At 35.5% G+C, this 121,896-nt stretch overlaps 5 protein-coding genes and 1 long non-coding RNA gene across 12 annotated transcripts; 3 read left to right on the top strand and 3 right to left on the bottom strand.

Annotated features, from left to right (window-relative positions):
• Positions 1-17,749: 17,749 nt before the first annotated feature.
• On the bottom strand, positions 17,750-21,682 carry LOC114319723 (uncharacterized). The gene is made up of 3 exons (XM_082897012.1): positions 21,019-21,682; positions 20,349-20,748; positions 17,750-18,017 (listed from the first exon to the last, which is right to left on the bottom strand). The coding sequence occupies exons 1-3, from the start codon at positions 21,680-21,682 to the stop codon at positions 17,750-17,752; spliced, it is 1,332 nt and encodes a 443-aa protein (XP_082753138.1).
• A 17,207-nt stretch (positions 21,683-38,889) lies between these two features.
• LOC114272452 (polyketide cyclase/dehydrase/lipid transport superfamily protein) lies at positions 38,890-47,566 on the top strand. 4 transcript variants are annotated; one of them, XM_028214157.2, is made up of 11 exons: positions 38,890-39,221; positions 40,194-40,400; positions 40,530-40,657; positions 41,139-41,247; positions 41,359-41,398; positions 42,930-43,019; positions 43,112-43,211; positions 43,336-43,475; positions 45,055-45,157; positions 45,520-46,187; positions 46,984-47,566. In XM_028214157.2, the coding sequence occupies exons 2-11, from the start codon at positions 40,262-40,264 to the stop codon at positions 47,252-47,254; spliced, it is 1,788 nt and encodes a 595-aa protein (XP_028069958.2). In that variant the 5' UTR covers positions 38,890-39,221; positions 40,194-40,261; the 3' UTR covers positions 47,255-47,566. The 4 variants fall into 4 exon arrangements, with proteins under 4 accessions (XP_028069958.2, XP_028069957.2, XP_082755162.1 ...); XM_028214156.2 differs by having other exon boundaries at positions 40,191-40,400; XM_082899036.1 differs by lacking the exon at positions 46,984-47,566 and adding an exon at positions 46,340-46,566 and having other exon boundaries at positions 40,191-40,400.
• Positions 47,567-53,534: 5,968 nt separating this feature from the next.
• On the top strand, positions 53,535-74,100 carry LOC114272451 (DNAJ heat shock N-terminal domain-containing protein). Of its 4 annotated transcripts, none has more exons than XR_014346622.1 (9): positions 53,802-54,221; positions 54,992-55,088; positions 55,172-55,261; positions 65,226-65,291; positions 67,854-67,922; positions 68,203-68,366; positions 68,912-69,072; positions 72,860-72,960; positions 73,745-74,100. XR_014346622.1 is itself a non-coding variant. In XM_028214155.2 (7 exons), exons 1-6 carry the CDS (start codon positions 53,875-53,877, stop codon positions 69,047-69,049), a joined length of 807 nt encoding a protein of 268 aa, XP_028069956.2. In that variant the 5' UTR covers positions 53,645-53,874; the 3' UTR covers positions 69,050-69,072; positions 72,860-73,316. The 4 variants fall into 4 exon arrangements, 1 of the variants encoding a protein (XP_028069956.2); XR_014346624.1 differs by having other exon boundaries at positions 67,854-68,119; XR_003632731.2 differs by lacking the exon at positions 68,203-68,366 and having other exon boundaries at positions 53,535-54,221.
• LOC145804594 (uncharacterized) lies at positions 56,582-59,026 on the bottom strand. Its single transcript, XR_014346625.1, has 4 exons — positions 58,311-59,026; positions 57,973-58,080; positions 57,774-57,832; positions 56,582-56,989 (listed from the first exon to the last, which is right to left on the bottom strand). It is a non-coding gene; the product is annotated as an uncharacterized LOC145804594 (long non-coding RNA).
• A 1,906-nt stretch (positions 74,101-76,006) lies between the features above and the next one.
• On the bottom strand, positions 76,007-79,569 carry LOC114272450 (Pentatricopeptide repeat (PPR) superfamily protein). Its single transcript, XM_028214153.2, has one exon. It carries the CDS (start codon positions 79,398-79,400, stop codon positions 76,245-76,247), a length of 3,156 nt encoding a protein of 1,051 aa, XP_028069954.2. The 5' UTR covers positions 79,401-79,569; the 3' UTR covers positions 76,007-76,244.
• Positions 79,570-102,018: 22,449 nt separating this feature from the next.
• LOC114272449 (calcium-dependent protein kinase 26) lies at positions 102,019-108,004 on the top strand. Its single transcript, XM_028214152.2, has 7 exons — positions 102,019-103,699; positions 104,904-105,047; positions 105,200-105,352; positions 105,729-105,844; positions 106,022-106,189; positions 107,001-107,225; positions 107,703-108,004. The coding sequence occupies exons 1-7, from the start codon at positions 102,799-102,801 to the stop codon at positions 107,823-107,825; spliced, it is 1,830 nt and encodes a 609-aa protein (XP_028069953.1). The 5' UTR covers positions 102,019-102,798; the 3' UTR covers positions 107,826-108,004.
• The last annotated feature ends 13,892 nt before the right edge of the window (positions 108,005-121,896 follow it).

The following is a 121,896-nucleotide window of genomic DNA, read 5'->3' as shown; positions in this document are numbered from 1 at the left end:
TCAACAATAACCCAAATTGAGTCCATACCTTTACTGGAGCGAGGCAATCCCACAATAAAATCCATGGTGATATGCTCCTATTTCCACTCCGGTATCGGTAAGGGCTGCAATAAGCCTGCGGGTCGTTGATGTTCGGCTTTGACTTGTTGGCAATGAAGACATTTCGACACAAAATCAGCAATTGCTTTCTTCATTCTCGGCTACCAGAAATTCAGTTTCAGGTCTTGGTACATTTTCGTATTCCCTGGATGGATAGAAAATTTTGAATTGTAGCCCTCTTGCAGAACTCTTCTTTTCAATTCAGTATCATTTGGTACGCACAGTCTTTCTTGAAATTTCAGTACATTATTTTCAAATTTGAAATCCGGTCTTGGTTTAGTTTCCCTTTCTTCGATGATCTTCTTCAAGAAGTCATCCAGTTGCTGTTTCTCTTTAATCTCTTCAATCAGTGCTGGTTGAGCAGAAATAGCAGCTAAGGTTCCACCTTGTTCTCGCAAAACGATTTCAATTTCAGAGTTTTCAAGGTCACAAAGCAATTCCTTTTGCCCGGTGAGCAAACAGGCTAAATTTCCAATCCATTTCCGGCTCAGTGCATCGGCAATGGTGTTGGCCTTTCCCGGATGGTACAAAATCTGTAGGTCATAGTCTTTAATCAATTCTAGCTATCTCCGCTGTCTCATGTTCAGTTCTCTCTGTGTGAAGAAATATTTCAGACTCTTGTGGTCGGTATATACTTCACATGTCGCCCCATACAGATAGTGATGCCAGATTTTCAGTGCAAACACTACTGCAGCAAGTTCCAGATCATGGGTCGGGTAGTTCTTTTCGTGCGGTCTCAGTTGTCGGGAAGCATAAGCAATAACTCTCCCATTCTGCATTAAAACACATTCCAAACCCTTATGAGAAGCATCACTAAATACAGTATAACCATCCGTACACTACAAAAAAAAGAGTTTTTTGTGACGGCAAAACGCCGTCGCAAATGGTCCATACGCCGTCTCTAATACTTTTTGCGACGGTAATTTGGCTTTTTGCGACAGCAAGTGGGGGTCGCGAAAAAGGGGGTTGCAAAAGGGCTTTAGCGACGGTAAGTGCCGTCGCCATTGTTTTTTGCGACGGGAGACTGCCTTTTTTGCGACGGCAATGTTCTGTCGCCAATAATGGAAGAAAATCTGAGTTTTTGCGACGGTACAGTATTTCCGTCGCTAAAATGGGTTTTTTGAGACGGCAAGAATGCCGTCGCTAAAAGTGTCGTAGCTGATGACTATTGCCGACGGCAACCTGAGCCGTCGCTAAAGGTTTTATTTTCAATTACATTCCATAGCTTTTGCGACAGTATGGCTGTCGTCGCAAAAGCCTCGTAGAATTTTTTTTGCGACGGGTTGTTATGCCGTCTCAAAAAAAAAAAAAAAACCTGTTGGGAAATTATTAAAAAAATTAAAATAACCTGTATTAAATGAAAAATAACTATAAAAAAATCCAAAATTTACATAATAATATAAATACATACATAAACAAAAGTTGACAAAAAATGAAAATTCATAATGTTGTTCCATTCATAACAATACATAAATAAAAATTCATAAGAATAAAAATTATGCCACTACATAATATCGCATACTACATACATAATGTTGTTCACAAATTTAAATAACATAAATCAAAATCAAAACCAAAAGTTTTCGTCTTGATTCTTTTGTGGGTTACAAAAACAAAAATTGGTCATAATCTTTATACGCCCGCATTCCACAAGAAGCAAACTGCTATTCAGGAAATATCTGAAAAAAACAAGATAAAAATAATTAATAACCATATAATGGTGTTAATATTTTAATTACAGAAAAATATAAAAAAAAATTGACTACTATATAATTAGAAAGATAGTTTAGTAAATAATTTTGACTAGACCGAAATCCGACTCTAACTCCCAAACCGGGAACCCGATTCGAGCCCCGTCTTCTCCCACAAGTCTCTCGTGCCTAGGCGGTCGCGTGTGCCAAGTTTCGTGCTAAATCGACGTCGTTTGGTGATTTTGGAGCATTAACGCCTCGAATTTAAGTTTCTTAAGGTACTAGTTTGCCTAAAGTGAAATCCGGCTCTAACTCCCAAACCGGGATCCCGATTCGAGCCCCGTCTTCTCCCACAAGTCTCTCGTGCATAGGCGGTCGTGTGTGCCAAGTTTCGTGCTAAACCGACGTCGTTTCGTGATTTTGGGGCGTTAACACCTCGAATTTAAGTTTCTTAAAAAAGTAGTTTACCTAAAGTGAAATCCGGCTCTAACTCCCAAACCGGGAACCTTATTCGAGCCCCGTCTTCTCCCACAAGTCTCTCGTGCCTAGGTGGTCGTGTGTGCCAAGTTTTGTGCTAAACCGACGCCGTTTGGTGATTTTGGGGCGTTAACATCTCGAATTCAAGTTTCTTAAGGAAGTAGTTTACCTAAAGTGAAATCCGGCTCTAACTTCCAAATCGGGAACCCGATTCGAGCCCCGTCTTCTCCCACAAGTCTCTCGTGCCTAGACGGTCATGTGTGCCAAGTTTCGTGCTAAACCGATGCCGTTTGGTGATTTTGGGGCGTTAACACCTCGAATTTAAGTTTCTTAAGGAAGCAGTTTACCTAAAGTGAAATCCGGCTCTAACTCCCAAACCGGGAACCCGATTCGAGCCCCGTCTTCTCCCACAAGTCTCTCGTGCCTAGGAGGTCGTGTGTGCCAAGTTTTGTGCTAAACCGACGCCGTTTGGTGATTTTGGGACGTTAACACCTTGAATTCAAGTTTCTTAAGGAAGTAGTTTCCCTAAAGTGAAATCCGGCTCTAACTCCCAAACCGGGAACCTGATTCGAGCCCTGTCTTCTCCCACAAGTCTCTCATGCCTAGGCGGTCACGTGTGCCAAGTTTCGTGCTAAACCAACGTCGTTTGGTGATTTTGGAGCATTAACGCTTCGAATTCAAGTTTCTTAAGGAATTAGTTTGCCTAAAGTGAAATCCGGCTCTAACTCCCAAACCGGGAACCCGATTCGAGCCCCGTCTTCTCCCACAAGTCTCTCGTGCCTAGGAGGTCGTGTGTGCCAAGTTTCATGCTAAACCGACGCCGTTTAGTGATTTTGGGGCGTTAACACCTCGAATTCAAATTTCTTAAGGAAGTAGTTTACCTAAAGTGAAATCCGGCTCTAACTCCCAAACCGAGAACCCGATTCGAGCCCCGTCTTCTCCCACAAGTCTCTCGTGCCTAGGAGGTCGTGTGTGCCAAGTTTCGTGCTAAACCGACGCCGTTTGGTGATTTTGGGGTGTTAACACCTCGAATTCAAGTTTCTTAAGGAAGTAGTTTACCTAAAGTAAAATCCGGCTCTAACTCCCAAACCGGGAACCCGATTCGAGCCCCATCCTCTCTCACAAGTCTCTCGTGCCTAGGAGGTTGTGTGTGCCAAGTTTCGTGCTAAACCGACGCCATTTGGTGATTTTGGGGCGTTAACACCTCGGATTCAAGTTTCTTAAGGAAGTAGTTTACCTAAAGTGAAATCCGGCTCTAACTCCCAAACCGGGAACCCGATTCGAGCCCTGTCTTCTCCCACAAGTCTCTCGTGCCTAGGAGGTCGTGTGTGCTAAGTTTCGTGCTAAACCGACGCCGTTTCGTGATTTTGGGGCGTTAACACCTCGAATTCAAGTTTCTTAAGGAAGTAGTTTACCTAAAGTGAAATTCGGCTCTAACTCCCAAACCGGGAACCCGATTTGAGCCCCGTCTTCTCCCACAAGTCTCTCGTGCCTAGGCGGTCGTGTGTGCCAAGTTTCGTGCTAAACCGACGCCGTTTCATGATTCTGGGGCGTTAACACCTCGAATTCAAGTTTCTTAAGGAACTAGTTTGCCTAAAGTGAAATCCGGCTCTAACTCCCAAACCGGGAACCCGATTCGAGCCCCGTCTTCTCCCACAAGTCTCTCGTGCATAGGCGGTCGTGTGTGCCAAGTTTCATGCTAAACCGATGCCGTTTGGTGATTTTGGGGCGTTAACACCTCGAATTCAAGTTTCTTAAGGAACTAGTTTGCCTAAAGTGAAATCCGGCTCTAACTCCCAAACCGGGAACCCGATTCGAGCCCCGTCTTCTCCCATAAGTCTCTCGTGCGTAGGCGGTCGTGTGTGCCAAGTTTCGTGCTAAGCCGACGCCGTTTGGTGATTTTGGGGCGTTAACACCTCGAATTCAAGTTTCTTAAGGAACTAGTTTGCCTAAAGTGAAATCCGGCTCTAACTCCCAAACCGGGAACCCGATTCGAGCCCCGTCTTCTCCCACAAGTCTCTCGTGCCTAGGCGGTCGCGTGTGCCAAGTTTCGTGCTAAATCGACGTCGTTTGGTGATTTTGGAGTATTAACGCCTCGAATTCAAGTTTCTTAAAGAACTAGTTTGCCTAAAGTGAAATCCGGCTCTAATTCAAGTTTCTTAAGGAACTAGTTTGCCTCGAATTCAAGTTTCTTAAGGAACTAGTTTGCCTAAAAGATACTCTTTTTCTTCCAACTATGGGTGCGATGTCCAGCTTTCTCCTTCTCTACCTGTCTCCTATGCCTCTCCTTAAGGTCATTCCTCTTGTATTGGGTTAAAATACCCTCAGATTCTAATTGTAGCAACATCTCAGTTCCAGAAAACAATTTTGGTTTGAGTCTAACTTCCCGACTACCATCAAATGATACTTTATCCTTCCGAAATTTATGGCCAGTATGTAAAAATCTGCGATGACCCAAGTATGATTGTTTCCTACTATGCTACAACCAACACGATGTAGTTTGCTTATTGCAACAAGGACATGCATATTTGCCTTTAGTGCTCTATCCTAACAAGTTTGCATATGCAGGAAAATCACTAATTGTCCACAGTAAAGCTGCATGCATTTAAAACATTTGATTTGTTGATGCATCAAAAGTTGACACACCCTCATTCCATAGTTCTTTCAACTCCTCAATCAACGGTTGCATATATACATCAATCTTGTCACCAGGTCCTTTCGGGCCGTCAATAAGCACGGATAAAATTAGAAATGGTTGCTTCATGCACATCCATGGCGGCAAGTTGTATGGAATGAGCACAACAGGACAAGTGCTATGAACTATGTTCATCGTCCTGAATGGGTTAAAACCATCAGATGCTAAGCCAAGCCTTACACTTCGGCAATCATTACTAAAGTCAATATTCTGATGGTCAAAATCTTTCCATGCAAGGGAGTCAGCAGGATGCCTGAAGACACCATCATCAGTTCGTTCCTCTGCATGCCATCTCATGAACTTGGCCGTCTTGGATGACATAAACAACCTCTGCAACCTTGGCTTTAAAGGAAAATACCTCATCTGTTTTGCAGCTATTTGTTTGCCACCTTTGTTAGGACCATTTGAACCACCATCACCATTTGATTTCCATCTAGAACTGTTGCATATGACATATTTATCAAGATTGGCGTCCTCGTTTCGAAACAACATGCAACTGTTCGGACATGCATCCCACGTCTCATATGTGAAGCCCAAATCTGTTGTGACCTTTTGAGCTTTATAATATGAGTCTGGGAGTTTCACACCCAACGGGAACGCCTCATTCAATAACTCAAGCAACATGTCAACAGACTTGTCTGTCCACTGATTAAGCACTTTCAAATGTAGAAGTCGAACAATGAATGACAAAGATGTGAACTTCTGACAACCCGGATACAATTCACTTTGTGCATCTTGAAGAAGTTTGAAATACTTTGCAGTCTCTGCATTTGGACCGAGCTGGGGCTCAGATGCATGGGGATCAGGCCCCTGTGGTTCATCACCCTTAACACTTGTACCGGCATATGGATTTCCCATAGCCCCTTGTATCATTCTAATCATATCATCCCCAATGTCTAAATTAGTTAATATTTTATTCTCTCGATTACTATGCAGAGATACGTAAGATTCCCCATGATTAATCCAATGTTTGTATTTTTTAAAAAAACCATTCAAAATCAGATGCTCTCGTACACCCTTTTGTACAAAATAGTATCGATTCTTACACTTCCTACACGGACAACTGATCATCGAACCTTCAATCGTATTAGTGTAGGCAAACACAAGGAATTCATCAATCCCATTAATGTATTCGCTCGACATCCTATTTGGCAAATCAATCCAACTCTTATCCATCATCTGTACACATCCACAAAAATATCTCATCAAAGTAACTCTAAATATAATACCTACGTATTCATGTACCATGATACTTATCCGTCCAATTTCTCTCAAATAGGTAGGTGGTCTTATCCCAGTTAGTTATTTACCGATTTGATGGGAGAACATCAGTAGGGCAGAACTGCATACCATGTAGTAGCTACAATTTACAAACTATATGCAAATATTAGTTTTAATGCACTTCTATTCAATCCTAAAATACAAGCACAGAACTGCAAGAAACAAGATTGTGCTTCTAACCATTTCATCAAGATGCTATTTTTTATCTAGAAAATCAAAAAGTTGAACTTGAACTTAAACTTGAACAACCATATACTAAACAAAGTATTTCAAGGTTCAGGAGCTACATCACAAATCCAACTCCACATGACAAGTATCAAACACTAGATCCTTACCTAATGACCACAATCAAGTAAACCCAATACTGATCTTCAACAAAAAGTTGAAAATATATAGATATATATTCTGTTAGCATAAATCAAAATAATATGAATAGAAACTGGCATATTACAAGTTGGGAGAAAAAGAAGAATATTTGAATCCAACAGAGGCTCACCCAACCTGTCATAAGATTCCAAGTTTCAAATTCTTTCCCCAGATTTGAAAACTTCAAATTTAAAGAGAAAAACTTTGAATTCTTTATTAGCTGTTAATAGATTTTTCATGTTTTGTTTTTATTTTCTCACTAATTTTCCATAACAGTCTATATAACTTTAGCGCCAAGTAAATTATAATTTTTCAGTTAAACCAAATAAATAGACAAACATCACTATAAAATCTACTTATCACCAACAAAATTTATAAATAAAATCTTCTTATCACTAATTTATAATTTTTTGCAATATTACTGATTTACACAATGTATAGATTGCCGAATATAAATAACTTCATCTACAGATTTATTTATTTTACTTCATCTACAGATTTACGAATATACATTCATCTATATATATATATATATACAGAGAAAGAGAGAGAGAGAGAGAGAGAGAGCATACGCAGAGAGAGCCGTTATCGTCGTCGCCGGACCAACCAGAGCCGTTGTCGTCGCCGCCGCACCGCCGCACCACCGCACCACTGCTAGAGAGAGCCGTTCGCCTTCGTAGCTCGTTTGAGGAATTTGGAGGAAAAAAAATGTTTCGAAGATTTAGGGATTTGGCTGAAATCATCGAGCGGCAAGATGAAAGGGAAGGACAGGGGTAATTTTTTTTTTAACTTTTTGCGACGGTTCGTTTTACACCGTCGCCGATGGTTACTAATTACATCATAAAACGGCGCCGTTTTAATAAACCCCTTTTTGTGACGGAAGTTTGCCGTCGCAAATGGCCACTGTTTGCGACAGCAAACATATGCCGTCTCAAAACTAATTTTGTTTGCGACGGTAAAAAACGTTGTCGCTAATAATTCGGCATTTACTAACTATCCGCGTGGTTTTATTACTGACGGGACAAACGCCGTCGCTAAATCCTTTATTTGCGACGGTATAAGTTATCGTCGCAAAAAACCATTTTTTGCGACGGGAGGCGCGCCATCGCTATTGCTTCCGTGTTGTTTGTCCCCTTTTCTTGTAGTGGTACCTGAAGGTAGGGTAAGAATCGGTGCAGTTACAAGTCGAGTTTTCAACTCTTGGAATGCTGATTTCCTTTGGTCAGTCCAGTCAAATGATATCCCCTTCTGAGTTAACTGAGTCAACGGTAAGGCAATTTTGGAGAAATCTTTGACAAATCTTCTATAATATCCAACCAAACCCAAAAAACTTCGGACTTCTGTCACATTTGTTGGTCTATGCCAGTTTACTACAGCTTCAATTTTCTGCGGATCAACAGAAATTCCATCTTTGCTAACAACATGCCCCAAAAACATAACATGATCAAGCCAAAATTCGCATTTAGACAGTTTAGCATAAAGTTTCTGTTCTCTTAGGGTCTATAGGGCAAGTCTCAGATGATGTTCATGTTCTTCTATACTTTTGGAGTAAATCAGTATGTCATCAATGAATACTACAATAAAGTCATCAAGGTATGGTTTAAAGATTCTATTCATGAGGTCCATAAATGCAGCAGGTGCATTGGTAACTCCGAAAGGCATAACTAAAAATTCGTAATGTCCATACCTCGTCCGAAAAGCAGTTTTGTCAATGTCTTCTAATTTAACATTCAACTGATGGTATCCTGATCTGAGGTCGATCTTAGAGAACACTTGAGCACCCTATAACTCATCAAATAAGTCATCAATACGTGGCAATGGGTATTTATTTTTCACAGTTACCTTATTCAGTTCGCGGTAGTCAATACACAGTCTCAGTGAGCCGTCTTTCTTGTTCACAAATAAAATAGTTGCGCCCCATGGCGAAGTGCTAGGCCTGATGAACTTCTTATCTAGCAGTTCTTGCAGTTGCACTTTCAATTCCTTCAGTTTAGTTGGGGCCATTCGGTAAGGAGCTTTAGATACTAGCTGCGTTCCCGGAATCACATCAACGGTAAATTCAATCTCCCTGTCAATCAAATCCCCTGGCAAATTATCTGGAAAAACATCTGAGAATTCTCTGACTATAAGAATACTGTTCACGTTAGCATTATCATCAGTAGATACAGTCAATACAGAACACAGATATCCTTACACCCCTTTCTAATCAATTTAATAGCTTTCACAGATGAAATCAAGTACGGATGAGGTACTACCTCAACCCCATTAAACACAAATTCGGGTAAACCCGGTGGATGAAAAACTACTTGTTTCGTTACACAGTCTATGGTAGCATGGTATTTCGTTAACCAGTCCATTCCCAATATTACATCAAAATGATCAATGTTCAGAGGCAGTAAGTCAATAAACAAATGTGCATCTCCAACAATAATTTCACAAGCAGGGTACATATATGCACAGGTCATAGATCCCCCAATGGGTGATGATACAGCTAACAGATGATTCATGGGTTCTAATGGTCTATTCAGTTTTCGCGAAAAAGCATGCGACACATATGAATGCGTAGACCCCGAATCAATCAGTACATAAGCATTTTGAGTACAAATAGAGAGAATACCTGACACAACGGTCTCGGTATTCTGCACGTCTCCTGGTACTAGGGCGAACACTCGGCCCTGCCTCATGGGCTCTTTCCCGGTAGCTTTGGGTTTGGTTTTGGTGCAACAGTTGATGCTGCCACGCTTAGTGCAACTTTACTACTGGCTTGTGGAGCAGAGGGGCAGTCTTTAACCATGTGGCCTACCTTGCCACACCTGTAACAGGCTCCAGATATTTTGTAGCAGACCCTTTTATGCTTTTTGCCACACTCAGAACAGGGTGGTATGAAACCACTCCCTTGGCTGGGACTAGTTGTTGACCCCGTATTCTGTTTCTTGTTCAATGGTTTATGCTTGCCTTTCTTGAATTTAAAACCCTGCCTTTTACCACGCCATTCAGATGCTGGTGTTTCAGTTTTCAATACTTCGATATTCGATTCAGCCATCAAGGCTCGGTTAAGAACATTTACATAGTTCGGTAATTTCAGAACATTTATTCTGTCGAGTATTGCAACATTAAGGCCGCCTTCAAACTTTCTGGCCTTCTTGTAGTCAGTGTCAACCATATGTGGTACATAACGGGCAAGTTCAGTAAATTTTGTCTCATATTTAGCAACGGACATCGTGCCCTATCTCAACTGTTCAAATTCAGTTACTTTTCTGTCCCTAACACACTGAGGGAAGTACTTTTCAAAGAAGGCTCCTTTGAATTGAGCCTAAGTCATAACAGTGTTGTCATCACGGATAAGCATCCACCACCTTCTAGCTTCTTCTTGCAGAGTAAAGGTGGCCAATAGCACTTTATGTGCTTCGGAGCACGGAAAGACCTCAAACAATTTTTCTGTCTCGAGAACCCATGCTTCAGCTTTTAACGATTTAAGGCCTCCCTGGAAGGATGGCGGTTTTATTTTGCTAAACTTATGGGTGAGAGCAATTATGTCCCCATCATTAACATTCACATTCTGCTCCGGCTGTACCGAAGGAGGAGGTGGGGGCTGTTGATTCTGTTATTGATCTAGTCTCTTAGTTATTAGTTCCATCATTCTTGCCATTCTTGCCTCAGAGGATGAGGATTCAGATTCATTTGCAGTTTTCGGATTATCCATTTCACTATAGGCAGTTATAGCAATTATCAACCTAGGCGGTCATTTCTTTAAACAAATTAACACATTAGCATACATTCAGTCATGTCATAGCCACACACTTATCATGCTCATGTAATGCCCTAATCGCTTTTCTAGGACATCCTATAGCTCATTAGGACACATGTGTGCGGTATAACTCGTGGTAAGTATCGCTCTGATACCACTCTGTCACGACCTAAACCCGCTCCTATGGGTTTAGCACCGTAACCAGCCAGTAATCTAAGATTACCGAAGGTCTACTTAACAGTAATACAGTAAAACAGAGTGCAGGGGCCTGGCGGAAGCCAAAACAGTAAATAGCCAATGCCCAATGAGCTGTGACAGTCTGTATGCAAAAAGACTTTTCATTCAAATATATATAATCGGACAAAACAATATGTACATATATACAATCATTCAATTCAGGGACCTAATCCCTATTAAACAGTATAGTACAGTAAACAAAACAGATACAGAGACAGACGGGGAAATAAAACACCCCTAAGCCATAACTTAACGGGCTCAAAACCTCGCAGTGAGGCATAGTGGTTGGCTTGACAAAACTAGAGCTTACCCCGACGCTTCTAACCACGGTCTGGTGCCTGTACACCTACATATATATATGAGCAGTGAGCTAAAGCCCAGTGAATAACGTAATGCGTAAAGAGGTTAAGAATGAATGTCCTTACAGTAACAAAAATAGTTCGTTAATTCAGTATATCAGTCATTTAGTCATATGTGGTACATCCATTAGCATAACAGTACAGTAAACAGTAGGTCTTAAAAGACCGAACAGTAAATGATGGCCATCAATCAGTAACAGTAGTGGCTCCAACAAGGGAACCGACAGAGATCTCTGTAACAGTAACAATAAACAGTAGTTGCTAAGGATGCCACAATACAGTTCAAAATATAGGACATACATTCATTCAATTAACAGTATCAATTCAAAAAGCAGCACAATTCAATTGTTCAGAAGATAATCATTTTGAACATATCTTTACACAGTTGCTACTCACAGAGTTCTGGGCTACAGTAAAGCTAGAGCGCGTCCCCAGTCGCCAACCCTACACAGTTACAGATTGAACACACACTAAGCTACATAGTTGGGAAAGATAATAACTTAATCCCTAATTTGCCTTGGTGTGTTCTACATCTATATCCTCATTAAGATGTTTTAAACTAGGCCTAAGAATGCCTAGGATGAGATGAAGATGCAAAGATGCACTTTAAAAGCATTTTCAAAAATTTTCAGAAAACAGGGGTCACGCTCGAGCGTAGATTACTCCGCTCGAGCGGACATGCAGACAAAGGTTTCCGCTCGAGCGTAGACTTACCCGCTCGAGCGTTCTGCAAAACAATCAAAAGTGCTGTATAGGTGAAAATCACGCTCGATTGGGCGCTCGACACCCGCTCGAGCAAGAGACACAACGTCACGCTCCAGCGTCAATTATTCTGCTCGAGCGGACTTTAAACAGTGCAAAGTACTGGGAGCACGAATTTCACGCTCGAGCGCCAGTAACCCCGCTCGAGCGTGAGTTCAAAATCTGGAATTCCCAGATTTGAACCTCAAGCTCAAATTCAATATTTAAAGCATAAATTTTGATCCTCTTGGGCCAATTTTCCAGAAACATCCCAATACTCATAGTTTAACATGATTCCAAAGCTCAATTGTAAAATCAAAGCCCAAGGGTGTTTCAAACAACTCAATTTCAAACCAATTTTCAAGAATATAATTCAAACATAACATGCATGAATTTAAACCATTTCAAAGCTTCACTTTCATGCTCTAATGAGCCAATTCTTCCAAGGACAAGATGAAATCATGGACTTAAGCTTAATTATGAACATGCATGTAACATTTTACCATGAAATCAACTCACAACTATACAATTCAAACATGCATGCATGGAATGAGCTCCAATTCAACATTATTAGACTAAGACATGACTTGGCTCCTCAATTAGACATGAACCATGCAAGAATCAACTTAAACACAACAGTGAGAGGTTGAATTTCCTTACCTAAGTCTTGAATTAGAGGTATGGAGGCTCAATGTTGCAAGTTTTCTACAATATCCTCAAGATTCCAAGCAAATCCTTCAAGAACACATCAATTCTCCCACTCCCTCACTCTCTAGATCGGTTTTGTGCTCAAATGAGGCTGAGGAAAGGTTTGTCTAGTTGTGTACAAGGCTCAATATGTTGAGGTAGTGGGCCACTAAGGATGGCAATGTTGCAATTAAGTCTAAGTCGTGCAATTTATCAATAATTAATCTAATTTAATCGTACCAGATCATATTTCAGATAAATACACCATAAAATCACATAAATCCTAACGATCGTAAAACATCAATCCATTTCAGATTCGGCCGCCGATAAGGCCTTCAATTCATAATTTAAACACAAAAGCATGAATAGATAATCAAACAGTCAACAGATAGACATACAATTAAACAGATATACTTAGTCCATTCAGTCCCAGATTTCAGTCAATCAGTTCAGTACTTCAATCAATTCAGTTACCAATCATAATCAGTCTCAGTTTAGCAGTAATCAGTGGTTAATCGGTAAACAGTGACGAGGGTTGTTACAGAATTTTTGTAAGCTGCTTTGGTTAGCTTGGCACATTTGGAAATGTCGAAATGACATCGTTTTCAACCATCAGCCCATTGACCCCTACTCGGTAATTTTCAAAGCTGAAAAGAATTTTAGTGAGTATCCAACAGTGCTGCAATCTAATCAGCCTATTCCTAATTCGTGGAGTTCTCTGAGATCTATGGCTAGGGAGTGGACTCTCCCTCGGCATAACAGATTGAAAGCTAACTATGATGTAGCTCTGAGACCTGGGTCTTCCACTGCATCAATAGCTGTGGTTATTCGGGATAGCAGAGACTTGCTTGTGGAAGGAGCTGTCCATTTTGAGGAAGTGGGTTCAATCATGCAGGGTAAAGCTCTGGCAGTCCAATGGGCATGTCTCATGGCTCGATCCCTCAATCTTTCTCAGGTGGAAATTGCTGGAGATAACAAAACTGTGATATCTCTGTGTGTCTCCGAGGCTATTCCTCCGTGGGAATGTGCTCCTATCATTGATGATATCCGAAGCTTAGCAATCCAATGTAATTTTTTCTTTTTATGAACTCCTCGTGAGGCTAATAGTGTTGCTTATTGGGCAACAATGGCCTTTCTTAATGGAGCTCTATCTCCCAATTGGGTTTGTAATCCCCCTGTTGGTTTATGTAAGGCTTTAGCCTTGCTCTAATTATAAAACTTCAGTCTTTCAAAAAAAAAAAAAAAATAGATAGATGGGTTTTAGTGTTAAGAGATGGGTCTCTTGGAGGAATCTCTAGAAGGCCCACTCAAATGAGCTACGATTCATCATAGTTGGATGTACCTTCGAAGACGATGATGTTATTTCTTCATCCGTTGTCATCGATAAACATACCGACGCCTCATGGCCGTTTGGCAAGAACATAGTAATTTAGCGCGTGACCTATCCATCGAAAAAATGCCCTTTTAAATATTCTCGGACACTTATATATATATATATATATTATATGTATATTTTTTATTTTAATATATTTGTTACACGCATTATCAATATTAATTATCACCAATGGATAGTAATTAGCATTTTCTAATTACATAATACATATGAACATGGGATCAAATATATTCGTTGAATTAGTGAGGGCTAAATACTAAATAATCTTGTGATTATTTTAAAAAGGGCAAATTACATTGACTTCTCCTGAAATTAAAAAGATACAATAAGTCCTACAATTTTAAAATAATTATATTGATTTTTTAATATTTTAATTCACACAATACTTAACTGTTAGTTATCAATAAGTTGTTATCTTTTTTACATTAAAATATATTACTTTTTCTTGTCTACTATTGTGTTTTCACACCATCTACACTAGTTATAGTTCTTCTAGTCTTACTAAAATGGAGGTTAGTATAATTATAACAAAATTATGAAACTTGTTGAATTTCTTTGAAGTTTCAAAGAGGACAGTGTAATTTATGTTTTAAAAAATGATCATAGAATAATTTTAGGATAATTAAATCAATCAATAGTTAAATGTAAATTCTTTGTGTAAGAATATCACACTTAATAGGAAGATCCACCATATGACAACATTTTCTTCTTAATTGGATATATAAGAGCATCTCTAATGTTTATTCTTATTTTTTTCCCCCTATTAAATTTGAGTAAAAACTTTATTTGATATCAATTGTTTCAAAGGACAATTTATATTTTTCATTAAAGCATTGGTTGGCCGGGAGGACGACCAGGCGAATTTTCGGCTGATCGATCGGTTTGTGTAAATTGACAACACTTTTATGGAAAATTTTGCAAGGAAGAGGTTGTTTAGGAGGACATTCGGTCCAACAGTCATTTACAAATTTGATGAAAGGATAAAACTCCCTTGATTTGATGAAAAAAAATAACTCTCCCTCTATTTGATATTAGTTTGATGAAAGGGTTAGAGTTCACGTTTTAGGCAATTTTTTTTTTATCAAATTTAAATTTGATAACAAATTTGATGAAGCGTTGAAAACGCTCTGAAGTCCACCATCTGACAACATTTTCTTTATTAGAGAAATAGGGCCTTATACAGGTGTGCTTGAAATTTGTAAGTGTACCTGAATTTGATAAATGAAAATAAAATAAAATAAAGGTAAAAATAATTCAAGAATTAAAAGAAAAAAACAGTGATAATTTTTTGTTCTATATAATAGCATAGGTAGAGGTGATAAACAAGCATAACGAATTGAACAATTAATTGTTTAAGTTTGGTTTAAAAATTTTAATAAATTTTAAAATTTGTTTAAATTTGATTAATTAAACTTTTAAACCAATCACAAACGAGTTTTTGTCAAGTCGAGTTCGAATAGTTTGGTATTATTATCCGTTGTTTTGGGAAGATCGATAAAAATTGACTTTTTGACTTTTTTGGTTTTAAAAAAAAACGTGTAAAAAATGTGAGAGATGATATAACTCAAAATAAGTTAAAAGTTGGAAGATAGTTTTGAACCATCTTTCCAAAATAGTCTTATATAGCTTTTAGACTTATCAAATCGAGTTGAATGAACAATTAATTATTCAAGTTTAATTTTAAAAAAATTAATAAATTTTAAAATATATTTAAAATTAATATATTTATCAAACGAACTAAGGGGTTGTTTGGGAAGTGCTAGATTAGTTTACTTTTTGACTTTTTACAAAAAAATGTGAAATATGGATTGGGTTTGAAGTGATGTAGTGGAAAGATAATGTGACCCAAATAAGATAATTATGATCCAAATAAGATAATATGCTAGCACATGCCAAACAAGCACTAAATTAAAATGAAATTTTAACGAATTAAAAGTTTGAACTGTTTGATCATTTCTTACAGATAAGCAAGCATAAGTATTTTTTTTTTTGGTTACATCGGAAGGGAAAAACACAAACAAAGGGCTAAGTTCGTTCAGAGGTTAAACCAATCATGTCCCTTACTAGCAAACTTCTAATTGCAGCTGGTGGTTCATTCACCACTAGCGTATCTTCAGGTTGTTCTGTTCCGAATTTGGCTAGTGCATCCGCACAAAGATTACCTTCTTGCCAAATGTGTTGGATTGTGCATTCGCAGCCTCTTATCAAAATTTTTGCATCATCCACTAAATTTCTGAAGGGGCAATTGGCCACAGTTTCTTCCTCCAGCAGCTTCACGATTTGTGTTGCGTTTGTTTCTATCAAAACATTGGATAATCCTTTTTGTAAAATAACAGTAAGGTCTTTATACACTACCCACAATTCCGCTTCAAGGCTGGTTCCCATTTGCAATCTGCCATAAGTAGACCTCCAAAGCCTTTTTCTCCTCCAACTTTCCTGCAGCCATCTGTATTTAATTTGATCCGACCTGCATAAGCTAAACACCAATGAATAAGTCTGTAAGAGGATCTAGGATTAAGGATTGAGTTGAGGAAAGCTTGGTGGATCTCTGTAGAGTAATCTAAAATAAACTTGACACTCTTTTGGTTAGAAGTAGATTTACCATCAAACACAAAAGAATTTCTATTTTTTTAAATTTTCCATAAAGCCACAATAAAAACAGTGTACCAAGAGATGTCTGTAGGGAAATGAGTTTTGTTTTTAGCATTGCTCATGAGCCAATCCCTCCAAGGTTTCCCAACCATACTAAAATACCACTTCCTGCCAAAAGTAGTAAACCAAACTTCCTTAGCTTTATAGCAGTCCTTGAACAAGTGGCTAATGTCCTCAGACCCACTGCAGTAGGGGCAAATAGGATCATTGGTAAGGCCTCTCTTCATTCTCATATGGTTAGTAAGCAACTTTCCATGGAGTATAGTCTATAAGAAAGCTTGAAGTTTTTGCGGGAGCCGAAGCTTCCACACCCATGTCCAATCTTCATCCATGTGAGGATGCCCTTGAATAAGATCATAGGCAGAGGAAACTGTAAACACCCCATCAGGGGCCCCTTTCCACATAGGAGAATCCAAACTGGAGTTATCAGGAGGGACAGTGTTCAGAATTAGAGAAACAGTGGGAGATAGTAGTATGCTGTCAACATACTGATCATCCCAAGTTCCATCATCTCCCATTAGTTTTCTAATCTTAACACACCTAGGATCATCAGTGGAACTGGCAAGGTTAGGGCTGGAAACAGATTCTTCAAAGGATCTATCACCATGCCACCAATCTTTCCACACATTAACAGTCTGGCCATCACCCACAGACCATTTAATACCTTTTCTGAGAGTGTTTGTAGTACACATGATGCCTTTCCAAAGATGAAATGCTTGCCTCCCTTTAGGCCAATCCTGCAAAGAAGTATTTTTAAGATATTTTTTTCTAAAAGCCTCACACCGCAAGCCTTCATGTCTGCTAATCATATTTCATCCCAACTTTGAAAGTAGGGCCAGATTTTGGTCTCTAGCTTTTTTTTATACCAAGACCCCCATTCCTTTTCATTCTGCACACCACATCCCAATTACCAAGGTGAATTTTTTTCCTTTCTAGGGTATCACCCCAAAGGAAATTCCGGTTCAACTTATCAATTTCATTGCTCACCTTTTTAGGAACAAGCATTGTTTGCTTAGTGTAAGAAGGAATAGTAGAAGTCACTAACTGAATCAGTGTGGCTCTGCCAGTCAAAGATAACACATTAGCCTTCCACCCAGCCAATCTTCTTTGCATTTTGCCGAGGAGATCATTAAAGTGTCTCATGGTAACCCTCTCATGAATTAGGGGAACACCCAAGTATTTCCCTAATCCAGTAGTGAAAGGAATGCCACATTTATTACTCAAATCTCTGGCTGTCCTGCTCTCAATGTTAGGTGAAACATACAACTTGGACTTATGGGAATTAATTTTCAATCCAGAGATTTCACAAAACTCATCCATAATCTACATTATAGTGTTGCAATTTGACGTAGTGGCCTGCCCAAAAAGCATGAGGTCATCAGCAATGAAAATGTGAGTGATTGAAGGACCACCTCTAGTGACCTCAATCTCTTTCCAAAGCTTGTTCTTAGCTTGGAGGCTAATCACATTGGATAGCATCTCCATACACAACACAAAAAGGTAAGGAGAGAGAGGATCTCCTTGCCGCAGACCTCTTTGAGGTTTAAAGTCTTGAGGAGGTTCACCATCCCAAATAATAGCAGTGCTAACACTAGTAACACAACTCATGATGAGATCAATAAGGTTAACATCAAAATCAAATTCAAAAAGGGTTTGTTTGAGGAAATCCCAAGAGATGTTATCATAAGCTTTTTCCAAATCGATTTTAAAAATCATACCCCCCTTTTTACCCTTTTTGTGATTCAAAGTATGGATGATCTCTTGAGAAATTATTATGTTATCCTAAGGAGCCACTAAAGGCTGAATGAGTGGCATCATAGCTTGTGATTATATCTTTTAGAATTTGGATAGAAGCGAGCTGACTAGAGACTTCAAAGGAGATTTCAAAATCACTACAACTATGAGTATTAGTTGGGAGTACCTTAGTATTGTTAGAATGTATATCTAGTGTTGATGAATTCTATGTGGACTCGAAGTGCATTGTGTGAGCGTTTGGGTAAATTCTATGTTGGAGTGAAATTGTGTGGGTGGATGCAGACAAGTTTGCGTAAGCTGTTAGTTAGTTCGTTGAGTGAAAGAAATAGAGTAGTTAGGTAAAAATAATACAAAAATTGTTTGGTTGGGCAACTAAAGTTGTGGCTGAGAATTTTTTTTTTTTTTGTAGTATGTTTGGCATGATTGCATTATGTTTAGTAAGGGTTGGTGCCTCTTCTTGCTCAAGTGAAGTAGTTGAGGCTAAGGTGATCTGTGGATTTTGTTTTTGGAGTAATTCATAGAAGAATATGATTGTACTGGGGGACGAATGGAGGTTCTCATGGGATGAAATATTTGGAGTCATTGTTTGTGTTAGTTTTATTCAATTAGGTAACTAAGTATGAATTCATTTTAATATTGAGATGAGTTAGTTGTCGTGTGACGGTTGCAATTACAAAATATATCACTAAATTGTGTCTTTAAAGGGAGGGTGTTCTTATTGGTTAAGAGTCTTGAGATATTCACTTTGGATGGATATTAAGTAAATTATTACACTAGATTAAAAAAAAAGAAAGAGAAAACTGATTTTATTAAAGTCAAGGGATGACATCCCCGATTGCAGAGGCAACAAAAAAAAAGAAGAAAAAAAGAGAGAGAGGGATTTTGTTTTTGATAACAGCCACATGCCGACTTCACTTACTCGACTCTCCCGCCGATCTCTTCCTTTTTTTGTCGCCTTGGGTGACCCTTGAAGGCTCTGCTTCTGTGTGTATAAGACCGCCGAGGGAGTTGACTCCCTGCTGGTTGTCAAAGGCGAAGTATAAAGGTGCTCCGAATCGGGTCATGACGGTGGTCTTTTGTTTCAACTCCTTGTTCTCCGCCTTTAGGGCGCAAATCTCTGCTCACGCATCTTTGTACATGCCCTAGAGCAGAGAAAATTGGGCATTTAACTGTTGTACTTCATTGGTCCTGTTCTGTAACCGGTGAGATAATTTGGTAACTGCAGTCACTGTCTCCATGCAAGAGCTCAGTGTGAAGTGGTTGGCCTCAATGTCAGATTGAGCAGCCATGATTTACTCAACTGACATCACGGGAAAGTTAAGAAGAATGGGAGCAGGGGCACTTGGTCTAGGAAGGTTAGGAAGAGTAGGAGCAGGGGCACTCGGTCCTGGAAGGTTAGGAAGAGTAGGAGCAAGGGCACTTGGTCTAGGAAGGTTAGGAAGGGTAGGAGCAGGGGCACTTGGTCCAGGAGAGCTTGGATCATTGAGGTCCGGAAAGAGAGTGAGAGGACGAGATGAGGCCATGTGTGGTGAGACATGTAAAGAGAAAGAAAGGAGAGTCGGAGAAATAACAGAGAATAGACTGAGTTTTGGGACAACTTTCCTTCTCCGTTCAGTCCTTTTTTTTTTCTCTCGATGAGGAAGAAGAAACAGAAGAGAGCAATGAAGAAGAAGGAGATGGAAAAGAATGATGAAGAAGAAAGAGAAATGCGTGAATAAGTAGAAGATAGAAGATACTGATTCAGAAGAATATAGAAGAGAAGAAGACAAAAGGGAGAGAGAGCTGAGGCGAGCTTACAAATCGAGGAGGTCTGCTTTTGTCGGCCAACTAACGCAAAAGTAAGGCCGCGTGTCAGACGCAGTTTTTGAAGGAAGAGAGAGAAATGTGAAAGTTGTATACATATATGTATCTATATTGTATATTTACGCATTATATACATTTATTCAACTATTTTGTCACAAGAGTGACTTGGGTTCAGTGGTTTGGCTCAGTGATTAAGGGACCAAGGGACGAAGCCTGAGGTCAGGGGTTCAAAACCCCGTATCCCTGCATTCGTGTTTTATTTCCTTTTTGCGTGTTTTACTTATGTGCGATGGCGTCAACTTACGGAAGATTCCGTCGTAGTAACGGCATGTGCTCGCTGACGTCCATAGTAACGTTAACTTACGGAAGATCCCTCCTAGGGGCCTTAAAAGCATGAATATTCTTCACTTCCTGCCAAACCTCCTCATTAGTAATACTTTTAGTAAGTTTGGAGTTGAACTCCTGAGTCACCTTACAAACCACCAAATTATTCCAGTGATCAAGAGAGGTGGTAAAGGAATAGCTAAAACGATTAACAAAATAATTGGTAATCAGATTCTTGAGTTGGTCAGGTTGATCACACCAACCCCCACTATCATTTCTTAGTATCTCAATCTTTCTCCTTTTCCTTTTGGTGATAGTGGTAAGCTGGAAAAATTTTGTGTTCCTCTCACCTTGGGTAATCCAGTTAGATCTAGATTTTTGAAACCACAGAAGCTCTTCCTGGTAAAGCACTTTATTATATTGATCGATAAGATCTAGCTCTAGAGTATGAAGATTATGAGAATAGATGTTGGCTTGGGATTTTTGAACGCCTTCTATCCTCCCAAGTAACCATCTCTTCCTTTTAAAGATATTGCCAAAGACCTCTCTGTTCCAGACACTAGCTGCTTGAGCTAGTTTCTAGAGGTTATTACTCAGGGAGACATAGTTCTTGGTCCAACTATTATCAATAACATTTATGAAATCCTTATGAGTAATCCAAGCCGCCATGAATTTAAAGGGTTTACAAGTGGGATTAAAAGGAGACTTACCTTGAGTAAACACCATCATAAGGGAGTGGTCTGAGTAGGTGCAAGGGAGATTCCGAACTGCTCCATTTGGGAAACTGGTTCTCCACTCTGTATTACACAAAGCTCTATCCAACCTTACCATAGTATTTGCCCAGCCTTTTTTGTTGTTAGACCAAGTCAGCCTAGGACCTGAACACCCTAGATCCATGAGCTTGCAATTATCATCCGTTGCATTGAATTTCCTGCTCCTTCTCTGATCTTGACTCAAGGACTGGTTCAGGTTACCTTGTAGACTGCATTTTTCATTAGGTGTGGTGAAGTCATTAAAGTCACCAGCAACTAACCAGGGTTGAGTCATATGACGAGAAACTTTCTCCAAGTGATCCCATAACTCTTTTCTTAGGCTACTGTTTGGACTTGCATATACAGTTGGGAGCAACCAGTCTGGGTAGTTCTGCCTAAAGATGGTAATAGTGATTTGCTGGGAGTTGGCTTCCACCACTCTAACATTTACTATGTTTGGGTTCCAAGTCATCCAAATACCCCCACTACGGCCAATTGGGTCTACATGAGCTGAAGTTGTAAAGCCCATACCATTGAAGAACAAACCCATAGCCTTGAACTGAACTTTAGTTTCCATAAGGACAACCAGGTCTGGTTTATGGATCTGAACTAAATCCCTCATACTCCTTTTAAACTTTTTGTTCCCTGCTCTTCTGCAATTCTAGATGAGTAAATCCATAGATGGTATAGTTTGTTGTGGTAAAAGTGTTTGGCTGTCTAATGCCAAGTAGCCTCTGATGGCTTTGAAATCATCTTCCATCAACTTCAGTGGTGTCATTGATAGGTAATGCATATCCTGGTTTGCATCCACCTGTCTCCATGGTTAAAGCCTCAACTTTATTGCCTCGTTCCACCATTTTGAGGTGATGAGGTGTAACACTTCTTTCCGTGGGGACATGTACACTAAGACTCTGTTCTGATGTAGCATGTGCTTCCCCGTAGGGTAATTCTCTCATTCCTCCTCCATTTTTATCAGGGGGAACTCAGAATTTGGTTCTAGAGTTTATTCGAGTAGCAGAATTTATAGAATGTGAGATATGGTCGGTTGGGTGAGTGGGTGGGTGGTTTATGGTGGTACAGAAATGGTGTTTACTACTCTATGGATTTGATGTCTCACACTCTCCCCTTGCTGCCGCTTGATCTTGTATCTTCATGTCAATGCCACCTATATTGCCCATTCGAGCTTCCCCACCTTTCTTTTCAGTAGCCATACCAAGGCTAATTATCTTAGCCTTTTTTGCTGGTGTTCTGGCGTTATACCAAAAGTCCCTATCTACGTGGACTTTTCATTTTCCTTTTTCCTTGCTAACTTGGGCTTTGGGACCTGGCTGGGCCCCTTCCTCGTGTAGGATCTCAAATCTATTATTCTGTTGGGTATTAGCACCTCTATACACAGTTGGGCCATTTGATTTTCTTCGTTGGCTTGGAACAGTCATCCATGGCCCATAATTCCCTAGGCCTACCTCATCTTTATGCTCTTTCCCACTTGGGTTTGGTCTAGAACTGACTAGGCTTCCATTTCTTTGGCTTCCAACGCCATTCAATGCCTGGCCTTCTTGCACCGTCACCGGAATAGGTTTATCATTGCATGCCTCTCTCTGGTGACCAATCCCGCCACAAGAAAAACATAGTGAGTGTAAATGTTCATATTCAACTCCATAAGTGTGTTTACCTATAGAAAAATGAGAGCTTAGGGGCTTTCTAAGGTCCATTTCGATACAAACTCGTGCATATTTGCCTCTCGCTGCCATGGTTGTGTTGATGTCGATCTTGAGTGGAACTCCAATAACTTTTGCAATGTGGTAGAGGATTTTCTCATTGTAGTACTCAATGGGGAGATTAGGAAATCTCACCCATATTGCGGTAGTATCCTATTCCGCTTCGTCCGATTTGAAATCTTGTTGCCATTTTCGAACTGTGACGTAGTGATCCATTACAATCCATGGTCCTTTAGTGTATACCTTGGTGTAGTCATCAGCCAAGTCAAACTTAACTATGAAGAATCCGTTCCTAATGTCTATGGCTTCAAAGTCTGCTTGGAGCCCCCAAATCTTGGCCATCTTGGTCATGAACAATTTATACCCTATGGTTTTCCCCAATAGCCTCACGATCAAACACTTTTTCCATGGCTCACGCACTTTCTTCAGGAGGCCTGGTGGTATCTTTACTTTGGGTATCCCATCTCTGGCTTCCTCCATAACCTCATCATCTTACTTCAACCTCTGATTGGTATTTGCATCATTCTCGTCGAAAGAGAGCCCCTCCACATCGCAATCGAAATTTTTTTCATTTTGGTTTTCCTTGAATCTCAAACGAAGAAATGAGCAAGCATAAGTATTATTGTCATTTACTTAATTTTGGTGATTTTTGCACAGCTGTACATGGTCTCCACGTCGCAATTTTGGCCAATCTTTCTCAACACTTGTAAAAACCTACTCTCGAGTAAATATATACTCGCTATATTGTGATATCAACAATTGAAATAAGGGTTAGGCTTCTTTCTCAGTTTGAGATTAGATTGAAGCATGTTATTAGGCTTGTCAGAATTTATTATTAGTGTTATTTTAATAATTTAAATCATTAAATGTGTAGAATTTGTTAAATATTTTATTCTTGTAAAAAATTACATTAATTAGATATTGATAGTGTGTCATTTCAAATATTTAATTAACACTATGTTACTATAATAATAATAATAAAATAATACATCTAATTACATTGCTATACGTGCTAAGGATGTAAATTAATTTAGCATTAGTTTATCAAAAATATGATAAATAGATTTACTTTGGAGCAAGATAAACAGTAATTAAATTGAGAAGATTTGCTGGAGAGATGGATTGGGCCACCTGTGCCATTTAGCAGCTTAGGGGGATGAGTCATCAAATTTGAGGCATCATTACAAGGTGAGTCATTACCTAGGGCTTGTGTATATAGAGGGGCTGTGAGAGCCAGTAAGGGAGCTAAAGGGGAAAAAAAAAAGAAAAAAAAAAGAGAAAGATGAGCAAGAGAATAGTCTGGAAAAGTTGGCAAAAAATAAGAGGGAAATGGTAAGAATTAATGTAGAGGTGAGTTACATTATATCTTGAGTTATTATAATATATTAAACGTATATTTTGAGTCAGCATAATTTATTTTATGTAAATTATGATTTATAAATTATATTAATATTTCAGTTACGTTGATTATTTTCTGAATTCTATTTGTTTAAATTGAAATCCATGGATATGGTTATTTAAATTTTAGAAATTATTTGACAATGATTTTGTAAACAATTATTTTCTATAAGTACCACCATGGGAGTCCCATGCCTTGGGGAACTTAAATAAACCATTGGCTTCTGATTGGTTATCTTGTGGCGCTCTGCTTGTCATGGATCCATTGATCTTTGTTCTGTTCTGTATCGTAGTTATAGTTATTTATTTACATAATTTATATATTTCCGTTTCTATCACTTAACTAATTTGGTTATTCAAACTAAGTTATGTTAATGGTTTTAGCTTAAATAACTATTCATGATTATTTTATGTCCCTTAAACTCTTGGCATAATATTTCTCACTCTGTTGTGTGCTTATAGCTATTACATTTTTAGGTGATGAGATGTAAAGGAGACTAGTAACCTCATGTAGTGGAATTCGCATAAGAATTTGATGCTGATCTGTTATTTTGTTTTTCTTTTATTTTCTCCCTTTTGTTTTTTTTTATTGATGGCTGGTCACTGAATAATAAAATAATAAAAGCTTTATATATGTATTTTCTTTTATCAAAATGGTAGAATGGAGTTAATTTTGTATTTCATTATTTTCTTACTTCCATTCTGCCTCCGCTTGCTCCATTTAATTTGTTAAGATTATAATTAATTAGTAAGTCATGATTCCAACCTTAAACCCCTGGAGCGGGGTCGTGACAGATAGATATTTGATCAAATCATATTTCTATAACGGTAAATATAATTTTCAAAATAAATTGTTAGTAAAAAATCTGATCTGATCAAATAGTTATCGATATCCGATCAATATAATTTTTGTAGGAATGAAATACTTAACAAACTCTACACATTAACGGTTTAGATCATCGAGAGATAACCTGTAGTGAGCTCTATGGACCCGAACAACACAGTCCAATCCATTATGTAGACTGGAAAGAATTTGAATCCTTAAAAAAATGATAAATTATAAATACACCCGTTAAGATTTGTTTAAGATATGAATTATTTTGTGTGATTTAAAAAATTACAAATATCTTATTGTTAGAATTTTCAATTTAACAGAATTAATTAAAAAAATAAAATTTTTAACTGCTCTTCTATACAATAATAAAATTACTTGAATTATTAATTAAAATAAATTTATAAAATTATTAAAAATTATTAATTGACTTGATCATTTATTAATAAAAGGGACAATTTGTTATAAAATTAGTAATTTCAAGAGGCATAATGTAATTTTCAAAATCACTGAGGGTAATTTGTATTTTAAAAAATTTCAAGATGTGTATTTATAATTTATCCAAAAGAAGAGAGTAAATTACTATAATCTCTTCTCATGTTTGATGAAAATATGATAATTGTATGATTTTTTTTTAAATTTTATTTCACATTTTATTTTCATCAATAATTCATTAGCTATATGAATGGAAAAAAAAAAATTATCATATTTTTTATATAAAAATATATATTTTCGTAATTTATCTTGTTGTGTTTTCATATAATTTGATTTCTTTCACCATATAAGAAGGATGTTAGTTAATTCAGAAATATTCTATATTATATTTTTCGTTAATGACGCAGTTGAAAATTTAATAAGTAATACCATATTAACCGATTTTTGTTAAATAATTAATTGTAAAAATATACTATTCGGTATTAATTATAAGTTAATTTTTATGATTATAATTTTTTAATTATGAGCTAAAAAAAACTAAATCACAATCCAACATTGTTATTCACTTTTTGAAAATAATAATAATAATAATAATGATAAATTTAAATAAATTACTTAGAGAAAATGATGAAAAGTCCATCCCAAAAGGGTGTAATTAGAGCTGTGCAAAATACTGTTCAATCCGTTAAAATCGCACCGATCTGTATCAATTCACAATTCTATATCCACTAACTGCGGATTAAATTTTAAAATTTATAATTCGCCTTCGAAAACGCTCCGCTCTGCTCCGCTCCGCTATAATTAATACACATATATTTTTTAACTTCTAATGAAATATCAAAGTAAAAATGACTGTGAAAGAGATTTAAGATGTAAAATTTATTACAAATTAGTATTATATATATGAAAAATATTATGCAAATTAGTGTTATATATTATGCAAATACTTGATAATTGGTTATAATTTTTTCAATTCGTCAATCTGCTCAAAACCGCCCAAATCGTGATTTACCAATCCTCCAAACTGTTAATCCGCCATTTGATTTATAATTTTACTTTTAAACTGTTCGAATCACACCGCACACATCTTAGGTAGAATGTATTAGATCCAAGGCAAAAATTTTAATTTGTGATAAAGATATGCTGGAAAAGTTGGTAGGAAAAACTCGTTGGTAGTCGAAAAAGTTATTAACAACAACATGCGGTGGTGGTGAGGTAGAGAAACGTATGAAATTCAACAGATAAGGCATTAAATGAGTAACATGTGCTACTGTGGGGATGTATTTTCAGGATACCAACACGTGGCATGGTGACGCCGACGTGTCAGCCGAGGTGCCACGTGCCCTGGTGGTTAAGCCGAGGTAATATCGGAGAAGCCGAGGTCATCTCCGAAGATGTCGGAGCCCGAGATAAGGGGCGAGAATCCTAAGGCAAAGAGGATTGAATCAAGATAAGGATTAAACTCTTAGGGAGTTTATCTCTATCACTTAAAAGAGTCCAGAGTAAGCAGTGAACTAGAGTTCATAGAAGTCATACTTCTAGTGGGACTTGAATTGAGTATATTATAAAAGAGAGGCACCCCCGTGGGTCTAAGGTATGTAATTTATACTTTGAGTATTCAGTTTAGTACTTGATTATCTTTGAGAGATATACTGACTTGATCGTCGGAGTGTCCCCGGGTGGAAGAACCACCGCCGGAGCTTTTTCTTTCTGTCTCAGGTTGCTTAAGCCATCTATTCCGCTTGTGCTCTCCAGCTGATCACTAGACGGGCAGTGTGGTCAGATTTTCACCCACACAATTTGGCGCCGTCTGTGGGAACGAAGGAAGAATAGATGGCTAGTAACGGACAGCAAAATATTGGGGAGGACGCTCCCACTGGGAGTGACAGCCCAATTGATCTTGATATCGAAGGAGATAACCGCAATGCAGAAGCCCGTGACCAGGGTCACAGAGAGAACGACGTCATCCCAGAAGGCGACACGTCAAAAAGAGCTAACCAAGGAAAATACTACAATGAAGATAACCTCCAGGTATGGAGGGACAGGTGCCTACGGAGGGATGAGGAAGTAAAAGAACTAGCAAACAAGTTGGCGGACCTCCAGTCAGTCGTCAACTTCATGATGCAGAATAATGTTATGCAGCCACCATACCCGCTGCAAGATACGCCGATGCCAGCGAACAACACTCAGAAGGAAGTAAGAAAAACAATCCCCGAGGTCCCCCAGCATACCAGAAGCGGAAGGCATTCACACCGGCCTTCCAGGGAAATCGGACGGGAAAAGCCGAGGCAAGAGGAGTCCCGACGGACACACCACATGAAGAATCCAGACCCCAAAGAACATCGACATGTTCAGGGGCAAGTACTCCATTTTGACACATCCCACGAAGAAAGATCCAAACGACCCCACCACGAGGCCGAAAGCAGTGTACCAAAAAGACTAAAATCCAAAGACAGCCAAGCTCCAGGGAGGAGCAAAGAAGACTTGAGGGACTACCTCAAGAGGAGGCAACAGAATGGAGAAGCCGAGGTAAACTCCCCAGTGAAACCGAAGACAGCCTTCTCGGCGGAACTGGACAAATTCGAACCGCCCAAAAGATTCAGTATGCCGAGGTTTCAAATCTATGACGGTAAATCAGATCCAAACTTTCATGTTGGGTTGTACCTAAATTCAATGGTGCTATACAGCGGAAACGAGCCGTTGCTCTACAAAGTATTCCCCTCATCCTTTGGGGAAATTGCATCTGATTGGTTCCACAAGTTACCAAAAGGAAGTATAAAGACATGGGAAGGCTTGGCCGAGATGTTTGTGGCCAGATTCGTGACCAACAAGCTGCAACCCCTGAGGGTTGATGCTTTGATGGCTCTACGAATCACCAAGGAAGAAGGCCTCAGGGCCTATGCGAAGAGGTACTACGAGGTGTTCAACCGAATACCTGAATGCAACCAGGAAGTAGCAGTCGTATCCTTCAAGAACGGCCTGAAAGATGACTGCCCTCTACGGAAGTCTTTGGCAAAAACATTGCCGAAAAGCATGGAAGAACTCATGGCAAGTATTGAGAAATATGCCAGGGCCGAAGAAGATACATCGGGAAACAAAGAGGTGAAACAAGAAAAGGGAAACGGCTCGCCAAAGCGAGGCCGAATCAACAATGGGCCGACCAAACAAGAAATAGAATTAAGAAATAAACAGGCGGTAACCACAGTATTCCGGATCCCAATCCATAAAATCTTGGATCGGATTCGAAATCAACCTTATTTCAGGGCTCCGGCAAGAGCACCAGCGGAATTCATGGGAAGGAACGTTGGTAGACGTTGTGCCTACCACAATGAAGAAGGGCATCCAACTCAAGGTTGCAGAGCCTTAAAAGCACACTTGGAGGACCTAGTAAGACAAGGCCTTCTGAGGGACCTGGTCGATGAGGCCAGAACAAGGGAAGAGCAGGCAAGGCTGCCCCAAGCACCAGCAGCACCCCCTCCCCCAGCACAGCTACCACAAGCAGGAGAACCAAGGGTGGTCAATGTAATCCACTCAAGGGTCAATGAAAACGAAATCAGAGGAGAAACCCAGAGGGTAAGACATTTACAGCATATTTATCAAGTCGGGGAAAAGAGACATCGGCCAGAAGAATGCCAAGGGCCAATAATAGCCTTTACTGAAGCTGACCTAGAACTGGTCCAACACCCGCATAATGATGCCTTGGTAGTATCCCTACAGGTCGGGGAGTGCCAAGTTAAACGCATCCTAATAGATCAAGGCAGCTCCTGTGACATCATGTATGTCAGATGTTACAAAGAGCTAGGCCTTCACCCCGATGACCTAGAACAATCAAGCGGCCCGATGGTCGGCTTTAACGGAACGCCGACATGGCCACTAGGTGCAACAAGCTTAGAAGTACAAGCCGGCACTAAGAAGATCAGAACGGAATTCCTGGTAATCGACACACCCTCACCATACAACATCATCCTGGGAAGGCCGTGGTTATATGCAATGGGGGCAGTCCCCTCGACATTGCATCAACTACTCCGGTTCCCAACAGAGAATGGGATTGAAGAAGTCAGAGGGGATCAACTACAAGCTAAAAATTGCTCCATGGCAGCAATAAAATCCACCTGTAGTGTACAGGAACCAAAGAAAGCAGAAGTTGAAGATGAGGACATGGAAGTCCTGGAAGATGTTGGGAAAGAGCCAGCCGAGAAAAGCGAAGAGGCGCTAAAGAAAATCCTCGTCCAGGAGGGCGACGAAGAACGATTTTTTCTTCTTGGCTCAGGCTTAGCCAGAGAAGAAGAAAAAGAACTGGAAGATTTTTTAAGAGCAAACATAGAGGCGTTCGCCTGGACACCTTATGAAATGCCTGGCATTGACCCTGAGGTCACTTGCCACAGTCTGAATGTCGACAGATCGGCAAAACCTGTGATTCAACGAGCCAGAAGGCCGACGTTAATGCACGTCGAAGCAGTCGAGGAAGAGGTAGACAGACTCCTTGAAGCCAGGGCCATCCGAGAAGTCCAGTACCCAACGTGGCTGTCCAACACAGTAGTAGTAAAAAAGAAGAATGGCAAGTGGAGGGTTTGTGTAGACTTCACCAGCCTCAACAAAGCTTGCCCGAAAGACAGCTTTCCTCTGCCCAAAATCGACCAACTGGTAGACGCCACCTCGGGACATGAAAGGATGAGTTTTTTAGATGCATACAGAGGGTACCACCAGATTGCTATGTACCCTCCAGATGAGGAGAAGACCGCGTTCATCACCTCGAAAGGCCTGTACTGTTACAGGGTAATGCCTTTTGGGCTAAAAAACGCAGGAGCAACCTATCAGAGGTTAGTGACAAAGATGTTTAAACACCTGATTGGCAAAACGGTAGAAGTTTACATCGATGATATGGTCGTAAAGACCAAGAAATCAAAAGGTCATCTTGCCGACCTAAAAGAGGTCTTTGACATACTCAAAAGATATCGGCTACGACTCAACGCCTCAAAGTGCGCTTTCGGAGTTGGGTCAGGTAAATTTCTAGGATATCTGGTAACAAGAAAGGGCATTGAAGCCAGCCCAGACCAAATTAAGGCCATCCTGGAACTACAGAGTCCAACATCGGCAAAACAAGTTCAAGTGCTCACTGGAAGGGCCGCAGCCCTAAACCAATTCATCAGCAGAAGCTCAGACAAGTGCAGACCCTTCTTTAACCTGGTAAAAAAAGCCACAGACTTCCGTTGGACGGAAGAATGTGAATCTGCCTTAGCCGACCTAAAAAAGTACTTGACCACAACCCCGGTCCTTTCTAACCCAATCCCAGGGGAGGAATTGTTTTTGTACTTAGCAGTCTCTGAACACGCAGTCAGTGCAGTGCTAATCCGAGAGGAAAAAGGGGAGCAAAAGGCTGTCTATTACGTAAGCAAAACTCTGGCTAACGCGGAAACAAGGTACCTACCACTGGAAAAATTGATGCTAGCCTTGGTAATGGCCTCAAAGAAATTGAGCCATTACTTTCAGGCACACAAGATTGTGGTTCTAACAGAGCACCCACTGAAGTCCTTATTACATCAAGGAGACTTAACAGGAAGAATAGCAAAATGGGCAGTAACACTAGGCCAGTTTGACCTAGAATTTAGGCCAAGAACAGCAATAAAGGGCCAAGTTTTGGCCGACTTCGTCGCAGAACTCACACCTGAAGCCATCACACCTCGGGCTCTGTCGAGCCAAGAAGAACATTGCCCCGACAAGCAAAAAGAATCCCAGTCAAAGACAAAAAAGCAAGAGAAAGAAAAGCTCAGACCATGCAGCATCTACATCGGCGATTCATTCAGACTATTCGTCGATGGAAGTTCAAACCGCCAGGGAGCAGGAGCAGGAGTACTGCTGATATCTCCAGATGGAGAAATTATAGAACAGTCCATCCGTCTGGGGTTCAAAGCCTCCAATAACGAAGCAGAATATGAAGCATTAATTGCAGGGCTAAAGCTAGCAGCAGCAGCAGAGGCAGACGAGGTAATTGTTTTTTGTGATTCACAATTAATTGTTAACCAGTCAACAGGAGAATTTGCAGCCAGAGACGAAAGAATGTCGGCATATGCAAAGGAAATCAGCCAGAGACGAAAGAAGGCTGCAATTCAGCTCGCAGTATACCAACAACAGCTTGCCAGAGCTTACAACAAGAGAGTCAATCCAAGAGATTTTCAAGTTGGCGACTTAGTCCTAAGAAAAGTCGTCGGGAACAAAAGGGATCCCAGGGAAGGCAAGCTTGGCCCAAACTGGGAAGGACCCTACAGAGTTACTTCAGTACTTGGGAATGGAGCATATCGGCTTGAGGACAATGAGGGCAAAGCATTGCCCAGACCTTGGAATACTTGTAATTTGAAATTTTTCTATCATTAGAAAAACGTCATTGTTTGGCCGATGTTATCAATAAAGTCTTTTCAGAATCCTTTCAACATGATCGATTAATAAAGTTATGCATGGATGTTTTTGAAGACATATCAAACTCAAAGCTAAGCCGATGTTATTCCTTAATCCACTTGTTGAAATTTGTAGCAATTTACAAGTTGGAATTAAGCTGATTCCTTATCTTCACTTGTTGAAATTTGTAGCAATTTACAAGTTGAAGTTAAGCTGATGTTATTCCTTAATCCACTTGTTGAAATTTGTAGCAATTTACAAGTTGGAATTAAGCTGATTCCTTATCTTCACTTGTTGGAATTTGTAGCAATTTACAAGTTGAAGTTAAGCCGATGTTATTCCTTAATCCACTTGTTGAAATTTGTAGCAATTTACAAGTTGGAATTAAGCTGATTCCTTATCTTCACTTGTTGGAATTTGTAGCAATTTACAAGTTGAAGTTAAGCTGATGTTATTCCTTAATCCACTTGTTGAAATTTGTAGCAATTTACAAGTTGGAATTAAGCTGATTCCTTATCTTCACTTGTTGAAATTTGTAGCAATTTACAAGTTGAAGTTAAGCCGATGTTATTCCTTAATCCACTTGTTGAAATTTGTAGCAATTTACAAGTTGGAATTAAGCTGATTCCTTATCTTCACTTGTTGAAATTTGTAGCAATTTACAAGTTGAAGTTAAGCCGATGTTATTCGTTAATCCACTTGTTGAAATTTGTAGCAATTTACAAGTTGGAATTAAGCTGATTCCTTATCTTCACTTGTTGAAATTTGTAGCAATTTACAAGTTGAAGTTAAGCTGATGTTATTCCTTAATCCACTTGTTAAAATTTGTAGCAATTTACAAGTTGGAATTAAGCTGATTCCTTATCTTCACTTGTTGAAATTTGTAGCAATTTACAAGTTGAAGTTAAGCCGATGTTATTCCTTAATCCACTTGTTGAAATTTGTAGCAATTTACAAGTTGGAATTAAGCTGATTCCTTATCTTCACTTGTTGAAATTTGTAGCAATTTACAAGCTGAAGTTAAGCCGATGTTATTCCTTAATCCACTTGTTGAAATTTGTAGCAATTTACAAGTTGGAATTAAACTGATTCCTTATCTTCACTTGTTGAAATTTGTAGCAATTTACAAGTTGAAGATAGGCCGAGGTTATTGCTTAAGTTCTCATAGCAATGTGTGGGTCGTTTAAACCCAAGGGAAGATGCTTAACACTTGTTGAAATTTGTAGCAATTTACAAGTTTATGTTAAGCCGACGTATGATCACCCGCCGAGGTATACAGTAAGTTACAGGTTAAAATAAAGGCTAAGTATATTGTTCATTACTTGTTGAAATTTGTAGCAATTTACAAGTAGGTAGGACTAAGATTACTATTTAATACTTGTTGAAATCTATGAAAAGACTGCAGGACAGTATCTTGCCGAAGTAAAAGTCTCATGGTTATACCCGAGGTATGAAACCCCGAGGAGATTGCATAAAGGAAGCAACATGAGGAAATATGCAAAAATTTTCTAAGCACAAGACTATATATCACAAGATTGAAACATTCAAAAGAAAGAACTGTCGCAGTTACATATTGAAGAAGCCACGTCGGCCAAAAGAAAGAGTTCTGCATTACCCAGAAAGTACAAAATGCAAAATACAGAAAAAAAAAAGGTACAAAAAACATTTTCAAGATTCTTCAGCATTAGCCACTGCAGGGACTGGGATCTCGGACGATTCAGGTGGAATCTCCTCGGCCACTTTCTCCGCTTGTATTTCGGCATCTATCTCTGCCAATGTTGTGTCAAGACTTCTTTCAGTCAGAAGGAGGTCAGATGATAGATACCCTTGAACAGACTCCCTGGGCACTTCCTCAGCATCATCACCCCCCTCATCTTGAGTTAAGTCCATAACCAGCTCAGCAGGAGGAGGGGACTTGACTTCGGCAGCATTCTTGGGTTTTCTCACCAAGGCCTCACCATCATCTTTTTCTTCATCTTCCTCCACGGCCTCTGCCTCAAACTCTGATTCACTTTCAGGAGGAGGTGGAGGAAATGGTAACGGAATAGCGTCGGCCTGACGCAATGGCGAGTCAGCAGGAAGGTCAAGCTTCTTTATCAAGGACATCCAACCAAGGGAAAATCCCCTGTTGCATGCCTGCCTGACTTGAAGCTTGTAGTCCTCTGCGACGTCGGCCATACCTTGAGCATAGGCCTTTTCATCGGCCTCTTTGATTTCGGCCTCTTTAGTGGCCAGAGCTTGCTGGAGTTCTTTCTCCGCTTGGGCCTTCTGAACCTCGGCCTCTCTTTTCTCGGCCTCAGCAACCTTTTTAACGGCCTCAGCAGCCTCGGCCTTCTCAAGAGCTAGAGTTTGAACCTTAGTTGCAGCCTCGGCTTGATCCTCCAATTTTTTCATTTTTGCTTCAAGAGACCTGATCTCTCTCTTCATAGAAGATGCTTCCCTCTTCATATCAACCAACCTTTGACGATTTTCAAAGGCTTGCATGGAAAATGAGTGGGCATGCTGAATGGCCTGCAAAAAGAACAGAAATGTGAGACAGTACTCTCAGTGAAGAACGGAAGAAAGAATCACAAGTACAGACAGAAATACTTACTTGAGCAGAGTGTTGGAGCATCAGAGCGTAATTTTCATACTCACTAAACTTGGCATTTCGCTCCAAGTCATTTGGTAGAAGAAGAGCAGTGCTAAGGGCGACAGCAACGTTGATATCATCAGCACTTTCACTAGCCATGATGGGCCTATCCTCCAGGGATAGATCAGGGGCCCAGGGGACGTCGGGCTTCTTCGAAGCTGAGGTCGTCGCAGACGATGACCTTGGCCGCTTTGACTGTGTAGACCCTGAGGGTTGGCCCTCGGCAGATCTCTTTGTTAAAGTAGAGGCTGATTTTTTACTTTCAGCTAGCTTCGAAATCGGCAAAGAATCCTCAGCCTCGGCATCTGTAGCCGTGGCCTTAGGCTGAGCCTTTTTTACTCTCTTTGGTTTGGGTGGAAGCATTGATTGCGTTGGTGCGGCTTCGGCGTCAGTTGGGAGATCGGCAAGAAGGTCTTGGACAACAGGCCTTTGACGAACCATTTCGGCAGTCTTTACGAGCTTTCGTCGGCGTTTACGTTCAGGAATTGGTATTAAGTAGGGGGCCGAAGTTGATGGAAGATCGGCTGGGTCAGATGTGGACTCTTGATCTGTTCGGGATGTAGAAGCAGTTAAGGTTGTGGCTGTGGGTGGAGAAAGACTCTTCTTCCTTTTTCTAGGGATGTCGGGTAAGGTGGATTTGTATGTAGGGATGAAGTTTAGTAATACTGGGGCTTTTCGTTTATGGATTGGAAGGCCAAGAAGTGTTTTCAGATCTGTTCCTGGGAAGAAGGATTGGCGAAAATTTTTTGGTGGCTAATGAAGATCTGCAGAGAGACAGACGTCAGAAACAAAAAATATTAAAATCTCAGATAAAAACAACTAAGTGTTGACTCAGGGCTCTTACTCTTGCCCTCTGTAAGTGTTCGAGGAAGAGGGTAGAGGTGGACATCTTCATCTGGGCCAAATTCCCAATTTCCAGAAGCAATGAGAAAATCATCTCCAGCCCCCTTGTTGGAGTCTGGAAGGTCGGCTATAATTTTGTACTGAGTAGATCTCGGCTTAAGGTAATAGACAAAACCCCTATCCTTCAGATCAAGAGGGCACATGGTATAACAATATTGAAGGTCGGCTAGGGTGATTCTAAGGTTTTCTTGCCTAGCTAAGGCAATAATACCGTTAATTACCCTATAGGAATTGATAGTAAGTTGCATAGGGTTCAGCTTATAGAAATGGAGAACTTGACGAAAAAGGGGATCGAGTGGAAGCCGAAGTCCACATTCGGTAAAAGCAACTATTGGAAAAGGCATTGTGTGGTCTGTGGGCACGATGGTATCATTATCCCCAGCCAGCTTAAGATGAACATCGGCTGGGATAGAGAATTCTTGCCTAAAGTATTCAAGTTTTGTCGGGGTATTCACCCTATGCCTCCACATACCCATTATGTTGGCTTAAACTAAGAGGAATATGTTTCAGAAGGTGGGCGTTTTTCAGGTTTCCCTAAAGATTAAGGGTTCTACAGACAAATCCCAAATCTATAAGGTATGAAGATAAAAATCGAGGGTACAGATCTGGGGCAGATACAAAAAAGAGAAAACAAAGATGAAGTTTCAGATTCAAGAACAGAGGTATAGTTCTCAGAAACAATAGAAATGCAGAAAAAATCAAGGACAACGGCAAAGAGAATGATGAAAAAGCATAGAAGTTCAAGGTAAAAGCCACAAATTCAAGATACAAATAAATCCAAGACCTCGAACAAGATCAGTAATGGCAACAGACAGACAAAAGCAAATAAAGAAAAATGGAAAAATTAAAGAAGAGGATCTTACCAGGACAAATGAAGCCAAGGCAGTGCTCGCCGAACTCCGAAATTGATTGCAACAGCAAAGAGGGCTTTTGCAAGAATGAGGGATTAAGAGCAGTTCCAGAAGAAAGAACGAGGCAATGGCAGATTCGAAGAAGAATAAGCTTTTCAGAGAGAGAAAACAAGAAGATGGAATGAAAAAGTGAAGAAAAGATAAGAGGCAAAAGAAAAGTTTTGTCAAAAATGTGAAACGACGGCAAAATTAGGGTAATCATTACGCCTAGGGTAACGCACGCGTCAGGCAGCGCGGACGAAATGAACGGACAGCTTCAGGCGCGTCACTGACACGCTCCAATAAAGACGAAACACGTAAGAGAAACAGTTAGATATGCATGACAGCTCATGCGCATGAGAGAATACGATCGAAGCCTTGTTTTCCGAAGAGAACACGTCGGCTGAAAATAGGTAATCTTGGCAAAATAGTTTTTGAACCATTACTCAGAATAGAAGTGACAAAATTTTGGAATAGGTTCCATCACCTCAGAATGCCGAGGTAATAGAACCTAGGGGGCAGTTGTGGGGATGTATTTTCAGGATACCAACACGTGGCATGGTGACGCCGACGTGTCAGCCGAGGTGCCACGTGCCCTGGTGGTTAAGCCGAGGTAATATCGGAGAAGCCGAGGTCATCTCCGAAGATGTCGGAGCCCGAGATAAGGGGCGAGAATCCTAAGGCAAAGAGGATTGAATCAAGATAAGGATTAAACTCTTAGGGAGTTTATCTCTATCACTTAAAAGAGTCCAGAGTAAGCAGTGAACTAGAGTTCATAGAAGTCATACTTCTAGTGGGACTTGAATTGAGTATATTATAAAAGAGAGGCACCCCCGTGGGTCTAAGGTATGTAATTTATACTTTGAGTATTCAGTTTAGTACTTGATTATCTTTGAGAGATATACTGACTTGATCGTCGGAGTGTCCCCGGGTGGAAGAACCACCGCCGGAGCTTTTTCTTTCTGTCTCAGGTTGCTTAAGCCATCTATTCCGCTTGTGCTCTCCAGCTGATCACTAGACGGGCAGTGTGGTCAGATTTTCACCCACACAGCTACATTTTAATAGATAGTTAATTTGGTAAATTTTAATAGATAGACAAATAGGCTAATTTTAAAAGATAGATTAATTTCAATAGATAAACAAATATATTGATTATAACGGATAATTGTCCCTTGGGATAAATTGTGTCATTTTGACCCAAAGATATTCGAGTTTGAGACTAATGTGCAAAAAAATTCAGAAATAGACTTATGGGTTGAAACCCCATTATACTAATAGTAGCCTTAAAAACTATCAATAAAGAAAATAATGTTTACAATTTGGGTAAATTATAAATACATCCTTTGAGGTTTGATTAAAATACAAATCACTCCTTGTAGTTTTGAAAATTACATTCCACCTCCTAAGATTTCTAATTTCATAACAAATCGCCCATTTTATTAATAAATCATCAAATCAATTAACAATTTTTAATAATGTTATAAATATGTTTCAATTAACAATTTAGGTAATTTTATTATTATATAAGAGAGTACTTATGAATTTTATTTTTTTAATTAATTCTGTTAAATAAATTTTTTTAACAATGGGGCGTTTGTAATTTTCTAAACTACAGAGAACAATATGTACTTTAAGCAAATCTCAGGGGTATATTTGTAATTTATCTTTACAATTTCAATACAATTTGTATATATTTTAAAATAATTTTATATACTAAAACGAAAAACAATTTTATACTAAAACAATATATACTAAAACAATTATATATATTATTTTTGGGAAACACTATGGTATTTATAACTAAAACGTAAAATGATATGATTTTAATTTTTTAAGTCATAACTAAAAAAAAAAATCACAATTAAACACAACATGAGGTATAATTAAAAGACTCATGAATCGTAATTAAAATAATATTATAAGTAAAAAAATATATATAACTAGTAATACATATAATACACTGTTTTTAAAAAAATGTACATTAAAATTTTCCATTATTTTTACATAATTTTCACATACTTTTTACACAATTTACCCAACAATTTCCCTTTCTTAAAAAGTCGTAATACTCAATTTATTTATTTATTTATTTTTTGGGGGGTAAATTTCAGAAGCACACAAGCCACATAATTCTCGGGAATGCCAAAAAAATTTGCAGTAATGAATTATATATATATATATATATATATATTTCTTGAGGGTGAATTACAATCATTTCTCATTTTGACATTTTAACCTAGATTTTTTTTATTTTGATCTTTTATGTTTACAATTCTTCTCATTTTAACTTTTTAAGTTTGATTTTCTCTATTTTAATCCTTCATATTTGTGATTCTTCTCACTTTATTTTAAGTATATTTAAGCTAGATACATTTATAATGTAATAATGTTTATGAATAAATTAATTTTTTTTTTACTAATGACTGAAAAAAAAAAATTTGTTTTTTAATTTTTACATATTTAATAAATTTTTTATATTATACATAGAGTTGATCTGTTGGTAATATAACAGATTCTGTTAAGTTTTTTTTATACGAAAGTTAGTACATGAATAAAATGGGAAGGATTAAAAATATGAAGAATTAAAGTAAAAAAATTGTACATATGAAATGAAAGGACAAAAAGGTCAAGAGAAAGGACAAAAGGAGGGAAAGTGTAATTTAGCCATTTCTTGACTATTCTGGTTGGGTGGGTGTATGCAAACTCGTTAAATTGACTATTCTGGTTGGGTGTCTGTCTGCAAACTCGTTAGATTCAAGGAGTCCAAAATTTCCTCCAAAAGGAAGGCCCATGTTCTCCTTCCGTCTGGGTGGTCTCGTATCCAGCTGATCTTGTCTCTTCTTGCCATCATTTCTTTTGGGATCTGCAATTGGGTTTTTGATAAAATTCATTCATTCATTTCAATTCTGGGTCACAATTCCAAGAAACCAACTGGGTAGTCTTGAATTTATTAGCTACATGTGAGTTCTACCATCTATTTCTTTTCCTTTGTTTGCATATGAGAACTGATATGCTTTGAATCATTGCTTTGCTTTGCCTTTTGATGGTATGCGAAAATTTGGTATGTGGTCTTTGTGATTATCGCCTGTTTTTATGTGCTTAGAACTTTGATTTTTAGTTTTATATGGAGCTATTTCATATGTAGTTCAATAGATTGTTTAAATTGGTCTATTGGTTTTATGGGCTCAGAGAGTGGAGGAATTTTCTGGGAAAATTTTAATGGAGACAGAATGATTGTCTTTCAATAATTTGAGATTATGTGCAGTAAATATTTTTAATTCTGTTGCTTAAAATGCTACCTATGATTTTTTAGGGTCCTTATTGTTTGTGTTGAAAATGGTATGTTTATGATTTCAAGGTCCTTACTATGTGCTTGAATCTTCATTATTACATGCCAAATAGTAAATATGGAAACGCTTACTGCATCAATTATTTTGTGAAAACAATTATTACTACATAAATTCTTGTTGTGAATTATTTACTTCTTCTTCTTCTTCTTCTTCTTCTTTTGCTTTTTTTTTTTTTTTTTCCATCTTTGTTATTTGCTAAAAACATTATATGTTTCTGATTTAGCTATTATTTACCCATTCTTCCAATTTTGATAAAAAGGGTGACTCTTTAGTTCAAAAAAAAAAAAAAAAAAAAGGCAGCTCAGTGCAAAAGTCACTGCTATAGTAGTGTGGGGGGGGGGGGAAGATGTATGCCTTACTATCCATTTTAATATAGCCATAAAACACACATATTGGTTTATAGTATCTGGTGTATAGTTCCGACTTAATAAAGACAGCCTTGTTGTTTATTAAAATGCCATGTCTGTGATTTGAAGGCCCTTTTGTTAGTGAAAACACTTAATAATTTTTTATTCCATTATCTATCAATATCTAATTTTCAAGTTTGGGGATGACATGACATGTAATTCATATTTATAGTAGGTGGCAAAGGTTTTGCACTTAGAAGCTTTTGAAAGGGATTTCCTTATTGTTTGCTTGGGAATGCACGAATGGCTGGAAAAAAGAACATCTCTCAATACCGAGAGAGGCTGGACAAGACATTGGCATCTTATGACCTTGCAAATGAGGAATCCCTTAAGGTCCTTGTGAAGAATCAAGTCCTACGATCATCGCAATGTGAACTTGAAGGTTAGTCATTCTTCAAATATTCATTTCACTTTCACTTTTATGGTTCTAATGTAATTTGACACCTGTTAGTTGTTAAGTCCATATCCATGTGGAAAAGCTATGCTAATTGTAAATATATGTCTTTTGCAGAATATATCGAGAATATAGTAGAAAAAAGAACTAAAGAAGTATCCAATCTTCTTCAGATGTTGAAGAGTGCGTCTACAGGTGATGATGATGCGTCCAAAACTAAAGAGACACCTCGTCGTGGTTGGAAAGTATGCTATCAGTATAAATAATCTTCTCAGTCCCATGATTACTTTTCTTTCTGCGGTCATGGTTTTTCCTCTTTAAGAAAAAGAACATGGCTAACAAATAAACTCATTATATTACTGCTCTTGATTCCTCTGTTTGTGATTGGGCTGTGTATAATAAAGCCATCTTCGTAGACCCTTTTTTCTTTCAAGATTTACAACTAGACAAATTTGGGAAACTTTTTAACAATTTTCTTTCTTTCTTTCTTTTTTTTTTTTTTTTTGGAGACTTGACATAATGATGATGATTGTTCTAATATAACTCGAAATTGTGAAGGATTATATCATCAAGGAGTATTTTTCCCCGTGTTTCTTTTGGGATTTTGATCATGACATTGTTGTTCAGTCAATGTATGTGTGTGTGTGTGTGTGCATGAACACACACACATACATGGAGGGAATGGTGATACTAACCTAGTTGAAATTATCATACTTCTTTTGGCAGTTAAAGCAAGACACTGAAGAGTATCGTGTCATGTATCAAGAAGGACCAGAGGGGACCCCCTTTCATACATTACTCGTTGAAGGTTATGTAGATGGGCCTCTAGATGTTTGTAAGTTAAATTGAATGCTTAAAAAGTTTTTACCGTCGACTATTAATTTAAGCAATTACTTCAGATCATTAATGATTAATCTTCAAGGGTCACTTTCAAACTTCATTGCAGGTTTATGCATCTCATGTGAGTCAACCCTCTACACGAAATGGTGAGAATTGCTTCCACAATTGCTGACGCTTTCAGTTCAAACATATAATAGTTATGCAAAATGTTGTTTAAGTTCCTAAGGAATTTATGGCGAACAATTTGCCAATATGCTGTACATGCTTGACCATTTCTTCATCTTCTTAGAACAAATTGTAGTTTTGGTATTTTTTCTTTATATGTATAGTTTTTGTATAAAGATTGCGGCCCTCTTGGCACTTCAAAATATACTTAACAAAAATAAAAAGTTCTGTGGTATGCTATGTTGGTGAAGGTAACTCCTACTCTCTCTCTCTCTCTCTCTCTCTCTCTCACATTCTTGCTGCGCACACACACAAGAAGAAGAAAGATACCTTCAAAGAAATGATTGTTTGTCATGGAATCCCCCAGTCTAACATAAATCAGCAGTCCATATAGCATCCAAATCACTATTCTCTTCTATTAGAAAGTGTTTTTGTTGCTATTACCCAATCAAATGACAGTTCAAAGAGCAAATATTGAAAATGATAATTTTTCTCTTATGAATCATTAAATTCCACATATGATTGTTCTGATGCATCATAACAATTCTTTGAAATGCTTTTTTGCAAGAAATGATTGAACGGAGAACATATGTAATGTCTTGAACTATGCATTGGTGGCAATGGTGATGCCAATCGGTACTTAGTGGAATGGAAGTGACGATGAAGGATGGTGATAAAGTGATGCTACTAGAGAGGATGGGCAGTGGAAATGATTGTGGAAGTTACTAGGTTGCAGGGTTGTTAAGAGTTTGATGGTTTTGTTAAGGTGGTGGCAATGGTGGAGTTGGGGTAGTAGTTTTGGTCATATTGATCGTTTTTTAGTTTTCAAATTATAATCAGGATACTTCATAATAAAGTGTAGCATATTAGGTAGGGGTTAAATGTGATGATAGTGGTATTCATCTAACTTCCTATAATTGCTTAGTGGAATCTTTATGAAGTTGAATGGTGTAGGAAAAAACTAAAATACCGATTAGCTGTTACATTGAGAAATGGAAGACAATTGGTTGGTGAAAAATGAATACTTTCATATGATGTCAAACCTTTCTCACTTTATTATCTGCATTGTCAAAGTTGTATATGAACACATGTACAGACATTGTAATTAGAAATAATGCATTGCTATAAGGTTGAAGTTGTATCAGTTGATGAGGGAATGAGTTTTTATTTATTTATTTGTGATAAGCAATATTCTAATTAAAGCACAACATATGAGGGGAAGGGAAAAAAGAGCATAAATTATTTCTTTTATCTTTTAGATTCAAATCTAACAGTTCACACCTTTAAAATTCTATGCCATCATTAATTGCCATTGTGTTATGATGGGTCTGGTGTAAATTATGCATAGCTAACCATGGTAATAAGTAAATAGATGTATGTTGTGTGTGCACAAATATACTTGTTTGCAATACTAACAGTAAATGAAGGTAACTAAATTTGGGGAAGAAATGTAGTAACTTGAACGTGGAATGTGGAATCACACTTCATTATGCACTTTTTTTCCCCTACCAGGTGGCCTCAGACTACTATTCCTACATTCAAAATTATCACTTCCGAATGTTTGCAAAAGGTCCGAATTGGTGAACAGATATCATTAGTGAGGTATGTTATACTTTATAATATTTTGCTTATCTTGAGTTATTTTAGCTTCTTACTTTCATTTTGGCATATTCATCTAACTCTTTGAAAGAAAGGATGAAGGTTTCATGGCCATTGTCAGCAAGAGAGGCTGTTGTGCACTTCTTTGTGTTTGAATACTTTCAAGATGGGCTGATTGTTGTGCTTCTCAACTCGGTAGTCTCTGCAATTTTCATCAAGCATGTGTTTAGTTAATTTAATTCCTTTGATTTGGAAAATCTGGCCACATCTAGATGATAGACCTAACTAGAAGTGTTCTATCGTGTATGTATGCTTTCAGATATCTGATTTGGAGAGTGTTGATATAAGAACTCATGGGTTTTCCAAAGATGGGATACCTGATGCCCAAGATGTGGTGAGGATTGATGTGGTGGGAGGATTTGCTTTACAAAAAGTGACTGAAGACAGAAGCTACTTTAGGTAAGTTCGCTAAAATCACAAATCAAAAAGGCGATTGAGTGGGTGTTTGGGTTTTTTTTTTTGTTTGGTGGCATTTTTGTTGACCCTTTTTTTTTTTTTTTTTTTTGGTCTTTGGTGAATATTAAAAAAAAAAATTTAAATTAAATTTCAAAATAAATTTGAGAAAGGACAAAAAAAAAAAAAAAGAGGCAAAAACAGTTGTTTTTTTGTCTTTTTTTATTTTTATTTTTTAGATTCATCTACACAAGGCTGATTGGAAAAGTAAAAAAAGTTGACATAATTTTTAAAAAAGATACAAAAATGTTTGGGAAAAATGTGTTTTTTTGAGGTTTTTGCTTTGGGTATAAGAAAATTTGAAGTGAGTAAAGATCCAAGGATATTAAGGCCAGACAAAGTCCGTCATGATCCTGGCTAGATATATCATTAATACACCTTAAAGATTAAAAAACAGAGACACCAAAAGTATCTGTGCCGATTATGATCAAGCAGATAGGGGAGCAAAGACCAATCCATGGTTAGAGCAGCAGTTGAAGGCATTCAGGTCATCTCACGGGTTTTAGAACTCCATAAACCTAAAGCAGACTAAACACATGGAATATTTTCACTTGATGTCCTCAAATAAAGTAGTGCTACTATTTCACATTGTTAGCTTGATATACATTGTTGAGCCCGTTTCCTAAGAAGTTAAGTATTTAGGACTAGTGGTGATCTGGCATGGTATCAGAACTAAGTCTTGGATGGTCGTGGATGCAAAGAGAGAGAGAGAGAAAGAGAAAGAAACTCACCTGTGAAGCTCAGCTGGTGACAAAATCCCTTCTCCTGCGCGTCGACATTCTCCTCGTTTCTGTCTCTTTTCTTCTCTCTGTATATTGACTGATCGAGTAAATAGCCTGAGAATTAGGGATTTTGTATCAATTTTTAAATTTAGATTTCATCCCACTGCCCTATTTTTGAAAATGGCCCAGTGTGTCCCTCATTCCACTAGCGTGCCCGAACTTGTCTCCCAGTGTGGCAGGATGTCTGAACAAACAATAAAAAAAATATGACGACACCTCATGCCCAACAAGTGTCCAAGCGTATCCACGTCCCAAACGTCTCGGACATGGATACGTGAGGCTGGGAGATGTGTCCGTGTTTCATAGATCAATTGTTTGTGTTTCACAGGTCAATTGTTAACGACAACTTGATCTAAAAGCTTAAGTTGTTATCAGTAGTTTAACTTACTTATTTATATGTTCATTACCACCCTCATATGTGGCTGGATCGCTTCCATGAGTGAGTCAAGTATGTAAGGTTGTGTTTGGATCATGGCTTTTAGTAGAGATTTAGAAAGGGAAAAAGAAAAGGTGAGAGAAATGTGAATGAAATATAAGAAATTTTTTCTCCTTCTCCTCCTCCTCCTCCTCCTCCTCCTCCATTTCGGTTTCCCTTTCCCTTTCCCTTTCCCTTTCCCTTTACTTAAATTCATGATCTAAACACAGCCCTACATACTTGGCTCACTCATGGAAGGGAGTTCCATTGTCCAATTTGTTTTGGTCCCCATGTTATAGAGCTTCACTCACACTTCCGAATTTTGCAGGACAATAGCAAACATGGATATAAAGCTGGACTTTGTTCCTCCGTCGTTCATTAATTTTATTTCGAGGCAGCTCATAGGCAGTGGTTTCAAGCTCTATCAGAAGGTTATATTTCAAATTTTATTTTTTTTAAATGGTAATATTTTTGCCCGAGCAGTGTTTGTACAACTGTTAGGATGTGCATTTGATGGAACCAACATGTTCAGACTCTTAAATATACACCTCAAGTGTTGAGTGAGACCGAGGGCACATGTAGACAGCTCACAATGGGATGTGAGTGATTGTTGGGTTCTTAACTGATGGCACCAAAATGAAATAACAAAAAATAAATAAATAAAAAAGGAAATAAAAGCTTAATTCAATTGTACCTGTATTAAATTTTTCATGCTTTAAAGAAAAATGTAAACGTACGTCTCTTGGTTGCTCTGCCGTTTCTCTTACACGTCGTGTTCTGGACTCTGTAACAGGAAGTTGCTTCTGTGGCTAGAGGTGATGAAAATTTTAGCAAGGCCTTAAGGGACCCACTATATGCCCGAATACGAGAAGCTCTTTATTCTGATAAAAAACAAAAGGGGGCTCTAGAACCAGAAAATGTCAAGAATGGTGCCTGCATTTTCCCTGAAGAACGTGTCGAACCAATGCTGGCTGGCAATGGAAACATGGATTTGGAGGTTATTGGTGATGGCCATGCAATTGAAACTTTGCCCGAGGATGTGGTAGTTGTAGATCACCAAGCCCGTACTGAGATTGAAGAGATTGTGGAAGAAGATATTGAACAAAGTAGACACTTGGAAGAGGATGGCAAGGAAATCCGTAACCCAACAACCAGTCAAATTGAAGAAAAGTGTTATGTCAACAATTACAAGAAAGTTGGTATCAATCCTCAGGTGAAGCAAGCACTAGAAACATTAGAAAAAGCCATTTCCATCTTTCGAGAACGCGGGTTTGATCCCCAAACAAGGTCTTTTCTTGGCGTCACACGTGAAGAATGCCTTGATTTGGGTAAGGGTGCAGTGAGAAATTCAAAGTCTTTGGAAGATGGTCAAATTTGTTCAAATGGTGGGGTGTCGAAAAATGAAACAGTGGAGAGGACCTCAATTGAGCCTAGGAACAGCTCTGGCAGTCATTGCAACAGGTAGTTTTCTAAAAGAATCCGAGCTAACTTTCTGATGATTAGTATCCGACTTCTATTTTCTGAATTCTATTTATATGGGCCTAGATTGCATTCTTTTCACCTCTGGAAAAACCTTGATGGTTCTAATGATCTGGTCTTGATAATCTTGTTAGTACGGAGCATTTGCAATTTCTTCTGGGTAGGGCTGCAAACAAGTTGAGCCGAGTCGACCTTTGCAAGGCGAGCTCAGCTCATTTATACTAATCATGCTTAATATCAGTTCGAAGCTCAATAATCAAGCTCTTAGTCAGACTTGTTAAATATTATTCTATATTAAATATTTACTGTCCTCCTTCTAAGCCCCAAATTTGCATGACCACTATTTAGCGATATCTCGAGGTACCGGCTATATCACTCATTAATTAGTGTCTTAATACATAATCATTCACACACTCACTCTCTTCTCATTTGCTTGCATGGTCACACACTTGCAAGTCTTCTAGTTATCCTTTAGATTAAAATCTGAAACTCAAAAACCCAATTTAAATTATCAAATTGCCTTCCAAATTAAAACATTATTATGAAGATCTGGAAGTTTATTCCCAAATAGGTTGCAGTAACTTTGTTTTCTGCATTTTACAAGAAGGAAGCATAAATTTTGAAACTCAGGTAGTGTGAAATCAGAAACTTTTATCTTTTTCAAGATTTCATTGAAAACTTGTCGTCATCGAGCACAAGCCAAACTTTTCACGACAAGGACATAGTTGATAAATTGTGATTTAATCTCATTTTTGTTGACGCAATCTTGTTTTTTCAGGCATGGGGGATCAAATTCTTACTCAAGGGAGACAAACCATGATGGGATGGTACCTGCATCACCAGAAGAAAAGCTTCAAAATCCAAGCGAGACTCAACAGACTGCTTTGCATTACTCTAAGAATACGATAACAGAAGGATCAATTGTGGACAAAACTACATTTGATGAGAAGCCATCAAGCCCTGACCCAAATGGCATCTGTGAAAGTAGCCCAAACAAAAGGAAGCAGAAGAAATTGAGGTCATGGTGCTTGCATTTCATTCCCGGGTAGTTTGATGTCTTTATAGAGTGCACTTGCATGCCATTTGAGATGGTAATTTGTGGCTTCACAGTTGGATTTGTGACATCTTAATAGGAAGGAAAAAAGAAGATATAAAAGAGATCACTCTTTTTTGCTTTATTTTTTTGCCTTAACCACAATAATACTTTTTTCAGTAATACCACAATAGTACTTGTAACCAATACATTTGAGCTTTTTGGGTCTGCTTGTGATAGACCAGATTTGCAGATCAAATGTAAAGGAAACCAGTTGGGTATTTAGATGTTTTCATTATCAAGTTCTGAAATTGCTCTTTTGTTGTCATGTTTCTTTCAATGCTATGTATTTTAAAATTTGCTTATTATAATTCCAATTTTCATATAATTGTCAAAAGCTTTGGTAATGTCAGTTGAACAAGAGTTTGTAAGCCAGTTATATATATAGTTTTTATTTGAATGATAGAAAAGTGATTTTGAACGTGCCAGTAAGAATTAAATAACTCTTATAAATTTAATTCGAGTCGAGTCAGGCATGTGTGTTTAATAAAGTTTTGCAAATGTGTTTAAAGTTATTTTACTTCAATAAACATTGTTTTTTAACATTGTGTGCCAATTGAAGAATCAATTAAGGAAAACAGTGAAGGCAAATTAATTAAAGAAACGAAGCCACTGTAATTGATCAATGAATACTTCAATTTAAATAAACAGAATTGTAACCAATTGCGGCTCATATTCTTTTCTCTTTCCAAATGTCTTCCCAAATCTTTCAATTAAACACAGCGGAATCTTTCAACTAAACACAGTGGAAAGAACAGTCATCAGACTCTTTTTCTCTCCCTTGGTCGCTCCTGAATGAAAAGCCAGATCACCATTGACTTTCAGAGCACCACCAGGGCCAGGGGAAACCCATCAAAGCTGGTCTACCCCACTGAGGCTACGCTGCCTTTCCCAACAGTTGTATTACACTCTAAAATAGCCTCAAATTCAGCTTCATTTCTCAAAGTTTGGTCAATCACTTGGGCCAGGAACCAGAGGAAGATGATTGAAAATAGCGCATTTCTGGCTTTCCAAATGGAGCAAGGATCCTTTTTTTGGCACCCTACTTGGTGGGCCATTGGCCCACTTTTGGGCCCAATTTCGATAATTCGAACTATTTACATTTTAAGATTTGTCATGTATATTATACCTGTAAGAAAATCAAGTTGATCAGATATCAAAAAAAATTTAATAAACAGTTTTATTATTTAATAAAACTTTTAGTTCATGTGATTTTCGATATCTGATCGACTTAATTTTTTATAGATATGATATAGATGACAAATCTTAAAATATGAATAGTTTAAATCATCGAAATTGAATCTAAAAGTGGGTTCAATGACCCACCAAATAAGGAGCCAAGAAGAGGATCTTGCTCTTCCAAATGTGCCAACAGATCGAAGTAACTCGACAGATAAGATCTTTCCGCATCTGAATTTCACACTCCTGTCCTGATCCATTAATAACTCACTTAACCATTTCTGGAAAGACAGAAAACTTAAAGCATCTCTTCTTAAGCCCAGACCACACCCAAACCAAACCCAAAAAGTGAATTCTCTAGAGACTCCACTTCATGCTGACAAACTGGTACTTTGATATATATTTTTCACTTTCTATTTAAATTTAAATTTGAAGTCCTTGTTTGGGAAGAATTAAAAAGTGTATTTTTTTTTACATACATATACTTATTTTAGTCACATTAATCAATATCTATCAACATCTTTTCTCTACTTTTCTAACCACTTTTTCTACTTTTCTACACATTTTTTTTATTTATAAAAAGTCAAAAAGTACACTTATTTAGAACATTCCTAGCAACCATTGAACATAACTGTTATCTGATTTCGCAAAAACCACTCAATCCGAAACGTCCGTGCCTATTTGAGCAGTTTTGCAAAATTATTAGTGTTGGATGCGGTTTAGGATTTTCCAAATTTGTGGGTTGCGGTGGGTCGCGGGTTTTACCTGCACCCGCACTCACCTACCCACATCTGTATACATTTTTAAAAAAAAATCTAGACCATCAAATTTTCTTGTAAGTTTTGTATGTAACCCTAATTTTCTCTTCTCTCATTTACTTTAATATGATTATCAAACTTGCAGGCTCTAACATTATAATATTATAATAATATCACACCTTATTTGAAATATTTATTATTCAATTAGAATTTTTTCAATTTTTTACAAATCTAGTTATGTGATATTTTTTTTTTTTTTTAGTTTTTATTTTAATTTTTTGTAATCCAATTTTAATGGATAATAGTATTAAACCTCCCGCAATTAAAAATATTTAAAAAATAAGAAAAAACAAGCAAAAAAATAAATTTTTAAAGAAAAAAACTCAATCTGCACCCACAACCGCCCACACATTCATAAATTCTATCTGCACAAACCACAATTTACATTACAAATAATTACAGATTTAATTTTTTCCAAATCACAAACATATAAACGGATCCAAACCATAAACTAAACCTTCAAAAACCAATCCGCAGCACCCTAATCAGTGCTCTTCTTTTCCAACGTACCTCTTAATAAAATCGACCACTTTCTAATTGCCAACTACATCCTTTCACTTTCCAATTGCCAACTACATCCTTTTTTTTAAGGATAAATTATGATATTTATTTAAATTATAAATTACTCTTTATAATTTTAAAAATTATATTGTGCCTCTTAAAATTTTTAATTTCATAACAAATAGATTCTTTTATTAATAAATCATCAAGTTAATTAACAGTTTTTAATAATATTAAAATTTTATTTCAATTAATAATTTAAATAATTTTATTATTGTATAGGTGAATAGTTATAAATTTCACTTTTTCAATTAATTTAATTAAATAAAAAATTCTAACAAGGAGATATTTATAATTTTTCAAATCACAAAAGACAATTCATATTTTAAATAAATTTCAAAAAATATATTTATAATTTACCCCTTTTATGGTATATGAATGGCCACGTATCTTATTTTTTGCTCTTCTTTTCCAACGTACCTCTGGATAAAATCGATCACTTTCCAATTGCCAACTACATCCTTTTTTATGGTATTTGAATTGCCACGTATCCTGTCTTTACTTTAAAGGGAAGTTAGGCCATCTCCAACGGTGCATCAGATTAAGCATCAAATTCAAATTTGATGAAAAAAGTCCATTTTCCCCTCTCCAATGGTTTTACCAAATTGATATCAAACTGAGGGCAAGTGCAAGATTTCACCATTTCAAAGTGCTGTAACGCTGGGAGTGGGCCAACCGATCAACCAGTCAGATGTCCGCCCGATTGACCCACCGGTCAACTGGCTCCCTCAATCTGCGAACTGGTTTATTTCCCGAACAGGTGCAATCTTGTGAAAATGAGATCATAAAAGGTCTCGTTGTTTGGGTCTTGATTACTATGGGACCCCCAATAGGGTGGTTTAACTTGTGAAACTTTATCCAGTGGGTTCTTAACCCACTAAGGTGAAGAATAAAGGTCACTGAAACATTTTATTCTAGCTTGGGCATAATCACTGATATACCTCAAAATGGTACTCTAGAGCAACCAAGGTAGGATTCTAATTCTGCATGCTATAGGAGACAATACATTTTCTTGGACGCATTTTTCTTTTGAAGAGTGTGCATTGGACGCATTTGCTTTCTGTAACACAAAAAATGCTTCTTCATACCAATATAAGTTGAGTGTCTTCACGAGGGGAGTGTTTATTTATGGCCGAATATCGCTTTGCAGCTTAACAATTGAGAACAAGCATCCACATCTCTCTAATAAAATCATTCTATGACAAACATATACATAGACATATCTTATAGGAACATACAAACAGTTGTGCCTTTGTTTAGATTTTGTAGAGTTTGTGTATGATGCTCTGTTTCAGTGCTGAAGTGTGATGCTTATGTTTGTCATCACTAATTGTACAAATCTGCTTTGGAGAAGCCTAACCGATTGACCGACCGGTCGACCCACCAAACATCCCCTTCGCTTTTGATGCACACCATTGGAGCTACTGGTATCAGGTTGAGAAAATCAGTTTTTTTTTATTCAGATTTGGTGAAAATTATAATGAACCGTTGGAGATGCTCTTATTCGTTGGTCCTATTTAAAATATGTGTATACTATTTAATTTAACAATTTTTTAAGTAGATCAAAAAGTCCAACATGTTTTCCTTTCTCTCTTTCTCTGCTTTTTTCCGTTTTTCTGTCCTCTTTGTCATGTCCAACGACTGGTGATCACACCTTTTTTTATTCTCTTTCTCTTTCTAATATATAATCATCGGTGACTGATGATCATCATTGATTGAGATTCACCGACAACCACTAACCACCGACAACAACTCGTGACTTCATCCTTACCGACGGCGAAGAAGATAAGATCTATATCAGATTTGAGTAGATTTACATGAGATCTAACTAGATCTAAATAAAAAATAGTTGTCGGAGTATAATATTCTTTTCATATCTATTCTTTTCTTCGATTTCTCAATTTTTCTATCTTTTCTCTAGTACACACATCTATTTTTCTGTTTTAATGGAGAAAAATTTCAAGTTCTGAATAAGTTGTTTTACAGGCGGTAAAAACTATAAAATTTTACAGTTTTAACTTTTTTGGTGTTGAAATGAATCATGCTTTAAAATTGCAAAATTTTACAGTTTCATAACATGTTTTCCAGCTTAATAGATTAATGCTTTGAACTATAACATTTTACAGTTTCAAAGCTTACTTTTCAGTTTGATTAATATTACAGATAATTTCTTAAATCCTAAAAAAATTGAAAAATAATCTATACTTTTTCCTATTGTTGTTTGTTGTTGTTATGTTTTTTAACTATAATTTCTTCATTTATCTTTTTTTTGGCAATATTCTGAATATTCCGGTAAGTTTCCGATGATATTCTTGACATTTTCTAGTGACGTTCAGAATACTTCAGCGAATTTCTGGCGATGCTCAAAACATTCCAGTGAATTTTCGGTGATACTCTGACGACTTCTCAGAGATGTTGAATATTCTGGCGAATCTAACAGAAGTCGTTGGATGTAGTAACATTTTTAAAGTTATAAAAATAAAAATAAAAATAATTTTTTTTGATAATAATTAAAATATATAAGGTTAATTAGTGTAAATATTTTATTTTAAAATTAGATAAATTTTAAACTTTAAGACTTATGGATAAGTGCCCTTTACTTTAATTTATGGTTTTCCTACTTAGTGCTCTTCTTTGCGTCTGGATCGTCTAGAGTGATCCTCTGAAGTGATCCTCTAGAGTGATTCTTTATGGTGCGACACGTGTCCCATTAATAGAATTAATGACTGAGATGATCTCTTACTAAAACGACATCGTTTTGGTGAGCCAAACCCCAATTTTTTTTTTTTTTTTTACAGAGTTTGCACTGCAAATCGAGAGAGAGGAGGAGAGAGAGAGAGAGAGAGAGCTGAGGAAGAAGAAAGAAGTCATCGCCGCTCAATGCTGCCCCATCTCTCAAAGCCATCTCTCAAAATCTCTGCAAATCTTAAACCCATTTTCTTCCCATTCTCATTTTCTTTTCTCATGTGGGTTTCTCTGCAAATCCACCCATTTCTCCTTAAAGCTTCTTGAAGAATAGATTCGATCTCTGCAAATCTTAAATGCATCTCTCAAAACCATCTCTTAAAATCTCCGCAAATCTTAAACCCGCTTTCTTCTTCATCTGTCGAATCTATTTTCTTCCTATTCCCATTTTCTCCCTAAACCTATTTTCTTCTTCATCTCTCAAACTCATTTTCTTCTTATTCTCTACAAATCCACCCATTTTCTCCTTGAAGCTTCTTGAAGAATAGATTCGGGTGATGCGACTTCGGCAAAAAATTGTGGATCAAACTCTATAAAAAAATTGCAGAGAAAATTTTTCCTTGGCTTTCTCTTTCTCCTCCTCCCTCTCGATCTGTAGTGCAAACTCTGCAATTTTTTTTTTGGGTCTGGCTCACCAAAACGATGTCGTTTTAGTGATGGATCATCTTAGTCATTAATTCTATTAATCGGACACGTGTCGCGCCATAAAGAATCACTCTAGAGGATCACTTCAGAGGATCACCATAGAGGATCCGGACGCCTCTTTTTTTCCAACTTAGCTCTTAAAATCAATCACTTTCCAATTGCCAACTACATGTTTTTTTATGGTATTTGAATCGCCACGTATCTTGTTTTTACTTTAATTTATGGTTTCTCTTAAATTGAGTAGGATTGAATAAAACATTAACATAAAAAAATATAATGTCGTTGAGCAGAATATTATAATTGAAATCATATTTATTATTTATTTTTAAAAAATAAATACTATTAAAATGTATAACTAATGAAGTATCTAATCATCGGTTTAAATTAAACATTCTCTCGAGTTATAATATCCATTTTAAAAAAATAGAAACTTCTAAAAATAAATAGAAAATTTGTTTAATTTGGAAAAAAGAAAAAAGAAAAAGCTATTTCATAATTTTTTTTGACAATAGCATAATTTTTTAAAAAAAAAATATCAAAAAATTGTTTTGGCACAAATATATGTACTGTTAAATTCTGCAGCTTTCTCTCACACTCTTGTTTTCTCTTCCATTTGGCGCACCAGAAAATGTGGAAGCTGAAGCTACGGTCACCTCTCTCCACAATCCTCCGCCGAACTCTCCCCTCAGCCTCTCGTCTCTCTCTCGACCCCACTTCGCAGACTCCTCTTTCCACCGCTTTCTCTTCCTTGATCGGTGAAGAGGAATATAGGGTTTTTCGGTTCCGGAGATGCCATTTTCTCGGGAATCTCGTATTTTCCGGGAAAAATTTCAGCTCTGAATCTGCCGAGAAAGTTGTCATCCGGTGCTGGAACTGTACTTCCGTAGCTCAAACGGCGCCATTTTTGTCATGCGAGAATTGTCGCAGCGTTCAACCTGTTGTTCCCTCGGTTGATTACTTCCAGATATTCGGATTGTGAGTGTTTGAGAATGAACAATATGAGCTAATTGACTTTAATTGCTGTGTTAAATGTGGTTTTGTTTTGAATTTATTGTTTTATGTGATTTTCGGAACTCATTGAGCTGGTTTAAATGATGCCGTTTTGTTGCTGAGAAAACTGAGGAAAAAGAAAAATGAAATGTGGGTTTTAATTCAAATATAATGTTTTTATCTTGTTTGGTGCTTGCAAAACAGAATACTTGAGACAAACTAAGTCACATAGCAATGTGTATTGGAAAATTTTGATGTGACTGTTGGAGGTATTGTAGTGGATCGTTTTGACTCTTTTAACAAGCTACTCAATTTTTTTGGATGTGTTCACAATAATCCCTTTGTAATTTGAAGAACAAAAGTTTGAGCTTGTCCTCTATTTGGTTCAATCAATCGAATGAGATGGAATGAAATGGTGATTCATTAGGCTTTCTTATGGAATTTAAATGGTGAAAAATGAAAAAAGATTCCATTTGTTTGTAACGCATTTGTCATTATTTTTTTTAGTCTAAGCAAACATGGGAATGGATATTTTGATGGAATGATCATTCCATTCCATTTCATTTCAGTGAACAAAACACTACCTTAGCCAAATAGTAGTTGTATCAAACTTAGTCGTGGATTTAGTTATGAAAGACCTGTGATTACTATACTTGATACGTTTTCCTTTCCTACGTTCTTTCAGCAAATAAACATGAAATAAAAAAATGGAAGTTACCAATGACTAGTTAACAACTTCTTTTAAATGTTAACAGGGAGAAAAAGTATGAAATTGAGGAGGGAAATCTTGAGGGCAAGTACAAAGATTGGCAGAAAAAACTGCATCCCGATCTTGTTCATTCTAAATCTGAGGTCTGTTTCAATATATGTTACTTTTTTGCCCCTTGGGTTTGGTCTTCTATGATTTTGTGTTGACTTTGTTGTGTTTTCTTTAGAGAGAAAAAGAGTATGCTGCTGAACAATCTGCTCGGGTGATTGATGCTTATCGCACTCTTGCTAATCCATTGGCAAGGGCAATATACATTGTAGGTGTACTTTCTACAAATAGTTTTACCTTTTGGTTTTTGACGAACTTCAAAGCTAGTTTAACATTTTGGTTTACAAGTAAAACTCTTAGATCTTGGGTATCAAATTGTAAGTTGAACCCAAATAGTTGGGAGGAGACTTTGTTGAGGTAACAATTTCTTGTTCATTTTATTAACTAGACATCATGTTCATTATTTTTATTATTATATTTTTGATAAGTTCGCTATCATATATATATATACTAGCGTATGCCCGTGCCTAAAGGCACGGTGTAAATAATGATGAATAGCTATCATTGGTGCAATTTCCCCTTTACTGAATTACTAAAATTCTATGGTATTACCTTTGTTTACAACAATTAATTTCTTCATTAATCCATCATGGATATCCATTTTCAAATAATGGATAAAAAATAAAGCATGTATTAAGCACCAAGTACAATAAGGCAAACTTATTGGAAAAGAGCTGCAGATCTAATATAAATTACATAGCCTATGTTTGGGAAGTTGGGTTTGAGGACTTAGCCAAAGAAGCCAAAAAATGTTGGGTTTGAGGACTTAGCAAAAGAAGCCAAAAATGTTTTTCAGAATAGAAAATGGCATAGGCAAACAACCATTGTCTATTTAATCAAAAACAGAACCAGCCTAGTGATATTTTATTTTGGTAACCACCACTAAGAAATTGTTAGTAAGAAATACAAAACCCAACCTATCAAACATCTAGATTACCTGAAAAGTACCTGCTTTATTAATCACTTCAATAATTAATTAGCAGTAGTGATATGAAGCATTAATTAGGAGTATCAACTAATAAAAACCAGATGACACTAACTAATGTACTTGAAAAAAATAAAAATAAAAATAAATAAAAGTGAACCAACTAATAGGGGAGGGGGGGAATATAAAAATCAACAACTAAAATTTTCCGTAAACTACAGACTACTCAAGATGCATTATGGTTCAAAATTTTTTTTTTTTTTTTTTTTTTTCTTTTCAAAGAGTAGGGAGTGAATTCACAGGAAGAAAAAAAATTCTTAAATGAAGACATTGAACTCAATACACCAATTTATAGAAAATCCAACCAAGCACTTCAACTAAATTCAGAAAACACCAACTTTACCAGCACTTCAACTAAGCCCTCAAAAAATCATACACATACAAAAAATCATACCTGAAAGAAGTCAGCAAACCCTATACCAACACTTCAAACTGCAAAATTATGAAATTGAACAAAGAAAATCAGTGAACTTGATACCAAACTTGAACATGCGAACTAAATTACTCAATTACTCAAAGGGAGAAAAAGAGAAATCAAATTACCTTTGAACAGCGGTACAACGATGATGTGGTTGTGGCTAGAACAAAGAAATCTAGGAAAGGAGAGCCAAATTTCACAGCAAAATCATGAAATTGAACAAAGACATGAAGAAATGTCAGCGATCTTGATACCAAACTCGATAGTTTCCTAAATGAAGACATGAAACTCAATACACCAAATAAACTCAAAATTTAGAATCCAAATTCATAAAATTTATAGAAACAGAGCATTTCAACTAAGCCCTCAACTTCATAGTAAAACAATCCAACCCCAAAGTAGCAAAACAGCAAAATCATGAAATTGAATAGCGGTACCAAATTCGAATAGCAAAATCATGAAACTCGACGATTATGAAATTACCTTTGAACAGCGGTACACCGATGATGTGATTGTGGCTGGAATAAAGAAATCTGGGAAAAAAGAGCCAAATTTCACAGCAAAATCATGAAATTGAACAAAGACATGAACAAAAAAATTCATACACATACAAATGTCAGTGATCTTGATACCAAACCTGACGATTTCCTAAATGAAGACATGAAACTAAATACACCGAATAAACTCCAAATTCTGAAAATTTATAGAAACAGAGCACTTCAACTAAGCCCTCAACTTCATAGTAAAATAACAAAATCATGAAATTGAACAGTGGTACCAAATTTGAACAGCAAAATCATGAAAAAAATTATAATAATAAATAAACTGTAAAAAAACCCAACAATTAAAAAAAAACAAAAATAATAAATTATATGGAACAAAAAAAATTGTAGATTTACTATTTCACAACAATCAAAACCCAACAATTAAAAAAAACAAAACAAAAAAACAATAAATTAAAATTTGAATGAAAAATATAGTAAAATATTCATTCTACAATATAAATGCTCTGAAAGTTAGAAAATACTAATAATATAGTAAAATATTCATTCTACATCAAATTGTAGTAGGCTAGTAGCTAAATGTAATATATGGTCTCTTTCATGTAACTTCAGTGCATAATCACAAAAAGCATGTTACAATACTTAGACTACATCCAATAAAGGTGTCTAATATTGTGCAGAACTATCTAAACTTTTCTTCTTCTTTTTCTTCTTTTTTTTATTTTTTATTTTTTACTTTATTTTAATAACTGAGAACGAATCCTAGCAGGGCCCTTTGAAACAAATCAATTCTGTGAAGATTCTATTCACTAACCCTTTCAATGGTGCTACAAATTCCCATTTTTGAGGTTTAGCATCCTTATCCCTGCATATCTGTACTAAATTGAAAAGATTACAATCCCTTTTTCGCAAAATATAGTGGAAATATACTTCAAATTTTAACTATATCAGTACTTGGAGACCATAGACGTCATCTGTTGCCAACAGTGTTGGAAAAAAAATTGAAGATTTACAGTTTCATCAAATTAGGGATTCTCTACGTTTGCTTTGGGAAGACATGGTGGCTAACTCATCATATTCTCGACGGTGGAGGACAGAGGCACCGTAGCGGGTTGAGACACCTAGGCCAACAACTAGTTCACAGAAGCTGTTTGATTAGCAAGCCAAAAAATTAGATAGAGAGAAAAAATGACCTGCAAACAAATGACCCGTAAACAAAACCCTAAAATAAGCTGTTGGAAGAATCCCTTATTTCCATGACTTCATTGTCTATTGCAACACCTAAAAGATTCATCCTGGTCTAAGCATTCTTAATTTCATGTTCACTTGTTGATGTATTACTCTCTTACACCTGGTTCTCTGTTGCTCCTTTCTCTTCTACCACTGTAATTATCAACCACTTCATCAGGATTCCCTTCAAAAACATCAGTTGAATGTCCAACATTGTGTCCTCAAGTTCATAGCAAACGAATGACTCCTCTTCCTCTAATAAATGCAAAACCTAACAAAAACCAAATATTTCAAGACCAAACAATTATTAATACAATAAATTATTCTGTGTTTAATCTCTTTTTCTCTGATGTATAACTCTATTTGTTTAGAAATAAAAGAATAAACATAATAATTTTTTTAGGCTCAAATATAAATATCTATTCAAAGTGTGACTAAATTAGTGGGTTGACGATAATAGTTAATATATATTAAGCGGGTGGACTTGGATTTAATAATTCTTTTCTGCTAAATTTTGAATGACTAAATTAGGTTGATGCTAGTCTGGCTCTGTTTAGGCTTAAAGTAACATGTATATTTCTTATTATGTAGTGTAATCCCAATTTGATTGATGTTCACCACTGATTCCAAGAATTCAGTTCCTCCACATGATCTATCTCCACTACATTCCAAAATCTTTTAGACACCAAAGCAGTTATCTCCTTTCAAAGTCCCTAACAATTAACTCCAATCCTTACAACTTCATTTTTAAATTGAGTAATGATATACAAATAAAAAAATACGTACAGAACAATATAGTTGAATTCTCAAATTATCATTAAAAAAAAAAAAAAAAAACCCACCAAGATGATTCTAAATTTCAAAAAAATTTACTACCACATCATTCTAATTAAGTGAATTTGTATGAAAATTTTAGTAGAAAAGAATTTTCCTTCTAAATTTGGTCCATCAAAAAATTTGGGAAAATTGTTCGTTCATAGATTGAAATTACAACTAACACAAAAAAATGACCATCTATACATGCTGGAATCTGGAGCTTTCCATGTGCCGACTATTTTCTCAATTGGATGGGAAACTTGTTCGTTCATAGATTGAAATTACAGTTAACATCAAATTTTGTTTGACCAAAGAGAATACGGAGAGTGTCCATTTTACATTTTAAGAAAAGGGAATATCGCAAAAATGGGCTCAAGTGACAAAGAAAGGTGACAAATCTGAAAACATCCCCATCAAATTCAAACAAAATACGTAGAGTTTCACCTTTATAGAAAGAAAAAAATCACAAAAAAGTGAGACCCACATAATACCTAGGCAACGTGAGCCTCGCCTATGCAGAAATTATCAAATAGGTCCAGTGGCGCACTAATTTGTATGCATCCCTGGCTTTTTTTTTTCACAAAATGCACTGTTTGAAATAGTGGCGCACTAATTTGTATGCATCCCTGGCTTTTTTTTTTTCACAAAATGCACTTTTCAATTTCAAACTAAGAATCTGCTTGGCGTAAAATTGCTGCCCATACAGGACCTCCAACAATGAATGAGAGAGATAAGAGAGAGAAGAATTTATACCTCAAAATTTGTAAATTTTCATTGAAGATGGTTCATATATATATACTAGAAGAAGCTTATCTGAATGTGGTACACCTCAATCGAAGAGCTTCTTACACATAGATATATAGAAAAGCTGTAAATATAACTAAAGACTACTTTCCTGCAAGAATAAAGATGCCTTTGGTGTTCTTTTTCCCTTTCTTTTGCTAGGTCCTCTCGTGTCACTTTCAAAACTGTCCTTTTGCAAGCCGAGTTCGAGAGGTAGAAGGAGTTGCTGTCGGTGGAGATCGGAGGAGAGAGAAGATCTGAGATCTGAGATCTGGGAGGGAGAAAAGATGAAGAGTTGCTGTCAGTGGAGTTAGGAGGTGGCGCAACGGTGGAAGCGGAGCGGCAGTGGAAAGGAGGGGGTGGGAGAGGAAGAGAGAGAGAGATCTGAGGAGAGAGAACACCTGAGAAGTTGGAGAGGGAGGGAGGGGGAGAGAGAGAGAGAGAGAAGTGCAAATAAAAACAAATCATCTCAGCATTGGGTGGGACGTTGGGTGGGTGGGTGGGAGAGAGGGATTGTTTTGGGCGGGAATGCAAAAATGTGACAAAGCATCTCAGCCTTTAATCAATAAAAATAAATCATCTCAGCCGTCCAAATTAAATGTATCTCTAAGACATTTGTATACATTTTCAAAAACCATCTTCCCTTATTATATAGATATATATATATATATATATTTTGTGGATAAATAAACAAACTTTATTGAGAAAGTATCAAGATGATGCAAAAAATACAAAACCAAGGCCAAATAATAGACCGGACACTATCTAATCAAGTCATCTACAAAATCTACAAAGTCCAACACATCCGTATCTACCGAGACCGTAACCCAAGTTAGCTATCATATTCATTATGTTGCTACTAATATTTGAAAGATTCCTAATTGGACTCGGTGCTAACCGACTTTTGACTTTTGACTATTTGAAACCCTAAACCTTCACAATTTCTAATTGCTAATTTGTGTATAAATACACAAGGCTTCTGAAAGTCATAATTTTTGTATAAATACATAAGATTTTCCATTCCCTCTTCTTTTCCAACATATAAATGTAGAAAATGAATAGTTTATTATTATTTTTATATAATAAACAGAGCTATTTTATATATTTATATCCATGTCCCCACCATATGCGTGTTTTTTGATAATTACCAAGCCAGCATGTTTATAGTGTATCATATCCAGTGTCCTGTATATTAGCAATGGAGGTTGAGTTCCTACTAATCCTATACTTGGCTTTGTGACACTTGAATAGAAGGATTGGGGTTTTTTTAAATGAAAATGTCAAGAATATCATGTTACCTTTTATTAAGAAAACATTGGATCTAAATAGGAGGAATATGGTTTAAAGGCTTTGGCAAAAAAAGTAGTGTTTGAGGCTAGACTCTAGAGCAAAGATCTAGATAAAATAGGGTTATTACGTAGTTATTTTTACTTTTACTAATTTGGATATTTACAACTTTAGGTATTTTGATGATTAGATACTTAGGTATGACAAGTTTGGTACTTGAGACTGTATGATTGGGTAGATCAATTCTAAGAAGCATGCATATGATGCATCAAGGATATGTCGACATGAAAATTTTCAAAAGTTGTAGGACATGACATTTGGAGGACACGCAAAATATATAATTTTATATATTTATCATATGACATATATAACTATAAAACAATTATTATGTCGTATTTATGAATATTTAATTCAAAGATAACAATTTTTGAAGTTGGAAGGAGGAAAATATGTGTAAATTTGTTGTTTTTCTTTATCGTTGTATTTGAAGTTATTTTATTCAAACTTATAATATGTGTCTAAGAGATAGACATGTGTTTTCTGTGTTTGAAGCATGCCCAAGCCTATAAATATTTTTTAAAAAAGTTGGCCATGTTTAGATGTGTGTTCAATAGGTGTTGGGAATTGTTCAACTTGACACACCATCTTCTTAGAGGAGTAAGTGTTTTTTAGGATAAATTTAATGTAATTAAATGAAAACATTGAATTGTTGGGTTTCTCATATTGCTTTGTGTTATTGTCTTCTATTATTTTATGATTTGTTTGGAGTAGGTCTTGTTAAAATCCACCTACTCTCCACGTACTTCACCCACTTAAACCTACTCCACTAAACCTAACCCACTACACCACTACCACCTCACCTACTCCACTAAACCTTCACCCACTTAAACCTACTCCACTAAACCTAACCCACTACACCACTACCACCTCACCTACTCCACTAAACCTAACCCACTACACCACTATCACCTCCACTTCACCTACTCCTCACCTACTACACACTCACCCTCTCCTATATATAGGAATCATTGTAACCATAACAAATACTACATCAATAAATCAATCAATAATACATACAATTTATTCTCTCTCTATTTCTCTTTATACATTAAATTCTACATGGTATCAGAGCAAGGTTAAGACCTTAGTATTTCTCGCTTCACCGGCGGGCGGCAACCTCGCCTTGGCCGCCCGCCGGACCTCAACCTATTCCGCTTATTTTCTACACATACCTTGACTTCTTCAACATTTTCTTACACCCCTCCTCCGCTATGTCGGCGGCGGCACCCGCATCATCGTCTAGCCTCTATCGCCGTTCACCTCGCCTCTCACATATCCGTGGTTGTACTCTTACTCGTCGTCGTCGTTGGCGTTTCTGGCGCTGCTTTTCTGCTCGTCACTGCTGTTTTTTTTCCCGATTTGCTCTCTCTCTCTTAGCCATGGATTTGGGTGTGGGGTGTAGAGCTGTGGCTCTGTTGTTGGTAGCCATGTTTGCTGGCTTGAAGGTTTCAATGGCAGCAGTGTACAAGGTTGGGGACTCCGCTGGTTGAACCATCATTGGGAATATTGATTACAAGGCCTGGGCTGCTTCCAAGACGTTTCATGTTGGAGATGTCATCATTTTCGAATACAATTTTCAATGTCACGTGTTGCAAGTGCCCCACAAAGAATACCAAGCCTGCAGAAGTGTAAGACAGTAACATGCATCTTCACATACAGCTTGGGTAATGTGTAACTATCAAAAGCACAAGCTTCTTGGACATCCCTCTCTCTCATCTTTTCCCACTTTCAAACCCACTTTAATCATATCTCTCATTTCTCTTAATTTATTTCATCCACGTTCTTTCACCATTTTCTTTTATTTTAATATATATATATATATTTTATTATAATATATTTTCCCTATCCCTTGTTAGTAAGCATCACCCGTTTTCCATTCTCTTATTATTATTTATTTTATATTCCACCAAAAAAAAAAAAAAAAAAAAAATCTGCTGTTTTTCTTATCACCCATCCACAAATATTTTTCTCTATTTTCTTTATCCATTATTTTCTTTTATTTTATTTTTCTTATTAAACAAAACAACACCACAAAATAACACCAACAACATTCCACAACCTTGTCATTTTATTCATATCAGGGGATCAACCCCGATCACACTTTTACATAAAAAAAAAAAAAAAAAAAAAAAAAAAAAAACCCACACAAACAAAAACAAAACTACCACACCCACAGTGGGATTTTTCTTCTCTACTTAGCCGCCGGTCTTTTCTTCTTGCCTCCGTCCTGGGTGGTCCTTGCCGGTGTTGCCTCCGTGCTTCCTAGACCACCAAGCAAGTTGCCTCCTCCCTGCTCCTCCACTACAGCATACGGTGGACCTCCAAATCGGAACATCACGGTGGCCTTCCGCTTCAGCTCCTTATTTTCCGCCTTTAGCACACTTAACTCTGCTCGCGCATCCTTATACATGCGTTGGAGCAGAGCCAGTTGGGCGTTTAACTGCTGCACCTCATTTGTCCTACTCTGCAGCCGGTTCGACAAATTTGTAACCGCAGTCATGGTTTCCACACATGACTTCAATGTATACTGATTGGCCTCCACATCCGACTGCACTGCCATTCTTTGCTCCACCGACCGCATAGGAAAGTTCAACGGAGCAAACTCAGGGGCGCTTGGTTGAGGTTCCAGTGCCACCGCACCAGTTATCTCTCTTGTTGACTCGTTGAGGTCGGGAAAGAGAGTGAGCAGACCACGGGAAGATGAGGCCATGTTCTGGGTAGCTGAACGGGACGAAGAGGCCATGTTTGTTGGGTTGCTGAGTGTTTCCGAGAAGGGTTGGATACAGAGTATTTACAGATTGTTTCAGAATGACAAGTTCAGAGGTTTCAGTCTGGTTTGGTTTCCACCGCCTCTGCATTGGTTTATATTGACACTGACGACGCGGCCGACACGCCGCTCTGTCGCTCACGTGCCTCGCCGCGTCTCTGGCTCACCTTTTGATGGCTCGACGCTTTCTGTCGGGCACGACTTTTGATGAAGTGGGCGCGCCTTTTGAGGGCGCAACTTTTGATGGCACGTTTTTTTATGACTTGGGCTCGCCTTTTGATGGCACGCCTTTTTTGACAGATTGGGCACACCTTTTGAGGGTGCGACTTTTTAGGGGTCCGACAAGACTCTGTAAACTGTCCCGACATTGATTCCGGTTAGTTTCTACAAGAGTCCGACAAGACTCTGTAAACTGTCCCGACATTGATTCCGGTTAGTTTCTACACGGGTCCGACAAGACTCTGTAAACTGTCCCGACATTGATTCCGGTTAGCTCCTTTATGGGTCCGACAAGACTCTGTAAACTGTCCCGACATTTGATTCCGGTTAGTTTCTACAAGGGTCCAGCAAGACTCTGTAAACTGTCACAACAACTGTCACAACATTGTCTGCTACAACGGTCCGACATGACCCCATAAACTGTCTTCTACATTGGTCTGACACAATCATCCAGTGTCTTCTACACCGTTATGACACCACCATACAGTGTCCTCTACATGGTTATGACACCCCCATACAGTGTCCTCTACAACGTTATGACACCACCATCCAGTGTCTTCACCAATGGTCTGACACGACCATACAGTGTCTCCTATCCTCTTTTATTTTTATGTATTTTATTGTTTTGTTACTCTCTCCAAACTCAAGTTGGTTAGTTCCTATCCCCCTTGAGTTTGCGGGGGGCTGTTAAAATCCACCTACTCTCCACCTACTTCACCCACTTAAACCTACTCCACTAAACCTAACCCACTACACCACTACCACCTCACCTACTCCACTAAACCTTCACCCACTTAAACCTACTCCACTAAACCTAACCCACTACACCACTACCACCTCACCTACTCCACTAAACCTAACCCACTACACCACTATCACCTCCACTTCACCTACTCCTCACCTACTACACACTCACCCTCTCCTATATATAGGAATCATTGTAACCATAACAAATACTACATCAATAAATCAATCAATAATACATACAATTTATTCTCTCTCTATTTCTCTTTATACATTAAATTCTACAGGTCTTTGTGAAGATTTTCACATGCGAATAAAAATTTATATTTATGGTTTTGTTTGTTTCCTTCAATGTTCCAGCTGAAGCTTGAAGGAGTGGTTGTGGATGAAGAAGGAACCATTTCGGAGCCAGAGCTGCTAGCTGAGGTAATTTTTAAAAGTATGATGTTTCTGATTCATAATTTATTTGTTATGTTTAGTTTACTAGTATTCTATTATTATATTGTAAAGAGGGATCTTCTAAATCAGTCACTCTTTTGTTTTCAGAATTTAATTTCTCAGTAGCAAAGTTGTGGTCTAACTAGTAAGCTATCATACCCAAACCCATGCACTCAATGCTTCATTCTTAACATTCACCATTAACTTGAGGTGCAATATTGTTGTCCACTTTTGATGTAACCTGTAACTCTTACTAGTTTTGTTTTTAACATGTAGAGGGTGAAACAATATTGCCAGGTGTTGACTGTACCTTAAGTTTGTTTATACTACGTAGGATAAGGGGTCTTTGAAAAGGAATGAAATTATTTCAGTTTACATGTACACACATTAAAGACTGAATATATATATAAACTCCTGGGGTTGGCCGGGTGGTAAAAACTTGAGGATAAAAATCAAGGTCTTGAGTTTGAGTCACTCCAAGGGGCCACTAGAGGTTTGCCTAGTTGTTAACTTTAGGGTCCCGAGTTTAGTCAAGGTGGGTGCAAGCTGGCTCGGACACATGGTTATCAAAACAGACACACACACACACACACACGCGCATATATATATATATATAGAGAGAGAGAGAGAGAGAGAGAGAGAGAGAGAGAGTAGCAATAAACATGTTTCAGGTCACACAGCTCATCAACTTGATGTTTCGTGGGAACCGTATTTTTGAACAAAGGCTAGAAAAGAAGTATTGCTTTCCTTTGCCACTCTAGTGTATGACATTTTCTGTGCTTAGGCTCCTTCTTCCCTATCCTACTTAAAGAGACGGACTGCCTCAGTAGTCTTAATTAAAGCATGCAGTTTTACCTCTTTTTTTAAGTAGCTGATTCACTACCGCAACAAGGAAATAGCTGCTGGATCAAGGAAAGGGGGTACTACAAGCACCTACGAACCATCGACACTTCAAAATAGGTGTTGTATCCGTGTTGGACAGATATGGGACACCGACAAGCTGGGGACATGCGTGTCCATGTGTCAGACACGTCATGTGGCATGCCATTTTTTTTTAATTATTATTTTTTTGTAAGACACATTGACACTTTGTGAATTATTTATTTATTTATTATAATTTTAGAAAAATAATTTGGGGTCAAAGTAAAATATATGAAAACAAATATCTTTGTTAAATTTGTATTTATATACATAGAAAATAAAAATAATATAATTTTACTTTCCATATCCTTGTCATGTCAATATCCTAATTTTTTCAAAATTGTCGTGTTCCTGTCTGTAACCATGTTTGATTCCGTGTCATTGTCTGTGTCCATGCTTAGATGAGCCCTCTGCTCTGCCCCACACATCTAACCACAGTAGCTGGTTAGTAACCAGCTACTGTGGTTTGAGTAGAATATAGTTGTCTGAATGGTCAAAGAGGTGTGGGGTCCAAAGCACACCTGATTATTTTCCTGTCTTAGCTTTTATACTTCTTATATATTTTTATATTTTTTCTTTTTACTTTGTCTGCATATGTTCACTCCTCAAGGGCACCATGCGAGCAGGGAGGAGATTGTGTTTTGGACCCTGAATGTGTACCAACTCGTGTTGTGACTTCTTATCCTTTATTGCACTCGTTTTATATTTCAGCAGCCAAAATCCTTTCATAAAGGATTTAAGTGTTTTGGTATCCTGATTAGTTTAATGGTCATTCCTAGGATTAGTGTTCATTCTATTAATGCATTCATTCATAATCAAGTAAATTTTCTATTTCCTTTTTCTTTGGGCCTTGTCAAAATAAAATCTTCAAAATTAGCTAGAACTTATTTTAGATTTTCATTTGTTCAAATCCTTCAAACCTTGATGGATAGTTGGGGTATGATGACTTATAAGTCAGAGGTTGGCTTCATATGGTGCAACATGAATATAATGTTTTCTCTTCTGACATATACTGGCAACATACTTGAACAGTCCAAGCTTTATGCAAATAGTTACTGTTAGTAGACCACGTACTGTATAATCTCCAGCATTATAATGTAATCTCTCAACAAACTTTCAAATGAAAATACCTAGTGTAAAAGAATTTCTTTGTATAGGATGTTCGAAGTGTTGTACCTCTACCTTGGTCATCTCCATATAGACCAACATTTGACATCACTTGAATTGCAAAATGTTACCTATGATCTGCATTTGGTTTTTAAATGGTGGCTGTTAAATAATGAGATTTAGTGCTATGTTACCATTGCTAGCCGTTTACTTGACTGTTAAACTACTGTAACAGGCACTGTTTTCTCTATTATATACATTTTCAGTTTTATAATTTTTTAAAATTATGTTTTACTGTCTTTTTTTCTTTTTTCTTTTTTAATGTTATTACATGTTCCTTTTTACCTCCATTAGCCATTAAAATATAATTTTTTTTAATCCTTTGTCAAAACCTCGGATCTCCTAATCTTCCTAACACTAATGTTATATTTGTCTTCTATTTGTACATATATATATATTAATTTTGTGTTGCTCCAACGCAAAGAAGGGCATTGATTTTTATGCTTTGAGTTTGAATGGCAGATTTTGGAAATCAGGGAAGCTGTTGAAGAAACTGCGGACTCCCAGGAATTAAGACAGATCCAGGCTCAGGTACAATGCCCTATATGCAGTCATATTTATAGTAAAAAGTGGTGGATGCAGCATGACAAGTTTCTTACTTAATACCCTATTCATGGCCTGTATTCTGAACTATAAGATCGACTCTGGTAGGACCATTTTTTGGTCATTGTTTCAGCCTGCCTATTGGAAAGGAAAATGATGGGTGACTCGGAAGGATCTTGAATTGGGTAAATAAATTCATCCAAGCAGTATAAATATTGGACTAAGTTGATCCTGTGTCCAATGCGTCCAATGTGTCACAAATTGGCAGGTTCACACCTATGACACACGGGTATTCCAAAAATGGTGCCGTACAAGTACCAGGTGCTTACCAGGTGCGGATACGCATACCGGTACGGCTGCACGGGTACTGGGTACGCCGAATATAGGTTGGGTACGGCAAATACGTTTGGGTACATTGTGGGTACGGCCTAGGTACGTTTTGGGTATGGCGCAATGAATTATTATTATTTTTTATTTTATTTTTGCAATTGCTAGAATTTGTTACAGCCTTTATTATTCTTCTTTTAACTTCAAAAATCATTAGGTAATTTGTTTCCAACACCTTTTACCTATGAGTCATAGCTTTGCTCTCTTTTGCATTTTGTTTTAGACAATTAAAAAAGAAAAAGAAAAAATTATATAACTTTTTAGACAATCTGTTCTCCTTTTAATTTTGATATTGAAACTTTGATTTGTATGTTAGATGTTTAGCTATAAATTTTAAAATAAAAAAAAATAAAAATTGACGTACCCCAACCGTACCCATACCTGAACCCTATTTTTTAAAGAATTTGCCGTATCGGCATACCCATATCGCTCCCGCACCCGTGCTTCCTAGGATCACACTTCTCATGTGTGCCCCTGCATTTGCAAGAAAAACCAACATACTAATATGAATCCTGATTCAGTTCGTCAGGTTATGCTTTCTGAGATATGTCTAATAAATTCTAATGTAGATTTCTCCCGTTTAACTCCAGATACAAGAGAAACTGAAGCATTGGTCTGAATCCTTTGCAACTGCATTTCAAAGCCGAAAATATGAAGAAGCTCACACTGCTATCCAGAGAATGACTTACTACAAGCGTGTAAATGAAGAAATAGTCAAGAAACTTTAATACACGAGCATCTCTGATACAAGGTACCTAGTTCAATTTATTTCTCAAATTTTCTAAACTATGCTATGCAAGTTCTAGTGTTGTCCTGTATTGAAGTTGTGGTAATTTGGTTTTTGGAACATGTTATTTCCTTTTTCATTTTTATTTTGGACAATACAATGTCCTGCATCTGCATGCATACAGTTTTATGACTTGCTTGTAATTCAATTGTCTTAATCAATCAGTTTCTGCACTGCTAGTTTAATACTTAATAATTGGACAGCTAAACAATTTGTCGTTGTCCTGACAATTACTTTTGTTCTTCTGACTCTCCGAGGGATATTCAGAAAATGAGTAACTTGACATGCTCTAGATGTTTGCATGTGGTTATTCCTATACAAATTCAGTAGACAGAATATAGATGTCCCACGTGTTAAAACCTATCACCTACTTCACCCACTTAAACCTACTCCACTAAACCTAACCCACTACACCACTACCACCTCACCTACTCCACTAAACCTAACCCACTACACCACTACCACCTCCACTTCACCTACTCCTTACCTACTACACACTCACCCTCTTCTATATATAGGAATCATGAATCATTGTAATAAATAAATAAAACATCAATCTTGTAATACATCAACAACATATCAATCAATAATAATACATACAATTTATTCTCTCTCTTTCTCTATACATTATTTCTTACATGGTATCAGAGCTGGTTTAAAACCTAGTATTTTCGCTTCCCCGGCGGGCGGCAACCTCACCTTAGCCGCCCGTCGGACCTCAACCTATTCCGCTGATAAAATCAACAAAGATTTGTGCAACTGTAGTCATGTGTGAGGCTGATGGAGAAGAATTCTTCACCTCATATGACGAGACAGTCTGGAACTGGAATTCTGCAGCAGCTAGATTATAGCTTGGTTGAGTGCCAAGCTTTGGTTCTTCCACCCACTCTTGAACTTGCCCAGCAAAGTGTGAAGGTTCATGCTTGTGTTGGAGGGACTAGTGTGCGCGAAGATCAGCGCATTCTCTCCAGTGGGGTTCATGTTGTTGTTGGTACTCCTGGTCGTGTGTTTGACATGTTGCGGAGACAATCACTTCGCCCTGTTTACATCAAAATGTTTGTCTTGGATGAAACTGATGAAATGCTGTCACGAGGTTTTTTAAAAATCAGATCTATGATATTTTCCAGTTGCTGCCACCCAAAATCCAGGTTGGGGTGTTCTCAGTTGCTGCCACCCAAAATCCAGGTACAATGCCACCAGAGGCTCTTGAAATCACCAGGAAATTCATGAATAAGCCTGGAAAGAGAAAAAGCTCATGCTAGGATTTGCGAAGTGATTCGCTGCAGGAATTTTGGCTTTGGATGAAACCCTTACCATACTCCACTCATTCTCTCCTCCATTTGATTTCAAAAATCACTTATTTTTATTTATTTTTTCCAAGTCACTTTTCCTCTTTTTTTAAATACCCCACTTTATTTTGAAACAATCGCACTGATGTTTTTCATATAATCCATCTATAAATATTTTTTATCTATTTTCTTTCTCCCTTGTTTTCTTTCATTTTATTTTTTTTTTTTCAACAAAACACTCCCAAAACAAAAACAAAAAAAAAAAAAAAAAAAAAAAAAACAACATTTTACAAACTTGTCATTTCTTCATGCCGGGGATCAACCCCGATCAGCATTTTACACCATAAAAAAAATAAAAATAAAAAAACACAAAACAAAACAAAACACAACCAACACAAATCGGAACAGTGGGATTTTTCTTCTCGCCTATTCTGCCGGTCTTTTCTTCTTGCCACCGTCTTGGGCGGCCCTTGCCGGTGTTGCCTCCGTGCTTCCTAGACCACCAAGCAAGTTGCCTCCTCCCTGCTCCTCCACTACAGCGTACGGTGGACCTCCAAATCGGAACATCACGGTGGCCTTCCGCTTCAGCTCCTTATTTTCCGCCTTTAGCACACTTAACTCTGCTCGCGCATCCTTATACATGCGTTGGAGCAGAGCCAGTTGGGCGTTTAACTGCTGCACCTCATTTGTCCTACTCTGCAGCCGGTTCGACAAATTTGTAACCGCAGTCATGGTTTCCACACATGACTTCAATGTATACTGATTGGCCTCCACATCCGACTGCACTGCCATTCTTTGCTCCACCGACCGCATCGGAAAGTTCAACGGAGCAAAACCAGAGGTGTTTGGTTGAGGTTCACGGGCCTCCGCACCAGTTATCTCTCTTGTTGACTCGTTGAGGTCGGGAAAGAGAGTGAGTAGACCACGGGATGAAGAGGCCATATTCTGGGTAGCTGAACGGGAAGAAGAGGCCATGTTTTTTGGGTTGCTGAGTGTTTCAGCGAAATAGCAATTTCAGACTGATAATGTTCGGAAGGGGAGTGTTTCAAGATTTGCAGCTCTTAGAAGCAATCTCTCAGAAAAACGAATATCTCTCTCAGAAAATGAAGAGTTTTTCAGAAGTTTTTTCCCAGGTTTTTTTGTCTTCGCTTCTGCCTCAAGCACAGCCTCCGCATTGGTTTATATCGACACTGACGACGCGGCCGACACGCCACTCTGTCGCTCACGTGCCTCGCCGCGTCTCCGGCTCACCTTTTGATGGCTCGACGCTTTCTGTCAGGCACGACTTTTGATGAAGTGGGCGCGCCTTTTGAGGGCGCAACTTTTGATGGCACGTCTTTTTATGGATTGGGCACGCATTTTGATGGCACGTCTTTTTATGGATTGGGCACGCATTTTGATGGCACGCCTTTTGAAAGATTGGGCACACCTTTTGAGGGTGCGACTTTTTAGGGGTCCGACAAGACTCTGTAAACTGTCTCGACATTGATTCCGGTTAGCTCCTTTATGGGTCCGACAAGACTCTGTAAACTGTCCCGACATTAATTCCGGTTAGCTACTTTATGGGTCCGACAAGACTCTGTAAACTGTCCCGACATTGATTCCGGTTAGCTCCTTTAAGGGTCCGACAAGACTCTGTAAACTGTCCCGACATTGATTCCGGTTAGTTTCTACAAGGGTCCAGCAAGACTCTGTAAACTGTCACAACATTGTCTGCTACAACGGTCCGACATGACCCCATAAACTGTCTTCTACATCGGTCTGACACCACCATACAGTGTCCTCTACAACGTTATGACACCCCCATACCGTGTCCTCTACAACGTTATGACACCACCATCCAGTGTCTTCACCAATGGTCTGACACGACCATACAGTGTCACCTATCCTCTTTTATTTTTATGTATTTTCTTGTTTTGTAACTCTCTCCAAACTCAAGTTGGTTAGTTCCTATCCCCCTTGAGTTTGCGGGGGGCTGTTAAAACCTATCACCTACTTCACCCACTTAAACCTACTCCACTAAACCTAACCCACTACACCACTACCACCTCACCTACTCCACTAAACCTAACCCACTACACCACTACCACCTCCACTTCACCTACTCCTTACCTACTACACACTCACCCTCTTCTATATATAGGAATCATGAATCATTGTAATAAATAAATAAAACATCAATCTTGTAATACATCAACAACATATCAATCAATAATAATACATACAATTTATTCTCTCTCTTTCTCTATACATTATTTCTTACACCACGTACTCTGGTTGGTATACTCTAGGGCTCCTGTCGATCCATCCGATTTTTTTTTTTTTACTGAACTACTTTTCCAATTTATTGCATATCATTTATGACATGTGGGCCAAAAGCAAATTGTACTGTGATTTTTGGGAAGAGTAGTTTATGAAGTTCAGATGTAGCATTTCTATAACCATCTTCATCTTACTTTCAGGTCTAATTCCCATTTCTGTAACTTGGCCTGCTGCTGTTGAATTCAACTATTACTTCTTGGTTAGAGATATACATGAGCAGATGACCATTGGTGATGCTCTGGTATGTATTGTTTCATATCAATCCAGAAAGTGTTAGTTTTAGGTTTTTGACAGCTCTGTATTATCTCAGGCTTGTTGGTTAAAATGTTTTGCTTTTGCTTTGCTTTGCTTTTTGTGTGTGCGTGTGTGGACTGAAACTATGATTGAATAATTGGGATTATGAACTGCATGTACTAGCGGTTCACTAGGGGAAAAAAGCATGATTATGAGGATCATGATTGATTTGCCTCTAAACATATTGAATCATAAAATACGTATTGTGAATTGTAATATGCTAATAACGCAACATGTACGCTGTAAGCTGTAAACTGTTGGTTTAGGGTGTTTGATTATTTATCAAAAAAGACTGTTGGTATAGGGTGTAGGATTAATTTGAAGCACTGGCAAGTAGGATGAAAAATTAAATGTGGTAATTTTGGCTTGAATTTCTGCTCTTATGACTTAATTAAATTTTGAACTCTGTAATGCTATCTATATTTTTGTTTTTTTTTTTCCCCAATCCTGTTGTATGGAGTCCATTACCTTCAATTTTGAAGGTTTTATATGTCATTGGCCGCATCTGGCCATTAGTTCACTTCTATTTTTATGCCATACAACGTAGTTCTCATATTTTAATGTTAAATGGGCCATTCCAATTAATAAAAGAAAGAAAAGAGAGTGATGTTATGGGTTCAACTATGCTTACAGTTGTGTTAGTAGCAGTTGATACAATTTGGTTGCAATGAACTTTTCAATTTTTCCTGCTTTTGTGCAATGTCTGAAGATGTTTGCTGGACCTTTTCCAGATGTAATTTTGACGGTTGACCCTCATTGTTGAGGTAGCTCTACCAGTCAACACTTGGCCTGGAAATCAGGAAGAAAGTGGAGGATTCCTAAATAAGACCCATTGATACTTTTCACCAGGTTAATTTTCTATCATCGGACTAGGTTTCGACTCTTTTGGTGTTGTCTATTGGGTTGAATAATGACATTGCTTCTGGGACCAGGGCAGTTGCCAAGAGCATTCAGTCTTTGTAATGGCTAAGTTTGTGCACCTAATAAATGGAAAAAAAGAACGTTTGTACGCTTAATAATCATGTTGATTTGTAATAATTTTAGTGACCATATGATAATTGATAGCATGGATTTCTTTTGGTGGAAACTCTGAACTGAAGGGTTGGGTTTGACAAAGATAATGTTCATGGCTGACTTCAGTGTTAGGTTTTTCATATGTTCCTTCCTGTCTGGTCCATTTCCCTGCTCCAACATATCAGTTATCATTAGGAACTTCTCTTAACGAGAAGCAAATGGTTTTTGTGTTTGTAGTCCTTCGAAAAACTTGGTCTGAATAATCTTATGTAGGGTTGCAAATGAATAGAACCGTTCGTGAATAGGCTTGAGTTTAGCTCAATAAGAGCTCGTTCGAACTTGGTTCATCAAATGTTTTTTGCGTTCGAGTTCGAGCTTATTAAATTTTTAATAAACAAGTCAAAACATACTAAAATTCAGCTTGTAAGCTCAGCTCGTTAGCTGATTCGTTTAACATTTATTATTTATATATATTAAATAATGTAAAAATATGTATAAAAAATAAGATAAATATGTTATTTATATATTTAAAAAATATAAATGTAAATAATAGTTAATTATAGATAGTACATTTATATAATAGTTGTGGTAGATATTATTGTTATTTTAGTAAAATATTATCCTTTAGGATGTTTGTATATATTGTATATATAATTATATAATTAAAGTTTTAATTGTAACTTTAGTTGCATACATAAATATGAATTTATAAATTTTTTGACTCGTTAAGGCTCAAGCTTGAATCAAGCCTAAGTTAACTCGTTTCGAGCTTGGTTCGTTAAGTTTTTGTTGAGCTTGAGTTCGAACTCGTTAAGATTTTAATAAATAAGGCCAAACATATTAAGATTTATCAAAAAAAAAAAAAAAAAGTTCAAACATATTAAAGCTTGGCTCGTTTGCAGCCCTAGTCCTATGCTAATTTTATCAAAATAAAACCAAATTTCTAGTGCCATTTCTTAAGATTAGGATTGCAAATGAACTGAGCTGTTCAAGAACAGGCTCAGCTCGGCTCGTTAAGTGCTTGGTTTTGCTCGGCTTGATTCGTTTAGCAAATGAGCTGAGTTCGAGCTTGAATAAGTTTGGTTTATCAAGCTTGACTTGTTTATCATTATTTAAATTATAAATTAAATATATTATTTATATATTAAATAATAATATATAAATAATTATTTATATATCAAATAATATAAATAATATTTTTTATTTAAATATTTTTATTTAATATTAAAAATTTTATCGAGCCGAGTTCGAACTTAATAAATGAGCTCGATAAGCAAACGAACCGAGCTCGAGCTTAACAAAGCTCGGCTTGGCTGGTTTGCAGCCCTACTTAATATCAACATTGCTAGGAGTTACCAAGTAAAACACCATGCAACTCTTCCTTGGAGAGTGATAACCATAGTCCCAGTTTGCCCCTGTAGTGTTTAAGACCTTAATTTGCACAGCCTAGTAGAACATTCTTTACAAATGTAGTCAACCTTACTGCATCTCAGACAAGAAATGAAATAGAAACAAAATGGGTTAGACAACATAATCTAATCAAGCTTCAGTCACCACCCCAAAACTAAGTGAAGAACCTATGGAGCCATGCTCTACGTTCTGGAAGTTTATTAATTCCAAATATTTTCACATTCCAATCAATGCAGTTTCTTTGGAGGCTAAATTGAAACCAAAGGTAATTTTGATACTCACTAGTTTTCATCGAGCGGTTTGCTTTGCCTAAAAAAGTTTTTCCAGTGCACGAGGTTCCAGGAAGGTAAGATCCTATGCATTCTTACTTTTACATGAGGAGAGGTTGTTACGCTTTGGTCGCAATGGAGCAACAAGCTCGCCCGTGCTTGGCTTTTCGCTTCGTTGAAAAAAATTTGTAGCAAAAATGGACCAGTGGTTTGGCCCTTAAAGCCACACATGTCATTTTGTTTAGAAGTCAACTTGCAATCACACCTTGGTTAAGGTCACAAGTCCTGGCACAGTCGAGCAATCACAAGGGGTAAGGAGTAGTTGCATATGACATTTCCTTCAGATGTTGAACTAAATATTTTCAGTTACACAAACCTAATGGTTTCTAGCAAAATGTCAGAATAACACTACTTAAAAGTAATCAACTATCATCAAGTGGAAGAAAAACAGAACAAAAACAAAAAAACTTCATGATGCTAAGACAAAATTCAAGCAATTTAAATGACAATTCGAATATGCAAAAAATATGGACATAATTCATGTTAAGAACTTCCTTCTTTTCATGAGATCCAATTTTTTTCGTATTACAGTCTGAGCTAAGTTCTGTTTGCCTTCTCTATTTAACCCATAAAACACTGTTCGAAAATTAATGGCACTTGGAACAATCCCACTCTCCACCATTTCAGAAATCAGTTGCAGAGCTTCTTCAGAGTTACCTACTCTACAGAGACAAGTAATGAACATCGAATAAGTTTTAAAATCCGGGAATGGTCCATTCAGTTTCATACAACGAAAGACATTCCAAGCATCAGCAATCTTTCCCGAGTTCATATACCCATGTATCAAAGCCGAATAAGTGACAATTGTAGGTTCACAACCCTCATTTTTCATATTCTCAAAAATTTCTAAAGCTTTGTTTACCTGTTTCTCCTCAAAGAAATGAACCATCAACGATGTATAAATGTGGACGGTTGGTTTAATTCCAAGATTCTTCAAAGATTCGACCTTAGCCAATGCCTCTTCCAATTGTCCCTTTCGTAGTAGTCCATGAACAAGACTTCCATATGTGTATTGAGCCAAGGTATGTCGATCTGAACCAACTTCATTGACCAATGTCAAAGCTGCTTCTAATCTCCCTGCTCGACAAAGAGCTCTAACGTAAAAGGAATAAGTTAGCGGAATGGAGAAACCAACTTTGTTTAGAGACTCGGTGCACCTTTTAGCGTCCAACAACTTCCCAACTCCGCATAAACAATCAAGAAAAATTTCAATCAATTCTTTATCAGGAATAAAACCCACACAAATCATCTCCTGGAACGCTGTAATAGCTTCATCTACCTTTCTACCTTTTCTCCCACAAAGAGATACGATCAAATACTTGTATGTACTTCCATTTGGTTTGCAACCGCTGGCTTTCATCTCCGTGAAATTTTTTAGAGCAATTTCTGTCAGACCTGCGCGACCATATTGCATTATCATGATTGTCCATGTATCTGATGTTATTGTGCAACCTTTTCTTCTCATTTCAAAAAAGAGGCTTCTCATGTGTTTAAAATCCTTCGCTCGTCCTGAGATTTTCATGGCCATGTTGTAAGTTTCTGCAGTGTTGCTATAACCATCTTGCCTTCCTACCCATGAGAAAAAGTGTAATGCTACATGACCATACACCCCACAATTGTACAAAATCTGCAGAACAAGTTCAGGAGTGAACTTTACAGTGCACTTCTCCAAAGCTTCCTGTATTGAACACCAATCTACCGAGGATGATAAAACCCGACAAATTTCTTGCAGATCATGATCACTATAAGAACTTGACAATGATTTGCACAAGTGAGAATCTGGCCTTTTTTGCTCTACTTGGTTGGAATTCAAGTTCTTACTGAGCTCCTGGTTAGTAGATATAACAGGACTACATGTTTTACCCTTTTTAGGGTAAAGTTTAGAAGCTCCGTGCATTTGCTTCACTTTTTCTACCATCTCTATTTCTCCTTTTTTCTCCAAGTAAGATCTAACCCAATGAAATACATTGTCTCCAATAACTATTTTGGAAGCTCGCATTTTATTCAAAACCTCGACAATCTCATCTGTCTGCGAAACTTTACAAAGCTCTTTAATGAATACAACATAAGATTTCCGAGTTGCCTTGATTCCACGCTCCTCCATCCTCCTGAGCACTTCCCATGCTTCAGATATATGGTTTTGGCAAATATGGCCTGCAACGATAGCAGTTACCGCCACACTATCCAACTCAACCCCTTTTTCAAGAATTTCATGATACAACTCCAAGGCTCTTTGAAACTCATTCAACTTGAAGAGGTGTTGCATCAACTCGGTATAGGTGGAAGTTGTAGGTATATAGCCAGAATCTTTTACACTTTGAAACAGATCAAATGCTTTAGACAAATCATTTCGCCTCAAGTACCCATTAATAATGATTCCGTAAATCTTCCCATCAACGGAATTTCTTTTCTTCATAATATCAACAATTTCCAAAGCATCAGCAATTCTATCAGCTCTGCACAGTCCTTTCACCAAGGTCTCAAAATTTTCAGCATCAAGGGTTATATTTTTATGCTTCAGGTCACGAATCAATTCTAAGGCTTCTGTAATTCTACCCAAAATACAAAAACTCTTAAGTAGGCATGCATAAGCATGATGTTCGGGAATCTTAGAAATTTTTATCATGTCTTCTGCAACAAGGCGAGAATCAGCAATATCTCCAGACTGTGCTAAGCACGTCAACAGCAGTTTATACAAACTCATATCCAAACCCATGTTGTTATGAACCATCTCCTTGTAAAACTCCATCGTAATGTCAGCTTTTCGAGCATTACAAAGCAAACGCAACATTAGTTTGTACACCACTGCATCAGGGTCCATACCAGATTTCCGCATCTTCTCGAAAATCAACAAGGCTTTTCCAATCAACTTTGCCTTCCCATAATGCGAGATGAGAATGGTCCATGTCTTGCAATCCTTTTGACACGAGTTCTTCTCCATCTCCTCCACCAACTCTTCAACCACCCCAAATTCCTTTGCTTCTCCAGCAATGTAAATCATGATATTATAAGTTTTCGTTGTATGACAAAACCCATTTATGATTTTCACCCAATTGAAGAACCTTAGAGCTAAATGTGGGACTTTAAAGCACCTCTTCAACACTTTCTCAACAACTTCCAAATCAAACTCAAAACCCACACTTTCTAACCGCTCCTCCATCAGAACACCACCATTTTCACCGCGGATTATCCCTGTAACCTGATGAACAATTGGACTAACATCACGATCGCCTGAATTTCCCAACTGGGTATCTCCCAAAACAGGTAATTTTGCCTTTCCCTGGTTCACCACACCAGCAGAGGCATTTTCACAAACACCTCGTACGCAATATGGGTGTTCTTCCCTTTTCTTTGCACTTTCCAAATGGATTTCTCTTGATATTGAAGGTAAAGTTTTATCCGAAACAAGGTTCTCAGATCCTAAAATCTCAGTGATTTCATCGAAGAGTGAAGCAAAGTTTTTGGATTCTGACTGGTTTTTGGAGTTGGTTTGTTCAGTTTTCTTGGGATAGTGTAGCTTAGATGAGTTAGAGTAGAATGACAGACGAAAAGATTGGAACTTGGAAACATGAAAGTGAAGAAGATTGTTGCCAGAGTTTGAATTTAAGGGTGGAAGTTTGAAGAACTGCCTCATTCCTGTCGGACAGTTGGTGGTTTGGGTTCATGTGAGTCGGCTTTCAGGTGCATCACTTCACCTCTCATAGCGATCTGTTTGGTTGTTTGGATTGACCCATACGCTCAATGGAATCGGGCCGGCCCGCAAAAATGATGCCGTATACTAGCCCGGTGATTTTTTTGGTGGGTCGGTCGGTCTATCGGGCAAAGCCTTAGGCCTAATATGGTTTCATTTGGCATACAAAGTTTGGGTTAAAATAGTCACAAAAACACAAAATAAACTAAAAAGTCAATAAAACAAAACATCACATCCAAATTATAATCATTTTATTTTTTATAAGTAAAAAAAATCAAAAAATTTATCCCAAATAAAACTTTTTAACCCCATGTTAAAAAAGCTAAAAAGTTAAAAAGATAACTTATATCTCAAACGGAGGCTAAATATCCAACAGGCTTAGGCCAGATAAGCTTTGAAACAGGCCGAAACCTTAGCCTAAGCCAAACACAATGGCCTCGTGGATGGGCCAACATATATTTTATATTTTTATTTTTTTGTATTTTTTGTTGAGCCAGTGGCTGGGTTGGGCTGGGCTAACCTTTAAATCTCAGGTCAAAGCCTAATCCAAATCTCATTTATGCCCATTAGGCCCATTCAATATATGGGCTTGGGACTGGTAAATGCCTGCACGAAACCGGGTGGGTTTGGTCTGAGCAACAAGCCTTCGAATTAAATGATGACCATTATATTTCATCACTCCTTCAAATGCTCGATATATGCAGTAATGATACATAACTTTAAGAGTAATGCTAAAGATTCTAAATATTCTAGTAAAAGTTTTATCAAATGTCTCACATGGGTGTGGGACCCACACAATGTGGGTCCCATGTGGGTCCCACATCCATGTGAGACATTTGGTAAAACTTTTGGTAGAATTTTTGGGACTTCTAGCATTTTTGTAACTTTAATACTGAACTTTAAATGAAATTCTAGTGAGGTGGAAAAGAGAGAGAGAGAGAGTAGAGAGAGATAGAGAGAGAAGTGAGCTCCACCTTCACATGGATACTTTCAAATTAAAACTCTCAAATATTATTGATATATATATGATTTGAAAAGCGATTTAAATACGAAGATGTGTAGAGGAGAAGAAAAATATAGTATTCATTTAATTTTTCCTTTTTGGTTACCAAACACATTTCAATGGTAATATTATAATAAATACGTTGTCATATTACAATTAATTTATCATTTCATATTTCATATTTCATATTTGTACTCGCTTAATGAATCTTATTATCACTTGTATTTGTTATCAATATAAAAATCTATTTATTTTTTTTCTCACTATGTTATCTCAATCAAATATAAACAAAATATCTCCTTGTTTTGCAGCAAAGCTTGCTATGTTGTTAAGACCTGTCATACGAGTTGGAACGCCTCAAGGCAACATACCCACAAAGAATTAAAAAATTTGCTTAAATCAACTTCTTTTTTTTTTCTTACAAAAAATAACTTTATTAATAACTTTCCCAACACAATAATTATTAAAAAAAAAATATTAAAAAAAAATTACTTCAAAAATCATTCTATTCACTAAATGAACGCGTACTCTATTCGGTTGTCAAGAATTTTATGTGAAAAAATAATTCCCAGAAAAAATGTGTTGAAGGAAAGGAAAGAAAAAAAAAAAAAACAATTTTTTTTGTGTGTTATTTCATCAAAATTTTGCCTGTTAACATTGCAGGTTATGTTTTGAGCAAAAATTTATGCTAGTGAAAAAGTTTTAAGAATATGGTTCACATGAGCAGAGATCAAAAGAGAAAGAGAACATGGTGAAAAATTTATACTAAAATATGTAATTAAATTATTGAATAAATAATACAAGTAGATTTTAAAATCTATATTTAAAGGTTCCCGAATAATTAAACAAAGTAATTCTCTCCATTTCTTATATTCAATTTATTGCTTTATTACTACTATCTTAAAAAAAAAAATTGTTGCCTTATTTACTTTACAATTCATTACTTTATCTATTTTACATTTTTATAATTTTCACAACATTTTTTCTATACCCACTTTTCTTTCACATACAATAAGTTTACTGAATTTGAGAAATTTTAATCTTTTACGTTGTGTTTGGTTGGGGGATTTGGAGAGGAATTTGGAAAGGGAAAGGGAAAAGGTGTGTGAAACTATGTGAAATGTAAGCATGTTTTTTTCACATTTCACCTACTTTTTTCATTTCTCTTTCCAAATCCCTCATCAAATCCGTCAACCAAACACAGCATTACTTCAAATTAAGTTTTAGTGTCACACCATATGAGTTCACCCCATTAGTGGACATTTTATGGGTGTAAAACTCCTATTTTAAAAGAGAATGTGTTTCGCAGTTTGGCAACGTTTTGCACGTTCTGTTTGTGAACAAAACACGTTTTGTTTGTGAACAAAAAACAAAAGCGGTGGTGAATGAGCTCATCATCATCAATCATCACGAGCAAATGTGAAATTCATTGCAAATCAATCCTTATATTTAGGTTCGTTTGAGAAGTTAATTATTATAATTATTTTAATTTAATTAAAAATATTATATTTGAGAAGATAATTGATTTTTTATTTATTTATAATTGATTTGATGAAAAAAATAAAATAATTATAGGTTAGATATGACATTTTATCTTATTGATTCTTTTAACCTTTTTTTTTTACCTTATTCGAGAAGAGAATAACTTATTAAAAGACAAAATAGTCTCAAATAGCTAATTGAATAAAATGTCACATCCAACTTATAATCCAGGGGTGAGCAGCGGATATACCGATCCGCCTAAACCGATTGAACAGAACCGATCTGTCGCATTTTGGACGGATGGGTAATGACGAGCAGACGATTGCAGATTAATTTTTTTCAATCCGCCTAGTTTTGGACGGGTGGCGGATTTGAGGTTCTTTTAGCCGCAACCGAACTGCCAAACCACGAGCATCCTTAGGAATTTGTAAAACTTTGTTTTTGCAATTTGTTTAGATATTCTATTTGCGTTTTCAATTGAAAAAAAGTTTAAGTATTTTGTTGAAAAAAAGTTCAATTTAAATATATTTTTTGAATTGAAAAAAATAAATATATTATTTATCTATATTTTTTTTTCATTTTCAAATCTAACTCTAACTCTAAAAATAATAAATAAAAAATATGATATATGCTGGTTGGTTTTTGTTTTTAAAAACAGATATAGATGTAATAATACAGAGGCATACATGCAGTGATTGTATTATTTTTTTAAGTTTTTAACTATAATATTTTTTTTTAAGAAGTGCACAAGTTGAATTATGTTGAAAATTTATAAAATTTTAAACCATCAAACCGATTCGCATCCATTCGCCAATCAGCTCAATCCACATCCACTGGATTGGTGGACGAATGCAGATTGATTGTTTCCAATCTGCTAAACTGGCGGACGGATGGCGGATTGAAGGTTCCGTGGCTACAACCGATCCGCGCCCACCCCTACTATAATTGTTTCACTTTTTTCTCACAATCATCGAATCAATTATAAAAAAAAGCTAATCAACTACCTAAACACAATTTTTTAGTCAAGTTAAAATAGTTAAAAAACTAAATAACTAAGCCCTGGTTTGACATGAGATTTTTTTTTTTTTTTTGGAGGTTGTGGGCTAATTTAATCACAAAAAAAGCAAAATAAACTAAAAATCAAAGATAAAATATAACATTTAAATCATAATTATTTTAATTTTTTCTTACAAAAATTAAAAAAAATCTATCTAAACAAACTTTTTAGCCACATGCTAAGCCAAAAAACAAACTCATTTTCCAAATGAACCCAAATTAAAATACTCAAACAAGACGTTTATCTTTATTGACTACTTAAACCCAAATAGCCGTTCCCAAATTAGTCTCTTTTGATTGCTCTTTCACATCTACTACTGGATTGTTAATCCACAGGCTCTTTTGGCGGTAGTTAAAAAGTCAATTTATTAATTAAAAACTTTCATTTTTTAAAAAGTTTTTAATTTATTTAAAAATTTATTTTTTGTTAAAAATTTTATTTTACTCACTCTAAAAAAAATATTAGATTAAGCCAATAGCTCTTCTTTTATGAATTCGCTAAAAGTTAATTTATTAACTAAAATAAGTTAACAAAAAAATTAATTCGTTTGTTATATTTGCAATAGGTGAGAGTTGAGGGTATATTTAATAAGTAGATTTATACCATAAGATTGAGATTGTTGGTACATGAAATTACAATATCATGCTTGATTACAAATTTTATTAATTGGATTATATCTACGGCGGACATTCAACCTGATGAAATTGGCAAATTTTTAATATTGAGAGGGGCCGAGGATCACAATTTTAAGTATGAAAGAAAAAAAAAATACATAATAAATGACTATCTCACTAATTTAATTAGATAATTAATTCCACATTGATTCATGGACTTATTAGTTCGGTTAATCAAACAATTCCTAAGAGTACTATTGTAAATGGTGAGAAGATGGGTAACTATTTACTAACAATAATGTTCGACAATGCTACGTAACTCAAATTTTGTAGTTCAAAAGTGGCTCAAATGGCCAAAACGACGTCGTTTTGAGTACAGAACAACATAAAAATAGCCAAAACAACGTTTTGGCCATTTAAACTACTTTTGAGCCACAAAATTTGAGTTACGAGATATTACTCCAATAATGTTATAGTCCATAAATTATGCCCCGAATTCTATCTAGAAACAGCCTTGTATAACTCAGATTCATTTTATGTTGAGACTCACACTACACTAGTTTAACCCACACAAATACTTCACTTAAAAAAATCTATGTGAATAACTTTGAGAGCATTATGGATTTATTAAAGGGTGCAAAACTTCTTGAAATGTGACTTTTGCTGTTTTTTTTTTTTTTAATAATTAAAAAAAAATGTTATAATGCCAATATGATTAAATAGGGGCACTGAGTTTGACAATGTCCACACTTCTCTAGTCTTTAGTGGAATTTGCAATATGAAATCAAAATTAAAGATAAGGATTGGATTTGGTCCAACCAATGGAAGAGTATGATATTGGTCTTTCCCACTTAGGAAAAATACTTGGTCTTTCCCACTTAGGAAAAATACTAGGTCTTTCCACCATTTACTAGGTCTCTCCACTTTGTCATTGTTCTTTGTTTAGTGTCATCTATTACGGTTGTTTACTAACTTTTTAATTTAAAAATATGTGGTTTATATTTTATTTATAATTTATGAGATAAAAATAATTTAAATAAGATGATTATTAAAAAATTAATGAAGAGATGCATTTAATTAACGTTGTTCTGTTTATTAGTTTTGGAGCTTAATCTGTTTTGCAAAACTGTTTTTTTAACATTATTTTATATGTACTTTCTAAAATGTAAAGACAAAAAGATAGTCGAAAAAAGTCAGAAAATTTGATATATTTTCTAAATCTAATTGTTTTTAATTTTTAGAGTCTTCTATCAAGTCGTATCAACTTTTTATTTGGACAATTATGCCTTTTTTTTTTCTTTTTTCTTTTTTAAATTTAATTCTCCCAAGTTAGTTCAAAACTTCATATAATAACACATTTTATCTAATTTTTTCCCATTAACATGTATACGAATTTCAATTGTTCTCTTAAGAATAATGAATGGTTGCTATTACTTTTTTTTTTTTTTTTACTCCTAATTTTTGTTGTACAAATTGTGTAAATCAAACAAAATAAATCGATTCATATTAAACAACCACTTTGAATCTCAGAATAAGAACATGCTGGAATTTACAGAAATTTATAATAAAATAAAACTAGTAAAAGGAAGTAAACCGAAACCTGTGTGATATCACAGTTTCCTTAAAACAGATTCACCGCCTCCCGATGAATGCTGAAGGTACGCCGACGTCTGTCTCCCAGGATACGACGGTCAAAATCAGCTAATACAGAAGTACCTTCTGAATAGTTTCAACAAACTTGGTAATGGTTGCACTTTCTCTAATAAGAACCAAAGAAGGGACTAGCAAAAGAAGATAGAAAATTTTTCTTTGGTGTAAAAAATCATCTCCAACTTTTTTTTTTTCTCAAAACAACATCTCCATCTTCCATCAAAAATCTCTCTAAAACTCTTTTTCTAAGCTAGAGGGGAAAGACCCTTTTTATACTTGTAGGGAAAAGGTCTTGGCCATGAAGGATACCATAAAATCTAGCATCAATGGCCATCAATTTTAGCCTTTAGGGCTAAAGTTACAAAGGTACAAAACTCTCATGTGCATAATGATCATTAACTCTATCATCAAAAGATGAGAGTTACAAAGCTCGAATAAATATATATATATATATATATATAATGCTATTTATATATATATATATATATTTATATGATGCTATTTAAATAATCTAACTAGATGGGTCACAAAATGGATACGAGTATTGGGTCACAACCCAATCCACAATAAGTCTAAAACATATACACAAGACAATCCCAATTCAGCATAGCACATAGCCCATGCCCAAGACTAAATCCAACACATGCACATACACAAGCCTAGGTCAGTCCAGACCAAAACTAAAACTAGGTCCAAGTCCAAGTCCAAATCTAAGTCTAAGCCTAAGCCCAAGCCCAACTTCTATTGATGCCCACTTTATAAGGCAATTCTTATTCACAACTAAATGGTTTCGGCCCATCATTTTTATATTGTAATCTTCTCACGTGAGAGAATACAAAACCACTCAAACCTATCTCAACTGGCGGTTGGGTCCCACTTTAATTTCAAATTAAAGTTGCCGAAAACCATTAGTTTCCAACAATTCCCCACATGAATAAAATTGGCTGAATAAAGAAAAACGGACAATGCTACAAAGACTCGGAGAGAGAGAGCACACATAATAACCCTGCATCAGAAAAGGTAGTTGTTGGCCTTGAACCTTTCGTAGTGGAAGCCTATCGAGTTTACTAACTGACTAGTGAATGTGATGTCTTGAACTGTTCTGCCATTTGTGTAAATCAAGACAATAGACCTCACATAGAAATTATTTCAACCATTGTTCTTGTTCTCACTGTTGTGTCCAGTTTGGCCCTAGAACACTAGCCTGGTTCAGTGAGTGTTTTTAAAGAATTCGGCCTTGTCAATTCTTAAAGAAACAGCCCCACTTCGCACTCACATAGGTGACCTACATAAGGTATCTCGCTATACCAAGGTTGACTATTCACAACACTTAGCTCATTAAAAGCTTCGGCTTAACCTTCCACCCCACAGGGTATCACTGTATAAAGGAATGGGCAGGAGGATTTACTTCCATAGTGACTCATCCGTTAGACGCAATTAGGTTGTCCCTTTGAACCTAAATCTTGGGATCTCCAATCAACTAGGTTGGGTTTTCTGTTCTGGTCACATTCGTTAAAGGCCTTAACCCCATTCTTCTTGACGACTTCTTACTAACTCTCGGTTTAACCCTTAGGTTAACGGATCTGTAATATTGTCCTTAAATTGTATATAGTCTATAGTGACAACACACGAGAGTAGTTGTCGTATGAAACTATGTCTTCGACAAAAATGTCTAGACCTTCCATCTGTGCCCTACAAATATTTGATTGGTTGTCGCAAAGTATACAAAATTTCCATCTCATGTTTCAAGTTAATCGTGTCATATCTCTATTGTTTTTTCATATACTCTTGTGGGACTAATAGTTGTTTTGGAGATTGTGGCACTAATAACTGTTTTACAGATAGTGACCTTGAGAAAGAAGTTTGTTTTTGTTGGATGTAATGGGTTGGGGTGATTAGGATTTTACTTGTTAGATGTGTTTTGTCACGGCATTGCCAAAGGGGGAGATTGTTAGGTTTTTATTCTTGGCAACTCCGTTTGACAAAACTCCTTTCAGATGTATTTATTTTCGCACATTTATTTCAGTGAGGCTATGAGTGTTTAGATGCGAATCCAACCCGAATTGAGCCTTTCAGAGAAGTTTGTGATGCAAATACTTTCAAGATTGCCACTTCGTTGATTATTACGGGGGTCGAGCTGCCCGGTCAGCTCGCGGCCGAAGCAAAATGCAAAACTGCATTCAAAGTTGCCTGTCCGATCATGTTATATTTTTCCAGTTTTTCTAGTTTTGGCCTTCCCGCTCGAGCGGGGAAAGGGACGCTCGAGCGTGGATTGGAAGCTCTCAGCATCTCTGCAGTCGCTTGAAAAAGTACTGGATGGTGTGATTCGCCGCTCGAGCGGCAAAACCGACGCTCGAGCGTGGAGCCTGTATGAAATCACAGAATTTGAAGTCTCCGCTCGAGCGGGGAAAAGGGCGCTCGAGCGGACCACGCGATCCCAGATTTCCAGATTTGATTAAAGAGTTGGTTTTCTTCTGAAATTAGGATTGCTTTGGTTCTCTATAAATACTTGGTTTTCTCCCAAAACTAAGTGATTTTTTTAAGACTTCTCCAGATCTTATTTTTGGATCTTAAGGTTTATATCTGGAGAGATTTTGCTAGTTTTTCTTTGATGTTTTGATAGAGTCTTCAACTCATGTTCTAAAGAGAGTACATCAAAGGTTGTGTTTTGTTCTACAAAAGAGAGTGTTGTTCTTCAGTTGTGTATTCTGAAGAATTCGAGCCTGAAGCTGTGGTGGAATCCAGAGTGGCTCATCAGCAAGACAATTCCGTGGTGAAGATGGGGTTGGAAGAGGCACATAAAGGTTGGTTCAATTAGGCGTTGTGGATTCGCTAGGTAATTGAGAGTATACCTGTGTAATTCCTTTAATTCTTCTTAGTGGATTGTCTTGTGGCTGTTGCCCGTGGTTTTTTGATCACAGTTGGAGGTGTCCAATTGTGGTTTTTTCCACGTTAAATCGTTGTGTCTCTTTGTCTTGATTGTTTGATTGAGATTGTTATATTCTGCTTAAAATTGATACATAATCACAAATCAACATCTAGGGGATTTCTAGTTTTTTTCATTGTGCATAACCATTGTGCATCACCGTTGAATACAAAGTCAACGGATTTGTAGGTCTATTCTACCCTCTTGGGTTTAGGTATTGCCATATTCTGCATGACACCCCCATATTTGTCACATTTTGCATGACACCCCCACATTTGTAGAATTTATACAAAGGCTTTTGGCCTTTTCCAAAAATTCATACAGGGTCTTTAAACAATTCCTTGTGTCACAATGATTATGAAACTCTCAATCACAATAAATACATTCCCAGAATGTCATCAACTAGAATAAGCACCCAAACATATTTGGTTCAACCTATCACTCTGAAGCCAATAGTATTACTATTAGGAAACACAAATCCAGTGTTCAATAGTCTACTATTTGGAACTTCATAACATGTCCAGTAGTCTTATTACTAGGAATTACTAATTTCTCAGCATGTGATCAATAGACTTTCTACTACTAGAAATCACAATGTTTTAACCTATGATCAGTAGTCACGTTACTACTAGGAGTCACGTCCTAACATAGGACTAATAGACTCCTTCATTACTATGAATCATCATGTCTTGACATATGATTAGTAGCCTCTCCACTACTAGGAACCATCATGTCTTGACATGTGATCAGTAATCTGTTCACTATTAGGAACCACAATCTTATAACTGTGCAGCCAGTGGTCTAACACCTCCTAGGAATCACCAGTTTTCTATCTCTGTGATCAGTGATCTTGTACTTACTAGGAGCCACCAATTTAAGAATATATTTGGAATTGAAAAATTCAAAACAATATTCACCCACCCTAACGAGTTGCTTTATCTTTGCTTTCAAGCAAAGTCACATAGCAATCATATATGCTATAATTGATACAAGGATAACATACTAATCGCCTCTAGTTAATTCAAAGATATTATCATGCAATATTATGATTTCTTTTAATCACACTTAATCTCTTTAGATCTTCCTTTAAGAACCTTGCAAGGTTTAAGGTTTTTTTTTGGTGGGTTGCAAGGTTTAAGGTTATCAGGTGGAACAACATATCCTGTTGTTACCTCTTGAAGCCATTTCTGAAAAATCACAACAGAATTTCACTACTCTGTTTTTCCATAACCTAAACTTAACACTAGAAAATCCCAAAGTCTGAAATTTAATTCAAAACTGATCTCACCACTTACCCTAAAATCGAACATGGTTATGAAAGTTTCCAGGAAGACTAGAGGGGTCACACTGGTCCCATTTAAGACCCAGTTAACCTTAGACAAAACTTTTAAGAGCATGTTAACTCCTAGTCCACGAGAAACAAATTTAGAATTAAGTTTTTCAGGGGATAAATTAGGTTAAAACAAACCACTTTTACAAAACTAATAAGCAATTAAAAATTGCTATTAGAATTACACCACTCATCCCGGAACTGAGCCCATTTTTTCTGAATAAAATTAGAAATATTTTAGCTAATGCTAAAATTTGGTTTCTTTTCTCAAAACCAAAACACTTTGGAAATTATCAGATTATAAACCAAAACAGTTTGGAAATAATTAGATTATAATCAATGACTTTCTCCAAACTTGGTTTTCCAACACTTTGGGAATAAAATGATTAAACCCAAAGACTTCCTCAAACCCAAAAAGTTTGAAACCAAATCTGTTTTAGTTGTTATTTCTGAACAAATAAGAACTACTTTTTAGCCAAGGCTAAACACTTTGGTTTCTATTATAGAAAATCAAACCAAGTTCCAAACTTACAAGCAATTTAATAATTGCTAACCAAATTACAAGCAATGTAAAAAAAATTGCTACAACAATGATTAAGTAAATAAAATGCTTCTAACAATACAAGCAAATAAACTTGCTTTTGCACAATTGGTAAAAACCAAAAAAACCAACTAAACCTAAGCAAAAAATTGCTTCACTCCTAGTCCACAAAATTCATTTCTACGCTTAATTATTCCCGTTCATCACAAAGGTTAGTCTTCCATACTTTTTGTTTTTACATCACCCAACTCCTATTCATTTGATTTTGTATTTGTTTGTCGAATCCCTTTCGTGTAGGTATTTCTGTAAAGCAAGTTAGCAGAAAACACAAGAAAATACAAACCAAACAATCTAATAAATTACTTTACTTGCAAAATTAAGTAAAATTAAAATGCTAGACTAGTTATACAATTAAACTTAAAACTCCAAAACTAAATGTATAATTTAATTTATACAATAAATATGTAAATAAATTATACAAGTTACAAAACCTTAAAATTTATAATTACAAATAATTAAATTAAAATTTATTGCCATGAGTTATATATCAATTATTACATAATAAACATATAAATAAATTTAGACAAGTTACGAAACTTTATAACTCCAAAACCATAAATTAAAGTTTAATAGGTAGGAGTTATATAAAATTGTTACAAAACAATAACCTTGTAAAAAATTAATTCTAGACATTATACACCCATTAGCATGCCAATTATACTACAACTCTAGAATTTTAAAACATGTGAATTAGCCTAAAAATCTAAGATCTAATAAACATGTGAATTTACTAGAAGATTAGAAACTACTCAGGGGCATGTGTTTTAGGAAGCAAGTGACGTGTAAATAATTCTAGAAAATTAGGAGCAATTTAACATGCAAATTATATAGTAAAATTAGAAGCATGCAAATCAAACAAAATTTATTTATTCACTTAAATAAATTAAATAATAGTAGATCATAAATCAATTAATTTCTATTCATAAAATTCATGCAGATGACTTAGACCAGAAACACAAACTGGAAGCAAACAAATATGAACCAATCAATTAATTATTAAATAAATTAAGTTGCAACAAAAGACTAATTTTTCCATATGCCATAATAATGGTCTCCCATATGCTACAGGAATAACAAAAGTAGTAGCATACAAAATTAATAAGCCAGAACATACCATATGCAGTATTAACACGGAAAGCAATAGCATGCATATATATATGTGTGTGTGATTAAAGGAATCATGAACTCCAGGTGGAAAACCAGTGCACTATTATATATATATATATATATATATATTAAATTACATGTCTATATATAGCCCTTTTTGAACAATTTTTATTTTCCATGTGCAAATAACATATAAACTACACATCCTAATCATGAATTTTATTTGTACAATTTCATGGGAAATATATTAATCTATTTTAAGATTGTTTTACAAATTGTGTAAATCAAGCAAAACAAATAGATTCATATTGAACAACCACTTTGAATCTCAAAACAAGAACATGCTGGAATTTATAGAAATTCATAATAAAATAAAACTAGTAAAAAGAAGCAAACCGAAGCCTGTGTGATACCATAATTTTCCTAAAACAGATTCACCGCCTCCCGATGGATGTTGAAGGTACGCCGGCGTCTGTCTTCCAGGATATGATGATCGAAACCAGCTAATGCAGAAGCACCTTTTGAATAGTTTCAGTGAACTTGATAATGGTTGCACTCTCTCTAACAAGAACCAAAGAAGCGACTAGTAAAAGAAGATAGTAAATTTTTCTTTGGGGTAAAAAATCATCTCCAACTTTTTTTTTTTTTTTTTAATCTCAAAACAACATCTCCATTTTTCATAAAAAATCTCTCTAAAACTCTTCTTATAATGCCCTTTTTATACTTGTAGTGAGGAGGTCTTAGCCATGAAGGCTACCATAAAACCTAGCATCAATGGCCGTCAACTCTAGCATTTACGCTAAAGTTACAAAGGTGCAAAACTCTCATGTGCATAATGATCATCAACTCTATCATCAAAATATGAGAGTTACAAAGGTCAAATAAATAAATATATATATATATATATATATAATGCTATTTAAATAATCCAACTAGATAGTTCGCAAAATGGATACGGTTATTGGGTCATAACCCGATCCACACCTAGTCTAAAACATATGCACAAGACAAGCCCAGTCCAGCATAGCACATAGCCCATGTCCCAGACTAAGTCCAACACATGCACATACACAAGCCTAGGCTAATCCAGACTAAGACTAAAACTAAGGCCTTGTTTGGGAAGAACTGGTTTAGCTAAAAAGTCAAAAAATTACTAAAAAAGTCAAAAAGCTAACACCCCATACCAAAAAGTCAAAGATTCTTTTTTTCTCTCTACTTTTTGCACATCTTTTCGTAAAAAGTTAAAAAGTCATCCCAAACATACTAGTTTTTTTTAGCTCATATTTTAGCCAAATAGCTAAAAAGTTACTAAATTAGCCTGTTTCCAAACGGGGCCTAAGGCCAAGTCCAAGCCTAGCCCTAGGCCCAAGCCCAACTTTTATTGATGCCCACTTTATGAGACAATTCTCATTCACAATTTAATGGTTTCGGTCCAGCATTTTTATATTGTAATCTTCTTACTTGAAAGAATACAAAACCACTCAGACTTACCTCAACTGACGGTTGAGTCCCACTTTAATTTCTAATCAAAGTTGCCGAAAACTATTATTTTTGCCTTGTTTTTTTGCTTCTTCTGTTCATTTTGAAACAAATAGTTAATTTGCTATAAATATTAAATGATGAATAGATCTTTATTCTTTTAGGAAAATGGAGTAGCTCTTTTGAATCAATTTAGAGAATACTTTTCTTTGTTGGAATTTGTTCACATAGTGAAGGATAGAATTAATGCTTATTATAGAATCTTCAACTCATTTATAGGATGGAGTAAGGAATTCATAAAATTTGCAAATTGAATCAGTTCAATCTAATCAGGTAGGTTTAGATTGGATTTTTGAATTCGTGATCTGGTTCTGGATTGAAAAATTGAGGAACTGTTCCCCGTGGATCGGTTCCGAATTTCATTTCATGGTTCCAGATTGGAACCAATCCGAACCGTTTGCAACTTAGACTATATTCATACCATACACCCCTGATGCATATTATCTATTCTACCTGTTATATATAAAACGAAAACCCTAATTCATAACATTTCATTCTCTTCTCTGTGTGTGCAATAGCCGCTTTGTTGCTATTGTTGTATTATTTTTTAGTTTTAGTTTTGTAATGGTGTAATGATGAAACTAGTTTTAGTTTTTTTTTTTTTTTTGAAATTTGGTGATGCTTATACTATTGTTGTTGTGCAACTGAATATTATGTTTGTTTAAATTAATGGTGGAACAATATGCATGTTTATGTTTAAAAACTTACGGGCAACTTAATGTTGAAATAAAAATATTATCTGATTTTTCTTCGTTAATGGATTATGTGAATCCTTAATTTTAAACTGAGCCAAACTGTGTTTAAATGGTTTAATTCAGATTGGTTTCACGATTTAAATGAATTGGATTGGTTTCAATTTTTATAGAACCGTAGACAACGAATTGATCATGATTTTATCCCAAACTGAATCAATCCAGACTATGCTCACCCTTACTCATTTGGGAGAAATTTTAGAAAGCATGAATTAATTGTATAAATTGAAAGTTGATAGAACTTTATGGTAATTTCGAAGGAAAAATGATTCTCGTTGTTTTTGTTGTTGTTGTCGTCGTCTTTTTTTTTTTTTTTTGTCTTCAATGATTTTTTAAAAAAATTATTTACTTTCTAAATTATTCTAGACTAAAAAACCTGAAAGGAAAAAAAAAATTCAATAATTATACTAAAGACAAAAAATTCAAAAGAATTGTGAGTTTTCAAGCATTTGTCAAACGTGGTAAAGTTCTCTAGAAAATGGTATTTTTTCGCTTCACTTAAATTAATTGAAACCAAACAATTTGAAAAATGTTTGACACTTTTAAAACAGCTCTTTTAATGTGACTTATAATGATGTGATATAATTTTTGATTTATCATGCATTCATCTATATAGGGTTCAATTCTCATGTCACATCATTGTGAGTTTTGTGGGTCTATATTGTGAATCTCATAGGAAAAAATTATTTGATACTCTTGGGGTGCCATGTGGTGATATTTCTCACCAATTACAATACACTATGCCCCATCCTGAACCCAATCACCTAAGACAAAATCAAGAGTCCTACCTTTTTCATCAATCACAACACTGTTGGGGCACCACCTAATGGTACCCCAACATCAACCAATAACTTCTCATCTCATAGTATTTCTTTTTTATTTTACGAAAAATACTTGAGACCCACAAAAAGCTCACACATTCTAACTAACAATGATATAAAATAATAGGTGTCAATTTTTGATTTATTACACATCCACTAATATAAGGCCTACTCCCTTATCACATCATTGTAGGTGAATTTATGAGTCTAAAATTATGAGTCTTTAGCATTTCTCAATTTTATTCTTTTTGTTCATAAAGACAACAACAAATTGAAGACCATATTACCTCACCAATTTATCTGTCTACTTATCTATCCAATTATCCACATATCTGTCTATCACCACCACTAGTCATCGACAACATTTTCAGCAAGTCATCGGTGGTGGGCAGTGTGTGAGAATAGAGAGAAAAAGTAGAAATAGAAAAAAGTATAAGGGTAAAAATGAATTTATTTATTTTTTATTTAAAATTAATGATTTGTACTTCTTACCAATATATTCAAGGGCTTATTAGTGATAAGTCCATTTTTATAAGGGGTATGACCTTAGGTCTAAGGATTGATCTCTTACAGAGATAAGAACATAATTAATGCAATTGTTTGGTAAGAAGCATATGTATTGTTTTGAAATATTTTTTTGTTCCATTTTTACCCACTGCTACTAGATCACTGTTTGCGCCGAAAAATCATCGAAAAAATGGCCGAAAAAGTCACTAGCAGCGATGACTGGTGGTGGCAGTGGTGATATAGACAAATAGATAGATTTAGTAGATATATAGGTGGCACGTGAATGACTAAAAAGATGACACATGAATAGATATATGATACTTGAACAGATAGGTGATGTAGACAAATTGTGACAACCACCTCCTTAATTAATTAAGCTAATTATATGATTAATGTTGATCATGTGATTATGTGCTAATTGTGTTAATTAAGGTGCCATGTGTTATATGCATTGTATTGATTTATGTTGTATTGTTATTGTGAATACATATGTATAGAAATTAATTGAACCTGTCTGAATTAGTAATTTTAACAAGTTAGAATTAAATATTGGGATAGGCATTTAGAGCCTAATTCACATTAGTATAATTAAATTTGGTTTGAGTGAAGTCATAAAATGATGAGACTTAATTTAATTGAGAGAAATTATTATAGTTTAATCTAACTTAATTAGTAATTTATGTATAATTAGAAACTTTGTCATAATCCTACATCCTATTCATCAAATTGAATAACAAAGAAAGAGGAAATAAGTAGAAAGACTTAGTGCATTTTGTAGAGAAGGCTAGAGAGAGAGCTCAAGACTAAGGAGAAGAAGAGAAAATGAAGGCTTAGGGAAATAAGGGAGCTTAGGCTAAATCAACCAATTAAGGTGAGAATTTTCCTCTAATTTCATGAAATTGAGATGTCATAGTTATCATCCATTGGAAATTAGGTTGAATTGTAGAGGAGATCATGTATAATTAGGAGTTTAAGGGTGTGAATGGTGTTATGAAACAACATGAGTTTAGAAGAGGTGAATTGAAGGAATTAGCTTAATATAGCAACATGCATGCATAAGTTCTTGGAAATCTTTTTGAGGAGAGAAACTCCATGAATGTCTAAGATTGGAGCTCATTTTGCATGGCCTATGATTTTGTATTTAGTTTCAAGAGTTTAAACTTTTTGCATAGATTTGAAATTCAATTTGAAGCTATGAATTTTGTTTGAAGCTAGATATGTTAAGTTCAAGGCGTTCTTGACAAGTTTTGGGACTTGAATTGCATGAAAATGAAGTTGGAATCGCAAAAAAAATAAAGATTCAAACAAGAGCATTTTTCAGACTCAACATTACCCAGCACCGTATGTGCGGCCTGGGGCCCCACACATGTGGAAAACAAGATAGATTTGAGCTTCACTATTGAAATAATTGGACGTGTGGGGTGCACGAGCGGTGGTGGTTCCGCACGTGCGGTTGTAAGGGCGGTCCCAGTTTCGTTTTCGCTTCATTTTTTTCTACCTTCCGGGCCTTCATTTGCATGGTTTTAAAGTATTTTTCATGTGCATTCACATCTCATGAATACAAATGAAATATAGAACAAAAAGTTAATCGAATGGTTAAGCAACAGATAAAAACCAAATAAGAAGTAACCGAACTGAATAGAACCAACGGAATGAACTGATGTGATTGAGTTGTTGTACTTAAATTTGTTTGTTTAGGTCGGACGTCATATCTTAAACACGTGTTTCAAGGAGCCCAAAGTGAGTAACAATGTTGTAAAGCTATGTTCAATTGTAATTTATGTTCTGATCGATAAAATGTACTGTTTTCTTAAATGATATTATTTACTGAATGAATGATTGTCTTATTTTATGAACTATACTCATGGCATCCATGGCATCTGTTACTGTTACTGTCATTGTTACAGAGATCTCTGTTAGTTCTAATTCTTAGAACTACTGTTTATTGTATTGATGGCCATCAAATGACTGCACTGTCTTTAAGACCTACTATACTGTTTTGCTATTGGATGTATCACATATGACTGTTATGATTTCATATGATTTTGAAATGTATGAAAGACTACCGTGTGAACCGATTCACTAGTGAAACTGACTGTTTTGAATTGTTATAAAGACATCATTCATAACCCCTTTACACAATTGTTATTCTCTGGGCTCTAATTCACTGTTTTCTATATGTGTGTAGGTGATTAAGCACCGGATTGGTCTTAGCGATGTTGACCCGAACCCTGTTTTGTCTAGCCAGCTACTGTGCCTCACTGTGAGGTTCCGAACCGACACGTGTCAAGGCTTTTGGGTGTTTCTACCTTGCCCACTTGTGGCTATGATCATAATAATGAAGTTTTTGTTTCAGACTTTTGTTTTGATCGTTTTGTTATTGGGATTTAATTCCCTAAGTTACAGCATGTTTGTATATATGCTTGGACATGGACTTATGTGAATATCTATATATACAAGTTTGTTTGTTCATTTAAGTTCTCATAGTTCTTTGGACATTATATTTTATTATTTACATGCTTTCGCCGGTCCCTATTATTGTATTATTATTTTACTGTTAAACAGGCATTTGGTAATCATGGATTACTAGCCGGTTACGATGCTAAACCCTTAGGGGCGAGTTTGGGTCGTGACATAAATAGGTGATAGACATGTAATGGTAACATAATTTTTTTCAAATTGTTTTGTCCTTTCAATTGTAAAAAAATAAACTTTTGAGACTATTGCCCAAAATTTTTGAAATTAAACTAATGGCTTGAGTTCCTTATAGTCAATTACTGAATTTAATGCCATATACATTCATAAAAATGAATTTATCACATTTTTTTAATTTTTATAAATTTCACTATTAATTTATTTATTTTTCACTATTGATTAGCGGATAATGTTTCTAATGTGACCCATAGATAGAAATGCAATACAATACAATACAATTCAAACCTATGTAACATAAGATGCTTACTATGATCAAATAATACAAAATAGAATTTAGTCTACAAGAAAAAGCGGCAGCCGGCGGCCGGCGGCCACTAAACAACACTCATCTAAAGCCAAAACGTGTGCCAGCTAGCCTTGCCTTGCTGCTGCTGACCTGGACTTTTTCACATCTATACATTTGCTGTATATTTGAATTCACAATTACAGGAAAATGGAGGGTAGTTTAGAAACTAGAAAATTCATGACAAGGAAATATGGGAAATTCTACACACCACAAAATTTTATTTTATTTTTTTACAATTTTTGTAATACCATTACTATATTCATCCTTATCATTCACTCTTCTCCTTACCCCAAAACCTTTTAAGCCCTAGTTTCTTTACCTCTAACTGATACAGTCACAGTTTGCAACCGCCATTTGCAACTGCCATTTGCAACTGAAGAGAGTTGTTCTTCGGTAGATTCTCATAAACTTGAGCCAAAAGTTTTGGTAGATTTTGGAGTGGCTCATCGTCGTGGATTCGACATCAGTGTTGTGAATTCAACGTTGGATAAGATAATTAGAAGAGGCACATCAGGGTTAGTTCAATTAGAGCGCGGATTTACTAGATAATTGAGAATATATTTGTATAATTCATTTTTATTTTCTTAGTGGATTGTTTTGTGGCCTTGACCCATTTTTTTTTATCACAATTGGAGACATTCCAATTGTGATTTTTTCACGTTAAATCGTTGTATCGATTTGTCTTTAATTGTTTGATTGAGAATATTATTTATTGTTTAAAAATTGAAACATAATCACAAATTAATATATCGGGAATTTTTAGATTTTTCAGATAATATAGATTAAGGATGGCTTTATAATTTTACATTTAAATTATTTGACGAGTTATGAAGATGAGTTGAATTTATAAATTATTAACAATTATTTATTAGAATATTTAACAATATAGACATTTTTGAAGAAAAAAAGTGTGACAAAAAATTTTTAAACAATTTTGAATTGTATACTTTATATAATGAGTAATGCTATAAGGACCATTTATATTTTCTTTTTTCATTTTATTTGACTAAAATGATAATTTGCATGCAATAATTTTGAATTATATGCTTTATATAATGAATACTGCTATAATGACTAATATTATTATTATTATATAATAGAATTGATGAGAGGTCAAAATCATAAATCACAGCCGTCCATCCTCTAGTGCCCTACTTTTTAAAAAGTTTATTATAAAAACATTATGATATTAGGAAGTAGGAGAAGACAACTTCAATCTTCAACCCTTCCTAAGGGACAATAGAGTAATGTAAACAAAGGTCTCGCTTTCAAAGGTCAAACCAAGTATGTAATTAGTTTAGTTAATACTAGAAGCAAAGGTATGACATCCAGCTATTAAAAAAATATTTTTCTATACTCATTCAAAGCAAATATAATTTTTTGTCATTATCTCAAGCAAAGATTTTTGAAGTTTTTTTTTTAAGGTCCCTCGTATTAAAATTTTATAGCATAAAGGACATTTAATATTTTCATAATGTCTAAGGTCGCTCAAGTTGATCCAGAGAAAATTGGTCCAGAGAAAATTCACGTCACAGAGAAAATTGGTCCAGAGAAATTTTGCATGGCCAAAAAGAAAAAAAAAAATCAGAGGTGATGGCCAAACATGAAATATAAACTTTGAGGCGTACATACCTCCTTGTCATTATGATATTTTGCAATACTCAAAGGATTCTGCGAACACTGCAAAAAAATGAGTGTGTAAGAGAGAGCAAAGTTAGAATCAAGCAAGTACATCAATTAATTAGGGCATGGGCATACATCCATCATAGCTGCTTGAACTCTTGGATTTTGAAATGCCATGGCGACTTCGGGATTGGCCATAATTTTTTAAATAACTTCTTCAGGAGTAAGCCCAATTTGATCTGCAAAACATAAAATAAATTTAGTATTGAATCATGAAATCATTCTGAAATTTCATCCAGAGAAATTCTGCACTTCCCAAAGAATTTTTCTGGGTTCAACCCAAAGAAAATTCAAATTTCTCTGGGTTCATTTTGACCAATTTTCTCTTGATTCAAATTCAAATTCAAATTCAAATTCAAATTCAAATTTCTTTGGGTTCATTTATAAACCAGAGAAAATTCAAATTTCTCTGGATTCATTTTAACCAATTTTCTCTAAATCACACTATTATTTTATGAAATCATTTTGACCAATTTTCTCTGGATTCAAATTCAAATTCAAATATTGTGGATCTATTTCATTATCAAAAATATGAGAGGGACCTTAGACCAATTTCTCTGGGTTCAAATTCAAATTCTTCCTCTATAGAAATTCTTTGATAGCCTTCATCATCATCATCATCATCATCATCATCTTCTTTCTACATCAAATAAGTAGCTGTAGTAGCACCATAAAAATATATATTCTACCAAGCAACAGTGAGCCAAATCAAAGAACAATTAGCTTGCCAGCAAAAGGTTCACCACAATACTACTAGATAGCCCAATAACCAACAACGGAAAACCACGAAGCCTAGCAAATCTTAGTAATTATCGATTTAAAGGCTTAACAACGTAGCCTAGCAAAATGTAAACATAGCCATACTTGGAAAACCAAAACTTTTCTAACCTGTAACTCTCTTCAGGTTCACTGATCACCTTCGCATCGCGCAACGTAGATAGTATATGACTGCTATGGCTGCAATTGTTCCTGTCGACCCTGCAACCACTGGCCAGAGCTGCTTCAAACCATTTGATCCCATCTCATCGTCTCCGATGATCAAAGTTGTTGAACAATCCGAGTCTTCGATATGCTTTCGATTCTGAAGGCGAGCCTATCCAACTCTACAGCCTCTAGGGTTTCGGAGAGAGAGAGAGAGGAAGTGCTGCTCTGCAGTAGAGGAGGTGAGAGAAAGAGTCAAATTTCCCTGATATATGTTTAGGGACCTTAAATATCAAAAAATAATTTTGTGAATCTCTTCCATTACGAAAAGTGGGAGAGGGACCCTAGAGTAATTTTCCTAAGATTTTTTTATAAACTTTTATTTTTTCTTTTTAAATTCATAAATGTGATATATAATAATATAATTTTTGTATTTGAAGCAAAATTTATTAAAATGATATGACAAAGATAACTCCATTGCCACGACTAAAAGTCACTTTAATGAAATTGTTTGGAATAACTTTGGTACAAAATATGACTTTACAAATTCTTTCTATATATTATATAAAAAGTGATTATTTTAAATCTTTTGACTTAATTTCAATTTTTTTTATGGTCCTCTTTTTTTTTTTTTTTTTTTTTTTTTAAATATGATTTAAAATTGTTGCTGAGGTTCATAATTTATTTTAAAAATAACATTTTCATATCATTTTAAATGGACTTTGTATATGAAAATTATTTTGATGTTTCATTTTCCTTAGTAAGAAAGAAAAAAACATAATTATGTTTCTGTTTCATTTTTATCATTGAGAAAGAACAAACATAATTAATATTGACAGAGATAAATCCCAAAATTTAATGTCGTGCTTCCATACCATGTTTAATACTTTTGTTTTAAATTAATTTAAAATAAGAAAAATGATATATAAACTTAAAAATTTTGTATTTTCTTTACTACTAATAATGAAATTTTAATATTTTTTTTTTAAAAAAAAGACCCACTAGAATAATATGATAGGTGACAAATCAATTTTTTCACTAATTCAAAACTTTAGTATATTTACAATAGGATTCACTATAATAATATATAAATGGCACCTGAGTCTTTTTTAATGGAAAAAATACATATCAGTGGGAATTTGAAATATTTATTACAAATTAATGGTAAATTTTATAAATATTAATAATTAAAATCTTAAATTTTTTCAAACTCTCACTGATTTTATTTTCCATCAGTTTCAATTTTATTTTTATTTAAAAAAAAAAAGATACATTACAATGACCTCATTTGATATTTAGAAAAAAATATAGTAAATATAAACAATATAAAATATATATTTTTATGTAAAATAAATGACAATTATCATTTTTTTATTCATATAACTAATAAATTATTGATGAAAATGGAGCTGAGTATTACATGGATTAAAATTTCAATAGAATTAAATATAATTATGTTAAAATTGTGAGATTTATTATATTTTTTTTAAACCTCAAGAAAGGTCATTGTAATTTACCAAAATTTTATTTTATTTTTAAAACATGACTCTTAAAATAAAGTGGAAGCATTAATTTTTGGCATTAATATTTGAACAAATCAAGCTTTGAAACTTTCCAACAGAAAAACCTGTCACTTTTCTTTTCCTCTTCCCTCTCTCTTTCCCCTCTCTTTCTCTCTCTCTCTCTCTCTCTCTCTCTTTCTCTCCGCGTTTCGCATATATGTTCGATGATGGCGAAGAAATAAGACGCACCCAAATGAGAAAATCAAAACCCTAGTCCAGCAAACACGCAAAACTTCATTCTCAAGCGAGAAAGAGAGAGAAACCTGGTAAGAAAAGGTTCATTGCGCACAACTGCTGACCTTTTCTTCTTCTGCCTCCAGAATTTTACACGTTTATGCCTTTGAATGATCAAATTAGATTTTGAATTTCTCAATTTAATCCTTTCTTCCAATTGGGTTTCTTGGGTTGATCAATTTTTTTTGTTGGGTTTATTAGGACTTTAGGTTTGTGAAATTGAAAGGTTCACAAGTTTTCTCGTAGGTCGAGCTTGTGTCTTTTCAACTCATCCATTTTAGTTATCGATTCAAAGGTTTGGTCCAATGGGATTTTAAAGCTTTTAATTTAAAAAAAAAAATTTTTTTTTGCTGATTATTGTGTTCAATCTTGTTATTTGATGGATTGAGTTGAAAAATTACTGGGTAAAATAGCTCCCCAATTGTTTGTAAAAAGTACCCATTGATTTCGCTGCTGTTCGGAGTTGAGTTGATCATGACTGAAAGAAAAACCCCATTTTGATATTGAGACTTCAGCACTGTGTCCCTTGGGGAGGAAATAGAGAGTAATAAATGGGAAACGTCTGTGTTGGATCAAGGTTTTCGAAGGATGGTTTCTTTCAATCCATTTCGCATTCGTTGTGGTCGCGATCCCCAGATATGATTCCCTATACTAAGAGAGAAATTACTAGTAGTGAGGTGCCTTCGTTAGCTAATGACCCTGATGGTTCTCAATCTGTCCAAAACAAGCCCCCACAATTGGTGAAGATAGTAAAAGAAGAGACTAAACAAGAAGAACTCATAATATCAGAACCAGTGAAGATAGTGAAGGAAGAGATCAAACCAGCAAAACCCACAATACCAGAGCCGGTGAAAACGGTAAAGGAAGAGACCAAACCAGCACAACCCACAAGGCCCAGGAAGGCACACAATGTCAAGAGGATGGCGAGTGCAGGGTTGCAAGCAGAGTCTCTGTTGAAAACAAAAACAGGTCATCTGAAGGAATTTTACAATTTGGGGCAAAAACTAGGACATGGGCAATTTGGGACTACATTTCTCTGTGTGGAGAAAGCAACAGGGAAGAAATATGCTTGCAAATCCATTGCGAAAAGGAAGTTGCTGACAGAGGATGATGTGGATGATGTGAGGAGGGAAATTGAAATCATGCATCACTTGTATGGACACCCCAATGTCATCTCAATCAAAGGAGCTTATGAGGATGCTGTGGCAGTTCATGTTGTGATGGAATTGTGTACAGGCGGTGAGCTCTTTGATAGGATTGTCAAGCGAGGGCATTACACAGAGAGAAAGGCAGCCGAGCTTGCTAGGACTATAGTTGGTGTAATAGAAGCCTGTCATTCATTGGGAGTCATGCATCGGGACCTTAAGCCTGAAAATTTTCTCTTTGTCAATGAGGAGGAGGATTCGCCTCTTATGGCTATAGACTTTGGATTATCAGTATTCTTCAAGCCAGGTATGTTTTTTCATATTAATTGTGTTGTATTCACTAACTTTAACACTTTAGTAGCTTCTGATGTTTTAACTTCTAGTATATTGAAGTCAGCCTTACCCTTAAATTGAGATTGTATTAGCTGAAAGTGGCAAACATATATCTATGACAGAGTGAAACCAAGGATAATCCCATTTGGTTTCATATTAATTGCATATTCTGTTGTTGTACGTTGAAGTTGATTTTAGTATTTGATTATGGTGGAGCTCATAGAGTTGAGTGATTTTGTATGGTTCAGAAACTTGATTTAGTTGATATGTTAGTAGCATTGGCATCTTTGGTGGGTTGTAATTGTTTATAAGAGTACTAGTATTTCATTCAAGTAATGAGGTGTCATATAGATGGGGGAAAAACCATATCACTAGGCTTTTCACCTAACGAGGATCAAGCTTTTTTTGACACAATGACCAGGATTATTGAGCAGGTGTGATTGTTTGGTGGATGTAAGTTTTGAAAATTTTTACTTATGGCTTTAGCTGTTGGTTGAGCACTTGAGCTAAACAATCCTATTTATTGGCGGCTCAAGTATTTGCTGGTGGACAGATAATCTTTGACCGAGAGGATGGGAAAGCTCCCCATAGGTCCTTTGTTAGTTTGTTCTGAGAAGGAATAGAGTTCTGAGGGATGTTGGAAATGTAGGAAGGCTGGTCATTTTGAGGTTAACTATGTGATTTGTTTGTCTTGTCTATGTCCACTAGCACTAATTTCTAAAATGATGACAAAGTGAATTGTATTTGGATTCTTGCTGAAGTAGGTATGCATGTTGATTTAATGTGTCTTTACATCAACAAATGAATATAATCAATTCTGGAAAGATTCGGTTATTGATTCAAGGTTCCGATATTTTCTGACAAAAATATAGATGCTACTTTGTGAGCCCTAAGGAAGTAGAAAAGAATGAATAGTTCTCTACTACAAATTATTTATATGATAACTATATCTGACAGCTAAATTGGAATTGTGCTTTCATGATAGAATTGGATTATGATAACATGATAGGGAAAAAAAATTGTTGGTAAAGGAAACTTACCAAAATCTTTTGAAAGTAAACTTTTCCTTTCATTATTTTTTTCATTTTGGGTATTGCTAGAATGTGTATTACATGCTCTACTTTATCAGTTGTCTTAGCAAAATACATATTAGTTTTTTTAATAAATTTAAATTACAGGGGAAATTTTCCATGATGTGGTTGGAAGCCCATATTATGTTGCACCTGAAGTTCTGAATAAGCGTTATAGTTCAGAAGCAGATGTTTGGAGCGCTGGTGTGATGATTTACATTCTCCTAAGTGGGGTGCCTCCATTTTGGGCTGGTAAGATTTTTTCATTATCAGCCTTAATGAGTGCCATAATTTTCCTTTGTTTCCTTTCCCTTCTTTCTTTCTTTCATTTTTCTATTTGGTTATTACATTCATATTCATTTTACATATATATATATATATATATCTTTTCGATTTTGATACAGAAACTGAACACGATATATTTGAAGAGGTTTTGCATGGTGATCTTGACTTCTCATCTGATCCATGGCCTAATATCTCTGAAAGTGCAAAAGATTTAGTCAGAAAAATGCTTGTTAGAGACCCCAAAAAGCGGCTAACTGCACACGAAGTTCTATGTGAGTTGTTATGTTCTATTTTTCACCTCTTTTTGTTGATATATATGAAGAGAATTAGTTTATCAAATCTTTTTACCACTCAACAAATTCCATGTTGTGTAATGGGCACATCTTTGTTTCTCTTTGAACTGATTGGGCTCTCATTATAAATGCTCTACATATATATGCATATATATACATATATATATATACATATTAAAATTCTATTCCTTTTCTGGGAAATGATTTCGATAGGATTAAACAAAAAAAATTGTGAGAAAACTTTTATGCTAAAAACTTGGAGGAAAGGCAGAAGACAATTTTTTTTGTGGGTGAGAAATTGCTTTATTACAGACATTTGGAATGGTGCATTAATGAGTCTTTGGTTTCTTTGTAGGCCATCCTTGGGTTCAGGTTGATGGAGTGGCACCCGATAAGCCTCTTGACTCTGCAGTCTTAAGCCGCTTGACACACTTTTCTGCCATGAACAAGCTTAAGAAAATGGCTCTTCGAGTAAGTGTTAACTATGGTATCACAAGACACTAACTACATAGGGCCTCTGTATCTGGACCTGTATGGATTCTATTTTATAGAATGATAGACATTTAATTTTGAAGTTTAGCACATAGTATGCTTTTACAGTTTTAAATAGTTTTCTTGTGGTTTTATTGTTGTGTTCTTTGGCCGTAGGTCATTGCAGGGTGTCTATCTGAAGAAGAAATTGCTGGGCTAAAAGAAATGTTCAAAACTCTTGATACAGATAACAGTGGTCAAATTACTTTCGAAGAACTCAAGGCTGGATTGAAAAGATACGGTGCCAATCTCAATGAGTCTGAGATCCATGATTTGATGCAGGCTGTAAGTATCATTGCCGAATCAAATCTGACTTAAAGCTTCTTTTAACAAATTAGATAAAGAAGCCTCATTTTTTTGTTCTGAAAAAAACAAAAAAAAAAAAGACCTATGCTTTTTTATGGCTGAACTTCTTGGCATTCCAATTAAAGGATTGATGTAGTGTTTGCTTCATTGGACTGAAGGTGGAATGGAATGGTCATTTCTTAACCATAGGAATGACCATTCCCTTGCAATGGTGAATGATGATATACCATTTGCAATGCATTTTCTATCATTTTATAGTGAACCAAATGTGGGAATGGATATTCATTGAACCAAACACTACCTGACAGTCTTGTATGATGTCTTGAGCTATTGCTTTTAAAGAATAGGAGAATTTTTCTCCCATTTGAGTGCATTTCAATGTAGAAATATATTTTACATGTGCCAAGAGGGTAATCTGGGATTTTGGAAGTTCACCACATTTAATCTTTATCATGAATTTGGGAATCTTACTATTCAATCTACCCTGATGTATGTATATCACTTTGTATAAAATTAATGTAAGTATATTATTCATATAGCTTGAGTAATTATCCATGCCGCTAATACCCTATTCAAACTATCAATTTTAGCATTCTCAGCAGAATAAAATGAATTCTATCTTCAAAGATAACATCAACTTAAACCTGCCCTGTGGTGTTCTCTTCAGATACATACACTTGTTGTGTATATCTATCATGATTTGTGGGTGGTTAACTCTACCACTTCCTTGATCATATGTTTCTTTGTCTTCTTTAGATTCCAATGTTCTTTTGTTTGTTGGGAAATGCAGGCGGATGTTGATAATAGTGGCACAATTGATTATGGGGAGTTCATAGCTGCAACGTTGCATCTTAACAAAATTGAGAGGGAAGATCATCTTTTTGCCGCCTTTTCATATTTTGACAAAGACGGCAGTGGTTACATCACCCAAGATGAGCTTCAACAAGCTTGCGAGGAGTTTGGAATAGAGAATGTCTGCTTGGAAGATATGATCCAAGAAGTCGACCAAAACAATGTAAGCGCTCCTATGATCTCATCACTATTCCAAAAAAAATAAAATAAATAAATCACATCACCATCTTCATATCTATGGTACATGTGGCTCATAAAATGAATTGAACTCTGATAAACATACATGGGACACCTTTGTCTTGCAACTATTTGGAAAGGCGAAAAGAACTTTCAGCCAACAATGACCTTGGAACTGGTTGGTCTGGATTTTGCACTTACATCCCACGTTTGAAATTGTAGTGTACTCAACGGTCAAGAATGACAACTTTTTAGGTTTAGGATGAACTAGTATGGGCATGAAGGACATATTCTTTTTCAACTGGTCTAGGTGTCTCCACTCAAGAAGTGAATCTGGCCAAAATTGTCTTTTTAATTGTGACGAAAAATGTTGAAATGCTCCTACTATTTCCTTCTTTTTTCTTTCTTTTTTTTTGGGATTTTGATTGACTAGTCATTAACCTTTCTGATTTTTAACTTTCAGGATGGCTGCATAGATTACAACGAGTTTGTGGCGATGATGCAAAAGGGAAATGTTGATTTGGGTAAGAAGCGTTTACAGAACGGTTTTAGCCCTGGATTTAGGGAGGCACTACCAGTTTGCTGACATAGTGATAAGTTTTGTTTTTGTAATTTTTTTTCTTTCATGATTTTGTATACGTTTGCATTAAATTTGAGGATCATTAGCTTCTGATAGCAAATGTAATTTTGTTTAGAACGTTGGAAACATTGTATTGGTCAAAGTTCTGTGGTATATATAGCAATTTCTCCATTTTCATGTTCAAATTGAGTGTTTCTTTGCAAATCGTTTGCTTTGATCCTATTACTCTTTTTTTTTTTCCTTCACATTTTTAAGATCTTCTTGTGGGTATTGCCTTGAGCCATGGTGTTTTTCAAAGCAGATGGAATGACTTTGTTGTGTTAATAGCATTTGAACAAATTGCTACTGGTTTTTTTTTTTTTTTTTTTTTTCAACTGCTTTGGGAAACAAATGGTTTACTAGAGTTATATAAAGCTAATTCATTTTGGGTTTTGTTAGCGAATAGCCTAAGGTCATGTTTGATTTATAAGATTAATAGTGAAGTATTAATAATTCTATTAAATTAGTGTGGTATTCACTATCTAATTGGATTAATATCCATTGGATTAATATTCCTACCCCTACCCCATTACTAATAATCCTACAAATTTGTTGGATTAATTATCTATTGGATTAATAATCCTAAACCAAAATGTTAAAACAAACATAGGATAATTGAGCCCACGGATTAATAATCCCAATCTCATGCTCTAATCCACCCAATCAAACATGCCCTAAGGACATTGATTGACCTAACTTAAAATGATTGTAATTTTTTTATAAAAAAAGTATACAACTATTTTAAGGTTGATATTTAGTACATTTACGAGCGCTTCTTATCAAAATCTATTCATGTTTTACAAGATGGGTGGTCCATACTTTTCATGTGAAAGCAAGAACAGATCTTAAAGACCATTGAGGCTTATTAGTCATGGGAGCGTATTATTGTCATATTGCATCATAATGCATTTTGTGCTTATCCCCTCAATAATTGTCATCAATAGTGGTTTAGGGTTTGCTAAAGTGATGGGATATGAGTTGTTTGATTAATACCTTAAGTGGGGCTTTGTTTGCTAAGTGATGGGATAGTGAATGTTGAGTGCATATCTTAGTGAATAAATTTTCAAATGCCAAAAATCAGTAATATATAGAGATTGATAATATTTTTTAAAAGTAGACTTCATTAATAATATCTGTAAAATCTTCTTGTTTTTTTTTTTGGATGTGTGTGTGTTTTTGATTTTATAATTAATTTCTGTGTTCATATCAAAATTATGTCTTGCATACATTATTAATGACATTTTCAATCTAATTTAGATGCATGTGAGTACCAACTTCCATTGAAGAGACATATTTTGAAAGATTTTTGTGATATTCAGTGGACCCATCTCTAGATTAAGATTTGGAATACAATAAAGCCAATGTTCAAGGGATGATTATAAAAATGATTAGTGATATTGAATCAAAGCTTTTTATTATGTTTTTTTTTGTGGCAAAAGAATGATTTTGACAAGATGTGTAAGAATATAAAACTCGATGCAAAATCAATCAAATGAGTCTTATTTATCTTTTTGGGTACTTGTGAAGCCAAATACGCGCCTGCAATTATGTATGTTTTGTTGTTAAACCCTAACTAAACTACATAGTTGGTGTTTTTCATTAATGTGCACTATTTGTTATTTTATTTTATTTTATTTTTGTTTATTGTAATAAAATACGACTCCTAAGTGGGAGAGAACACATATAGGGGGGCATCTGGGGTTGTAACCCCACCCCCTTTTCGATATGACATGAACGAGCATGGGTACTTCAGTTCTAATTTTTTTTTCAAAATTGCTTCCAATTGACAGTTTGAAAAATACTTGTTTGGTTTGTGTTTGTAGAGTAGTTTTTAAGATAGAAAGTATAAAAACTTGTTTGGTTTGCCTATTTTCATAAATGATTTTGAAAAATTATTTTGGGAAGAGAGTTTTAAAAAAAGTGATTGATTTGATGTGTATGAAAGAGAGATAGTGATTTTGGAAAATACGTAACCAAACAAAATTTTGAAATTTTTTTTGAAAAAATTTGTTTAGTTTGATTACTCTTGAAAATTTGTTTGTATAGAAATTTTCTCAAAAATTTTTCTGAAAAACAAACCAAACATGGCCTAAATATTTTACTCATGTTTTATAAAATATTTTGAGTTTAACTCTATTGTTCTTTATCGTCCTTCAATTTTATTTTATTTTATAAATTTTATTCTCCTCTGGATTACTTTCATCAAACAGTAAAATATTGTGTGTATAGGTAAGTTCTCGCATCTATTAGACAAAATTATGAATTCTACTTTTTTCCGAGGGAGTCGAAAATTGATTTCAAAATAAGATGTAAGAGTTTTTTACTAATTACGTTAACACATGTTTAATATGTGCTATTTGTCAACATGGGGTAGCATTTGATTTTGACTCGAATTTTGTAAGAGAAAATTGCTGTACAAATATGTTATGTTTTTGTAATTCATAATCTCTTTTGACAAAATTCCTTTCAATTATAATTTAATTCTTTTTTTGTTTCAATGAAGCTATGAGTATTTAGATGTGAATCCAACTCAAATTGTACCTGTGTAAAGGAGTTTGTACTGATATTCCGTATCTTGAGCATTCCTTATTTGCTACCTCGCAACTATGTATAGGGTCGAGGGGCAGCGCCCTCGAAGCCAAAATAAGTCAAAGTTATTTTACCGCTTGAACAGTCATTTGTGCGCTCGAGCAGCTATGTGATTTATCCAGTATCTCTACCTGCAAACTAAACTTATGGGAAATATGTTTCGTTGTTCGAACGGTGAATGTTGCGCTCAAGCGGTTGGCTTATATGTTTGCACCGCCTTTTACTCACACTGCTCGAGCGGTAAAGTGTGCGCTCGAGCGGTTTTTGTGACTCTATTTAATATGAAGTGTGTTGTTTGTGAATTTTAGGATGGAATCCATCCAAATTTTCAGATAGGAGAGTTACTAAAGTTTTTTACATAGAATGGTGTTTATATATTGGTTTCCTTGATGATTTGAGAGTGATCGATTGATTTATGAGCTTTATATTGACATCATTAAGTGGTTTGTTTTTATTGTTTCAATCACAAAATAGAGGTGTTCTTTAGTGGATTTCGAGGAACTTAAGCCTGAAACTTTAGTAAATTTTAGAGTGGCTTATCGTCATGAATTCAACATCGGCGTTGTGGATTCAATGTTGGGCAAAGTAATTCAGAGGTGAAGATGGTGGTGGAAGAGACACATCGAGTTTGATTTAATTCGGGCATTCGCTAAGTAATTGAGGGTATTTGTGTGTAATTTTTTTTTGTCTTCTTAGTGGATTGTTTTGTGATTTTGACCCTTGATTTTTTTATCACAGTTGTTCTAATTGTAATTTTTTTCACGTTAAAGTCTTGTTTGGCATAACCTATTTTAGTCCATCTTTTTATCTTTTTATCTTTTTTGGGTCACATTAATCAACATCTCCTCTCTACTTTTCTACATATTTTTTTATAAAAAGTCAAAAAATACACTTATTTAAGACATCCCAAACCACTCCTAAACCATTGTACCAATTTATAGTTGATTGTTTGATTGTGATTGATATTCATTGTTTTAAATTGAAATATAATCATGAATTAATATCTCGAGAGTTTTTAAATTTTTTAATGCACTTTACTTACAAATTGCCATGTCATATTATAGTGAAATTTTAAAATTTAAAATGGGAATTATTACATTTAAATGATAGGAACAACTCATTATCACATCAATTTCTAGTTTGTATAAAAATTTGTTTGTATTTCTATTGCATTTGTTTGTACAATTATTCTTTTTATTTTAACTATATAGTAATAATTTTGTATAGTTGTTTTAATCCTAGTCATCATTTAAAGGTTAAAAAGTATTATAGAATCACTTTAACTATTCATTACTTTAAATGTACAAGAATTAACAGAAAGTAATGCTTGATAACTTTCAATTACAGGATTTTTTAGAATTGAGATTGGTAAGCAACTTGGTTTTTAAGATTTTACCATTCTTGGAAAGTAATCTTTATATTTCTCTTTGGATTTGACAAAAGACAAGACGGGACTCAAATCCCTAATTAATTACACCTAATTTTAAATTTTAAATTTGTAGAGAGAAAAAAAAAAGAAGTAATTTTACTTATTTTTTCATAGTAAATGTTTTTTTTTTTTGGTATGTGTGTGATTGAAGTATGCATCATCACACACATTTAGGATTGTTTTGGGAAGTTGGTAAAAAACTGACTTTTGGCTTTTTATCAAGTTTTTTTGCTTTTTTTGGAAGTGATTTGGAAAGTTAGTAAAAGTTGGCTTTTTGCTTTTTAGTTTAATATTTATTTATGGTGTCAAATCAAATTAAAATGACCAAAATACCCTTACCTAACATAAGAGAGTTATTTTTTTATTTATTTTTCATAGGCCCTAATTTGTAATTTTAGGGCTGCGTTTTTAGCACTTGCCAAATGATTTTTTTGGCGTTTTTGGCAGCCACGTTTTTGGACATTTTAAAATGGCACTTAATTAGTACCATTTTCAAATTTATATTTTATTTACTGGAACTAGGAAAGAAAAACATATAAAAAATTGTCAATTAATATCAGCCAAAAGGGAATAAATAACTTATAAAAATATAATAAATAAACAAATTAACTTCTCTAAAAATGCGCTCTATTTCAAACCCCTCTTCATCACACAAGTCAAAAGGGAGCTTCTAAATACCCATACTAAGGGGTAGTTTGGAAAATGGTTTAATTTAACTTTTTGATTATTCTAATATGGTTAATAAAGTTCTATTTGGGATAAATTTTTAACTTTTTTATTATTTTGTGAGATGAAATATGAAATGATTATGATTTAAATATAATATTTTATTTTATTAGTTATTTAGCCTATTTTATTTTTTAATGGGCTAAATTAATCCCAACATCATGTCAAACGGGCCTATTTTCCTTCTCCACCTTTATTTGTTTATTTTTTTATAACTTATGGAGAAATTCTTATATCTTAAAGATAAAAGATAAAAGAAAAAAAAGTAAATGTAAAGAAAAATTTATAGTGCTTATTGAAGTAGAGTTGTGAAACGAATCAAATTATTTGAGCTTTACTCATATTCCACTCATTAAAAATTTGTTCAAAATTAATTTGTTATGTACATAAGTCAAACTTGAACATATTTCAATACTCATTAAGTTTTTAAGATAAACTTGAACAATCTACTATTCGGCTCGATAAGTTTATATGCATTATAAAAAATTAAATATTTTAGTTCAACTTTTGTTCGACCCATTAAAAACTTATTCCAAGTTTAACTCGTTATGTAAACAAATTAAATTTGAACTACTTGGTACTTAGCTGGACTCAACACGTTTACAACTCTACTCCATAATCAAAGAAATTAATGGTGTGGTAAATGGAAAATCCTAATTTGGAAACTTGACTAAAAGTCAATTTTTGAATTTTAGTCTATTTTAAGTTATATCATCTCTCTAATTTTTTACACATTTAAAAAAAAAAATCAAAAAGTCAATTTTTAACCAAATTAATCATTTTCTTATAAAAAGTCATTTAATAACATAACCCATATCAATTTAATAAATAGTAATTTTGGTTGATTTATATACCGCTATTGCATTGAAATTAATCATATTAGAAAGTTACAAGCTACCCACACAATAAAAGAAAATGTTCTTACAAACTACAAATTTCACATATATAACATATAGTAATAAAGCTTTACTATTTAAAACAAAATACATTACACTAACAAGATATGAACAAGGACGAAGCTTATCTTCCGTGCTTACTTCCGTACACATGGTGGGATGGGCAATATTATCCAGACCTGACATATAATATTCTCATTTTTGGTTCATTCAATTTTTAAGTTACTGTATAAATTATGTATGAAAAAAAGTAAATTAATTTGATAATCGTAACTATATCTATTCATTTTTTAAGTTACTATATAAATTATGTATGAAAAAAAATTAAATTAATTTGATAATCATAATCATATAATATTATTATATTTGTCTTCAAATAAAATAGATTATAAGTATAATTTCAGAAGGGAAAAGAAAATCATCTATATTTTTTAGTGACAAATATGATAAATCCTAGTTATAATTTATTTGAAGACAAATATAATAAAATTATATGATTACATTTATCAAATCAATTAAAAAAATTTATGAAGTAATTTACACACAATGACTTAAAAATTTAAAATTATTAAAATAGAACCATTGATGATCACTTGACCCTAAACACAGCTCTCATATCATTTGTATACATTAGTTTAATAAAATAAACCATATATTTTTATGTGTAAGATAAATTGAAAGAGAGAGAAAAATTGTATGTATTATGATTGATGTATTGATTGTTGTATATTTACAAAGAGATTTACACTCTCTTTATAGAGAGGAGAAAGCCAACATTGGGTGCCAATTGAGGCACCGAAAGCATAAAGCAAACTAAACATAATGATACCACTAGCATCACTAACATATAATACTAACATATTTTAACAGCCCCCCGCAAACTCAAGGAGGATAGAACTTAACCAACTTGAGTTTGGAGAGAGTAACAAAACAGAAAAATAAGCTGACAATTAAAAATGGGATAGGAGACACTGTATGGTCGTGTCGGACCGTTGTAGCAGACAGTTTACGGGGTCATGTCGGACCGTTGTAGCAGACACTGTGTGGTCGTATCAGACCGATGTAGAAGACAGTTTATGGGGTCATGTCGGACCGTTGGAGAAGACAGTTTATGGGGTCATGTCGGACCGATGTAGAAGCTGACCGGAATCAATGTCGGGACAGTTTATGGGGTCATGTCGGACCGTTGTAGAAAATTGTGGTGGTGCACCAAGGGGGCGACTTAGGGAGTGCACCATGAGCAACTTATACATGATACTGTGTATAACCCCCCCTCAAACTCAAATAGGTGTGAAGGTAGAAACCTATTTGAGGTTGAAACAAAGGGATTGATAAAGCTGACTGGTGTAGAAGACACTGTATGAGTGTGTAGATAGGCTGCCCAAAAGATATACATAGATGTAGATATCGAGCCCTCAAAAGTCGTGCCCTCAAAAGGTGTGCCCGCACCCTCAAAAGGCGTGTCATCAAAAGGCGTGCCCGAGGCATCAAAAGGCGTGCCATGAAAAGGCGTGCCATGAAAAGGCGTGCCATGAAAAGGGGTGCCAGGTTGTCGGCGTCAAAAGGCACGCGATGCGCGTGGCTGCTTCTGTGTCAAGGACTTTATAAACCGAAGCGGAGGAGGCAGAAACTGAGACAGAAAAACTGAGAGAAACCTCTGAAAAATTCTTCGGTTTGCTGAGAAAGAGAGGTCGTTTTGCTGAGAGAGAGAGTCTGTAACACTCTGTTGCGAGAGATATTCTGTAACACTCTGTTGCCCAGAAAATGGCCTCGTCTTCCCGTGGGCTGCTCACTCTCTTTCCCGATCTCAACGAGTCCTCAGGAGAGAGAACTGGTGCGGTGGCCCGTGAACCTCAACCAAACACCACTGGGTTTGCTCCGTTGAACTTTCCGATGCAGTCGGTGGAGCAAAAAATGGCAGTGCAAACGGATGTGGAGGCTAATCAGTATACTTTGAAGGCATGTGTGGAGTCCATGACGGCGGTCACAAACTTGTCGCACCGGCTGCAGAGTAGGACAAATGAGGTGCAGCAATTAAACTCCCAGCTAGCTCTGCTCCAACGCATGTATAAGGATGCGCGAGCAGAGATAAGCGTGCTAAGGGCAGAAAACAAGGAGCTGAAGCGGAAGGCCACCGTGATGTTCCGATTTGGAGGTCCACCATATGCGGTAGTGGAGGAGCAGGGAGGAGGAAACTTGCTTGGTAGTCTAGGAAGCACGGAGGCAACACCGTCAAGGGCCGTCCAGGACGGAGGCAAAAAGAAGAAACCGGTTGCAGAGTAGAGAAGAAAAATCCCGCCTGTGGATGTGGTTGTTTTGGTTTTTGTGTGTTTGGTTTGTTTTTTTTTTTTTTTTTTTTTTTTGTGATGTAAAATTGGGATCGGGGTTGAGCCCGGCATGAAAAAAAAAATGACAAGTTTGTTGTGTTTTTTTTTTTTTTTTTTTTTTTTGTTGTTGTGTACAATGATGATCGGGGTGAGCCCCGTCATGAATAAAATGAGGGTTTGTGTTGTTTTAATGTAATAATAATGTTTGGTTTTTTTTTTTTTTTTTTTTTTTGTAATATATATATATAAGATAAAGAATTGTTGGCGTGGGAAAAAGGTAATGAGGGTTGTGGGTGGAGAATAGGTTAGAATAAAAAAAAGGTATATAATAATAAGAAGGTGCCTTGTGAGGATTTGTGTTGAATAAAGAAATCATGGTGGGTGTGCGTGGAGTAATAGATGAGAATAAACATATACATATATATAATAAAAGAAAAGAAAGTTGAGTGGGATTGGTGGGTGAAAAGGAAAAGCCAACTGGGTGGTGAGAGTGTGGGTGTGATCTGCCCCATTTGATCAAAGCCGAGTCAAGTGGGTTTGAAGAACATAATTTTCTTTCCAGTGAACCTGTCCTGACTTGGGCAGATTTTCAGCTTGCAACCTTACGTGCACTCTTGGCATCTCTTCTTTCGCCTGCCCGTTTTCGCACTCCACATCTAGCCCAGGGTCTTGAACTTTTCCGTAGAGGCATGCGAGAAACAGGAACAAAGCTTGGTGAATTTTGTGCGCATGCTCTTTTGGCCTTGGAAGTGCTCATACATCCTAGGGCACTTTCATTGATTGATCTCTCATCTGCCAGCAACACCTCCTTTGATGGGATTAACAGCAGATTCCCAGATGTATACTCGTATGGTCATAAACAAAATACCCCATTTTCAACCAGCACTATGGGAAATCGCCAAAAGAGAGACTGATCTGATCTCTAGTGTACTTTGGTGAAGAACAGCTCGTCGTTATGGTCACCGTGTAAGAACAGGCCGAAGAGCTCTGGGTTTTGTTGATGTTAATGGAAGATAAAGGTAGAGGCAGACGAATGATAGATCCGCCATGGGTTTTGTTGATGTTGAACGGTTGTTGTAGAGGTATTGGCTGACGAATGATAGATTGGCCATGGGAGATAGAAAAGAAGATCTCTCAAAAAAAAAAAAAAAAAAGCAGAGTATTGCTTTTGTGGTCATCATCTTCTCCAAAACCCTCTTGTTTGACTACCGTTCCTCCTCGGAGATGGTACGCGAAAGTAAGAGAGAGAGCTTGCGAGTTGATGGAGGTCTGATCTGAGAAGAAGAAGGGAGAGGTTGGGTTTCCCTGTTTTTTTTTTTTTTTTTTTTTTTTTTGTTGTTGTTGTTGTTGTTGTTGTTGTTGAGGGAAAACAGAGACAGAGCATGGCTTGGTTTCACCCTCTGTTTCTAAAATTCCAGCGGGCAGCGAAGGCAAAGTTGCCGGCCGGCTGCCCGCCGGTGAGAAAACAAAATACAGGCCTAAATCTTATAGCTCTGATACCATGTAAGATAAATTGAAAGAGAGAGAAAAATTGTATGTATTATGATTGATGTATTGATTGTTGTATATTTACAAAGAGATTTACACTCTCTTTATAGAGAGGAGAAAGCCAACATTGGGTGCCAATTGAGGCACCGAAAGCATAAAGCAAACTAAACATAATGATACCACTAGCATCACTAACATATAATACTAACATATTTTAACATTATGTAATGTTAAAAACTCATAATTTAAAATTCACAAGTCATTCACAATTACATAGCATAGCATGCGAATTGGGTCTTAAATAATTAAATTTGTGACAGTTCAAAAATTAACACGTAAGCAGGTTGAATTTTTATCGGATTTGTTAATACTCGCTCCCGACCCCGGCACCACTCCTCCGTCCCCCCTCCCTCTACTACCATTCCTCCGCCCCGCCTCCCTCCACTACAAGGCGGAGTTTTTTTTTTTTCTTGCCCCCACACATCCGGCATCCCCAATCACCTCAGTAAGTGGGTGTTTGGGAAGTGGGTTTTATGTAGGTTTTTTTAGTTATAGGATATTATTGGAGAAAAAAAAATTGTATTTAGAAAGATAGTTGGGTTTTTTTGTGATTTGATGTGATATTTGTGAGAAAAAAAGTGAAATGATTATGGGATTGAATATGATATTTTGTTTGTATTTGTTTTTTTTGATTTTGTAAAACTTTTGTCTTGTATTAAAAAAAATCAAAAAAAAATCCCAAATCCAAATTTCCAAACACCACCTGAATAAACCAAACTTGTTGCTTCATCCTATTACAAAAAGAAGTGAAGATCATAAAAGAGAACCTGTTAAACAAAACTTAAATAAAACTTGATATGGAACATTTTTTGAGAAGAGGAAAAGTTTAAAACAGTTGCCAACGTAGGTTATTATTATGAGATTTTCAGACTTCATAAATACATTTAAAGATACTAGTCTTTTAGAATCTCAATAAGGAAAAGTCTCAGAAGTTCTGGACTTCTAATTTTTTTTACAAATTTTTATAATTTAAACATAAAGTGTCATAATTTTTTTGATATTTTAAACACAAAATGTCATAATTTTTTTGATATTTACGTGTAGGCCTTAATAGGTGAATTTATTGTTTAATAAGTCCCGTAATAATTAATGATATTTTTCATCAAACACTACTAAAAAAAAGTCATTAATTATTAATTTGTCACTAATTATAAGTTTTAGAGACCGTTTAAAAAAAATCTTCACAAAAAAATGTCATTAGTTTTCAACTTTCAACAACAATTTAAAAAATTTAGCACAGAAAAACGTCATTTATTATAAGTTTTAAGTAAAATTTATGAAAATCGTGACAAAAAGGTCACTGATTGTCAAATTTTTACTAACATGTGCAAAAAATCATCATAAAAAATTATTTTTAGCGACGAGTTTACTGTGGCTAACTTTCAATAGGATTTAATTGGAATTAAATCTAACTATTATGACCTATTGAAAGTTTATCATTTTTTCACTATAAAATGTCATAACAAAAACATAAAGTGTCATAATAAAAATCATAAAGTGTCATAACACTATCATCTCTAACTTTAAGGTGCACATCATAAATTCGTTATTCATAACTTTACTACAAAATATCACGACACACATTACAAATAATTATCACTTTCATCATAAGAAATCATAATTTTCTTACGATGTGTACCATTTTAAAGAGAGCACGTTGTAAATTTTTTTATAATTTATTATATTATTTATATAGGGTCGGGTTCAGATTGGATAGTGCATTCCTCGCCACCTGTCCCGACCCCATTTCAAATAATAAAAAAAACACTCGTTTCCCAGCTCCATCTCTTCAATGATTGGGTAAAATTCGCCCCATTTAAATCGGGTAGGGCGAGTTCCAGCGAGGTAGGTCAAAATGACCCTCCTCAGGTAAGATGGTCATTGTGGATGAATTAAGGGAACTTTTTTAGGGATCTCAATACATTTTGGATAAATTATAAATATATTACCTTTCTTGAGGTTTGTTTAAAAAATGAATTGCACCTATAATTCAGGAAATTACAACTCGCTCCTTGAAATTTCTAATTTTATAATAAATAATTCATTTTGTTAATAAATTATCAAGTCAATTAACAGTTTTTTTTAATTGTGTCTGAAGTATATTTCAATTAATAATTTAAGTAATTTTGTTATTATATAGGAGAATAGTTAAATTTTTTATTTTTTTAGTTAATTATGTTAAATAATAAATTTTGCCAATGAAATATTGTAATTTTTTAAATCATATGAGACAATCTATATTTTAAACAAATATCAAGAAATTTATTTGTAATTCATCCATTTTTTTATATATATATTTTTTGTTGCAGTTACTAACCACCAATAAATCTTAGTCAAATTTTCAACGATAAATTAACATATTACATTTCTTAGATCATATTTCAATATAAACTAAAAATAAATCAAATCTAACCCCCCCCCCAAAAAAAAAAAGCTAAAACGGCCTAATTATTTATCATTTTGATGAAATTCAAATCATTACTAGTATTGGATGATCATCATACCATAAATACAAAACATATATCTAAAAAGTCTTTAAAATTTTTTATTACTAAAATGAGCTACAAATACATAAATTTTTTTTACCCAAGACTTATGAATAAAAAAATTCAGTTCATAAGATTCGCGGATGATAATCCTACCTTTTTTTTTTTTGAAAAAAAAAAACCCTCAAAGTTTAACTCTTATAAGAAAATAAAGTTTAGATTTTTAATTTTGTTAATTCAAATTTCAATTTTTTTGATTCATTTTCAATCTAAACAATTAACCTATTTTAATTAAGTCAAATTGATAGAAAAAAATGGTATACATACAACGTGGTTGAGAAAATATCTAAAGTACTCTTTTTTGTTGAATTTAATAATTAAAATATCACTTTTTTTTGTCACTTATCGAAAAGAGAAAGATAAATTAAATTTAAAAAATAAAAAATTTAAATTTAAATTAACAAAATTAAAAAGGAGAAATAACTAAACAGTATGACAGTGAGATTTTTTTTTTCAAAGTAATGATAAAATTTATAAATTTTAATTATTAAAATCATAAGTTTATTCATGTTTAAGTAATTGTTTTTGTAAAGTATATCTGATTTTTAATTTTTTTAATTAAAAATTAAAATTTTGTTTTATTAGTAGGATCAAAAATATTTTTGTCATTTTTCCTTCTTCTTTTCGGTTGTCACACTCAAACGTGGAAATGATTGGACCCCAAAATTGACGGATAAGATTGTTTCAACTAACGAGATCGAACCATAGAGAGAGAGAGAGAGAGGGACATGATATGCTACGTCGGAGGTCGAACGTCGTGTGGTGACAGCTCACGAGTTTTTGCTGTCAGGTAAGGTGAGAGAGTGGGGCCCAAACACGTAGCAAATGGTCGTGCTTCAGGGTTCATGCCCATCGGCTCCCCACGTTCTCCAACAGTTGCTTTGCTAGCTCATATTTTGCTTTCAATGAGGCTGGTTTCACAACATGTAGTTTAGTATTTTTCTAATTTTCATAAAAGATATGTAAAAAATAAAAAAAAAATGATATAATAATTTTTTAATTAAAATATATAATTGACAAATAACACCTCATTTGAATTTTGTTTGTTTTTATTTTTATTATTCTTATTTGACTTCTGACTTTTATTATAAAATTTTAGGAAAAATTACGTTAGGGGTTGTTTGGGGTGTCTTAAATAAGTGTACTTTTTGTCTTTTTGAACTAAAAAGTTAAGGGAAAAAATATGGATGTTTGGGTTAACTTTTTGACTTTTCATTAAAAAATGTGTAATAAAAAATTGTAAAAATTGATTTGTAGAGGAAAATTAGAATTAGGAGTTGTGCAGCCGTAATTGTTGACTTTTGGTGAATAGTGTTAACTTTTTAACTTTTTGAATAACTTTTTTACTTTTTGGCTTTTTTTACATACCCCAAACTTGGCCTTACTACTCTTTGAGAATTTGAACTCCAAACTTTCAACATAATTTCACTTAGGTTACAAATGTACAGAATCATTTGTAAACAACGTTGAATTTGGTTCGGTAAGAACTCGTTCAAATTTGATTCATTAATTTTTTATTGAGTTCGAATTTGAACTTGTTAAAATCTTAATAAACAAATCAAAACACACTAAAAGTTAGCTCATTAGCTCGACCCGTTTAACATTTATTTAAATAATAGAATAAATATATTATTTATATATTAAATAATATAAAAATATGTATAAAAAATAGCATAAATATGTTATTTATATATTTAACTGATGTAAATAATAACTAAAATGATTTATATGTGAATAATAGCTAACTATAGATAATACATTTATAGTGGTGGTAAAATATTATTATTTTGGTAAGATATTAACTTTTCTTTTTGTATGTTTATATATATTATATATATAATTGTATAATCAAAACTTTAATTGTAACTTTAGTTTCATACGCAAATATGAATTTATAATTTCTTTGACTTTTTAATGTTCGTAAACAAGTTTGAACTCAAGTCAAACCTAAGTTAGGAACGCATCTAGGATTTGAGT

Source organism: Camellia sinensis, chromosome 12 (assembly GCF_055761805.1).
Source record: "Camellia sinensis isolate YWXY chromosome 12, ASM5576180v1, whole genome shotgun sequence".
NCBI lineage: Eukaryota > Viridiplantae > Streptophyta > Magnoliopsida > Ericales > Theaceae > Camellia > Camellia sinensis.
Note: the sequence above shows the minus strand (reverse complement) of the source record. Positions and strands in the feature narration are given on the sequence as shown.

Coding starts and splice junctions, on each gene's coding strand:
- LOC114272449 (XM_028214152.2), top strand. CDS start 102,799: ATGGGAAACGTCTGTGTTGGATCAAGGTTTTCGAAGGATGGTTTCTTT. Junction 105,048..105,199: donor GGTGCCTCCATTTTGGGCTG/GTAAGATTTTTT, acceptor ATTTTGATACAG/AAACTGAACACGATATATTT. Junction 105,845..106,021: donor TTAAGAAAATGGCTCTTCGA/GTAAGTGTTAAC, acceptor CTTTGGCCGTAG/GTCATTGCAGGGTGTCTATC.
- LOC114272451 (XM_028214155.2), top strand. CDS start 53,875: ATGTGGAAGCTGAAGCTACGGTCACCTCTCTCCACAATCCTCCGCCGA. Junction 54,222..54,991: donor TACTTCCAGATATTCGGATT/GTGAGTGTTTGA, acceptor AAATGTTAACAG/GGAGAAAAAGTATGAAATTG. Junction 55,262..65,225: donor TGGCAAGGGCAATATACATT/GTAGGTGTACTT, acceptor TCAATGTTCCAG/CTGAAGCTTGAAGGAGTGGT.
- LOC114319723 (XM_082897012.1), bottom strand. CDS start 21,682: ATGAGGGATTTAGTTCAGATCCATAAACCAGACCTGGTTGTCCTTATG. Junction 20,749..21,018: donor TATGATGGTGTTTACTCAAG/GTAAGTCTCCTT, acceptor TTCATACTCTAG/AGCTAGATCTTATCGATCAA. Junction 18,018..20,348: donor GCCCCTAGGAGGGATCTTCC/GTAAGTTAACGT, acceptor TTGTGTTACTAG/TGTTAGCACTGCTATTATTT.
- LOC114272450 (XM_028214153.2), bottom strand. CDS start 79,400: ATGAGGCAGTTCTTCAAACTTCCACCCTTAAATTCAAACTCTGGCAAC.
- LOC114272452 (XM_028214157.2), top strand. CDS start 40,262: ATGGCTGGAAAAAAGAACATCTCTCAATACCGAGAGAGGCTGGACAAG. Junction 41,248..41,358: donor AGATGGGCCTCTAGATGTTT/GTAAGTTAAATT, acceptor ACTTCATTGCAG/GTTTATGCATCTCATGTGAG. Junction 45,158..45,519: donor GTTTCAAGCTCTATCAGAAG/GTTATATTTCAA, acceptor ACTCTGTAACAG/GAAGTTGCTTCTGTGGCTAG.